We start from the raw sequence: 144,179 nt of genomic DNA on the forward strand, positions 1-144,179 counted from the left end.
CTACCACACATTTTTCATTTGAGTGTCAGCTGCAGTGCAGAATAATATAATACTGAATTAATAATATAATATACTGAATTAAGTGCCAGGCTAAATGAAACAATGAAGACACCAAGAGTGATTTAGGACAGCAGGATGTTGACTTTTTTTTTTTTTTTTTTTTGAGAGGCAAGTGATCATGACATTTTCACAGCCCCTTGAGCTCTTGTTATGCATGTTTATGTAACTCCCAGGTGTAGCAAACATTGGCATTTCCCATAGGGAAATTCTGAGGAACCCAAGAAGGAGCCCATCTTGTTATCAGACAGCTCCCACAGCTTTAGGACTGCTACAGGTCCTGATGTACATCACACATTTATCTTCTTGTGAACTGCAACAGAACCTGATACAGCCTGGAATTATTGGATATTATTTAAAACACACATTTCCTGGTCTTAAATTCCACAAATTGAATCGTGCTGCTTTACAGCTGTCAAGAAGCAGGTAGGATTTTACTCAGATGTTTCAGGGGAAGTCCATCTATCCATCCATCCATCCGTCCCAGGGATGGCAATATTCAGCTCCTGAAGCCCCAGGGGGCAGCTCCCATTTGTTTTCCTGTGGAAAATATTTCAGATTCTCCTCTCTGGTGGGTGGGCAGGTCTGTGGGGGAGGTCACTGGGCAGGGATTTATCTTCAGAAGGTTTGGGTCTGTACTAACACAGAGACTGACTGTAGGTTCTGGTACTCTGTGTGACCCAGAGTGGCTCCAGGAGCCCCTGGCAGGGCAATGGCACAGTTCTTACCAGGGACATTTGGCTTCCAGTCTCTGTGTTTGTGGGAACAAATGTTTTCTCTGGTGCCTTTCTAGTAACTTGAGAATTAATCACAGCTGAACTGATTTGCATCTATCAGAATTTAAGATAAGGCTGGAGATGGAGGCAAGCTGAACATGTGCTTTGTCATTTGGGGACATACAAACACAAATGTTTGGAAAAGTCTTTTTTTTGCCAAGTGCCATTTCAGAGCACGAGATTGAAGTGTCACTGGGGTTGCCACTGGGGGCAAGGAGAAAATTAAGAGTTGAGCCATGGTTTTGCCAGGTTTACCTGGGATAAGGAACATGCAAGTTCATTTATTTCTGTTAGGTGATTTCAGCACTTTGGAACTTGAATTGCAATTAAGGTTACTACAGAGTTCCATTCTGTAGAAATCTGTTGTTACATATTCTTAATGCTAGAAAGTTGTCACTTCCCAGCCCCCAACTTTTCTTCTGTTGCTGTGAATTAAGCTGATTTTTTACTATAACTCTTTTTGTACCAAGAACAATTAAAGAAGGTCAATTAATAATGATGTACATGCAAGGTAGTCTTGCTTATTTTCTCCTACCAGATGTGCTCTGGAGGAGGTATGGGACTGTGTTTTAGAGTTATGCATTTTTTGATTATTTTTTCTTGTATTGAAACAATTAGTAATCAGTCTTGGGTTTTTTAAGACCTTGTATAAAAATTATGATTCTATTATGGGTTTTATTAACAGATATTTTGGAAGCTGAAGACAACACTGCCTAAGAATTTCAATAAGCTATTTAGGATAAATCATCTACAATCCAGTAGGCACAAGTCAAAACAGTGTTCTGCAGCCTCACAGCTGCTCTGCCAGGTGTCTCTTGTCATGTCTTACATGTCCATGGGTAAAAGACACATAAATCCAGAGTACATTCTGCTGCATTTTCCATCAGTGTCACCTTTATTGAGACCTGCACAGAGAGAGCTCTTTGATGAGGCAACCTTTAATAATGGATCCTTTTGGAGCTCTTTACAGTTCTTGCAAACAGTTAATCAGAACTTAAGCAATTTGATCTCCTTTGGTTCTAATTTTCTCATTAGTTGTTTCTGTGTCCTTCATGGCAGTGCTGGCAGGCAGCACAGAAAGGCTTTGGCAGAGTGAAACATTTCTGTAGCTTGGCTGAGCTTTGGCAGAAGAATGGCAGCTGTCAAGAAACACCTCCATTTATACTATATTATATCTCCCTGATAGACTTCTCATGTCTTCTAATAATTTAATTTTCTCTTTCCTCATGAAACCTCTTAAATTTTACCAGAATTTCCAACTTACCTTATCTAGGTTCATATTTAGAGCCACGTTTGCACAGGAAATTATTCTTATTCTGCTTGTAAGGGACAGACAAAGTGTCTACATGCATCTGGATGTATGTATAAAACAAGTAAAAGTGTAGCTGGCAGTCACTTTATATAGGTGCACAAATAATTAATCTTTTCTAATGAGTAATTCTCACAAGGGCATTATGAATGTTTGCTTGGGCAAGTAGGAACTGGCCAGTAATAGAAATGTCTGAGAATTAATCTTTAGGACATAATTGACTTCCATTTCAATAGACATTCACCATCCTTGACTACACTTTTAAAGGTTTTTTTAAGCACTATTTTAAAGCAGGATATTTTTATAACCTCAGCAAATCTATTTGATAGTATATTTGTATTCTAAATGACCTTTGACTAAATCTTGTAGTTTCTATCATTAGATTGAATAATTTATTTTCTATAAGAAAGAGAAATATTTTCTAGATTACATATCAGTATATTAGAGAAGCCTTTTATATATTTTTATCAAACTTCTAAGAGCTTGCTGCCTTTTTTCTTTTATGAAACATCTTTTTAACCTGACTTTTAATAATACAGATGTTTGATACCTAATAATAGAATAAATAGATCATGCCAGTTGCATCTGGAATGATCCAACATCATTGGGAATAGAAACTGCAGCTCCTTCTCTCCCTTTTAAGTAATAGTTACACACAGTAGCAGTTTTACTTCATGTGTATTTTGAAGACTGGAACTTGAGATTAACTTTCATTCCTTCTAACTTGATTTACAATATTGAATATGTCCAGGACACCAGAGTATCACAGACAGCTTGCAAAATGATGATTCCTCTTAGCTAAACATTGCTGAGATACTGGAGTTACAGATGGCCTCAGTTAAATCTTAATTTCTTGATCCCTCCTCCTCTTTATTTAGACTTGAGCCTTCAATACTTAATTCTACATTAAGAAGTATAATATTTGACTGTAACATAACATTTATAGTGCATAGATGAGTACAGCTGATGGTGGTTTTAATTCTGACATCTTGTAGTAGGTTCCTTTTCAATAGGCTTTGGAAACCATGCTCATGATGGGAAATTCAACACCCAGAACAGCAGAGCCTGAGTTCCTCAGCCATTCCTCTCCTAGGGTTAGCTCCCAGCCTTTGCATTGATTAGAGGGGGAAAAAACAAAAATACTGTGGGAGTGTTTCCAACATAAACATAAGGAAAAACTTGGGGGTTTTGGCTTGGGTTTTTTGGGTTTTTTTTTTATTTGTTTTTTTGTTTTGTTTTGTTGTGGGGTTTTTTTGTTTTGTTTGTTTGGGTTTTGGTTGTTTTTTTAATGGGTTTTTTGTTTGCTTGTTTTGCTTTTTTTGGTTTTTTTTTATTTTGTGTGTGTCTTTACCTTGCTTGCTTATTCCATAAAAAATTGTAAAAAAATGTTTTTAAATTACCAAACTTTCTCCGAAGTCATTGGGTAACAGCTCTGACTGATATGAATAATTAATCATAGATGACACAGGGCTTACTGAAAGAAATGGGTTTGTTAATGAAGATATGAATAAATAAAGGCATTCTGATTTTCAGTACAGTGTTCACCCTGCCCTTCCCATAGCACCTTTCCCAGCAGCTGCATGGTCCCAAGTTACCAAGTTCCCCTTGTTCCCAAGGTCACCCCAGGAGGGACATGCAGGGAGATGGTCAGATCATTGCATCCTTCATTAAATTAGAAAGTTTAGTTCAGGCCATTTGATATCACTCTCTTGTGTATAATGAGAAAAAAAAATGACAGCACAGTGGTTGAATTCTCCTTACACGTTAGTGTTTTGCCAAGGAAAAGTTTAAAATAAGCTGTCCAGGAATGCCAATTTTTGTTCTTGGTGGGAAAATTCTGTGTAGTGCTGCTGGGAATCATTGTGATCATAGAATCATAGAGTCGACTGGGTTGGAAGGGACCTCAGAGATCATCAAGTCCAACCCTTGAACCACCATTGCGGTTGCTAGACCATGGCACTGAGTGCCACATCCAGTCTCTTTTGAAATATCTCCAGGGATGGAGAATCCACTACTTCCCTGGGCAGCCCATTCCAATGTCTGATCACCCTCTCCATAAAGAAATTCTTTCTAATATCCAACCTAAACTTCCCCAGGCACAACTTGAGACCATGCCCTCTTGTCTTGTTGAAAGTCATCTGGGAAAAGAGACCAACCCCCCCCCTGGCTACAACCTCCTTTCAGGGAGTTGTAGAGAGTGATGAGGTCTCCTCTGAGCTTCCTCTTCTTCAGGCTGAACACCCCCAGCTCCCTCAGCCTCTCAATGATGAAAAGGTCTGCATGAATCCAACTCAATAGGTTGGTTGGGTTTGGTATTTTAATTTGAAGGTAATAAGTTTGCAGGGTTTTTGGATATTATATTGCATTATTACTAACAAATTGCTATTATTTTGCATGATAATTGGCTCTGTACCTCAGTCATTACTGCTCAAGCTGTTGCTCTGACAAGGAGGAGCACAGTGTGATTTTTATCCAGTTCTCCACACAGAATAAAAAAGAATATTAGCCCCATGAAGGCTGAATAAAGCTGAGAAGTGCTGACACCAGCAGCTCAAAGCTTTCACACAGGGCTGGTTGTGGTGGCACTGCTCTGATGCTTCCTGACCTGACAAATATGTTGGAAATTTATTTTTCTGAATGACTGCTAAGGTCATTCTGGGGTTTTAGACTTGATTTTTTAATTCTTCACGACCAGTCAGAAGTTTATTAAAAAAAGAAACAACTAAAAACCCTAGAAAAACTAAAAAAAAAAAAAAAAAAAAAATAAAATCCTAACAGAAAGTGCTGCTGTATATGGGGGAAGAAGACAGAAAGAAGCAGAAAGCAGAATAATTGTCCACAACTCTGTCCTACAAGGCTTGATGGTAAGAAAATAGGTTCTCATATACATGGCATGGATTGTAGTATTTCAATCCATTTGAAAATGGATACTTTTATTTTATTTTAATTCTGCTGTTTTCCAATGGCCAGTGATAAGCCATTAGTGATTTAAGAAGGAGAAAAAAAAAAGAAGAAAAATAATTTTAAAAAATTACTATCAAAAGTACATTTATATTTCCATACTGACCAATAAGGACTAAGTAGAAATTTGATATATGAATGTGATATGTCCAGATTTTGGCTACAGAGGATGCTGAAACTCTTTAGTTGAAATAAGTTATTTAGAAAGTTTTAAGTATCTGAAAATAGATCTTAGAAATGAAAGTTATCTCCTTGAGTAATGTTATTTGTGCTATGATCATTTTCCCATTTGAGCAGTCATCTCCATCAGTGATCTCTTTTCATACAAGATTATATTTTCCTTCCCATTTTACTGAAAACTATGTTTCTCTGGGTTCTTGCTTGATTAAAGCAAGTCATCTTTTTTGTCCTGAATATTTAGATATCTGTTGTGTTACCTTTTCCAGAGATTAAACTGGAAGTCTTTCCCCCATAGCAGAATGTCACTAGGTTATTTCTCAGTAATGTTTTGAAGCAAATAGAGTTAAGATTTTATTCTCAGTAGATGCAAATTGTATTTGCACAATAACTCCACAGGAGAAGAAATTTAGATGTCTGGTACATTCCTGCCTGTGTCAGAGCATCAGACTCTTGCTATTTAAAAATCACTGAAGAAATGCTGTCATGCTGTAAAGATACTATTTCCAAAGTGATGCATCATTCATTTCCAAGTCTTGTTGCCTGCATCCCTAAATTTTACATTCTTAAAAATCCAATTTAAAAGAGACACTTTCATCTGGCACATATCACCAGTTAGATTTCTCTCAAGTTATTTCCTGATAAGCTAATGGCTCATTATGAGGTAACAAAGCTTAACTGGTATCTAAAAATAACAAACTTTGAGATTATTATATCATAGTCTACTGCATGATCAGTATTGATACTGATTTTGTGTTTAGTCACATCTGTCCCAGCAAATACATTATTTTTGCATATATATGTACATTTTTAAAGTACTGGAAGCTGTTAGAAATGTGTGTTTTGATGTAATGTGAATGACATAAAATATACAGGACACAAAAATTTCTGTCAAATACTTGTTTGTATTCACAGAGATACTGGGAATACAGTGCAGATGTTTGAGTCAGATTTTTATTAGATCCCCAGAAGCTGTGTCTTCTTGTTGCCCATGTTTTGGGTTAATTCAGTTACAGAAACCTGTTAAGTTCACAGACTCTTCAGTGTGAGCATGAAATTGCTCAGATGCTTCTTCAAGAAGCAACGAAACAAACATATAATAGGCTGGGATGTATTTTATCCTGGGAAAAGGAACAACCTTGTGGTTCTTTTGAATTTCAAGTAGGGAAAAGAAAAAGGCTCTGATTAGACATTTGCAGGTCCAAAGGACAGCAGCAGCATCATCAGCAGTGAATTGTCACTTGACAGCAGCTTCACCTCCTCACACACTTGCATCCTCCTCCAAGAATCCCCAAATTCTTTTTAAGCATTCTTGAAAATGTAGTGTGTAGGTTAATTTCTTACCACCACACACTCAGTCTTTCTCCCATTGCAGGTAATTTGGGTTTGCTATTGATCCCACTGATAGCAAGATCAGATACTAAATGATCTGACTGTGATTAAGGACCTGGTTCCAGATGCTTAACTTATATCTGGGAGAACTTTCTCACCAGGAAGCCTGCTGAGTCAGTAGAATAAGTCTCAATGTCAATTTTAATGCTTCAGTAAGTGAACTCACCCAGCTTATGGATTTTATCATTCTAGAAAAACTTAGATGATGATATGTTACTTAAAAATTTATTTTATTTTCAAGTAATCACCCCAAAGTTGAAGGTTAAGTGAGGACAACAAACATAACTGTTTGAAAGAGCTTGCTGTATTGTTACATGCATGGAATAACTCAGAGTTACTATTTAATAGATGAAGTTTGCTATAATTACCATGAAAGTGCCTGACTGGTTCTTTTTTCTGCAGGAAGGATTCTTTTTTGGGGGCTATATGGAGGAGTCAAATCTATAAATAATTTCTTTCTGATTTTGAGAGAGACAAATGCTGGCACATACATCATCCATATTCTGTTTCCCTTAACCCTACAGACTGTATTGTATCTAACTTTATGCATGCAAAATTGCACTTGAATTTAGGTCCCTGAAAAAGCAAGACCCAAGCCCATTTCTTAGCAATTTCTATAACATGGATAAGCACATCTGGCCCGGCCTGGTAAGCAGGGAACTACATAGCAAACGTGTCAGTACTTTGCTATGAGACAGTCAGTTTATATAAAAATCCTCTTCAGAAGTCATTCTAATCAAACTGCAGGGGATTCTACAGGTAAACTGAGGCACTGTACTCTGCTGCTGTCACTGCAACCATCACTTAAACCTACTGAAACCTTTAAGCACTTCATAAGGCTTATGGCTTAGAATATCTGTCAAAATGAAGTTTCAGGTAACTTTTATGTGTATGCAAGTTTTAAAGAAACATTTATTTCTGTAATCAGAAAACACATTGTCTTGCTCTGCAAATTATTTCCATTGTTGTGCCTGTGGGATTTTTGGTTTTGGGTGGTTGGTTTTTTGGGGTTTGTTTTTTTTTTTTTTTTTTTTTGGAAATAAATTTATATCGTTTCATTTTATTCTCATTCCTCTGCATCTGTGCTGGTACCTGTGAATACTGATGGGTTTTTTTGTTTTGGTTTGGGTTTTTTTTTGCCATGACAACTTTATACCTCATTTCATTTTACTGCCATTTCCTCTGTTTCAGCAGCAAGGCTGCTACCTGTGAATATTGGTCGAGCTGTCAGGATAAGTCAGGCTTTTAAGAAAACGAGTTTTGACATTCCTTTCCTTCGGATCATCCCTTGATTTATTTATTTTTTTCCCCAATTACGGCTCAGTGAAAAAAAATTCTGAAGGTAACCCTGGGTTCGTTCCCAGGCTGTCGACCAGGTGGCAGCAGTGCCACGTCGGAGCATCTCCGAATCCCTTTCCCTGCCCCCAAGTGCTGATGCCATTGGCCAATCCGTGCGGAGATGACGGGAGGTAATTGGGTAATTGTATTTTACTGATCACAAGCAGGGAAAAGCAGGGAAAGGGGGTGGGGAGGGGGAGAAGGAGAAAGAGAAAGAAGGGGACGGGACTTGGGGAGCAGGGGGGAGGGGGTTGGAGGGAAAGAGAGGAAAGGAAGGCGAGAAGGGTGAATGTAGGGAAAAGGCTGGCTCAGGGACATCTGCAAATCCTGGGGTGCTGATGAGAGGTGGGGAGCGAGGGGAAGGCAGAGGCAGAGCAAAGCAGCATCAGCAGCAGCTGCCAGGAGCTGGATGCACACACGCAGCCCCCTACCCACGGGCAGGCGCAGGGAGAACCGGAGCTCATGGAAGGGAGGAATTGGGTTTCAGCCGAGCAGAGGGCTGCGTGTTCCGAGGATGCAACTAAAAACTGAGGAAGGGGGTTCCAGCCGAGCAGAGGGCTGCGTGTTCCGAGGATGCAACTAAAAACTGAAGGGAAGGGCTGCGCTGCTGGGAATGTGTCATCCCGGGAGGGAGGGAGGCAGGAAGGAAGGAAGGAGGAAAAGGGGGAAGATCGCTGGCATGTGAAAGAAGATGGGAGACTAAGTCAGTGCTGTGCGGAGGGGAAACCCAACTTGTGGATCTGAAATACGCCAGGCTGTGCTTGGAAACCGGATCGGATCCGCACTGAAAGAGAGGAAGAGAAGGGAAGGGAGTCAGGGACCGACCAGCTCTTCTTTTCCCTCCTCTCTGACTTTCCCTGTTCTCAAAGAGGAATGGAAGTTGATCAGTCCGTGCTGCTGGATTGGTATTGCTGCTGACAAAAGATGGAGAGGAAGCCGAAACGAAAAGCAGAGGGTGCTTGTGAAATTTCCAACTAAGGGTACGAATCATGCCTCCTCGGGCTGCTTTTGTGCCCCACCGGGGGAGTTTTAACAAATGAAATATTTTGAGAAGTGTGGGGGGCAAAGGGGAGAGTGGGCGTTCAAAACACCCATCCCGAGCGCTTAAAAATACCAAGGGAATGGATTTATTCTTGACAGCTGGTGGGAACCTTGGATTTTTCTTTGCTCCCTCCTTCATTCCATTTAATGTGAGATTATGAAAACGCAGAGGAGTTGGAGAGAACGCCAAAGGATGTAACGTGGTGTTTAAAGCAAGGAGAGGATGCTGGTGCTGTGGGTTGCTGGCTTTTTGCTGAAATCAAAAATCCAGTTGCGCACTGGGTTGTGATTAGAAATCTAATCAGATATTGGGAGAAAGGGGAGGGGGACTTAAAAGTTTATTATTTTGACTGAGACAAATAAAAATTTGAATGCAGAAGAAGATCCTTTTGTAAAGGAGCGTGGGGGGCAGCGAAGAAGAAGAATGGGAATCCCTGTTCTAATGTGGAGACCCAGGGATTGGATAATTGATAGTGCAGAAACGACAGGGAAAGAAGAAAATTGCCTGACAAGACCTGGATCTTAACAATCACAACAAAATTACATTAAAAGAACACAGATGGAGGATTGCTTCGGAAGAATTAAAGCCATTTCTGCTCTCCAGAGAAGAAATAAATTGTGAGCAATGGAGGGCAGTGGAACCAGGGAGGCAGAAAACCTCAAAAAAAGGAAACCAGGCAAAGGATCCACAGTGGAATGAAAAGTTTCAGAAAGGTGAAGGACCGCTCATCCTCTGCAAGGATTTTTGGGTTTTTTTCCTGTTATTTTAAACCACTCTTCTCCAGTGAAGGGAAACATCGACATCACTACTACAGCAATTTTATGCAGAAAAGTTGACAGCCACATAGAAAATAAAGGACAGAGAAGAAGAAATAAAAATTGTTGGAGGGGGAGAGTTCAGCAGCTTTGGGTTGGATTTGCACCTGTTTGGACTGAAATTGATGGGAAATTGCAATTGGATACCCGTTATTTCCTTTCTTGGTTTTAATTTTTGTTTGGTTGCTGATATAGTTTTCTAACCCCTCCCCCCACCCAAATTTTTTGTAACCATTTGGATTTGCAACTGGATGGTCTTTGAGGATACAGTGAGTACACTTTCCATTTCTTTTTTATTTTTTTTTTTTATTTTTTGGAAAGGAAATATGCACTATTGCCTGTCATCTTTCTTCTTCTTTGTCTCTTTTATTGGTCTTGGATGAATCATCTGATGGGGTTTGGATAATGGTTGCAGGGGGGGCAGTTGGGAAGAGAGAAGGGAGGTAACAAGGACAAAACTGGATTTTCTCAGCAGCTCTGATGTTCTTAGTTGGCTCTAACCTTGGTAGGATGATGCAGATGCCTGCCTGTGTCTCTCTCTGTAGCATCTGTACATGTTCACTAGCAAAAAAAAAAAAAACTGCATTGAGTGGGGGGTGCTGCCTGATTGCCCAGGCTGTGCCAGTGGATGCAAGCTGCACAGAATTTGGTGCACAGAGGAGGTTTATGTATTTATTTATTTAGATTTAGTGAGTGATTTAAAATAGAGAGGCTCTGATTTGGATGCTGGCATCCAGTCTGACATTGCAGATCAATATGGTGTATTCATAGGAATATTTTAAGATTAAGCAGTGAGGTGAATAATGGCTTTTGACTCGTGGAGGACAAAGGTTTTTAAGGGGTTTTGAGGAGGCATCTGGAGAAATGGCACCTCCATTACTACTCCATTGCTAAGAAAAAGCAGCAGCAGACAGAGAGGTGGCATTCTGCTATTGAAGAGGAGTTGAGGGAACTGCTGTATGAGCCACCTGTGCCCTCCAGATCTCCAAGCAAATTCTTGGTGGTTTGGTGAATATTTCAGGGTGCCCTAGGACTTTGATGGCAGTTAAAGAGGATTTACTTTGATTGACAAACTGTGAGAGAATACTGTGCTGTTATTTTTAGAAGTTTTAATAAGAGTTTTTTATCGTTATGCAATAAAGGACATAGTTTTAAAAATGGCTTGGAAACAGTGGGGGTCACAGATTGTCAGTGATGTGCAGTGGACCAATAAATGTTCTTTCCTTTCTGGACAAATGTGCTGTAAGGGTGTGGAATAAAGTGAGGATAACATGGTCCTTGTTTTCCTGTGGGAAGGAGCACTGCTTCCATCCCCTCTCCTGGCATGACTGCTTAGCTTATGGTTAAGGAGTTTTCCTTCTCCTTCTTGGCCTTCTCCCTCACCTCTGTCCTCCTCAGCCATGGCCTTTGTGTGTTGGGGCTCCAGCTGAAAGTATTAGGCTAAAATTGCTGGAGAAGGAGAGAGAACCAGTTTTTGAATAAGCCATTGAGCTCATCTGGGTACTTTCTGGCAGGCATGGTGCAGAACTGGCTTTGCCACCCATTTTACTTTTCTGATGTGCAATATTCTAGAAGGAGGGGGAAGAAGCTGGGCATGGGAGAGATGTTGGTAGAGCTGGTTTTTAATTCTATTCTGGCAGCATTCCCCTCTTCACAAGATTCCTGTGTGAAAGAATGCAAAGCAGAGCTCTAACTTCCCTGACAAAATACATAAATATTAGCATTTTGCTCTCCTTTCTCCATTCACTCACAGCACCATTGTTTCTTCATATAAATGTCCTGAGTCTTTTGGCATAATAAAAATGAGGCCTGCCTCTCAAACTTATCCCATGGGCTTATTTGGAGGTCATGCCTCTAAAACTTTGGCTACTTGTACAGGAGTAACACTTGGGGTGCAATTCTGCTCCTAAGGAAATCTCTGGCAGTTTTTGTTCAGCCATGCTAACAAATCAGACTCTTTGTGCTCTTGTGTCTAGAAAAAGAAGGAAGCAGGCACAGCAGAAATTGTTCCTTCTAGCTCCAATTGCTCTCAACTTTCTCAGTATAACTCAATCAGTTGTTTAGTATGAAGTGATTTAGCCTCATTTATTTCTCTGGGCACGTTTCCTGGTGGGACACTAAATGGTTTTAAGTTTTTCAGCAGCTGAAATTAAGTACAGAACTCTGTTCTCCACTCCTTCAGATACCATTATATATGTCTGAGCTCTGTTGTGGGCTACACTTACATCAGCAGTTGCAGTAATAGAGCAGCTAAATATATGTTAAGCTGCTGCTCAGTAATTATTGAAGGAAAAAGAAGCTGGCTAAGGAAAAGGTTATCTTGAAGCTTTTCCTTGGGTTTCTGTGAACACAGAAACAGAAAATTTGATAGAGCAATTCCAGCTTTTGACTACAGAAAGCTGCCAAAGGTGCCTCATTCATTTTGTGCAATAACTAGCAGGAGGATTTCCTCAGTGCAGTAAGGAAGCACTGGACACCTTTAGCCACTGGTTTGGCCTGGAATTGGCAAACCTTGTCAGGATTAAAAATCTAGGGATGCTTGTCTGCTTTCCAGGGGGCAACAGATTCCCATTGCAGTGAATCATTCATTTAATACAGTAGCCACAAGACATCTAGAACAATGTAGAATTTCACTCATTCAATCTCAAAGTGGCTTCATCATGGGCAATCACTCTGTTAATGACCCCAGGCAGCTGGAATTTTTGGCACTGTCAAAGGAATGAATATTTGCATATTTAGGCACCAAATAGTATGCAGTAGGGTCATGCTCTGTTTGTTCTGGTTGGCTCTCCAGGAGGTCAGAGATTACACCTCAGACCTCAGATATTTCTTGTAGTAATACAAGAGAGCAGCTAGTTAGTGTCTTTCCATGTGTCAGGAATAAATTGCAATCATCTAGAATAGGATCAGGATTGGTTTCCTGGAGCAGTACATTTTGGGGCACAGTATCTCCTACCCTGATAGCACTGATGAGTGATAAATGGACTTTGGGTGAGGCCCAGGAATTAATGTTGTAGCCATGAGCCAATGCAAGCAGTTTTGTGGGGCTGAAGGAAAATAAAGGGATTCCTGAGGTGGTACCATAGCTCCCTACATATGGGCTTTAAAATTATTTGCCTGTGACCTAAAAAGTTATCTTCCATTTGACATTAAGAGTCTTGCTGTCACAATAGGAGCCAGAAAGATTTTGAATGGGGCTCAGGACAGGATTTTAGCACATTTCAAGAGAGAGCTTCGTGCTGGTGAAAATTCATAAGCCAAGCTGTCAGAAGAGTAAAGCTGCCATGTGTTGGCTGAGGGAGTGCCCTGTATGCAGCTGCAGGGTGTGAGAGCATCCATCCCAGTCTCATCCCTCTGCCTGCTCTTTGACTTGGAGGTATCCATCCCTTTCCTGCTGATTGCCAGGGAGGGGATGAGGAGAGAGACAAGGATGCAGGAATTACTGCTGCTTACAGTCTGGGAGGAAAATGGCTCTGAGGAGCTGCAATTAGCACTCACCAAGTCATTTTTGGAGTAGTCAAGCTGACTGGGCTTTGGACTACTATTAGCTGGGGCTCTTCTTCATCTCCATCCATCCCTTGCCAGCTGCTCTATGGAAATTCTAATAAAAAGCAAGCCTCCTCCAGTTATGAAGGTGTTACTCCCACAGAACAACCCAGATGAGGATTTAGGAATAGGAGGAGCCACAAGGGTCTGAAAGCTGAAGCCTGGCAAGGGTGGGCAAGGAGCTGCCCTGAAAAAGAATTCTGTCTCCTCTTCCTGGCATGGCAGAAGACACTGGGGCTCGGCATCTGCCCCTTGGGAGTGGTTTATTTACTGATGTTACTCAGAAAAGGAGGGTACCTGTTTAGCTGGACTGTCCTGGACATTTTTTAACTTGGGGGGGGATAGAAATGGGGACACACAGGGGAGCCAAGTGTGCTAGTGGTGTCTTTTAATTGTGTATTCACAAGCTGCAATCCATGGAATTAACATGTAATTCCTGGTAGGAGGCCTGGGTAATTTACTATCTGTTAGTGGAAAAGGCAAAAATCAGATGTTTGTGCATGCACACAATAAAAAAGAATCAGAATTTACATTTGGTATCCAAGGAAGCAAGAACAGAATCCTGCAGGGCTTTCTGTTCATTGTTTGAATGTTGCCATAGCAATAGCTCAGGGCACAAGTTACGTGTTTTTCACTTCTGGAGTTGAGCTTTTCTTCCTTCTCTCACTCCTTTTTTCTTTCTCTTGTGATACACAACAGCCAGGGGTGTTTCCACATTAATAGGGAAAGGTGTTTGAACGCTGCAGTACCTGCTCACATATGTCTGCTTGTCTCTTCTTCCCTGTCATTCACTGCAGTGTTGGAAAACCCAGTTCAGAGGAAATTGTTGGGCAGAAGTGGCGTGTGAAGCTCATGTTGTTAGGACATTGGACATGTTAGAATATTTTGTGCAGTGCTGATACAGGAATTGGATTGCTGCAGGCAAGAGAAGTGGAGCAGTCACTGACAATCAGAAACAACAATGAACTACCCAGGACCCAATCTTTTCCTTGGGCCCATTAAAATGCATTTCAGGTATATCCCAGAGCTCCTGTGTTTTTGAATACCGACTTACTGCTGTAAGAACTGTTGAAATTCTGCTGTCACAGTGCTGAGACAAGATTGCTGCTTGGGAAAGGAGGGCGGCAGCATTAGACCACTGAAAAAATCCCAAACCTTCCCAGAATATCTGCTGCAGAGCTTGTCCTTGTTATGTCAGGACTGTGGGGGAGCAATATAGCTAGGGAACCAGGAAAATTAAAAAGGAAACCAACCAACCTTGAAACAGAACAAAAAAACCCTCAAGTAACAATGATTTCACGTACACCTAAATAAAGCTTACTCAGAAGTAGCACAGCCAGGTAAGTTAAATGAGTGAGGTTTTGTTCTGCAAACCAGCAGCAATTTGGGGCATTTAGTAGTGCCTTTGGTCTTCGAGGGAGCTCTTTTTAGTTCTTTGGCAGCTGTGGAAATCATACATTAAAATAACCCTCAGAAATATGGATGTGGCTTCCTTTCAGGTTTGTGTGGACTGACCTGCAGGTTGCTGCTTTTCCATCACTTTGCATGCAAGAATGTTTGCTCTAAGGGTCAGACCTACTCCTCAAAGCCACTGGTAGTAGTTTCAAAAAAGTATTAGCATACCTCAGATCTCCTGCACGTTTTGGTTTTGCTTACAAACCTTTTTGCAGTTTCACATCAGTTACCTCTCCCCTCATATGCCATGTTCCATGGAAAATAAAGCCAAGCATCCATCAGAGGAGTGCAGCAGGAATGGGAACAGTGCAATTCACCTCTGATGCTTATCCTTGTACCACAGTCATGACCTTAAACAAAAGTCTTCCTTAAAACACTAAGCACTCGCTAATTCCCTTTATGCACCTAGAACTGTCCCAGCATCTTTGAGATGGCAAAAAATAGGTGGCTGGGTGTGATGGGGATGAGGGCTGCTTGCATTACTTCTCCTGCACTGGGCTCTGCTGCCCACTCCTCAAACTGCTGAAGCCCACCAGATTTCACTGGATTCAACTGGAATTTGAAGTAGGGTGCTAGGGATGAAATGTTCATCAGTAATGGGTCCTCATCAGCTGTAGACCAACATATATAACATACTAACAGCATATATGAAAAATGTAATATCCGCATATAATACCTGATGGATTAAGTCATCTGGCCTTTGTTATTGCCACAGCAAAACCTCAATCTATATAAAAAAAAATAAAATTATAATATCTTGGAGCTGAATTGTCAGTCATGGCTAAGAGAACTGTAATGGGATAATATCTGTACACTGACTTTTCACATCAGTAACTGAATATTGTGACGTTACAATTTGGTTTTACAAAAATGTTATAGTTTACATTTTAAAGGCTACAGAAAATTATCTGCAAGGACAGAAAAGGGTTGGGTTAAGGAGCCAATTTTTCCTTCCTCGGTGCGTGCAAGTTTCAAATGAAGTGCACAAAAATGTATTAAATTCCTTGAGCTTCTTTGCCAAAGGGCATCCGTGTTGTGTTAAGGGGTTTTTATTCAGCTGTTTGGTTTTACAAGAAATTTCCCTGTCAGTACTCTATTTGTGAGCCCTTATTGGACAGGCAGGTTCTTCTGCAAGTGGTTCTATGTTATTTTTCCAGAGGCAAGCTTTTCTATTTGTGACATCATTTAAAGAACTGAGGCTCATTTTTGTTAGGGTTGTTGGTGACAGCTGATCCAAGGGAAGGGCCCCATTAGCCTCTCAGGTTGCTCATTTGCAGTGCCCAGACCACTACAATAAGAGCTTTGTTGTATTTCATGTGAATTTTGACTGTGTATGGTGCAGGGAATTAAAACCAGAATGCATTTAATGCATTTCCCTTTTGAACTGGAAAGGGGTTGAAAAACCTCACCTTCAGTGAATACCTTTTCCTGTAATGTCCATTTCTGTGGGTAGCCTGGCCCTAAGGATGGGTTGTGTGCATTACTTAGGTAAAGGCCTGGAGGTTGCAGTTAAAGGCTACTGAATCCAACCATACCAGAGGATGGCTTAGTCCCTAAGTAACTGCACATGGCATGGGAAAAATAATTGTGTTTTTTAATAGGAAATTTTAATACTGAGTGTATGTATGAAAATCTCATGCAGCAGTAGTAGAATGTCTTTGAGAATTGCAGAGAAATAGAACTTATCAGGTATTGTATCTGATTTGAAGTATGAATATATATAGATATGAATATATAGGTATTGTATATCTATATATGTATTAGATACTATTATTAATTATAGATTAATTATATATTTATTAGATACAATTAAATAATATCTCTATATATTTCTCTATATATTATCTATATAATGAACATATATCTTCAGTGCAGAGTAAGAGAGGAAAACAAAAGAACATGTACATCTTTTATCCTTAAACAGTCCATTAATGAAACATTGAAATGAAACTTCTGGAGAACAGAATGAAACTTCTGCAGACATGGGTCAAAAATTTCTTTCTTATGCTTCCATTCCTAAGAAAGGTTGGTTGTTTTGTTTTGTTTTGTTTGGTTTGTTTTTTTTTTGTATCTGCCAGCAATTTCCTGAAGCTGCTAACTTTTATATTCAGCCTCTGATTTATTTTTTTTTTCCCTCTTGACTTATTTTACCTTAGGCATAAGTTGTTCTGAATAAACAAGCAAACAGAAATTTCCTTCCTCAACGTTAAGCAAGATCCCAAGCCTGCCAATTGGTACTCTTCAGAGTAAATGCTTGCAAACACGAGTTTATTCAAATATCCCTTTGATATTCTAGCTCTAAGCAAGCCGATGAGGAGTATTCAGGTAAAAGCTATTCTGGCTTTCTACATGTTTTACACTGGAATTACATTAATGTATTTTCAGTTTGAAAAGCACGGTGCCTAGACTCTCTTCCTTGGATGTTTTTAGTTTACCTGCTCTGTCAGTGTTGCAGTAGTACACAAGCTTTAAAGCTATATTTTCATCACTATTCATAATTTTGTTGCTTCTCTTTGACTTCCTGATGCTTAATTGCTCAGTGAGTCTTCTATAGTGCCCAGTGAACGTATAGAATTAATTCCTTTGGTGCTTGCTGGAACCTGGGCAGCTGCTTTCTTTGTGTTAGTGGAAAATTAGGATGAATTCTGTGTGAAAGATGCTGACAGCTGGTTGCTAAGTTTAATATCTATCTGCAAGTCGCTGGAAGGATTTTGGCTGTGTTAAGAGCTAGGACCTAACTTTTACTTTTTCTGAGAGGTATTTACTCCTGGCAATACTTGTTGTGTTTCTCTTCTATGGACTTTGCTTTCCTTGCACACAGGAGGGAAGGGATGAAGCCAGTAACTGGTGTTGGGGTTGAAATGGCAACGAGTTCTCTGCTATCAGATTCTCTCCTTCCAGCCTCATCCCTTCCCTCCTCTGCAAAGGAACAGACAGAGAACCTGGGGAGAGTGTGTGGACTTAGAAATGTGATTCAGAGGTCAAGAGACTCAGAGTCTCAAGAAGAAAGTGTAAGTCACAGTTTAAGAGAATTTACTGTGACCAGGCTGCCCCTAGGGACCTCCCAGCACAACCAGTGGGTTGTTGATGTCTCAGGTTCTCACATTGTCAGTTGCCATGAGTTTGCATGGGAAGAGATGTCTCCCACTGAATTAGAAATGCTGTGATGAGTGAAAAATGTGTATTTGAGAAAGGTTTTTCACGAGCAGCTCTTTGGATGAATTTAAGGTTCCTATCACAGTTACCAGTGTTACTGTTCCTATACACGAATCACTGCTTAAAATTCAGCTATACAGTAAAATGAAATTCAATTAGATGTCTGGGAGGGGAAAAATGTAGTCCTTTTTTTTTTTCTTCCTTAAATCTGTGGAGGTAACAACACCATTAAGACACCTAAATTGACACCACCAGCATGCTTGCCTTTGCTTGGCATATTAAGTAGATTTTAAAATTTGAATTTAACATAGAGTCTTTGTTTTTTTTGTTCTGAAAGGTGTCTTGTTGAATGGCTTTGGTGAATTGCTTTATTGTTCATTGATCACATAATTATTCAGTTAGGTATTCTTTTTTTTTTTTTTTTCTTCCCCTGAGCATTCATACTTCATACTTTTTTAAAGTCTAAATTAATTGAGTTCGTTATCAAAATTTTGTGCATTGGTTAAATTCCATGTTGCTGGAATGATAGGGACAGAAGTTATATAGAGGCACCTCAACAGTTAATGAACCAAATATGGGAGAAATTATCCATGTGTTCAGAGTTTGTGTTTCCCATTGGAAGCAGGAGAGAGTTACAGCAGATTTTGGAAGAGGCTACTCCTACAGGGTCATATTTTGTTCAACTGAATACATTGGATGAGTCAGAGGCATGACTGTCAAGGAAAGTAAAGAAAATACTTGCCATTCTATCTCCCAAACATACTGTCATTTTATTGGGTTTTTGTGGTGGGTATGAAGAGATGAACTCCAGCTGATTCAGAGTACTATAGAACAGAATCATAGAATTGTAGGAGCTGCCGAGTTGGAAGGGACCCATCAGGATTATCAAGTCCAACTTGATGGTTCTCTTTTTTGCATTTTTCTTTAGTTTGTGTTCCACAAAGCAGATCTCCCTCAGACATGATTTTCCTACACCCCACTCTCCCTTCTTTCATCCAAAATTCTCTGTGTTCATAAATCTTTCAAATCTGATTTGCCTCTTCTCTAATAGCAGAGTTATTCCACTTAAAATGGCAGTAGTATGTGTGTAACAGTGGATTGAAAGGAGAAAGCTAAAGGACTGCTTCAAATCTTAGCAGGTTTCAGTCCACCCTCTGAGTGTGCCAAGAAATGCCAAGAAATTGTTATCCTACCCCAGCTCCAAAATGCTGTGAAAGCACAGCATGGTGTGACTGTGATTCCACTGAGTAGAATCATTATGACTAAAATTATCCAATGTTGTGTTGCCTTTCTATTCATAGCTGCTAGGAGTCAGACTACTTCACCATGGATGCAGTACCTGTAATAAATATGGGTGAAAAGCAGGAATAGCCTTTGGAACGAATGTTTCCCAAAAGCAGCAGCAGTGAATGGCAAATGCTGTCCCTAGTTGGTGATATCCTTGTATCCAAACACAGCACATCAGGCTTCTTCAGAGGGAAGCAAGCTCCTGATACCAGATGGAAAATGAAACTAGGCATTTCTCATCCCTCAAAAAGTTGGTGCCAAAGTAGAAATGTCTAAATATTTTAAAAATACTAATCTGCAATGTTTTGAAAGATCTGAAACTAAGAAATCGTTCTTTCTTAAAAAATGTAAATTTCCTTATGAGGATGATTGGGTTTTGTTTCATGCTCCCAATTAACTCACCCAGGGTGAGTTGTGCTGTACCTGGGTAGTTTCATTCCTACTGAATGAAGTAAGCTGTGGGCAAGGTGTGAGTAAGTGAGAGGCAGGTTTTATGCACAATAACTAAAAGCAGTGAATGACCATCCCAGTTCAGCTCTCTTCAAAGAACAAGGACACAGGGTGTCCTTTGGACAAGGAATCCTCAGTTTGCATTTTCCAGACCTTCTATTTCTAGTTCCTTGCTCAGCAGTATCCCAGAAGTGGTGGGAGGTAACCACCACAATTACCTGTGGTAGCAGAGGGTACAAGCTGAAGCCTTCAAACTTCAGTCCTTGGGGTAAGAGAACTAAACCTACATCTGAACACATTTACATCCAGTGTTTGCCTCTGTCAAAAAACCTCAGGAGTTGCAGTTCTCAGGAACTCCAGCTCCTGGAACACCATTAAAAAATGTTGACTCATAAGATAAAGTAAATAATGTGTTTAATCAGACTCGTCTTTGAAATAGAAAAGAATTAATGCAGTTTGATTTCACCTTTGCCTTTTCAGAGATTATGATGCTAGATATCAGAGTGCTTGAGCAGTCCAGAAGATGAATGATCACTTTGTAGTCCTATGGTACAGGCTATGCAAACATTTATTAAATGGAACTGATAAATGTAGCTTAGCTTAACTGTGCAGTTGCATTTATTGCTAGATCAAATTGATATATATTCACCACATGTATCCTAAGTGCAGTCCTGCTGTATGAGAATATGTTAGAATGGCATGCACAGAATTTCCACAATGCTTTATCCTTATTTCTTGTGTAGCAATACCTGATTCTTGTATAAAATCTGCTTTAATTTTCCTAAGAACAGAATATTGCAGAGAATATACATAGCAACAGACTGTCAGTGTTAGTAACTGCTTTTCACTGAGCAAAATATAACATTATTAAATACCAAATGTGCAATCAAGGAACAACTGGGTTTCTTTTGTAGTGTCCCAGAGCTGGCCAAGAATGTTAAATCAGGGGTCATAGGTAGGTTCTGATGCATCCATATGAACAAGGAGAATAAACACACAATGTCCAAAAATAGAGAGCCTGATACATTAAAAGAACCATTTCTTCATTTTCTCCCTTCTCCTCCAAAGGCATTTAGTATAGTGTTAATTCTTAGAAAAAGTTCTGCAGTGTTTTGGTTTTGTTTTCCCATAGCTTCCACTGCTTCTCTGGCTGGTCGTACAGATAAAACAGACAGAAGGAGCTCTGGAGTCATCAAGATGCAGTAACCCAGAGATACTGATGCTAAATGGTCTTTCTCCTAAAAGACAAATATTTAATGCTAGCTTCTGTGCAGAGCACTATAAGTGCTAAATTAAATGCTGCTGTTATATGTATTGTCAAAATTATATGTCATTATTTGGCTAGAAACCTATTGTTTATTATTAACAGATGAAGCAACAAAAAAAAGCAACCCACACTTAAATAATGGTGACTTAAATATATTTATAAAAGTGAAAGAGTGTATTAAAAAGTGTAATTAGTTCATGACCATAAGTCTAATACGTGTATGAAAAACCCAGCTTGAAAATGCAAATTATTTTATTGTGCATGACTTGGCAATATGGATGAGAGTAAATGAAAAGCTTGGCTGATGAGTTGTTCAAATCCTTCACTAGGGGAAGTAATATCCAGGAATCCCAGGAAGAGCACTGTGATTTAGTTACGTTTCCAGCTCAGGCCTTAATCCATAGGAAAAACAATTTATTGCAACTGTTCATCTTACTGCCTTCTTTGCATAAGCCTTTTTCAGCCCACTTTTGGGTTAGCAGTCACTGTTTCAGACTTTCTTCTACCACAGCTTTTACCATCCTTACTGAGAAGGCAATTTAGACTTCAGTACAGACCCCATGGGCTGCATGTGCCCTGCAGGACCAGGGGCAGGACTGGATCTCTCTGCCATGCAGGCCTGAGACACAGAAGAGAAATGCAAGGCACTATAATAAGCCAAGTGCAAAATTGGATTACAAAGTCATTAGAGGATGTAGTTGTTCAGCACCTTTTAGGCCCTTGAGAAAGATTATTAAATACGTGAAAATGGGTTTAGAGCTAAGCTTTTTTTTTTTTTTTTTTTTCCAAATAGTGCTTATTAAACTTCTAATTACTATGCATAATACTAAATCATATCACATAAAAAATCTAAAACACCTGTACAAGTAGCTCTGTGCCTCTGTCAAAACATTAAACCATTTTCTGCACCCCGCCTCAGTGTCTGTTTCAGTAAGATAGAAGTCTAGATAACAAAAAAGCTTATTTTTTCTCCTTTTTGGCCTTTTTTATTTCAAACCAAACTGCCTCAAAAAAACAACCTTCAAGCCATGTGAACTTGTTACATTTCTACTTTTTTTATTTTTATATATTTTAAGTTAATTGCTTTTGTTGTGTATTTAGGAGAAAATATTTAATATTTAGTATCCTGCAGTTTTTCTCTGCTGCCCTTTTTTGATCTGTCACTCCTGAAAAGAGTTTCCTGTGGTTGTCTGATTTATAAATGCCCTTCAGTGAGTGTAGGCTGCTAGCAGATCAGCACCCCTTAAACTCCTCTCTGCCAGACAAACCCAGCCCCTGCTCCTCATCCTCTTCTCCTGGAATGATGCTCTTGACCCTGGCACTTCTGGCAGCATTACTCTGAGCCCTCTCCAGTTTCTCCATATCCCTCTTGAAATCTGGTACCCAAAATTCAATCCTGTTATAATTCCAGCCTCACTAGTGCCAGGTAGAGAAGGATAACCCTTGATGTTAGATCCAGTGTGGGGTTTACATCCAGACTGGGAGCAATGGCAGTGATGAGTGGGGGTGGTTGTGTCCAGCCTGACCTGCAGCATCTCAGCATCTCCAGCATCTCCTGCTGCTCAGCATCATCTCCTGCTGCTCAGCATCTCAGGGCTTAGCCTGGTGGAGCCCTGGTGCTTGCAAACATCTGCACTAGGTGAAGTTCATTATGTTCCTGTTGATTCAGTCCCTGTGTTTCTCAGAACCCTCTCACTGTCAGAGCTGAAATAAGTAGTGGCATTTGAAGACAGGGCTCTAGGTTTAGATAATTTCTTAGATTCAATAAATTTGAGTTTGCTTCTCTCTTTCACTAAAGATCTGGGATTTTTAATATATTATTTTTACGGTTTTTCTTAGTAGAAACAAAATTACTTTTTTTTTTTTTCTGCTGTATGATAAATACAGTCAGTATTTTCATCTGATTGACAAGTCTAACAGTGAGGATCCCATCAGGTATAATTATTGCTGTTACCCTTCAGTTCTTGGCAGGAGCTGGGTGCCTGGGCCCAGGACATGGCAGCAGAAGGATGCTCTGCTGCTGTGCTTCTTGTTTGCCTCCTCAGGTGAATTAGAGCAAGGCTGCATTTGAGTTGACTCCAGTTATGACACTCACATAATTTGCTCTGGGGTCTGGCTCTTGGCTTCCTGAACCTACTGAGAATGATCTGATCCAAAGAAAAGTTGAGCCCTACTGTGAACAAGCTTTTTGAAGTGTTCACTGTGTTCTGTAAAGAGATCATAGCCCCTTTTTCTTATAATAAAATATGCCATTTTCAGAAATATTCCTCCTTGATCCATACATAATGGGCATGTCACTGTTCATTATGCTCCCTCTAATTACCCTAACATGAGACTGGGTGGGTAATTTTTTATTTAACTGTTTCTAACAAATGATCAACCCTTGAGACAAATTAGGCTAAATTACTTCTTTTTCTGAGGCAATCATTCACTTATCTCACAATGCCTCTCCCAAGAGGTTGTAAGGGTTATGTGAATTACCTGGACAAGAAAACCATCAAATACTACTTCCCTTATCTTATCCATTGTTTGCATCTTCAGATAAAGTATGGTTTCTGTCTCTTAATAGGAACTCACACACTAGTTCTGTCTTTAGTTACAATGAGTGAATACGCCCCAAACGGAAAAATATAATGACCAAAGGTAAATAAATAATTTAATAATTTCATGTCAAATTCCATGATGAGTTTATTTTTTTAAGAAACATTTCTCCATGCTTATCAGAAAGAAATACAAATATTGTCACTGTTTTGTTTGGTTTTTTTTCTGCTTGCAGTGACATCTCATTTAGTGTGCAGAAACAAATTTGAACAGATTTACATCCTTTAAAAGTTTCTGCTCCTGCCCAGCAAACATCATGAAGTCAGTTAAACAACTGACTCTAGATACAAAATTTTCTGTAGCATTTATCTCACCCAAAGGCAGTAGAGGCTCTTAGATAAAGAGCCTTTATTAACTATTTTATTGCAGACTACAAGTAAAATGCAAGCTAAGCAAACTCCATTGAGTGTAGTTGTAAGGGTGTTGAGGGGACTGATGCACAATCTTATGTTTCAGACACTTGTTGCAAGAGACTCTGCAAACAGATTATGATTTTTCTGCTGAAAAACCCCATAATATAGACTCATTGAATGGTTGGGATAGAAGGAATCTTAAAGATAATCTGGTTCTGTCCCCCCTGCTGCAGGCAGGGACATCTCCCACTAAACCAGGTTTGCTGTGATCATCAGCACAGCTGTATTAGAAACACAGAGTTAAAAGTTTTTAAGTTCCATGCCAAATGTATTTAATTTGGATTTATTTCAATACTAAAAATGTAGGCAATGGCATAATAAAATTTAGCAGTCTGTAGAAATCCATTCATGAATTTTTTTTATAGATGCTCACTAATTATGATCCCACCACCTCTTGGTGGCTGATTAAAAATATATAATTCTTTTTCAAAGGAGTGGGTTGCCCTACATTTTTTTAATGGCCTGTGTCCAATGGGTTCTTCTATAAATAACCAGCTTAAAATTCCTGCAAAGTCTGACTTTACAAACCACTGATGATACATAACTTTGAACTTACTGGGAGTTGTTACCCTGAATTACAGGCTGTGAGGTTTCCATCACTGGGTACCCAAATTAGAACTTAAAAAAAATCATCTTGTTTTATTTCTTCTTTTAAAAATCCCAACCAAAACTCTTTGGCTGTAATTCAGCCCTTTCGACCCCTAGCATTGCAGTATAGCACCAAGCTAAGGTAACATATTTCAGTTATTAGATCACATTTTTATATAATGGTGATTTTTTCTGTTCAGATGATGATCATCCATTATGAGACTAATTGGCATAAACTGAAAAGTTTTTTCTGTTACAGTATCTGTAATTTGACAGACACTTTCCAGAAAGAAACAACAAATTCAATCTCTGCTAAAAAATTGCAGAATGTATATGATGTCTAGTCAATTCGTTGTGAAACAAGAAGAACAAAGTGTTAATATTTTTTGTATTATACAGAAAAATAAGAGGACAAACCAGATTGTCAGGATGTTAAACAAGTGACCCAAGGCTATGTTACATATGTGTTTTCAGAGTGTTGTGCTGCCATCCAGAGGGACCTGGGAAGGCTGGAGAAATGGACTGGCAGAAATCTCCTGAATTCACCATGGAAAGGTGGAATATCCTGGCCCTGGGAAGGGACAGTCCCCTGGAGCAGTGCAGGGCTGGGGGCTGCCTAAGCAGGGGGCTTGATGGAGGTGACTTCCAGGGGTCCCTTCCAACCTCAGCCATTCCCTGGTATTTCCATAGACTGCTCTGTGTAAGCACTGGATCCATGAGATGACTCTGGCCCAAATTTCACTGCTTTTTTTTTAAATGTAACTCAGAGTGATTATTACCATCAGGTCAGGCACTTCATGGCAGCTGCTGACCATCTGGAACAGCTGAAATCATATATATATATTTAGCTAATTTCAGTGAAGAATAGCCAATCTAAAACTCATCATTGGTGTTAGAAACTGTCATAGTTAATTGACTTTTAAAAAGTACTCTTTTTTTTTTTTCATTTAAATCTGTGACTCACAACTCTTAACTTGTGGTTGGTATAATGAAGTTTAATTTATATATATATATATGCCAGGTACAAAAATACAGAAAATTCTAGAAAAGGATGGGGTTTTTTGTTTAATGTTGCAATAATTTTATTATGGGTTATGTTCTATAAAGCCTCATTATCACATGAAATAGTAGGTGACAGAGCATTAACATTATATATATATGTATATATATAACCCAAGGTTTATAATTGCTACCATTACAATTGAAATTAATAATTAATGACAAACTAATTTAAAAATTAATGAACAAGGTTCTTGTTACAGCAGAAGTAAACTTTTGCTGGTTTTGGCTAGCAGATTACTTTTTTTCTTAACTTTAACAGCTTAGTTTTTCAATTGGAATGCAGGAGGCTTGGCCCATAACTCTGTTTCTCTGGGTCCTCCTTGCTTTGTCTTTGTCTTGCTTGGTATCACAGGATCAAGAAATCCAAGAGGATATTTTTTTACCTTATTAATTCTTGCATTTTTATGTCCTTTAATGACTGAGATGACTTCCTGCATCTCCAAGGGGACTGTTGCTTTTGTTTGGGCAGGGAACAGACACTTCTTAATTCTTAAGAGCTGCCTTTGGGGTTGATAAAAGGATCTTCTTTTCCTGTATTTCTCCATTCTGCTCCTGCTCAAACTAGGAGCATACCACATACCCAATTGCTTAATTCTTAGTGGCTGGTTGGTAGTATTTGAGTGTCATTTGAATTTTCCTTCTTTTTTCCTGCCTGGTGTGGTTCTTTGTCATGCAGACCTGGTTTTACCCCCTCCATAGATTCCAGTTCGTTTTTATGGGAGTCACTAGCAGGGCTTGTGTTTAATTTTTCCATTTCAATTTTTGTCTTATTTCAAACCCCATTGATTAGGATTGCCTGCTACACTTATTGTTGCTTAATTATGGTTTATGTATTGAAAATGTATCTGAAGTGGATGTCTACATGTAGAATTGGTATAGGGAAATAATATAGTTAAAACAAAATAGCAGAAAAAGCATGATGAAATTCAGAGCTATGATCTTCTAAGTCCCAGTTTTGTGACCAGTCTATCTGAACTTCATAGAACTGACCTTATTTGAATACAGATATTTTAATTTAAAATTAAAGTGGTTTGGGCACTGTGATTGCAGTAAGTAGCCAAGGACTTGCTCTTCTTTTGTGTATGCTTTCCTGAATTTAGGGAGCATCGACAGCTGCTATAATTGATGCTGAGTAAACATTTTTATTAGGAATTTAAATATCTGTAGAGTGCAGAAAATCCTCTCTTCCCACTGACTGCTCCTGAGGTTGCTCAGCTCTTCAGAGGGTTAGTGCCTGTCACAGCTTGCTTCTCACATGGTACTACAGATGTCACTTGCAATCTCTGAGTAGAGCAGACCTCTACTGCTGTCACTGTGGATTATTTTGTGTTATTGGGGTTGTTTTGCTGTGCTTAGAATGTGAGTCCATCCCTTATAAAAGTGATCACGCTCTGTGGAAGGGGGCTGCTGGGATAGTCCAAAACAAGTCACTGGAGATGTGGGAAGAGGAAAGCCTTGAGATTTTTGTCTAATAGCAATAAAAATAATTACTCCCCTGAATATTTCAAAGAAAACCTTTGAAATATTCGAAGAAAACCTCTCCAGAATATCAAACCAGGCTGTTGATGTGACAGTAATAATAACACTTAATTCTCTTACCAGCTTCGTCAGGTCCTTGTTGTTTTAATGCTGTTTTTTATGACATGCACATTCCCACACACTTTGTGTGGTACCAGTAGGATGCAGGGTGCACTTAACCACCAAAGAGCAGATCCCCAAAGCCTCAGGGCACTGACCTGCCCTTTTGTTCCATGTACTGACAGAATGCCATGCCTTGCTCTGTGCCACCTCACTGCTTTATTATTGGCCTTCATAAAGGTCAGGAGAGAACAACCCTCTACGAAGTTCTTTTTCCTCATTTGCTCTCTCCTGGAGGGCCTGAATATTTTTCTGAGGATGGCAATGGTATTTTTGATGTCATGTGGAAAGCAGGGAACTGTTTTCAATTCCCATTGTGGTAATCAATGAGATGTAAAATTGCAGCAGTTCCAAGCTGCCTAGAGCCTCTCCTGACAAACCTCGTTTGGTTTGTCAGGATGCATAAAACACTCACAAGACTGTAGCATTAGCTCTCTTTCTGTCTGATGCAAATGAACACAGAAACCAGCTCTTATGGAGAGCTTTTCATTTGCTTAGATAACCCTGTCATGGCTGTAGTACAGCAAAATGTTTCTGTGTTATTCATATCTCTGAGTATAGCAATGAGAACCACTACCTGTAGGTGTGATATAAAAAATCAGTAAGCCCATAGACTAGCTCAGTAATTATTTAAGTTCACAGATAGAAAGATTCAGGCAAGGTCACAGTCTAGGTATCTTGTATTTGTTAACATGTTTGTGACCACTCAGGAAACTTAAATTTCTCACTATGCCACTGTCTGTGACCATCTGGAACTTGAGGAAGGTGCAGTGTAGGACTTGCATCCTCCTTTTACAAAAACAAGTCTTTCACTTAAAGCAAAATAAATTCTCTAGACACTAACAACTCTGAGCCTTTGAAGGAAGTAACTGTTCAGGGATCAGCTGGATTATGAATATATACATTCCTTTGATAGTTTCTGAGAAATTATTTTACAGCATGTATTTAGGAGGAAGCAGCTCTCAGTAATGTATGTTTTGGATGCATGTGGTTTATGGTATATGTAAAAAAAAAAAAAGGCTTAGCCACAAAATATTTTCTTGTGTGTGTCATTATAGATGGAGTGACTGGGTACCTCATGGCATTAGGAATGGGAGAAAAGCTTCTTGTCTGTGCCTCTGATGCAGATAACTGCAGCTTTCCTTTCTGCATTTATTGTAGGTGTTCATTAAATGTTCTGTTCATTCCTTTTGCTAGAGGAGCAACCATCACTTTTGTGGAATGGCATTTCTCTTTCCTACCTTTGCTGATAAGCAAAGCATTGAATGAGGGTTTCTAAATGAGATATTCTCTCTCTGCAATAGTTTCCCTTTTAGCATAAAAAGCAAGGGCATTGCAAGTTTCTGTCTCATTCTAGAACTTGTCTCCAGAACTATGTTAATTTTCTTTACTTCGCTTAAGGTTGATTTTCCAATGAATAAGTATGAATTAAATGGCAACAAGCATTGCTGTTTCATGTGATTTAAAACTGAGAATGTGTCATAGTTTAGGTTTCTGAGACTGAATTATTCCAGCTGCTGTCTCAACAAGGAAGTTGGCAGAATATGAGTTTCCACCTCATAAGGGGATTGCATTAGCTAAATTTAGGAAAAAGCAGACTTTGAGGATAGTGGAATGTAACATCTGCCAAGAGAATAGATGGAAAGGTGGATATGATGGAATCACTCCACATGATTGTGTCAGAAGTGCAGTTTCTGTAACTCACTAGTTGTGAATTCCAGGCCACAGGCTGGGGAAATGTTACAGGGAACATGCTGAGAAAAGAAGTCTTAAATTATTCCTGAGAGAATTTAGCAGTTCTCACAAGCATTAAAACCAATCCAACACAAAAATGTGTCTCAAACATCATTTTCTCTGAACTCACATTTCTGGAATCTGATAGCAGCATAGTTTGCTGGGTTGGTGTTTTTTAGGTGCTTTTGGTTGGGTACCAAAAATCTGCTTCCCAACTTGAAACTTCCTCTCACTGTTCTGGGTCTCAGCCAAGGAATAAATTTTGTTTCTGGAGAGCATGTGAAGAAAAGAGGAAAATCATGGGTTTCAAAAGTTTAACATTTATAGAGACATTTTGATAACAAAAAGCAGGTTTTTTTCTTTAATGCTTTAATGCCTTGCTGAAATTTTGCTACGTGTAGATTGTATTTGGAATTAGTGGTTCGGATGGTTTCTAAAGTTCTATAGTATCTTTTCCCCATACACATTCTTTTATTCTTACTTTTTGTACTCAGGACTTGAGCACAGCTATTGTGGTTTTCCTTACTGAATAGAAGAGGTCCAGATTTTGTTTTACACTCTGTGTTCTCAGCTCCTGGCTGCCAGACAAGTTAAGCAGGTCCATAGCACAATTATTTGTTCCATGAAGAGATTGTCCCATGATTTCCTGTGCAGGACAGTCCTGTACAGCTGCAGGAACACAAGGTGGGTTTATTTTTTCTTCCTTTTTTTTTACTTTCCTTTAATCTTGGGTATAATAAGTTTTTGTAGGAAATTTTATGAAAATTAGACAAAAATAAAAAAAGTGATCAGGCTTATAGCCTATAATAACTTAGGTAATATTCCTAACACTCTTTTCAGGAGGTTAAAAGCACTGAAGTTATGGTAGAGCTGAGGGAGATCTCCTTGTCCTCCTCCAAGTATGCTGAGTGAACCCAGAACAAAAAGCAGGGTTTTTGTCCACTGGAGGTTTAACTGAGCTTGAATCTATTCTTGAGCTGTGCTCCAAAGGTATTGATGCTTTGAGTGTGCTATTAAGCAGAACATAAATATTGTTTTATGGGGTGTATTCCAGGATACTAATCAATATTCTGTGTCTAGTATCCATGGATACTTAGAGGCCTGTGAAATACTCTCATGAATAATGTTTAACACAGACTGTAAAAACTAGAATTTAATTCCAGACCAGCTTTGGGTTACTGGTCTTGAATCACAGAATGTTAGGGGTGGGAAAGGACCTCTGGAGATCACATCAGCCCAACCCTTGAGCAGGCTGCACAGGATTGTGTCCAGGTGGGGTTTGGGTATCTCAGGAGAATGAGACCCCACAGTGACTTTGGGCACCCTCAAAGTAAAGAATTTTGTCCTTATGGAAGCAGTTTGTTGGAGTTTGTGCCTGGTGCCCCTTGGCCTGTCACTGGGCACCACTGAGAAGAGACTGGCCCATCCTTTTCACCCTTGGTTTTTAGGTTTATAAGCATTGATGAGGTCCCCTTGTAGCCTTCTCCAGGCTCAACAGGTCCCTGAGCCTTTCTTCATGAGCCCACTGAGCATCTCTGTATCTCTCTCCAAATATATCATATATAAGGTGTTGATGGAATGGTAAATTGCTCAAGGCTGAAAATGAGATTTGTAGTTCTGTTAGACCCAATACAGTTCTTCAAAACCATTATCTGATGATTCTGGTATTTCTAACACCTCATCGCTCTCTACAACTCTCTGAAAGGAGGTTGGAGCCAGGGGGGGTTGGTCTCCTTTCCCAGATGACTTTCAACAAGACAAGAGGGCACGGTCTTAAGTTGTGCCAGGGGAAGTTTAGGTTGGACATTAGAAAGAATTTCTTTACAGAGAGGGTGATCAGGCATTGGAATGGGCTGCCCAGGGAAGTAGTGGATTCTCCGTCCCTGGAGATATTTCAAAAGAGACTGGATGTGGCACTCAGTGCCATGGTCTAGCAACCGCAACGGTGGTTCAAGGGTTGGACTCGATCTCTGAGGTCCCTTCCAACCCGGCCAATACTATGATTCTATGATTAATATTTTTAAATGTGTGCTTCACCACAAATGTCCAAATTCAGTTACTAAGATGCTTCCTGTGTGACTACAGGACCATACATGTGATGGCAGAATTACAGCTGGGGAAGCTGTATTGCAGAAAACAGATTATAGGATAGGTCTCTTGAATCATTAATTTGTTGGAAACTCTGTATTTGGAAATAATTTGTCTTAGGAAATACATTGTGACAAGGAAGTATCCACAGGAACTACTGAGTAGTGGCATCCCATAGCTCCTTTCAGCGTGTTGGCTTCCATGCTTCATTTTCAAAGGTGATTTTCATAAATTCACTTCAAAGAAATGCTGGAAAACTCCAGAAACTGCACATTAAATGGTAATTTTTTTCTAAAATGATGAGTAACATGTAAGCCACCAGAGGAATAGCATTTAAGAGAAAACAGGAATAATTAACTTACTTTATGATAATAATAATTATTATTAATAGAATTTTAGCTTTAATTTTGAAAAGAAAGCTCAACATCATTTAGGTGCTTTTCAAAGACAATGAACTTGTGTCTTTTAGACTCAAAATTGCTTTCTGAATTTTTCTGTGGTTCTCAGTCTTTTAAGACTGTCATCTTCCATTTTTGTAGAGATAATGATGCTTTCCTACTCCTTTGATCCTGCATTATGGTAGAGTATGGAAAAAATCCTTACACTTATTGCTAATCTGAAATTATATCAGATACCTTTGTAAGGAGGAAAAATCTAATCTACAACTAAGAGTTCAGTAGAAATAACACTTGCTGTGTTGCTTTTAGAGAAAATGGGTTGTATTTTCACCTCAGGTTCATTTTTTCCTGTCTGGCCCACTCTAGGTTTCATTTCAGCCACTCTGAATTTATCAGTTGATGAAGTTAGCACTAATTTATTTCTTTTTGCTGTATTTAATATGCTAGGCACCACTATCAAATGGTCTTTGCCTCAATCTCCTTTCTTTCTGTCTGTGAATGTCACTCTGTGTTTTACAAACTCAGCAGGGATGAAAGCTAACACAAATACATATCTGTGTCTGCAGCAAAAAAATGGGCATTTATGGATGAGCAATCCATGTCAAATCTTTTAGAATCAAAAATAAATTAAACACCATTTGTGAGACAAGTATCTGAAGACTATTACCAGTAGTCAGTATAGCACTGATCTTAAAATGGAGGGAATATTTTAATGGGGATGTATAAACATGCAGACAGGTTAAAGAACCCCTAGCCCTGGTTTTCACACCCCTGTTACTCTGAGGTTAATCCCTCACAAATCTGTATTAGTTAGGCTGAGCAAGACAAGAAGATTGGTTCAACACAGATTGACTTGGGTATTGATCAGATGGACAGAACCATTTCCAGTCACTAATCTTGCTATAGCATCTGACACAGAGAAGCTGATAATAAAATACTAGGAACTGGTGCTCTTACCTTAACTTGGTTTGGAGAGGTAGCCATGCAGAACTACCTTATCCCATTTGCTTAACTCAAAGGCTAAAGTTTAAAAATATATTTACATGCAAGACATGCAACTGTTCTTTGTTTTGTTTCCATCTGGCATTCTTGAAAGAAATAAAATGAGAAGCAGGGTATTACCCAGAAATTAAGGTCTTATGCAGGAGAGAAGTCCTTACTCGAGATTTCACTAAGATAAAACATCAGAAAAAAATGCAGTAAAGACCTTTCAATAAGTAAGCAAGGTTTATGGAGGCATAGCCGATTCTTCAGGATAAAAAAGTTCTATTCTGATAAGCATATGAGATAAAAATAGAGCTCTGAAATAGCAGCAACTGAAGGGGATGAAAACTATCAATAATGCCTTTTCAAGTTACCAAGAAAACACTAGCAGGGAGTTTTACTGCACTGAGACAGCAGGTAGTTAGAGCTGAGATTTATGTTAACTTTTCCATATTTACTTGTAGTACAGAACTTGTATGAAGACATCTTTGTTTGTTTGAGCAACTGGAGCAGTATTTTCTATGTGTACCCTCTGGGAGTGTTGGAAAGGGACACGGCACATTGCAATGGTCCTGTTTCAGTAACTTCACCCTTGTACCTAACATGTAAATACCCGGAGATCACACACACTTGTACAGTTTGCAAATGATCTGGATGGATGGATAAAAAATAAAAAAAAAAAAAAAAGAAAAAAGAAAAAACCCAGGCAAGATAATACAGGATCTACACTCGGTAGAGTGCAGACTCTGCCATAGCAACTCAGGTCTGCAGATAGTAATGGGGAGTATCTAAAATAACCTCCTTTCTTTTGGCAGCTGCTAGGGATAGTTTTTGGATGCAGCAGGAACTGTGTGGCTGTTTGTTCTGCCCTGCTTATAGATGGCCACACATGCTACTGTGTTTATTTTATCTTGCTGAAGTCTTTTTACTTCAGCTTTTTTCATCCCTTTGCAATCTATAAAAAAATAACTGCTCTGGGAACATCTACCAAGCCTGATCAGGACTTTAATGAGTTTGTGTTACTTACTGGCATACTAATTTTTTTTAAATAGTTCAATATTTTAAACCAAACTGTGATCAGATACTGGCATTACTGCACTTGAACTGATGAACTAAGCATTAGATTTCTACTATGGATTGTTTTAAAAAGATTTCTTGCAATTCTTGGTTAGCTGTTAAGCAAAGATTATCCTTTTATACTAACAGTAATGTTCCTTTAATGTTTTTCTGCTAAAACGTAAATTTTTCTTGCAGTGTCCTTTGTTCAAACCTTATTTAACATTTCACTTTGTTGCAGTCCATATCTAGAAAACTGAGCCATTTTTGATCTGTCTTTTTCTTTTGAGGAACAGAGGAAGGGAGGAAGATGGCTGAGATCAGCCTTTGTGGTCTATCTCTTCTTCTGTAAGCACAAGTGCATGGCAGGTGAGATTCTCCAGTGTAAATGCAGTAGATTTAGTCCCTAATGGAGTATCTGAAATTTAGTTTGAGACTTCTTGCTATTTATTTTTTTCATATTTCTTGAGACACTTCATTTTCTCTGGTTTTTCCTTTGGTAGCTGCTCTGGCACAATTCCCATATAATTAATTCCCATAAGGGCAAGGGAATCCTGGGCTGCATGGGGAACAGTGGGGACAGTGGGTCAGGGGAGGTCATTCTGGTGGAATCCTGCATCCAGTGCTGGCATCCCCAGGTCAGGAGGGATAGGGAACTGCTGGAGAGAGTCCAGAGGGTACAGAGATGCCTGGGGCATTGGAGCATCTCTCTTAGGAGGAAAGTCTGGGAGCCCATAGCCTGGAGCAGAGAAGGCTGAGGGGAGACCTTGTTAATGTCTGCAAGGATCTGCCAGAGACAGGAAATGAGCACCAGCTGGAACGTGGGAAGTTCCATTTAAACATAAGGAAAAAAGGTTTTTTGCCCTGGGATTGTCAGGGCAGTGTCACAGGCTGCCCAGGGAGGGTGTGGAGTCCCCTTCTCTGGAGCTGCTGAGAGCTGGCCTGGATGCAGCCCTGTGGGATGTGCTCTGAGTGATCCTGCTGGAGTGGGAGAGCTGGGACAGGTGAGCTCCAGAGGTCCCCTCCAGCTCTGACACTTCTGTGGTTATTGTAAAACAATTCTTAAGGAAAACAAACCCTTCTAAAACAAATTTTTATAAAAATGCATTAAAAGAGTTATTTCTTCTGTCATGTATTGACCTGTTCTTATTAAAAAGAGACCTTTCACAAAAGAAAGTGAGAAAACAGATATTTAAGCCTACGCTCTTGGGACTTTTCAGTTCATAAAATTTGCCTTAAGTTGGAAGAGCAGATGAGATCATGGTCAGACTTTGCAAGGGAAGAAAACACCATACACTCAGTTTTTGCTTTAGTACTGATATTTTGTGAAGAATTAATGCACTTGTGGGCAAACTGCTTCTCAGTAAGCAGCTGCACAGTTTGGGGTTATATTTGGGATTTATTTGTACTATAGGAACTTTCAGGAGTACGAATTGAGAGATGTGCTGGGAACAGCAAACTTATTTCATTGTTATTGTTGTTATTATTATTATTATTATTAATTTTGTGTAGAAAGACAGACGTAAAGCAACTGAGAAAATTCCTTATATATAGTGAGTCCATGAATAGAAAAAGAAATCCCAGATCCCTGTTTCTGCTTAGTAACATTCTCACTCTATTGTAATGAACTTTTCTGCATGTTTCTGTACCCATTACCATTTTTACTTGTCATAAATACCTTTGAAAAATGAAGCTCTTGGGAGGCAGGCTATTTGGAATAATTTTCTATCATTCATATTGATGCTTAGGTTTTATTTCATTGGGCACTGATCTAGCATCCGTGATACATATTTGTTTCTTGTTGCAATACTAATAGTTTTTTAAAAATATGATTATTTCATACTATATAAATTTGGAGTAAATGAATATTAATGCAGAAGTACATGTAAACACCACGATTTACAAATGTTTTCATTATCCTACAGTTCTGGTCATGTTTAAAACAACCTTCTCTTTATAAAAGAAAGTGGAAGCTAGGGAACCTGATTCCAGGTTCATGTTCTGTCTCAGATTCCCTGCATATTTTTTAATAAAAAAGAAACCAGTACAGATGAACTTGGTGAGAAAGCAATGTCATGGAGTAATCAAGGCAAATTGCTGTGTCTCAGGGCACATTGGTTCACTCTTTGATCCAGAAGTAAATGGAAACTTTTCCATGTGAGTTCAGGAGTCAGGTGTAATACAACATCCTCACCTCCATGTGCTTACAAGCTATGAACACTTGGCGTGTCTTTTCTACACCATTTGGGTGAGCCTCTTAGCCTGTCTCCAGGACACATCTTTCTCTTTCTTTCTCTCTCTCTCTTTTCCCCTTCTTTTTTTTGATTGTTTGGTCCATTTTTTGTTTTGTTTTGGTTCTTTCTTTCTTCCTTTCTTTCTTCCTTTCTTTCCTTCCTTTCTTCCTTTCTTCCTTTCTTTCCTTTCTTTCTTTTCTTTCCTTTCTTTCTTTTCTTTCCTTTCTTTCTTTTCTTTCCTATCTTTCTGTTCTTTCTCTTCTTTCCTATCTTTCCTTTCTTTCCCTTCTTTCCTTTCTTTCCCTTCTTTCCTTTCTTTCCCTTCTTCCCTTTCTTCCCTTTCTTTCCCTTCTTCCCTTTCTTTCTTCCTTCCCTTTCTTTCTTCCTTCCCTTTCTTTCTTCCCTTTCTTTCTTCCCTTTCTTTCTTCCCTTTCTTTCCTCCCTTTCTCCCCTTTCTTTTTTTTCTTTTTCTTTCTGATTGCAGGACGGAACTGTTTTTATCCGAGCAGAAATTATTTCCAAAGTCCTGTTTGAATAAAACAGTATTTTTAAGTATTTTTTTCCATGTAGCAGAGGGTTTTCTGCAGCATCCTCATTTGCACTGATGAGAAAGGAAGAAAAGCCCTGAAGAATCCATGAAAAACAATGGCTGGTGCAGAGAGCAACAGTCCATATCCTGTGTCAAATTGCTTATTATAATAATAAGTCCTTTCTGTAGCTTCCAAACTGTTCTTCTTTGAGCCACAGCTAGAGCAGGAGATTATCACTTTTAATCTCCATTTCCCACCAGTGCTGGGATGCTGCTGGTGACCCAGTAGAGCAGCACAAGCTCTGTCTTCATTTAAGGAAAAGCTCCAGGCTGCATGAAAATGATGAAAACCTTCCACAAACAGTCATTTCAGGGGAAAAAAACTTAGGAAAGAATCAAATCAACAGTGAGAGCAAGAAATATCAGTGCCAATCACAGAAGAGCTTCCTACATAGATTTTGTATCCTGGAGAGCTGGATTTTCTTAATTCCCCAGAAATTCCAAGGATGTAGGTGCCTTGCTTTGGAAAACCAAGGACTGTGTCCTTCAATGAGGCACTGAGGTGACAAGTTTGGGGTCCAGGAACACAGAAAGAAGAAACAAACAGCTCTTTCTTTCTGTATCCATCTTATAGGCATTCTCATAAATAAATATATAAATGGAAACTCTCCAGAATTAGTAGAGCCTAAGCAAGCTCTGTGGAGGTTGCTAGGCAGCTGAGGCCAGACAACTAGAAAGCAGGTTGCTGAGAAGGAGTATCAGTGACTGCTGGGTTATCTGGAGTCACCATTTACTCAGTTGTCTTTTCTTGTAAACAAGAGGCAGTAGCATTTATTTTTCTTTAGTAAAGAAAAAATGTTTTTAAAATATTTGTCATAAAATATTCAGCTCATCTCTCATTCCTATGAATGTGTTCAAGGTGTATGTATTAATATTAGTATTTCTAATGTTTATTTATTCCTTGACTGATGCAGAAATTTGATGCAATATATAATGTGAAAATCATTTAAGGGAATAGTTAATTTATAAACTTCTGTCCAGATTTTATTTTTACCTCAATGTGTGTGTAGGACCCTAAACAAAAGCAGGAAATTCCCAGTGCTGGAAAGTAGAGCTTGCTGTCAGGAGGTGCCTGTGTTTCACTCTCACTAATGACAGGAGAAGACCCAATTTCTACCTCTGCATCATGTGTGGTGAAGCTACTTATGGCAGAAATGTAGTTCCTCTTTCCTATTACTACTAATCATGCAAAAATGCAGGCATTTCCAGCAAGCAAGATTAGGTGATTTCATATGCAAGATAAGGCTGAGTAATTAAGTTGACACTGTTAACTAATTGCTGCCTTTGAAATCTCTGCTTATATTTGAGTCATAAAATCTTCCTGAAATTAACTGTACTTTCAGCAGCTGTACTACAAATACTTCAGAGGATAGTATAATGCTATATAATATATACAGAGGATACTCTAATCCTCCTCTGCCTCTGCTCCCTCCTCAGACAGTGATGACAGCTCTGTAGCATCTTTCAGTCTCCTTTAGTTGTCAGCTCCCAGTATTTTCGAGTTATGTCTCTAGAAGATGTAATTGCTGCATTTTTCAATGTTTGTTTCTTCTGCAGGGTGGCTGCTGTGGGGGGGGCACAGAACAGTCCAGGCAGCTCTGTGAAACAGTCTCCAGTGGGCTGGTAGGATGAGAAGGTCCAAGGGTAGTTTGGGAAGCGAGAAGCATCACCTCCTGAGACGGTAAACCTCCCCAAAAGGTAATTCCTGATAGGATGTTGTTGTGCAGTCACCTGCTCAGGCTCTGGGAATGTCATGGCTGGAATGCATGGCAGGAAACTAACAGGGAATGGGAGCACATATCTTTGATGCTTTCTGAGTGAAAATCTTTCAGGAGGTGCTTAAGCTGTACTGGGTTTCAGCTCCCTTCCCTGTGTGAGGGGGGATATGGGGCTGCATCTTACAAGAGGTTTCTTGTCTTCTATTGCACCTCTTAGAGAAATAAAATGATAAAAAAGCATTAAAAATGCTATTTTCACAGGGAGTCTGGATGACTTTGTATCTAACTGTACACAGTCTTGTTTGGTTGGCTTCTTTCAGCCTCACCTTCCAGTGAGGAAGGTTGTGGAACCTTAACCATTGGTTGTGGACTCTGTCCCTGAAGCCTTAACTGTGGATGTTCTTCCCCTAGCATTCCAGAAATCCAAGAGATTGTCCAAACTAAAGATCTGCCATCCCTCACTGTGACTGTTTTGCCTCTTCCTTCATGTTAAGAGGTAGAGTTAAGCCATAAAGTACCTGAAGTTTCTCTGCTGCCCCAAAAGCTGAGCCACAGGATAGAGTCCTGAGCCCCCTCCCTGTGCAGTATGGCCATGCTGGGCACACACTTAGTGGTCCTCAGTTCAAAGGAAGCTTGCTGATCAAACAGATTTTTGTCCATTCATCCTAAACCAGTGATTTCCCAGTGTCTTATGAAACATCCTGCAGGTGGGCTTGCTACTTTCATTTGTTAGTGTGCCGTAATGCATGCAGAGTGTAAAAGAATGGAAAATCACACTGGTGGGAAATAAAACAGGATTTTTGATGCAAAAGTTTTCATAAAGATCTACTCCAACATCAAAAAACCATGAGACATCATTTAACTAGGAAAGGTTTTTTCTTTGCTCAGGAGTATGGATATTTTGGCTGGTTGGGTACTAGGTTATACTTTCAGGTGTCACTGGGAAATACCTTCCTTTTGTTGCTGATGAGTTCCCTCGAGCTGCCTGTTATTCATTAATTAAAACTGCTCAGAGATTCTACTGTTGTAATTCACAAATTGCTTCCATGCTTCCCGAGGTTTGGCAGCTGCCAGAAACAGACCAGTCTGCTCCCAGAGAGCATTACTGAGGGTTGTGTCTTTTTATAACCTATAGGTGTGGTAAAGAGGTTAAAGCATTCCTCTATGGAAAGCATAGAGACTCCTTTATTTTCTGGCAGAAGTTATAAATGCATTTGTGACAGAAGAAAGGTTTGATATAGAAAAATCAGAGTAAACTTAGATCTTGTCTCCTGCATTTGTACAAATGGTGATAATTCTCAGTTTATAATCTGTTTTCAAGACTCCTCCAGTCAAAGTTGTTGCTAATCAATTCAGCCTAGGTTCTCCAGGTGCAGTTTGGTTTTCTATTATGTAGAAGAAATGAGTTGTTATGGATTTTTGCTAATGAGGGTCCAGTAGTCTTTACAAAAAATTGCACCAAGTGGTTTTAGTAATTTACTGTAAACAAAAGGCAGGAGCTTGCTTATGGTTGGAACAGGTCTGAGATCCAAAGCATCTGGCATCAGGCTCTGTACTCAGCCCTGTACTCAGCCCTCGTGAGGCCACACCTTGAGTACTGTGTCCAGTTCTGGGCCCCCCAGTTCAGGAAGGATATCGAGGTTCTGGAGCAGGTCCAAAGGAGGGCAACCAGGCTGGTGAAGGGACTCGAGCATAGACCCTACGAGGAGAGGCTGAGAGAACTGGGGTTGTTCAGCCTGAAGAAGAGGCGGCTCAGGGGAGACCTCATCGCTCTCTACAACTCCCTGAAAGGAGGTTGGAGCCAGGGGGGGTTGGGCTCTTTTACCAAACAACTTTCAACAAGACAAGAGGGCATGGACTTAAGTTGTGCCAGGGGAAGTTTAGGTTAGATATTAGAAAGAATTTCTTTACGGAAAGAGTGATCCATCATTGGAATGGGCTGCCCAGGGAAGTAGTGGATTCTCCGTCCCTGGAGATATTTAAAAAAAGACTGGATGTGGTACTCAGTGCCATGGTCTAGCAACCGCAACGGTGGTTCAAGGGTTGGACTCGATGATCTCTGAGGTCCCTTCCAACCCAGCCAATTCTATGATTCTATGATTCTATGATTCTATGATTCTGTTTCAGGTATCTTCTGGGATGCATTTTTCTACCTTTAGAATGGGAAGACTCTCATGGGAGTTCTGTAATGTGGAAAGTAAGGTGGATGTTGTTGTGGGAGGCTTTTATTGGCTGTCCAGCCAAGATGACAACACCACTGAATTAAAGAATTAAGGGGGATATCTCTAGATACTTTGTCCTGATGAGTGACTTGAAATTCTGAAGTATCAATTGGGAATATCATAGAGAGGACACAAACTGGTCCAGGAAATGCCTGAAGCATCCTGAAGGTAACTTCTTGATGCAGGTACTAAGAGAAGCAACTAGGAAAGGTGCCCTTTTCTGATTGCTGGTTGTAAACACAGAGGGTAAAGTGATGAATGTACCCAGTGAAGTGGTGATTCCAGAATTCAGGGAGCTTCTGTATGGCACTCTTAGGATTTAGTTTTAGGTAGTCCTGTGAGAAGCAGGGATTTCAACCCAGTGACCCTCGGGTCCCTTCCAACTTGAGACATTTTGTGACTACATTTCTATGACTCTAACTTCATAGAGAGCAGTTTGGACTCTAGGTTTTAAACTGAGAAAAGAGGTTACAGCTCCTCAGGGCAAATATGGGAAGAAGCTGAAATGAGATGAGATGACATTGTGATACCTTCATTTGCAACAGACTGAATAAAACTTGGACTTCTCCAGCCCTATACTTAATGAGAGGCAGGAAGCCTAATGGATTGATGTTGCAGTCTCTGATTCACTGCTTAAAACTGTGTTTCATGTGAGCTATTGTTGGAAATGCCATTTGGACTGAGGGAAGGGGAAGATAAGGATGCTGTTTTAATATACATTGAAACTTTGGTGATAAAAAGTATTTTAAATTTTCAGTAAGAGACCTTTATCTTCATTGGTTGGAGTCTCATGGCATCAGTCTGGTATCAGTACTGTGTAAATGTTCTTCAGTTCTGACCTGATTCCTCTTCTGCTGGGAACTACACAATTTTCCTGTTATTTCAGCTAAAAGAAGTCTTCCTGTGCATTCCTTTGGCTGGTCAGCTTACAAGTGGCTATTTTGCTGTTTTGTTTGATAAACAGGTTTTTTTGGCATCTGTTTTAAGATAGTTCTAAGTTTGGTATTTGTGGCAATTGTGGTGCCCCTTCAAGGGTATTTGTAGCAAAGTCATAGCTGTCAGTGCTGGATTTGGTTCTGTTTCTCCTTTTCTAACAGATGAGAAACCAGTTGTGTTCCATGATCTATAGAAAAGTTCAAACCTTCCAAAATAAGTGAAGGGCATGAATCCCCAGAATGAATTATGTTCTTAAATATAATGAAAATCTCCAATTGAGAATGAGTCTGAAAAGGCACACAGGAAAAGAGATATTCAAATAAAACAAGAGGTTCTCTTCACCTAATAACAACTCATGGAGCCATTTTTAGAATAAAGCTTGAACTGTTTTTAGAATAAAGCTTGTCTTTTGGTTGGCTGTGGATGCTGACCTGTGCAAGCATGTGCATGCAAAACAATGTGCACAATGTCTATTAGTAGCAGGCAAAGGAAATGCTCAACTAAGTCATTTTTAAATATTATTTTATTTTCTGTATCTGTAAATGAAAACTGAGAAGCTTCTTTTCAGCCTTTTTTTTTTCCTTTGGATGGGGATTTGTTTTTCCCTTCTCACCAAGAAACCTCTAGGGGTTTCTCTTAGCAGAAAGAACCCTTAGCAGACAGAACCCAGAAGTCAATAACCCTCAAGAGACAAATAGACAAATGGAAAGAGGAGAACTTAGCAGCAATTCCTTCAGTATTTCACAAAAAACTTAAGGCTCTGACATGACAAGAACGGACCATTGGAACTTGAAAATTATCTGATAAAGCCATATGAAAGAGATGAGTTACTGGGTAGCTTTCAGCTGCATTACTCCATGCCATATAGATTCCTCTCTCCCCAGCTGATAATGTAAATTTGGGATTTTCTGTGGGGAGGAAGATGCATCCCAGTGAATCAGGAGGGCTGTCTATGGAGGGCTAGAGGTAAAAACTCAGAAGAATATGTATGTAGGTAGAGGAAAAGGAGCTGCACCTTGAGAAACGGGCACTGGAAAGGCTTCCTAATGCTCTGTTCAGCATCCCTGTTGGGACTGTGGCTGCCCAGTATCAGCCTCTGGGAAGGAATTCCCTCAGGAAGAACATTCCCTGAGCCTCCTGCTTAGAAGCAGATGGAAAAGAAGCAGCCCACATCACCAGGCAGAACTGGATATGCTTGTGCCTCTTTAGGCTGAAGATTACTTTAATCCAGTAAATTCATTTCAGTCAGATATCTGAACTCTCTCTCTTAAATTAAAACAAAAATTATTTTGGGGGTAATACCTGAGGTTTTTTTATAAAGCAAGTGAGCAGCACAAGCAATACTGATTGATGCAACATAAAATGTAATAGCCAATATAAGGGAACTAAAGCTAAACTGTGAATACATTTCTATTATATTAAAGCATTATTTTATTTTGGCCAGGCACGTTGTTATAAATTGTCATGATATTACTTCCAATAGTGACTATTGTAGTTTATGAAGAGAGCTGTATGAGCACAGAATAAAAGAGAGCTCTGCATCATTCACATGCAGTGAGGGAAGCAGTATTTTTATTTAATCCTTTTGACTTCTAGCTAGCTATGTTTTGTCTTGATGTGTTTTTTTAGTTTGTTCCTTGTTGGTTTTTTTGTGGGGGATTTTTTTTTTTACTGGGCTGATTGCAAGATTATTTGGCCACTTCACAGTCATTAATTCCTTTAGATAAAGTAAAAAGAGATTCTTCTCTGAACAGAGTATTCAGTCAATACTGAAAATACCCTACATCATGATGAGATGGAGTGAATAGCAGCACACTGGCAATTGTATTAAATAACCAAGCAGAACAAAAGCTTGTCAGCTTGTCAAGTTGTCTGAAATGCAATTTCTGGGTTTCTTTAGAAATGCAATTCCTAGGTTTCTTTAGCAAGACCTCATGTTCAGAAGCCGCAGAATGTGAAAGTGAGTTGGTCATTTGTTTATCCTTACAACTCCCCCTTGGTCATTATTCCAGTTGTACAAAGAAGTTGAGGCATAAGGATGAAGCATTAAGAGAGGAGATGGAACCCCATTCCTAGGGTCTGTGCTCTGGCAACCTGAACCTTTTCCCCCAAAGCAAGCACCACTTAGATTCATTTAAATTCATTATCAGATATGGTGATAGCTCTGTGGGGATCAGAGATAATAGAACTGAAAATCATCACAGTGTTTGTAAGCAGGGAAATGTTGCTATAGTCATGGGAGGTAATGGTTTAATCCTCTCTTCAGTCCTGTACACTTTCCTGAAGGTAGAGTAGCACTTTTTATAGCTAAACTAACCAGTAGTGTCCAGTTGCACAAGTATCCCCATTTGTTTTCACTAGGAACACTAAAATTTCGGTACTGCACAGTTTTCACCTGTACCAAACAGATCTTTCTGTTTCTCCCATCCTGGGCTCTCTTAAGTTACAACTACCTGAAAGGAGGGTGTAGCCAGGTGGGGGTTGGGCTCTTTTACCAAACGACTTTCAACAAGACAAGAGGGCATGGACTTAAGTTGTGCCAGGGGAAGTTTAGGTTAGATATTAGAAAGAATTTCTTTACGGAAAGAGTGATCCGTCATTGGAATGGGCTGCCCACTGAAGTGGTGGATTCTCCGTCCCTGGAGATATTTCAAAAGAGACTGGATGTGGCACTCAGTGCCATGGTCTAGCAACCGCAACGGTGGTTCAAGGGTTGGACTCGATGATCTCTGAGGTCCCTTCCAACCCAGCCAATTCTATGATTCTATGATTCTATGATTCTATGATTCTATGATTCTAAGTTTATATTAACTCTTGCAGCTACTTTCTGAGTTCCACAGTAATGGCTTGTATTGGCAAATACCCACTAGTGACAGATCTGAGATTCACTGGAATCCATCCCTTTCTGCAGCTAAAAGCTGAATTTTAAATTACCCACATGAAAAAGGAGTGTTCTTGAAGTACAAGTTGTAATTTGATACTGAGCTGGTGGTAGTTAAAAATGGAGTCCCAAAAAGAAACGTGTCAGAGTCCAAAAAAAAAAAAAAAAAGTCACAAATAAGACTTGGACAACAATTGGATTGATCTGCATTAGCAACAGAAATCAGGCTGGATATAAACATTGTGTCCTGTATGGTTGTGGAGTGACACTAATGATAAATCACTTGCTTAAATCAAAATTCTAATTAAAGTGATTAGCAGCAAAATGTTGAGAGTATTCTGGGCTGAGTGACTTGTGTGAAAGTGATGGCACCATTCTGTCCATGCCATACTGTGCCAGGCAGTGCTGCCCAAACTAGGAGTGCTGATTAAATTCTAGATATTTGGTGATTTTGGTGATTTACAGATTACTACAGATAAAACATGAACTTCAGGAGTGTTTTATCACATTGTCATACCAAGAATGCCACAGGTATCCCTAGTGCCCAGCAGATGAAAGGGAGAAATTCCATCTCATTCCATCTCATTATCATTCCATTATATTATCAGATAATATCAACATTATCATTATGTTGTCCACTTGAAGGGGCTGCATGTTCCTCAGCCATGCCTATGAATTTAGTCCATGGAAAGGATATTAACAGGATATGTAGCCAACTGGTTTGACCCTTATGCTTCCCTGTACACACCTATATTGGTTATAATGAGTATTAAAATGAAGCTAAATTTGTGAGGGCCATAAAACTATTAATGGTAAGTTAATTTGGAACATCTTAGCTTTATGCTTTTCATGTTTTAATCATACTTTTAATGATTTTTACTCTGTTACTCCTGTGACAATTGCAACAAAAGTGTGCATGCACAGCCCACTAATACCTCTACTTTTTGCTGTCTTCATTTCCTTAGATAAACCCACACCAGAAGGCTGTGCTGCCATTCAGAGAGACTTAGACAGGCTGGAGAGTTGGGCAGAGAGAAACATGATGAAATTCAACAAGGGGAAGTGTAGAGTCTTGCATTTGGGGAAGAACAACACGATGGCCCAGTATAGGTTGGGGGCTGACCTGCTGGAGAGCAGTGTAGGTGAAAGAGACCTGGGGGTCCTGGTAGACAAGAGGATGACCATGAGCTAGCAATGTGCCCTTGTGGCCAAGAAGGCCAATGGCATCCTGGGGTGCATTAGAAAGGGTGTGGTTAGTAGGTCAAGAGAGGTTCTCCTCCCCCTCTATTCTGCATTGGTGAGGCCGAACCTGGAGTATTGTGTCCAGTTCTGGGCCCCTCAGTTCAAGAAGGACAGGGAAGTGCTTGAAAGAGTCCAGCGCAGAGCTACTAAGATGATTAAGGGAGTGGAACATCTCCCTTATGAGGAAAGGCTGAGGGAGCTGGGTCTCTTTAGTTTGGAGAAAAGGAGACTGAGGGGTGACCTCATCAATGTTTTCAAATATGTAAGGGGTGAGTGTCAGGGAGATGGAGTTAGGCTCTTCTCAGTGGTGACCAGTGATAGGACAAGGGGTAATGGGTGTAAATTGGAGCATAGGAGGTTCAAGTTGAATATTCGAGGGAATTTTTTTACTGTAAGGGTGACAGAGCCCTGGAACAGGCTGCCCAGGGGGGTCGTGGAGTCTCCTTCACTGGAGACATTCAAAACCCGCCTGGACACGTTCCTGCACGATGTACTCTAGGTGGCCCTGCTCTGGCAGGGGGGGTTGGACTAGATGATCTTTCGAGGTCCCTTCCAACCCCAAGGATTCTATGATTCTATGAACCTCACTGAAACAGAAATTTGCCATACTCCTTCACCTTCTCTTCCCCTCTTCAAAATGAATGTAATTGGTATGTAAGGATGCTGTGGCAGAAAATCTTTTTTCTTTCCAGTTAAACAGGGGAGGGCTAGAATGGTTATCATGTATATTTCTTTGTATGTATTCCCATGCTATCTGCAAATGCACAATAATTTTTTAATCATTTAATCATTTTAATCACTTACATTCACCGTGCACTGAGACATTGATTGATTCATTGCACAGGATGAGTTCAAAAAGGAACTGCAAACAAAGTCTGTAATTTTGGTTTGGTTTTGTTTTGAGAGTAATGTGTTGTAGATGTGATTCATGTGCAATGGTTTCTCAGCTGTTATTAGGGAGTTGAAACTCTTCAGTGAGTACTTAGCACTTCCTATGGAAAGCAGCTGGAGCTTTAGATGGAAGGGAAGCAGATTATTGAGTTGACCTCAGCAGTGCATCTGAGAAAGAAGGATGCTGGCCTAGACATTTTTTTCCCCCTGTGGCAATAGGTAAGCTGAAGAAGAGGGGTGTTAGAGACTGAATACTCCAGCTCCTCTCACTTGTGCTGCCATTTGCATATTTTACACTCCTTCAGTTTATCTCCAAAAGAAACAGGTATGCATTTATTTACTACTTTAATTTTGGTTGTTTTTTTAATTGTTTATATAAGTTAAAACTTATTTAACTTATGGATTAACTTTCCAAGTTTTTCTTACCTCAACTTTGAAGAGCTGTTTTTGCTCTCCTCTGATGTACTCTTACCCTTCTCCTGCATTTAATCAATGCTTCTGTATTTGGGTCTGCTAAAGACCTCATGGAAAACACTGAAAATCATCCTTCTTGGAAACAATTTTGCCAATGTCTCATTGATTTCATTTGCATCAAATTGTGATTTTTTTTGTTTGCTTGTTTCTCTAGTTTGCTGACTCACCCTGTCCTTCTCTACCATAGGTACTTAGAGTGGTTTTCCGATCCCCTCTGTCATTCTGTCTTCCAGACTGGTGTTTTAGTTAGTAATTAGTCCTTGTCCCTCTGTCCCCTGGTTCTGTTCCTCTGTCCTGAGGATTCTGCTCATTCTGCTTAAGTTGATTCTGCCCTGTTCTTTGCCCCTACATCTCTTTATGGGGTTTCATGATGAAACAGTTTGCTGATCTATTTTTAAAATATTCTGCCTTACAGGGAGGCTTGTAATTAACCTGGGAGTTATGGTCTTGTTTCAAGGAGATGTGTACAGAGTGTGGAATTGTACCAGCACAATCCAATGTGTGTACAGGAATAGTGAATATGTGTACATATGAGACAGGAACTTCCAGAGATAGACACAGCTACCCAAAGAAATGGCTGTGGAACAATAATGTTTCCTTGTTATCCTTCCCCAGATTTTTTTCCCTTAATGGTTACATTTAGACAAATTTCTTGAAGTTAAAAGCCCTTTCAGCTCATCTGGTTTTGAGGGATCTTTTCCAGTCAGTATTGACCAGTTCCTCCAGGGCAGGAGAGTGAAAAACAACCACACTTACTGACTTTCTCAGTGCCAAGGAGCTGAACTCTTCCCAGCAGTTACAGGTAATTTGGGGTTTTCTGGGAAGAGTTAAAATTGGAGTAAGTGGTAATTGCTCCTCTGATCCCCCAGCCCTGCAGGGACTGACAGCTCTCTTCTTTAACCTTTGTATGGCCTCAAAGGGATTTATGGCCCACACTTAGAGAAATCAGTACTAATCTGGTGCCCTTCCTGAACTCAGGTGCCATCTCTCTGTGAATAAAATGTGCCAGAAGCTTTTCTCTTATGGTTCTTCTCATCAATATTGCTGATACCAGGAGATCAGTGGCAGGAAGATGAAGCCATGCCCAAGGCTTGGTGAGCACTTCAAGTGGGCACAAGAAAACCAGAGATGGAAGCCAAGGATGTAAAATCCACTTTGACAGAGCCTCATGGCCAAGGGATGCCATAAAGATGGCACCTTCTTACTTAGTATTTGCCCTTAGTTGATCTTTGGAGTCTGTTTTACTCACAGAAATGTGTATTTTAGAAAACACTGCAAAACCAGAGTTGCTGTAGGAGGAGCTGCATCCTGTTCCTCTGTGACATAACTTGTCAGGGATTTTATTTTTGGTGGGGATGATGCAAGGTGCAGAAAGTAACTTGCTGAGCTGGCTTCCTAACATGGAGTTTGTTATTCTGTTACTTACAAGGCATGGCTATTCTGCTATTCTTCCCCATCAGCAGGCAAGCAAGACTGCAGTTTCCCTTTTTTTATTAGTTGTTTTATTTTTAATTTATTACTTACACTGGCTAGCAACAGAAATATTTCCTCCCTTTCTCATGTCTTACAGTCATACATAGACAGAAAAAAAAAAGAAAAAAAAATATATTTATTTTAATAATTCATCATTTCATCAACAGAATGTCCCTGATCTTCACTGTGGGCCTGCATTCATATTAATAGGTTTTTAATTGTGTGATGGCAACACACCAGTAATGACCATCAGCTCCAGTGCTGTAGATTTTGTTGCCAGCACAGTATACACTACAGAGGCTTTTTGCCTTTTTCCCTTGCTGGTGCTATGCTTTGGGCTTTTTAATGGTTACATTGCTGTTGAACATGTCCCCAAACATTTCTCTTAACCTCTTCCAGAGAAAGCTGAGAGCTCTTTTCCCTGTGTTCCCAGCAGGAGCTTCCTGCTTATTTATAACGTTGCAGCCACTCCACACACACACTTCACATAATTAACTATTCCGGAGAGCAGCTCCTGTCAGGCCAGACTCATCCCTTTTCCCTACATAATTTTTCTTACCTACTTGTGAAGTCTTTCACTGTGTGATTTATTTTGCTAATTTCGGATTTTTAGATTAACCATTAATTACTACGTTTGGCCATTACTCTGAGTACGTGAGATCTTTGTGCTGCTCATACGTTTTTAGCATACTTAAATAGAGTGCTCTAAGTTATTGATTGGTAAACAACCCCTGAAAATTTACTTCACAAGCAGGTTATTCTGTTGAGTACTATTGTCTTGGGGAATGGCTGTTCCATCTCATTAAAATCATCTTGTTTCCTGAGACATCACATTTTTATGGAACCCAGTGAGGGACACAGACCTAAAATGCATGCTTAAATTCTTTCTCAACATCTCTCTGGAGCTGATCCCAAACTGGCTCCATGTCAAATGTTCTTCCTATTATTGCTTACCACAGTAAATAATTCCCATCAGAAATTCTAAGCTGTTTCCAGTGCTGCAAGGCATCCCTCAGTATCAGAGTGTGGGCTTGTTATGGTGAAATAAAATATGTTCAGTGGGTGGGCTTTTTTTTTTTTTTTTGAAGTTTGTAGCAAGGTAAAAATTGATACTTACATGATATGACTGTGATTTGATATGAGGTGTTAAATGACTGGTTCAGTCACGCAGCACTTGTCTTCTCTGTTGCAAACAATAGGAGAGATTTTTCTTCTTGTATTTTACTTCCTGATTTCTTTTCTCTCAGTGTGTTCTGTCACGTAACATGTTCAAATTTGACAATTATTTTCTGCTCTTACAACCCATATCATGTAGAAGATGTTCTGATCTAACTCTGAGGGAACAGGAGAAAACCCCAAGGAAATCTGACAGAGAGATTAAACCTTAGTCCAAAGTCAATTCCTGCAGAGCACTCTCTAGCACATCCCTCACCTTTGGACAACACTTCATGTGCCATCCCATTAAATAACTATTTTTTATCAGTCCCAGGGCACTCACAGAAGGTTTGTATACCAGCTCAAGTAATAAGAACATCTGATACTTTGTGGGTCTAAGTTTTCTTACGTTCTGTTTCAAGTTATGAGGCTTTTGGGTGATCAGTGCTTCCCAAAATTCAGACATCCAGCTTAGTGCTGCATTCCATAACCTTTTGTGTCTAAAGTCTCAGATATTTGGCATAATATATAAGAGGAAAAACTGTCTGCTTTGGGAAACCATGACTGTAGAAAATTATTTTGAAATGATCTTCTCTCTGGTCCTAGTGCCTGTTGCACTCTCAGCTGATGAAGCACCTGGGTGTGCATTTCATTGAGGAGTTACTCAGCAGTGATGCTTTACTCAGGAGTTGCACATGGAGAGGGCTGGCCAGGAGGGAGCTAGAGCCTCTAAGATAAATGATGAGGAAAAAAAGAGGTAAAATAAGAGGTTAAAAATACTGTGGTTTACCTTTCTTCTTTTGGATGCAAGAAGAAAAAGAAATATGAGGATGGCTTGATCTGGTTCTGGTGGCTCAGCAGTAGCCTCACGTTCATGTCTGTCTTCAGAGATACAGGGTTCTGAAAAGGAACTCTGAATGTTATATCAATAGTAAGCAGTAAGTGATCAGTGCTGAATATCCAGAACTGAACAGAATGGGAAGGACTGCAAGCTCTGTGATAATCTGTGTTTAGGCATTTGGAATTTTAAAATTTTAACTGCTTGCTGAAATGGGCTGTGCAGTGTGGGAGGTGCAGTTGTGTTGCTGCACCAAAAAGCTGAACTGAGGACAAGAGTTTTAATGACAGTGGTGCATGCAAGAAGCCTGACAAGTTGTGAAAGTTAGAACTATATTGCCTCTGTTAGGACTAATCCTAATGAAACGTGGTCTTTCGAGTGTGCCAAACCACTATAAACCCAATCTGTCTGCCTGCTGCACTGGTGGCATTTTCTAATCCAATTTAATTGGGATTCCAGCCCTTGCTACGCAGCTGTTAAAGCCTCCCAGTGACTGCAGCCTGTATCAGTTTCCTCATCTGCCTCTTCTCCATTTCAGTTACCATCTCCACCTCATGTTTAGATCAGGTGGGTATCTAGCAAATATCTACTACAAAAAACTAATGCCAATCCTGCATGTAATTCCCTGGAATGATTCTGTGCTACTTGCAGTTCACATGAGGCTCCTGTTTCACTTCACTAAATCCCATTTCACAGGGAAAAGTTATTTACTCGCCAAGTTTTCTAGGCTTAGTCTGCTCACTGCTCCCCACTGAGTTTTGATTATTTACAGCACTTCCATTTAAATCTGTGCTGGTCAAATCCCTCCTCCATGCATAGAAAATACTTTTCCTTACTATATTCTTGATAAAAGAAAGTTAAAGTCACAGCTCTTAGTTTTTAAGAGAACTAAGAAGCCCAAGCTTTTCTTTTGCATCACTTAAGCTGTCTATACCTAAGTTTTATGGTCTTTAAGGTGAATGCCATAAGTCTTAATTCACTGTATTATTGTGTTATAATTAATAAATCATTTGAAACATTCAAGTTCTCATTTGTAAGGTTCTTTATAGATATGTAATATCATCACACTAATTAATCCAGTTTCCAGCATTTCAGGCCAGTATCATATGGATTTGGGACTTCATATGATTTATTATTCCCCACACACCTACTGCTTCGTTTTGAGGGTGATAACTAAGTTATTCCACATCTCAGTTCTCCCTCTAAGTAACACTTTCTTCTTGTGCATACATACAGAGAGAACTTTAAATATTCTGTGTTCATATTCCACATGAAGCACAGGGGTCTTTATATATAAAACAAGTCTCCTGGAAAATGTAGATTATTTTCTTTTCAACCTTGTCTGCACTTCAGAATAGAATCATGCTGTGAAAATACACTGTAGAGGTGAGGCACACAGCCTGGAATGAGAATCCTAAATGGCCAAAACATGTGGAAGATTATTTCTTAACACTTTTTGGTACCATCAAATATTTCAAAGAGGGTACCATATTCCCAATTTACTTTTTGGCCTTTGCTTCATTCTTCTTGGTGGGGAGAAAGAAGCCCATACCACACAAATGATGTAATGAAGGGGAACCATATAGCAGTGCAGAATAAGGATTGTAACAGAAAACACTGAAGAGCATTTAAATCCCATTGTAGTTGTAGTTTTAGACTGATGTAATCTCATATTCAACAGGTTCCTGAATTTGATGACATCTTTCCTGTTCTTGGTTATTTAGATGTGATAAGTGAGGAATTACCCATTTCCTTCCTGTGCTAAAATCTCCTGATTTGCATAGAACGAGAATTCAGCCTCACACTGTGAATTCCATATCTAAGTAAAAACATTTTAAGTAATCTATTTTATCTAAGTAAAAATATATTTGTACTAAAAGATCAGGACCAAGGAATGGCATCCTCTTGGTAAGGCATCATCCTGTTATAGGAAAAAAATCCATTTTATTTATATCTTACACTTTTTTTGTCTTGCCTTGATTTGAAGGTATTCCATTGCAAGGTCATGAGAATGAAGAAGTTGAACAATTTAACAGCTGAAGTGGCTTTTCAGAAAATTACTGAAGTTATTGGCGTCATTCACAATTTGCCTGGCACCCTTCCATCAATTTAAAGGCTGAAGGAAGGGGCAAAAATATAGGGTGACAGCCCTCTACCCAGCTGCTGCTGAATCATATGTATTTTTTCAGTAAAGAAAGGGTTGCTCCAGAATTAAACATTTACTTCTCTATACAAATGTAGACACCACCAATTGCTGTGAGTTCATGAAACTAAAAGAACCAGAGGACACAGAAAGTTTATAGTATGTCTGAGAACATTCTTAAAATTATTTGAGATGAGGGTATGAAACAGGGAAAATATTAACAGACTGACAAAGAATAAAATATCTGATACTGTAGTAGGAGTTATTCTGGATGTTTTTCATGCTCCTTTACAAATATTGGAAGCACAGTGTATGCAAGCTTTAATTAAATTCTCACTGCTCCACTGAGAGCACCTTTAACCCCTCTGTGTTGTAGTATAACTCTTATAGATTAGAAACTTTCTCTTAATCTTGAAAACTGAATAATAAATGGACACAGCTTTTTTGTCTGTATTTACATCTAACTTGCAGTACTTCTGGCATTAAAATATTTAGTTATGTAATCATATTAATCCTTGAGATATGAAGTGTAAAATTTAAGAAACCTTTTATAACAGATGAGAATGATTTTTCAGATCTAACTTTTTATCCTTTACCATACAGTTTGCTCTCACAAATGGCTGCTTGTGGGTGTAGTGAAGTTTTATAGTAGGATTGTAATTATTTTTTCACATGAGGTTCTCTTGATAGTTTCATATGCCATTGTTACTTTTGTTGTTGAAAAGAATATATGTGGTATTATCCTGTCATTTGGGAATCAAATAATGAAAAACAAAAAAAAAAGTAAGAGTTTGTTATTTATTTTATGTTACATCTCTGATTTCTGAAAGGGCAGAAATAGCAGCATTTTTAAGAGGTGCCAATGGCTGGGCTTAGGCTTTGACATCTGGTTTGAAAATCCTAGCCCTGGTTAATTATATGAAAGCCCATGGGGATGGAGAGGTATTAGAATTACTGTACCCTGAGTCTTGTTCTTCTACGTTTCTTTCTTCTTATATTAAACACAAATTCTATACAAAGGACTTTTTAAAATGGAAAAATACTGTTGAAGTGATAATAGATTATTTAAAACTAGAGAGCATGAAGGAATGGCATGCAAGTGGTAGGTTAATTCCTAAGCCTTTTTGATCTGTTTTTATTATTCTCTGTAGTTAGATATTAATAGAGTCAGTGCTACTCAAGCAAAGTCATTCAGATCATCTCAGTAACCTCCATGGAATTAAGGAAGAAGGAACTTTAGCTCTTTAAGTGAGCAGGAGATAGCAATGCAGCATGACACAGACTGATTGAATTTGCCCTCAGTGTTTGTGCAATGCTTGCTAATTTATAAGAACATTTTCAAGCAATTCAGTGGCTGGGATTCCTTGGGGGCAGTTCCTTTGGACACTGAAACTTTGACATTCAAACATTTTAACATCATTTAAATGGTTTTACTGTTAAAGTGGTCTAGAAAAATTGTAAGTACATAGATGTTTTCATAATTAATACAGTAACTGAAAATCATGCAAGGATCATTTGCTCTTTGGAAGGAGGCAGAAGGGTGTTCTCACTTGGCTGGGCATTTTGCTCTCTGTTTGTTAGAGCTGTGAAGAAATGTAAAATGCAGATTTCTGGATTCAAACAAGAGGAATTAGTCACTGATTCTGATGAGTCCACTCCCTCTGTAGCAGATAATACATCTGCTGTGGAGGAAATCAACTGAGCAGGAATCCAGAGGTCTCAGTTCCTCCCTCTGCTCTGCCACTCATGTGCCTGTGCCAAGCATCCCACTTTTCCCTGCTTCAGTTTCCCTTTGGAAGCAGGAGAGGCAATGAGCCCTTTCAGAAGAACATTCAAATACTTAATTTTCCGCTCTATTATTTCCTCTATGTTATATTTTATATTCTTACTCTACAGGTAGTCTTGTTTTTCATCATGTTCCTGATGTGTTTTAAAATCTGACAATGTTTTGCTGCAGTTCCAGCATTTCAGTAGCAGAGCAGAAGGGAGATTGCTTTTGTCCTGTATTTGTATTCTTTCTGTGAATTTGCAAAGAGGGACAGGCTGCTGGACATTTGCTATATTGATGCAATAAATACCTGTGCTTACTTGTTTGCTATAAAATCTAATAAAACAGGAATTTTGGGGCTGAACCCCTCTTTTCATGTCAGGGAGCAGGGTGACATTCTGGCAAAGGTTTAGAGTGGGAGCAACAGAGAAATCTTCTGTTCCTACCTCCTTGATTTCTTGCATGTTTTTGAAAGACAAAGTCAAATCAAAAAATCTTTTTGAATTTTTGTGAGCAAAGGTTTGGGTTTTTTCCATAAACCCTTGGCCTCAGTAGAGCAGCTCAGGCTTCATCATTGCTGCCACACTTCTGTCTGTACCAACTCTTTCTTTAAAAACTTTCTCATCCAGCATAGGACAATATGTAAATAGTATATTTATGGAGTTACACAAGGATTTAAGTCTTTCTCTTGCAAAACCTCTGGAGGGAAAGATACACAATGCAATTCTGCCATGGTTTAGGCCCAGCCAGAAGCTAAACACCACTTGGGGGCTTGCTCATGTCTCCTGCCCTGGTGGGAGGGGAAGGGGAAATAGACTGAAAATCTCCTGGGCTGAGACAAGGACAGGCAGGAATCATGGACTGGTTATGGTCATGGGCAGCACTAGGCTCAAGTTGGGGAAAAATCCCTTAAAGTTGTCACCAGTCAAATCAAAACAGAACCATGAGAAAAAAAACAGATCTTAAAATAAAATACCTTCCTCCACCCCTTCCATTCTTCCTGGGCTCAAACTATTTTGCTCCCCATTTCTCCACCTCCTTTCCCCTAGGAGCACAGGAGAAAAGGGAAAAGGAAATGGCTATCCCTGGTCATTGAAATTAGGACAAAATTTTGTCTCAGGCTTCCATCTAATGAGGTTCTGAGCTTTTCATGTGGCAAAAGGGGATCCTGGAATCAGCACAGTTGGGAGCTGCCTGAAGCTGGGCAAAACAGGAACAGTGATGCTTCCTAAGTCCCATTTATATATAACAAAACATTAGGGAGGGAAGCTGTTGTTCTTGCTACAAGTAGTAGTTCAGGCTCAATGGGATGAATACTATTAGCTGACTCTTAACATTGCTGCTGTTGCCTCTTTCCACCCTTCTAATTCCTGGAGTTTGCCTTGACTGCTGGAGCTGTGCAGTAAAGACAAATTCTCATGGGGTCTTTTCTCTGAATCTGAATAAGGCCCCTCAGCTTCTGCCAGTCTTAATACTTTAGAGCTTTATAAATTTACCAGATCCCTCCCCAAATCTCTGTCCTTGACTCCATCCAGTAGACTCTGAAATTGCTGGCTGTGCTAAGCTTCAGAACCAGCAGCTTCTGTCTCTAAACTAACCCGTCTTGCTTTTGCTAGGCTTGTATTACCTGCAGAAAGACTGCAAGATTTTATTTTAGAAGTGTTTTCACATACTTGTTAAGATATGCTTTGGAGTTTTTTATTTGTTTTTCGATAAAGTAATTAACTTATTTTCTTGTAAAATGACTCCAGAGGAAAAGTAAAGAACTGAAAGGACTGCTGGGAGCTGAAGAGCAGTGATGATTAATGGCCTGCTGCCTCTGAAGGCTGCAACTCAGATATGAGATTTCTTTACTAACAGAACTGGGATTTTTTTTGCTCATATACACATGTATATTACTGTACATTCATGCTTTCTTCCTGGTGTGCATGTGACGCTTCCATGGAAATGTCTGTTGAATGCTGCAGTGTTTCCAGCAGTAAGAAGTTGTAATTTCTGATGCTGTAGCAGCCTTTGGAGCATATGAAATGACACTGAATTTGACAGGAGATTCTGCTCTATTGGCTGGGTAGCTTAATAGTGGCTGAGATTCAAATCAGACTGTTTGTCATGTTTGGAGAGCTGGTAGTAAGAATATTGACCTAATCTCAGAGGGAAGTTGGTTTAAAACCAGCTGATGCTTCCCAGAAGGAACAATTGCCATGTTTGAGAACATTAATTAGAGTCTCAGGTCTGACTTACCAACAAAGTCTGTATGAAATCATAGGGGTTTACTTTTTCTTCCTTCCTCTTCTTACCTCTTATTCTATTTGCACTGAAGTGAATGTCATTATCTCAGTTTTCTGTTCAAGAGGCACAGTGTGAGATCCACCCTACTTTGACTTACAGAAACACTGCCATATGAGTTATTCCTGTTGAGCTCCACTGTATCCAGATAAAAGGCTGCAAATCACCTTCTTGGCAGCAGACATTACCCCTCTATTGGGGAGCATTGCTAGATGTCTTTCGTGGTAACCAGAAGTATGAAAACAAGCAATTAGTGGGTATGTGGCCAAGTGTGTTAACAGTATTAGTGACTCATTTCTGCCATTTTGGAGATGCCACTCAACAAAGTAAGGGAGAAACCATGCTGGGCTCCAGGGCAATCTGTAACAGTGGTAATGTAGAGTTGGTCCCTAACCAGGAATGACACCAGACAGAGCCATGCTTTAGAGTATTTTATCCACATCATTAAATAACTGGAGTTTTGCCCACAAGTTAGAGCAGAAGACTGATGCCAGTGACTTTGGGTCATGGTTGTGCTCCTGATTTATTGCATAGCATTAGTCAGATGATCTGGTATCTGGCCTCACTCTTAGGGTGAGTTTTGGGGCAGGGTTACCATCCTGATTTGGAGTTGCAAATGTTACTTCAGTATATGTTATAACTAATGAAAAATAATGCAGTTCATCTTTGCATGAGCAGCGTTTGAGTGCAGAGAATACATTATCCTTGATCGACTAGATTAGTCTTGAACTGGTAAACCCAACCTGTTCTTATTCAGGCAGCCCTAAGTGTGTACATTTATTCATTTGACCTCTGGCTCCAACCCAAGTTATCAGTCATAAACTGTTAAATCTCTTCTCAAATGATACAATAGCTGTCTTTGTCTTTTGAGTATAGAAAAAGTTACAGTCGTGTGGGAAATGTAGTAGCTTCATCCCTGGTTTTTTTTTTTTCTTTTAAGATGAGTCAGAGACATTTGCAAATGAGCAGAGATGAGGCAGCTGCTTGTATTTTCAGAATGGAGATAAACCTTAAAAAAAAAGAAAATGCTACTGGCTGTAAAGTTGAGAGAGAGCATAAGGCAGTTTTGCATAAGGTTTTTGCTGCTCATTACTTTTAAATAATAGAAACAAGGGGGAGAGGAAGGGGGGTGTTGGACACTAGGGATGTACCAGAGCTCTCTTTCTCACTTTGGTTATGGAACCATGAAGAAGACCATTCATATAAAAATCCTGCAGCCCAGATTTTACACTAAGTCAGTAGGAGCTGAGCAGTCATGTGAAACAGAGCTTATTCATAAATCCAGGTCTTACATATCCAGGGTAATGGAAGATGCACAGCAAATTCTCTCTGATAGGCTCCTTTGAAAATCTTTAATGTAATTAAGCAACCCTGTGAACTCCACTCACCTGGATGGTTTCAGTCTCCTGCACCCATTCCTGCTGACAGTTTCACTGTGTTTCTGCATTAGGTTTCTACTTTTAGGGCAGATACATTTAATTAGCAGGTTGTTTGATCAATTAGATAATGAACCTTGAAGTCACCTCCTTGCTTAGATGTGCTTTGAACAACAGTTTTAGTGACAGCTCCTCTATACAGAAAAGGGAAGAACCCTCTGTAATTAACATGTGAATGCACAAAAAATGCCTGTGTGGCTCTGCAACTTCAAATAAAAATACTTCAAGCTGTAAAACACAGAAGACAAGAGTTCAGTGCATGTGAACACCAGGTCAAGGTGGCCAAGGTCAGGTTGGCTGGGGCTCTGAGCAAGCTGGTCTAGTGCAAGGTGCTCCTGCCCATGCAGGGGGTTGGAATTTGATCATCTTTAAAGTCCCTTCCAACCAAAATTATTCTGTGGTTCCAGGTTGATCTTTCTTTGTGAGATTATGAGGAGGTCATATTATTAGGCCATGCAATAATAACATATAGTGAAAAACAAACCAACCCACCAAAAAAAAAAACAAACAAAAAACCACCAAACAAAAAAGGCAAATAATAAAAGCAAACAGCAAACAAACAAAAAAGGCACAAACTACCAAAAACCCCAAAACAAACAAACAAAAAAAAACAAACCAGCAAAGCAAACCCAGAAAAAGTGAGCTGTTTTGAGACACTCTTTTCTCCCTACCTTTTAGCTTCTCTGCTTCTGTGCACATGCTCTGCAGTTCCAGATACCGGGCAATCGAGATTCCCTTATATTGAATCTTGGGGCGTAACTAAAGAATTAGTATTTAATGAAAAATAATTTGCAGTGGCAATTAATGTCCATTTTTAGGAGCTACAGTCACTAAGGCAAGGGTTCAAACACAGAAAATTCCCCAGCTGGCATCTAAGGTTTGGCTGAATAGATCAAAAAGGATGAAAGGAAACATTGTTGAAAATAATTTAAGAAGTGGAAGCTTAGTGCAGGAGGGGAGGAAATGGGGAAGAAAGATTTGTAGGTGTGCACACCCTGCAGAGATGCAAATGTTGAATATATGTGTCTAGAGCACTCTGGTGCCAAATATTTCTGTTCATGTGTTTCCTTGTCACGTAGGTTGACTTTGAGAAAGAAATCCACTCTTTTCTATGTGTCTTCCTATTTTATGGTGGAACATTACAGGCTGTAAGCTGTTCAGCAACAGAAAAGTTAATTCTGTCTGCAGTAGTGGTGAAAAGTGTGGAATCCTATGATAGAACTTGGGTATTTTGTAGTGAGTTCTGTGTTGTCTGGTAAAGTTCCATTGGAGGTACTGGGGAGAGTTTTTCTTTCAGTATTCTAGACTGACACTAGATTTGTTTATTATTTTCCTGTTATTGGAAAACATCACTAATACAACAATTTTTTCTACACTGTTTTAATTGAGAGAGATTTCCTGAGGTGTGTGTTTATTTAAAAAAAAAAAACCAAAATAAACCCCCCAAAATTATATTTGTGAAACAGAAATTATTCATCTAACTAGAAACATTTAAATGTCCCTCTTGTTATGCAGACACCAAACCACTTAGGACAAGGTTAATTATATTTTTACATTCTCTTGACACCACCATCAATCTTAGTATTTGTGAATTTTGTTTTGAACATAATTCATACTTTGTGGGATGTGTTCTCCATTTTCTTTTTGTGCAGGAGTTAGTTGCACACTTTTTCTCAGATTTAAATCTCACATTCATGCAGAAATGCAAAATCCAAAAGGTTTATCATATCTAACAAAGCCAGCTTTATATTTGCTGTATTTTCTTCTCAGATCCCTGTGCTTTTTCATTTCATGAGGAGCTCTCTCTCACCTAGGAATATTAGTCCTTTGGCAGATCTGATCAGTATGTTCCCTGTAATGTATATTGTTAATATTTCTGGTCTCTGACATCCTTTCTTAACAACAGGAATATAAGAATGGTCTTTCCATGTCAGACCATAGATCCCTGTAATTCAGCATCTTTTTCCTATAGTAGCACCAAGTATGTAGGAAGGAATATAGGCAAAGAATAAAAGCAGAATAATTTATTGATTTGCCCTCTGGTATTTTCCACTTGAGACTTCCTTAGGACTTTTTTTGGTGGTGCTCCTGAGGGCTTTTTTCATCCTGCTGGCTTGTCTCCTCAGTTTTTGTTGCCAAGCCTCCCAGGTAACAGCTTTTACCTTACCTGCAGCTAAGGATGGGGATGCTGGTGAAGTCACCCCAGGGCTGTGTGTGCTGGTGTTCTGTTTCCAGAGGGAATTCCATGAAGACACCAAAGAGCTGGAGCTTGGAAGCTGTTTATGCTTCTTCCCCAGCAAGGTGCTTTCCATCTTAGATTAATTTTTGAGCCTAAAGCAGATTTGGTTTTAATAAATTTTGTTGGGTTGCTCTTCCAAATCCTTGTCTAGCATCCATTTGTTTAGTTACATACTTTCTGACAAATTTGTTTCCTTGCGTAGCCTGATGCATTCAGTGTATACAAAATGGATACTTTCTAATGATTATATAGACAGAAGCAGCAAAACCTGCTCAGTTCCTACTCTTTATTTCTGTATCATGCTTGGTTTCTTTTTTTTTATGGATTTCCAATATTTTGCCTTCCTTTGTTTTTTTTACAGAGTTCTAGTCCATTTTGTTATGTGCCATACAGAAGCTCAGCTACTGCTCTGTAAACTTTCCTCAGTAGGGATGTCAACCATTTAAATGGGGGATGGCAACGTTTTGGTTTTCTGTTCTTTCCCTGATAATTCCTGATGTTAAAATGCTTTTTTGACTGCTATACAATTGTTTTTGTAGAGTTGTCCATTATAAATTCACAGTCCTGCTCTGCATAGTTATTTCCCTGCTTTATGGAATGCATTTATATGCATTATTCTCATGCAGCCTCTCCCATTCTTCCTATACCATTAATATGCATTATTCTCATGCAGCCTACCCCATTCTTCCTATATGTGCCTATGCCTCTATGTAGTAAATCTGCCTGGGTGCTGAAACTCACAAATAAGAAAATAAGAGGGAAAAAAAAATAGTAGCGTCAAGTTTGCAGATTGCATATGAGCTAGGAAGTCTGAGATATTATTTCAAGCAAACTGAAGTGAAAAAAAATAAAAATACAGATTTCTGAGCTGCTGAGGAAACCAGCATTCATTTCTTCTATAGACTTGGTACAGTGATGGGCAACCAGAAACTCTTGGAGAAGCCAGAATCAGCTTAAGGCAGACTTAGAGAGCTTTAGAGGAACAAGGTCCTGGTCCCCCAGGTTCCTCCCTCTGCAGCAGGATGGTGTTAGATATTCTCTCTAAATAGATGGAACTCTTTCTGGGCTTTCCACTGCACTAGAAGCCCTGACAAATTTGTCTTATTGCCAAGGATTTAGTGAAAAAAAAAAATAATGTCTTGTAAAATTCCTGACTAGTCTTATTATTCAGCCCACTAAGCATAAAATCAAATCTAAGAGGTGGCCATTAACTCTCATGGATGCCTGCCTTTATTTTATTAACACCAGCAAAAAGCAGGGACTGTTTACACATGGACTGGAGCTGCTTCTGCAGCAAGTGCCAGGGTAGGAGTGGAGCCATCAGTCACTTCAAAGTCCTGAAAACATCAGGACTGACTGCAAAACTGTACTGTAATTTGACAATTAAAAATGATATCTCATTATAAAATAGTAAGAATTGTCCATAGCAGGAGAGTGACTCACCAAGCAGGTAACTCATTACCATGACCTAAATATAAAGGATGTAGGAATGGCTCTGCTGAAGAGAAAGGATTAAAGTCTCCTGAAGCAGGAAAGCTACCAGCAGGTAAGTTTGAGGAGGTGTTAATACAATATTCATATTTTAAAATCTTAAGCTGTTTTCTTATTTTTCATGCAATAATGAAGCCTAACCCCTGGGTAGGCAGGACTTTTGGAGTCAGTCTTCTGGATAAAGAATCCTGGGAAACATTCCTGCTCACACAGTGTTACTAATAATCATGTAAAATATTAAAGCTGGCTGGGTTTTTATAGCTGCTGCTGTGCTCTTTGCACTCTGCACTTTCCTCATCTCGGGCACTGAGTGAACACCAGGCAGGTTTTGTTTCTGCAGTTCATGTGCCAAAGCAAGGATGTTATTTGCAATCATAGCACTGCAGGAAAATGGTAAAGTAAAATGAAGAAAAGGAGAAAAAACAGGCAAATCATATACTGGGTGTAAATTCAATTTTCTCTTTACAGTACATTCTTGTAATACTCCTTCCCTATTGGCAATAGAAATGTGTTTAAAATGCCAGATTTAAATGTGTATCCAATGGCTTTGATAATCTCATTATTAAGATTGACATCACTCTCCATGTTCTGTCCAAGAGCAAAAAATAACTTTTATTTGTAGGTAGAAAAAAGTTGTATTTTCAAACAGAGATCTTAAGTTCTAGAGAGATTTATGGGAAAAAAACTTGATTTAAAATTGGTGGTTTGCCTTTGAGCTCAAGAGAAAAGATACAAAAAACAATTTTTTTCAGTCATTTCTATGTCTTACTAAATTTTTAATTGCTTAAATCCTACTTGTAAAAACACTTGATTCCTGCCTGTCCTTGTACTAAACACACTTGTAAAATTTTGAACATGCTGTGTTCAGGAAGTTGAGCTTGCATCCTAAGGGTTAATTTTGTTTAAAAGAATTAATAGAATAGCACATGGGAGCTGGGAATTGATTCTGGTGCAAGCAGCTGGGGTGAGTGTAAATCTGTAGAGGTGCTGAGTAACTAAGGAAATACAGAGCTGGGATTTGACAGCTGCAAACCAGAAGAATTTTCTTATAGTTTTGTACAATTGTTTTCTCTCATATTTTGCTGAATATTCCTAGTCAAGTTTAAAGGATATTGTTAGTGCAAATCAAGCTGCAGTGTGTTCATACATGCTTTATCTACATGAATATACACATTTTAATGATTGGTGCAGAAGGCAATGGCATAGATTTATTTTTGGACTGTGGTCACGGGAGCTGAAATAGCCTATGTATGCCAAAAAGTTTTCCTCCACAAGTTTAGAACTTGTCTTTTTCCCTAATTACTCTTTTTTTGCAAAAGGTGGCCGTGCTCAGAGCTTCTCTGCTGTGTTCCTCATCCCTCTCTGCACGCTTTTGGGTGATGAATATCCATCAGGATGGGAAATATCTCTTGTATCTTGCCAAGGGAGTTCTCAGCTCTGTGCAGCAATGTGTTGGCAATTTAAAAGAATCCTTCCATGCAGGGAGCAACAACATTAGAAATGATTAAAACAAAACCTAAAATGTCACCTTAGACTGATGAAATTCCCTCATCAAGCAATATGGAGTTGACACGTGAGTGAGACCCTTTAAAACTCGGATAAACAGCAGAAAATTAAACTGGAGATGAGAGGCAAACAAAACCATCCCACTTTTCCCTGGCAAGAGCTGGTTCCAATGTGTTGATTATTCTCAGACAATCTCACAGCCACTGACCCTAACTCTGCATAAAGAACATCCAGCAACACAGCTTCAGGCAGCTGGGAATATGTATGGGCTATTGTTCATCAGCTAAAAAAAATGAAATACCCATCTGTCTTGGAGCTTCACTCCTATCTTCCCTCATATGCAGGAAGACAGATGAGAAGCTGTCTTACTAGCTCAATTTTGGGATTATTCTCATCCATTTTTCCATCCCCCTGGACTGCTTTTATGGGAAGTATAGGATTCCTGCAGTTATAAAATAATCTGTGCATAAGGGAGTTTTCCTTGACATTCTTCTAATTCTGTCTGTCAGTGCCTGCTTGGAAACAAGAGGATTTTGTAATTGTTTAATTCAGTTGAGTTGTGGTGTGAAGTTCAAAGCACCAGCAAGCAGCTTGTGACCCCACATTTAAATCCAGGTACAGATCCAGCCCTGGTAGAACCTCTGGTGATGAACAGCAGGGTCCAGCTGCTGGAAATCCTTTCTGTGAGCTGCAGTTTTCCTTAAGAAGGAATTTTCAGTCTCCTATAGGGGCATTCTCCCATCATTTCACAGCACTACTCTTGACTGCAAAAGACTGGAAAAAAAAAAAAAAAAAAAAAAGACCAAACATTAAGGTTGAATCCTGAGGTTGGGATCTTCGGCCACCTTTAGGAATAGGAATTTAACTCGGATAATCCCTGCATCCTCCAGCATTTCTTTCTGAGCTCCTCAGCTGTCTGTGTTTGGATGGAATTTTGCCGTGGGCACAGATCCAGTCCCTGCAGCCCTGAGAGAAGTGATGTTTGGGGCTGCTCTGCTGCTGCTTTGGGTGACTGCTCAGGGTTGTTTGGCTTTCCTCAGCTCAGAGAGAAACTGAGCATCCAGGAGGGCTGTCAGCAGCTCCCTCCTCCTCCTCCTCCTCCTGGGGGTTTTGGGGGTTTTTTGGTTTGGTTTGGTTTTGGAGTTGTGTTTTGGTTTCTTGGGAGGCTTGTTTTGTTTGGGGTTTTTTTAATGGGTTTTTTAATGTTTTTTTAAGTTTTTTTTTAATTTCTTTTTTGTGTGTTTTTTGTTTGGTTTTTGTTTGGTGCTTTTTTTGGTTTTGTGGGGATTTTTATTTGGCTTTTTTCTGGGGGTTTTTTGTGGTTTTTGTTTTTTTGTTTGATTTTGTTTCGGTTTTGGTTTTGTTTGGGTTTTGGTGATTTTTTTTGGTTTTGTGGGGGTATTTGTTTGGCTTTTTTCTGGGGTTTTTTTGTGTTTTTTGGATTTTGCTTTTTTGTTTGGTTTTTGGTGATTTGTTTTGTGGGGTTTTCTGTTTGGCTTTTTTCTGGGGTTTTTTTTGTGGTTTTTGAGTTTTGGTTTTTGGTTTTTGGTTGGTTTTTGTTGCTTCTTCTGGGGTTTTTGCTTTTTTTGTTTGGTTTTTGTCGGTTTTTGCTTGTGGATTTTTTGTGGCTTTTTTTGGGGGGGGAGGGAGTGGGGTGGTGGTTTTTTGCTTGTTTGTTTAGTCTTTTTTCCAGTGTGCCCTGCCATGCAGGCTGCTTTCCCCCAGCTGCCCCATCCCTGTGTGCAGTGGGATGAGGGAGGCAGCAGCTGCACCCAGGCAGGGAGCTGGAGGATTCTGCTGCCTCCCAGCAGAGCTTGTGCCTGACTGGATCTGAAAGCCAGGAGCTTGCTCTGAGCAATGAGCCATACCTGATGGTGCAAATGAATCTGAAAGCACTTCATTCACAATTCTCCAATTCTGTGTGGCAGAAGAAAAGAGCTTATTTTACTGGCTGTGTGTGCCCAGAAAATAAAAGCAGAGCAACTCTAGGTCCTGGAGCAGGTCCAAAGGAGGGCAACCAGGCTGGTGAAGGGACTCGAGCACAGACCCTATGAGGAGAGGCTGAGGGAGCTGGGGGTGTTCAGCCTGGAGAAGAGGAGGCTCAGGGGAGACCTCATCACTCTCTACAACTCCCTGAAAGGAGGTTGGAGCCAGGGGGGGTTTGGGCTCTTTTCCCAGATGACTTTCAACAAGACAAGAGGGCACAGTCTTAAGTTGTGCCAGGGGAGGTTTAGGTTGGATATTAGAAAGAATTTCTTTCTGGAGAGGGTGATCAGGCATTGGAATGGGCTGCCCAGGGAAGTAGTGGATTCTCCATCCCTGGAGGTATTTAAAAAGAGACTGGATGTGGCACTCAGTGCCATGGTCTAGCAACCGCAAGGGTGGTTCAAGGGTTGGACTTAATGTTCTCTGAGGTCCCTTCCAACCCAGCCCATTCTATGATTCTATGAACCCCTCTGGTGGACCCACAAGTCTCTTCTGGTGTCTCAGGAACACTTCAGTAATGATGAGACTGTCTTAATGGGTCTGGGATTAAAAACATGAGAGCCAGAGAGGAAATGTGCAGCTTAGACTTGGTGAAAAATGTCTTTTCTATCTTTCTATCTGAATTTATAGGCAGGTTGGGATGGTTCTGGCCAACTAACAAAACTCATTGAATTACATGCTGCCCAGGCTAGCAGGCTGGGCTGTTAATGTTGGTTCATTACATTTTATCACTGATTGCAGGGCCACTGGTATGGAACACTGTGTTCAGATAAAGCTCCTCTGAAGCACTAATTTGTTGAAATAGAGGTACCCTGATAAGGATGTGCAAATGAAGATAACTTTAATGGGTTATAAAAGCACTGTCAATCCACAGCTGTTCTTAGGAACATAGTGTTTGCCATGTCCTACTGATCATGTCATTTCAAAACCAGGGATTGCTGCTGATTTTTATTGACTGTGATAATTCTGATACAATTACCTGTGCTGGTGGTGATAAGTAGACAAAACTGTTGTGCGTTTAATGTAATTTGATTTTCAAGGTTTCAGAAGGACCAGGCCCTTGGGTCACAGATTTTTAGGTGACATCTTTGATGACACAGGGTTTCAGGAGGTTGGATCCCAGCCCCAAGAAGCTGGGTACCTGTGTTATGCTGCTAGATATCTTTTCAAATGAAACCCCAAATGCAGACCCAATAGTATTTTGTCATGTGTGTTCCTGTGCTGGGAGACTTCCCGGTGCTGCTCAGTCCAAAGGATGAATTAGGCCTGAAAAAATGTCTTCAGCTGCTCTAGTTGAAACACTGAGCTAGCAAATTCTTTTTTTTTTTTTTTTTTTTTTTTTTTAATGTGAATTTTTCAGTCACATAGGAAGCTTTATTTGCCAGATCCTCAAGACGCATTGGAAGGGGATTTTGGTTGATTATGGGGATTGGAATGGAATTCTCTAACATTTCTGTCTGGCACTATACCATTAGGAGAATGCTGTTTTTTTGTTCTCTGTGCAGAGCAAAGCTTCATTTCAGGGCAGACAAACTTTTGGGTCCTGATTTAGATAGAGGTGTTGTGACATTCCCCAATGGAAAGCTCTTCAAAATGTCTCCTTGGGTACAGGCAGTTCCCTGCATTGCTGCTTAGGGCATAATTAGATTTCCAGTGAAGGGATCCAAGGCTAGGACAGGGTGAGTCTGGAGGCCAGGGAGTTCATTTCCTCTTCTGAGACCTTAATTCTAGTCCCTACCTCCTTTCTCAGAGAGTGTCCGTGAAATATGTTTGCTTTGTATGTTTAAAAGTCTAGATACTCATCTCTCAGCTACAACAGAACAGATACTCAGCATCCTTGGCAGCCTAAAATAGCATTTGTAAACGTCATTATTTTTCTGGAACCCCAGACTGCAAACAAGTAGCTGAGAAACTGGTCCCAGCAGCTTTAAGGCATGATTATTCTGTGAAACAGAAACCCTAACAAAGAAGACACTCATCTTCTCATTTCATTACCTCTCCCCAGAAGCAATTCTATTGCATTTGCATGGCACAGAATTTAAGTTTTAAACTCCTGGTCTCTCGGGAGTGTCTCAAAGGGCTGGCAATGGTTTCATCTGCATAAGCATCCGTTGCATCCTCTAATCCTCCACTTTCTTGGCTCTGTCACTTCTCTTATTGCAATCTGGAGAGCAGCACTAGAGTAAGAACTTAAAAAAGGATGGGACGAAATTAGAGAAAGAGGACTTCACAACGTGGTTCTCTTTCTGCCTTAGAAATAGGTGAGCTATGCATTACTCAAATGAACCCAATATATTTTTTTAAAAAAGGCTTTAAGAACTCCCAGAAAATGACAATGAGCAATGTCATAACAAGGCACAAAGAGTAGCTTTTGCTCAGACCCCCAAAACTAGGGAGATAACTTACTCCTAAGGTAACTTCCTCCTAAGGTAACTTCCTCCTGGTTCAGGAAGAAGGGCCCTGATTTTTGTGAGGGATGCTGGCGTCACTCCTGGATATCTCTGAGTATCTTTGCTTCTGTGATGCTGCCCACAAGAAATAACAGGAGTGGAAGAGCTGTGGGCTGTGGCTTTTAACAAAACCCTTTCACAGGATCTCTGTTCTTGAGAAGAATAGAGACCTGGTAAAACCTCAACAGAACTGCATTTATTTTCTTCCAAAAACATAAGGATTATAATCAACTTCTTATAGAAAATAAGTGTTTTTCTAATGCTTTTACTGGGGCCAGCATTTCCTACTCAGAAGCTAATTAAAATTATTTCTTTGAGATAGTGGTTTGGGGTTACCTTTTATGATGGATAAAACTCTCTTGTAAGGTCTATAAAAATTAAATTCCTTAGATTGTTATCCCCAAGCTCCCCAAAACAGTATTCCAGGCTTCTCAATAGTTTATTGTGATCAAAACCACTGTGTACATTTCAGTGTGTTACATAACAGGCAATTGTTCAGTAAATCCTATTGGCAGTGATTTTGGAATGGGGGAGGAGATAAAGAAAAAAAAAAAAAAAGAACAAAAATAAAGCGTCACTGCTAATTATATTTTTTTTCCTGTTAAGTCTTATGTGTTTTGCATTGTGTACCTATTTTCCCCTTAAGCTATAACTATATAAGATGGTGAAAGCAATAATTAACCATAAATCAATGATTCTGTTTCACTGATAACAGCAAGAAAGCATTTTTCATGCTTAGTTTCTAGGGTCTAAATCAACTATAGAGTAATTTTTGAAGTGCAGTTTCTTGGCAAAGCCTTTACAGCTTCTAGATTTTGCAGCCAGCTGCCTTGGTTGACAAGAAAACTTCTATTAGCTCCTACTTGTCTTCATGTGAGTAAGAAAGGAACCAAACTTCAAAGATGATGGGCACTGTTTTCTACTACACTCCTGCTAGTTTTGCACCCTTTGTTCTAACTCAGCTGAAGTGCTGTCAGGCCTCATTAGGATCAAACATCTGCTAATGGCAGGCTCTGATCTTCCCCAATATACATGGTTAGCTTGTGGTTTAGAGAGAGCTGTAACCTGAAACAGCAAGGCAAGATCTCTCAGTGCTGCAAAAGAGGATGTGATCCTGGAGAGGGATTCAGCATTAGCCTGGGGAACAAGTGATAAACAGCTGTGCAATCCAGCCAGGTAGGAGCAATCATCCCAATTTCCCTTCAGAAATCCTCCTCATCACTCCCGGGGTCACTGCCATATGAGTTATCATTTAGGGAGCATACCAGGCAAATAAGGGAGATAAGGTGATTAACTTGTTTTTTTATTTTATTTTATTTTATTTTGATTTGATTTTTAATTTGATTTCTGCGGTTCATGTAGTACCTGATCAGAAAAGTAAACCTAAGGTGGGTTTAATATGATTGACAATACAACATTGGTTCCACAAAACAAAAAAACCCAAACAAAACCAAACAAAAACCACCTTTGAGCTTGGGACCTTTGAGTACTGATCCTGAAGCTGTTTGATATTTGAAGTATGACTTTGGCAAGTCATAATTCATCAGGAAATAAGTAAGAAAAAAAAAAAAAAAAAAAAAAGAAAAGGAGTTATTAAAAAAAAAAAAAAGAAACTTATACTCTGCAGCCTTAAATGTCTTCATCCAGAGAAAATACTGTTATGTATCAAACTGAATTCCCCATAACCATCATTCACTCCTATAAACCTCCCCTTGTTTATGTCTTGTAACAGAAATCAAAAAATCATTGTAAAGGACACAAAAAATGTGTCACATTGTAAAGGACATGAAAGATGTGGAGGATATTTTTGACCTGGCTGTTCAAACATTTTAATTAGGTTCAAACATTAAATATAACTTTTGTAAGAATATAATGAACCAATTACCAAGCACATATTAAAAAAAATAATCTTCATTCTTGTTCATTAACAATGAACAGAGGTGGTATTTTTGTGTTGGTTTTCTTCAGTGTTAGTCCATTTGCCCTCACTTGTCTGTCACCAGCACTGGGATAAAAATGTAGAATTATGAGGTTGAGAAACTAACTAACTGGATGTGCTGAGTCAGATCAAATGCCAGTGAAGCTACAGTGATTTATACAAGCCATGGATCTGGGCTGGGAATTTTATTTTTTTACAGTAAATGCTATGACAGCACAGTCAGGACTTTCTACAGGCACTGGATCAACATCCACAGCTGTAATTTCATGTTGAGTGACCTGACCTTCGTGCACTGAATTGAAATGGAAACTTCCCATTAAAAGAAGAGCCCAAAATAGCCAAATTCACCATGCATTCAGCAAGGAGAGAACATTTTTTCTCGGAGGGATGAAGTGTTAGGTATAAAGCCTGAATCTTTGGGTCTGATTTGTGTTATTGAGGATTGCTCCACCATGGAATGGGCAGAGGGACAGGGACAAGAACCTTCATGAGGCACAAGGTCTTTCCAAGGCCACTCCTTGGGGTAGATTTGCTCATTCATTCTAATAAATGGGAGAAAGGAAAGACTGAATGGCCAGACTTATCAGGAGGAGCCCTTCTGGGAGTCTGGATCCAGCTCTAGATCTTCCATCCACAATATATATATACATATATATAAAGAACTTAAATGAAAATGCTTTTGTTGCAAATGGAATCAGCCACTATTTCTTGAAGCCTGCAAGGAAGGTCCAGCAGAAAACCTTTGTTCAATATTCTTGAATCAATAGTCTGAGAATCACAATTTCAAGAAGAGAATAGAGCCTGCACCAAATTTGCCAGGTACTGTCTGCATTGTCTGCACAGCAGTCACTAATGAAATTATTCTTCTCACTCCCTACTATGTTCTTCTTTTGCCTTTCAGTAAAAATTGGGTGATAAAGAATAGCAATGAAGAGCAATTGAATATGGTCTAGTAAGTGCCTTTTTCACACTTAAGTACTGCTTGTTAAATTTCATTCTGAAAAATGAAGCCCTATTTAGAATAAATGTGAGGGATCCTGGTGAGAAAAAAAGCACCCTGGGCCATTAAAAGAAAAAAAAAATCTGAGTTTTTTTGTTGCTGCATAATTTTGAAATGAAACACCAATTTCTACTATACTTAAGGAAAAAAAAATTAATTTGCTGACAACTGGGACACCAGACTGCAGGTAAATGAAATTTTTAAAAGAGGGTTTAATACTCTTTAAGAAGGCAAAATGAAGTTTGTAAGTCCCTGGCAGAGCCTTAATTAAATGAAAGGTGTCTTGCTCTGCTCCTTTTATAGATAAAGGAGCAGCTCTTCAGGCTGTTCTGCTGACGGGGGGGGTGGTGCAGCCCTGCAGGTTCCATTTCTGGGCAGTTTTGAGGAGCAGCACCAAACTCTTCCCCCTTAAACAGCTGTGAGGAATTAGGGTAGGATTTTAATACAGCTTCGCTCTCTTGTTCTTGTGGTTATCTACAGAGAGGACTTAACATCCCATTATTTGCCTCTGAGCATTGATCTGTTACCTGTTTTCAGTAAGAATCAGCAGCTTCTGGAGGTAATCTAAACAACAGGTAGTGGTTGTCTCTAGATCTCAGCAAATGATGCTCCCTCCTGCAGTATTTGTCTCCACTTTTAAGAACAGATAAAATACTTCATGGCTGCCTCCCAGGGAATCTCTCATCCTCCCTGGCTCACTGAAGACAAATGTCAGGGATGCAGAGTCTGGCTGGCACTTGCTTCTGGGAATGCTGGGGGACGGATTACCATGGATTGCTCCTGACTGAACATTGCTGCTCACACTGGGCACCTGGAATCAGGGAATCATTAAGGTTGGAAAAGACCACTAAGGTCAAGTTCAAGCTTTCCATCTGTCCTGAAAGACAGACCCATTGTATCTGCTAAACAAGACAGTTGCAAAGAAGCTATTTTAGTGAACTAAAACCCCATTCTGCTTGGAGTTTGGCCTTCTTGTGGAAACGCACGTTCTGAAACAGTAAGGGAAGTTTACCCTAATTGTTGTTGAACATCAAATTTGAGCACAAATATATAACCCATAGTTTTAAAATTTCTCATGGATTTCAGTTTAAGATAGGAGACTTCTCTATTTATTTATAAAACCTGGAATCATAGTATAGTTTGGATTTGACCTTAAAGTTCACCCAGTCCCAACCCCCTGCATGGGCAGGGACACCTCCCACCAGCCCAGGGTGCTCCAGGCCCCCTCCAAAACTGCCCTTGGACACTTTCAGAGATAGAGCATCCCCAGCTTCCCTGGGCAATATCTTCCAGTGTTTCACCACCTTCACAATGAAGAATTTTTTCTTAATAAGTAATCTCATTCTAGACTCTCAGAGATTACAGCCTCTCCCTACAGTCCCTATCTGTGCTTGGGGTTGCTGTGAGATGTAGTTTTGGAAGGCAGAGGAGTGGCAGGAAATAGATGAAATACAGCATCAGTATTTAAATGTGACATTAGGCCTTACCATTTGTCATTGTTCTTAGTAGCCCCCAGCCACATGGGAGGGCTGTGAAATACTCCAGTAAAAGTGCCTGGTTATGCCAAATTCTTCAGTAGAATATTTTGGAAGGCTGCCTTGTCAATGTGTTGGTCCACTTGAAGAGCTCACCCTGCCGTCTGCTAATGATGACCTCAAAAAATTCAAGTTACTTATCCTCATGCATCATTCTAGGGCAGAGTGTTTAGAGAAGGGAATGGTTCTCAGGGAGAGAGAGATCTGGGCACATTTTGTCATTCAATTAGAATCATAGAATTGGCTGGGTTGGAAGGGACCTCAGAGATCATCAAGTCCAACCCTTGAACCACCACTGCGGTTGCTAGACCATGGCACTGAGTGCCACATCCAGTCTCTTTTTAAATATCTCCAGGGATGGAGAATCCACTACTTCCCTGGGCAGCCCATTCCAATGCCTGATCACTCTCTCCGTAAAGAAATTCTTTCTAATATCCAACCTAAACTTCCCCTGGCACAACTTGAGACCCTGCCCTCTTGTCTTGCTGAGAGTTGCCTGGGAAAAGAGACCAACCCCCCCCTGGCTCCAACCTCCTTTCAGGGAGTTGTAGAGAGTGATGAGGTCTCCCCTGAGCCTCCTCTTCTCCAGGCTGAACACCCCCAGCTCCCTCAGCCTCTCCTCATAGGATCTGTGCTCGAGTTCCTTCACCAGCCTGGTTGTCCTCCTTTGGACCTGCTCCAGGACCTCGATATCCTTCCTGAACTGAGGGGCCCAGAACTGGACACAGGACTCGAGGTGTGGCCTCACCAGCGCTGAGTACAGGGGCAGATGTACTTTTTTATGTACTTTTTTTTTATGTACTTTTGATGTCTTCTGTCTGCAGCAATAGTTGGAAAACAATTTAAAAATTCATAAAATATTTTCCTGATAGGAAACAAATAGGTTTTATTAATAGTGGTGTTTACAAAGTGCCTATGGGTACCTGTGCATGCATACATACAGATATTGGCATGAGAGCTTCATTGCCTGCTTTCTGCTTTGGTGCTAACTTTAGCTGTATGGCCAGCTCATATTTTCCCCTTAGTAACCCTGTGGTTTTCAACGTAGAGAATGGGAAAAAAAAAAAAAAAAAAAAAAAAGCCTGAATTCAGTACCTGGCAGTTTGTAAGGAATATTGTGCTTTTTTTTGGTAACTAGTTTTTACTATAATTTGTGGCAGCTGCTTTGTGGCTGTGTGGAGTGTGTCAGTGACTATTGTAGGTATATCTAGCATGGAAAATTTCATCTGTAAATGGTTAAAATTTTGCAGTGTAAGAAACTGAAAGCAGCTTGTCACAGTGGCAGATGTTGGACATCCTTAATGACAGGTGGGATTGCTGCTGTCTGGGGTAAATATATTTGTATTGCTACACAAGTCAGCATAATCATGGAAAGTTTACTGCAAACAGGCACATTCATATCCTCAAATAACTTCAGTTAGCAAATTTGTTCTGTTTTAGACAGATAATTTTCAAATTTGTTTTGAACCTTAGAATCACCCTCTTGATATTAATTTTTAAAGTAGCAGAGTAATGTTTTTGATCTTTTAAGAACCCAATATCTTGTAGTTTAAAAATATTATTTTTGTTTCGTAGCACACTTTCACATTCATGAACTCTGTCTTTTTAATTGTCTCAGTCACTCCTTTTCATTTTATGTTCTGTGAGCTTTAATTAATGAAGAGTGAATTGCCATCTCCCTGAAAACTGTACTAAAAGAATGGCATCAAAAGAAAGTATATGCCAGCTTTCCTGGATCTGATATGAATTTTATATTGATGTAGTAATATTTTTAATATGGCCAATGATTTCAATAAGCAACCTACACAAAGATACTTAATAAAATTAAACAAGAATAAAGTGAAAATAACTATTTTTGTTCCCAGTGTTAAAGTAGATGACACAGTAACAAATTTTTTGACTTAATAATCATAGAATCATCCCTTTGGTTGGAAAAGACCTTTAATATCATTAAGCCCAACTGCTAACCCAGCCTTGCCAAGTGCACCATGTGTCTGGGTGCCACCTCCCCATGTCCTTTCAGTACCTCCAGGCTTGGTGACTCAGCTATCCCCTGGACAGCCTGTTCCCATGCTTGACAACCCTTTCAGGAAAGAATTTTTTTTTTTTTTTTTTTTTAACATCTAATCTAAACCTCCCCTGGCACAATTTAAGGCCATTTCCTCGTGTTCTATTGCTTGTTACCTGGGATAAACCACCACCCACTTTGCTACAGCCTCCTCCCAGGTAGTTGTAGAGAGAGCTGAATTTTGCCAGCTGATTTAACCCATTCCTGCCTCAGACATAAACTGGAATAATCCATCTCCTGACCTAATTAGAATTACCTGTCTCCTTCCTGGGGATAGGTTTGTGTTTGACCTCCTTACTAAGGTGATCCAATCAGGGATGGATTGTTGCCAAAACTCCCATTGTATGGAAATGCAGTAACAGGAGTTCCAGGTCAAAGTTTGTTGCTCCCACCCAGGAAAACACTTGTAAGTGGTTGTTGCAGCCACCCTGAGTCATCACTTAGTCTCACACTTGATTTTATTTCCCTGAATTTAATTGAAATGTTTACCACCTAGTAATATTTAAGGGTGTGGAAGTGCTGTATGTAAGAGCACCTCTGCCCTTTGCATTGCCCAGCAGTGACAGGTCAGGCAATAATGTGCTTGTTCTTCTGGCTGGGATGCACCTGGGTAACACGTGGAGTTTAATTGAAATACACCCTGACCTTGGTTTTGTTCATGAGCCACAGAATGGACATAATTACTATGAATCTACCGAGGGGCATTATGGCAAAATGTTTTATTACTAATTCTGGCTCCTCACACACTTTTGGGAAAAAAAATCATATATTATATAATATAATATAATATATAAATATTAGATTATATTAAAATATTATTATATATAATCATATATTATAATCAAATTATAAATCTCCGTAACAAACAATATGCTGCCATTTCAGCTAAGTCCTAACACAATTTTATTTTTTTTTTTAATTGGCTTCTTAAAGTTCTCTGTACCTACTTTTTCTCTCAAAACATTATTATAATATGATAATTGCATTGCCCCTAACAGTTTCATATTCCTTCATAATTAAATAAACAGCTTGTGAACTGCAGACCAAAAAATGCCTTTGTTCCACTCTTACCTTCAGGGGTTTCCATAGTTACCAAGAACAAGAAGTTTTACCAGGCTCATTTGCCAGGCTTGAGGCTATTCACAACCTTAACTTTTCATCTCATGTCTCTTTTCTTCTTTGTCTCTTTGTTTATTAACAGAAGAAGGAAGTAATTAGAACTCAGTTAGAACAAATGCCATGATGCAAAAGGAGTGCAGGGCTTCAGAGTGTTATTAGCAGGATATTTTTCTCCTAGAAGGTTTTTTTAAATACTGGATACTAAGCAATACAGCCTTTTAGTTACCAAAATTCTAAAACACTTATCAAACACTTCTCCAACTCAATATTCAGACCTTAGAGAAGGAAAACACCTTTCTTGACACAGCATGATCACATAGAAACATTTCGACAAATACCTAAAAATTTCTGTCTTCTGGTTTCTATTATGTACTGAGATCAAGAGCTCAGCAAGACTCAAAGTAGGATTTGTATGAGCAACAAAAATATTCAGGAGACATTGTAATTTAGGGAAGGCTGCTTTGGGCTTTAAAAATTGGACTCATTTTCTAAGATTAGGATGAAACCTTCTTAAAGGCAGATATATCGTTTAATGGCCTCTTCTCTTCTCTCTTCTCTCTTCTCTCTTCTCTTCTCTCTTCTCTTCTCTCTTCTCTCTTCTCTCTTCTCTCTTCTCTTCTCTTCTCTTCTCTTCTCTTCTCTTCTCTTCTCTTCTCTTCTCTTCTCTTCTCTTCTCTTCTCTTCTCTTTCTCTTCTCTTCTCTTCTCTTCTCTTCTCTTCTCTTCTCTTCTCTTCTCTTCTCTTCTCTTCTCTTCTCTTCTCTTCTCTTCTCTTCTCTTCTCTTCTCTTCTCTTCTCTTCTCTCTCCTCTCCTCTCCTCTCCTCTCCTCTCCTCTCCTCTCCTCTCCTCTCCTCTCCTCTCCTCTCCTCTCCTCTCCTCTCCTCTCCTCTCCTCTCCTCTCCTCTCCTCTCCTCTCCTCTCCTCTCCTCTCCTCTCCTCTCCTCTCCTCTCCTCTCCTCTCCTCTCCTCTCCTCTCCTCTCCTCTCCTCTCCTCTCCTCTCCTCTCCTCTCCTCTCCTCTCCTCTCCTCTCCTCTCCTCTCCTCTCCTCTCCTCTCCTCTCCTCTCCTCTCCTCTCCTCTCCTCTCCTCTCCTCTCCTCTCCTCTCCTCTCCTCTCCTCTCCTCTCCTCTCCTCTCCTCTCCTCTCCTCTCCTCTCATACCGATGCTGTGATTTAGGCAATCATTCCACCACCTGACCCTGCTTGGGAAGGGGAAATCAGGAAAAGGAATGGAGACCTGTGGGTTGAAACGAAAATAGTTTTAACAAAATAAAAATAATCAACTAATATTATCCCTCTGCACCAACATGGTTCAAAGCTACCCTTGACCTTGGTCACTATAGAAACCTGCATGCCAGAGCTAGGAATAAATGACAACAGCACATCTTAGCTCTTTTGTTCTTAAAGAACTGGACTCTAATTTGGAAAAAAAAAAAATCTGAACAGAAAAAGAAATTACTGTGTAATTCTGTCCCAGCAAACCCAGTATAACTGGCTACATTTCTCTATGCATTCTTAGACTAGAATTGTGTTCTGAGCTGACATTTCCTACATCTATTTTTGTAGTTTGGGAGAAAATTTTGGAAGGAATCAGGACTAACATCTTGGATTCCATCAGCCTTGCACTTTTTGCCTCTGCATTTTTTATAAGATGCAACATTGAAATATTTCACATACTCAAGCTCCAGACTCTTGCCTGCTGTTTTGAAATCCTGTAGTATGTGGTTGAAAAGGATGTTAATTTATACAGGTTAAAGCTTCCGTGTAAAAAAAAGAAATTGATATTCTACCAGATCAAAACTAGTTTGTTTGAAATGAAGTATTGCTGTAGTACCTTTAAGTAGATCCTGTCTTAAGTCACTACTGGGCTGACAAAAATAAGCAAAGATTGCAGTGTTTCAAAATAATGAAGTGTGCCAGGAGTGAAAATGGCATTGCAGTCCATCGCATAATTTTTTATTAAGGGTTGTTCTTATCTTAATTTTGTTGTGGTGCTTTGTGAATGGGGATCTGTGATTTTGCTTTGATAATAAACCAAAAAAGGGATTAAGGAATCATCTGTTTCAATAGATAGAAGCCCCTATTTCAGATGAATAGAAGCATCTATTTCCATAGACAGAGATATATTCTGGTTTAGGTGCTGCTCACTGAGCTATTCCTGACCTAAGACAGTGAAATCCTGAAGGTGTTTGTGTGACTCCCATTTCTCCCCTGGCTGGCACAAGAGATGTGGGGTTGTGCTGCTGCACTTAGGAGAATTCTGTTAGCAAGGCTATTGGGAAATTCCTCCTGTAGAGTTGCTTGTTTCCCCCTAGATGAATATCTGTCTTGAAAAATACACAGGAAACTAAAAAGGTTCAGAGAAAAGGTGTTTTGTCAACTGAATTAGTTAAGTGAGAAGAACAAAACTGGAAATAAATAACCCCAGGGACCAGTGCTGAGGTAGAAAGCCTCTTTAGCTTTATGTAATTGAATCGAGCCTGAGTTAATACAGAACAAAAGTTTTTAATGTCTAGATGGAGTCTCAAGAAAATTAATCCAAATTAACTTTGAAAAGGGAGTAGCTAAACTGCATTACATTCTTTCATGGTCACTCTTAATTGAAATTACAGTGCCCTTGATGCAATTTAGCTTAAATTACATTCTAAATAAGAGTGTCCACACAAAGATTTAATGCAATATAATTAAACCACTTTAAAAGTTCATTCCAATTAAGATTCTAGAATGTTTTGGAGTGGACAAGTACCAAGCTACATTCTGGTGGCTTTTATGAAAGAATTTAAGTGAGTTTATTGTGAAGAGTTCATAGATTGTTCCTTTTATCACCACTGTGAGCAGTCTGAATAGAGATTAAAATTGCTTTGTCCTCTTCACCCTTTGGGTGACATCCAGGGAAAGGTCAATAAAGAAGGCAAAAAATTTCTCCTAATAAAAATCAGTCTGTCCTAAAAATATATCTACTACATATTGTCTAACATTTCCTATTATTTTGCTGTAAAATTAGCAAATATGATGAGTGGTACTGAGGATAGGGAGTGCAAATGACTCTTGGGAGTAAAAGAATATTTATAAACAAAGGGGAAGTTATTTAGTTTAAAACTCTGGAAAATCTCTTAATTTCCAGCTAAAATGCAAATATTTTCACCTGGGCCAATGTGTACTAAAATTCTCATTTTTAAAATGTCTTTTTCATGTTCATTTCTGCTACCTGAAGCTAAGGAGAAATATTTTAAACCTTAGGAAGACGTGGGAGAGGAAAGAGGAAATCATGCTGGAAAATGAGGAGTGTGGAATAAAGCTGTTTTCTGTATAACCTCATGAGAGAAAAGAAGAAAAAGGCAAATTGGATCAAACTCATCCTTGATTGAACTCCCTTGAAATCAATGGTGATTCAGGAGGATTGAAGATGTCCAGTCACATTTGGGTCTCTCAGGTCAGTGTCTTAGTGGTTCAGCAGGGTTTTGAAAGCCTTGCAGAGGAGAACTGGAAAGTATCTGTGGTACAGCTGTGTCCACTCTGCATCCTACACCTATCTGAGAAAAACTGATGGGTTTTGAATCCTCCTGGGTTTTTAGGCTTTATGGCAATGGCTCTCTAACCTGGTGGTGAAACTTGTAAAGTCTTGCAGCAGTGAAAAGGGAAAACTGATTTTTAAGAATGGAGGAAAATATCCACAGCTCTATAGTTGCACTGAAGGGGGTTTCACTGTGGAGCAGTCTGTTTTAAAAAAAAAAACAAACCCAAAGAGCTCAGGCAGGTCCAAATCCATGAGAAAAACAAAAAATAAGATCAGGAAGAGGAAAAGATCAGATCTGTTGTAACCTAGTGTACTGATTTTGTGTGTTCTCTGCAGAACACAGCATGTGTTCCTCTGCTGATGGCAAAGCCATTCCAGAGAGCACAGGAGTGGTGCTGGTGTCCTGTGCACAGGCAGGGAACAGGATGCAGAGTGTTTGGACTTAAAGCTCTGGTCCTGGGCTTTCAGCCTGGTGGGGAGGGGTAGATGAGGGCAGGGGGAAGGAATCCCTAGCAGTCTGGTTCTGTTAGCCCAGCCCTTCCCTTCCCAGCCATCTGGGGCCATCTGAGGCTGCAGGAACATTTGCAGAGCAGATGTTGGTACAAGATTTCTGGCCCCACTGGGGTTCCCTGCCCACAGTTCAGTCTCTGTTCTGGGACAAGGGTTTTACCTTCACATGTTCCAGTATTTTGTGGGACTAAAACAGATTGTGTGCTTTTCTCCTGGTATCTACACTGACATTCCATTGGCTTCCTCTGCTGGCTTTGCTTCCAAAAGGGGATCAGGCCCTGGGAGCATTCAGAGTTCCTGAAAAGAGAGCCAAATGAGTCACTTCTGCATCCTGGGATTCAGACGTATTTTTATTGCTGCACTGCACGGCCCGTGCCATCAGAAACTGTTTTCAGTTCTCTGATGCTGATAGTACTAGAAAAGATTTCCCAGCATAATTAGCTGCTTGATGCACCTGGCTCCTCTTCATATGTTTGGAAATCTGCCATTTAATTTGCAACTGTAGAATGACTTGTTTACTAAAAAATGCAGGTAGGTATCTTAGCAAAGGGTTTTTCTCTCAAAAACCTCTTCAAAAGAGTACGATATACAGCATATATAGCTGTGAAATATAAGGCGAAGCAAAGGTGTGTTTTCTGAATGCATCCACTTACTTGTCAACTTGAAAAAAATAGTAGGAAGTGATATGAATGCATCCTGAAATGTTGTGGCATGTGGTTGAGGGAGAATTGTGAGTATTTAACTATGCTTTAGTTTACATTTATCTGTGATATAGTTATGCTGATTTAAATTTGCTGGGATGGTTTCATCACCTGATAACTGATAGATTCTGTCTATATCTTCAATGTAGTGACAGCATCACATCTCCTTTTTTATGGCAGATGGACAGCACCAACCAAAGTGTGTTAGATCAGATTGCACCATAAGTATAGATTGGGATAAAGCCATGGTCTTTGGCCTCCACTGCTCCCCATCTGAGTTGATTACTTACAGACTGGATGAATTCTGTATCCCACAGGCTATACTGAAAGCTGTCTGAGTTGCCTACAGCAACCAAAGCACCAGTGATCCAGCACAGGGTCACTGGAGCTTGGGAAATACCTTTGCCACCTCCCATACCTCATCAGGCAGAGGTTCTGTTTTTGTAACCAGAGCCCACTCTTCCAGTAAAACCTTTAGAGAGTGTAGTGGAACAAAGCAATCAGACGCCTCTGATTACCGAGAAGTGGGTGTGAGCCGGTATCAAATCCACCTGTGCCCAATTAGGGCAGCCCCCCTATTGAGCATGTGCAAGACCAGGGGGCCAATAAAAGGGTGAAACTCACAGCCACAGACTAGCTCACTCTCAAGCACTGTATTACCTTTATTGCGCCACTAGCGCTCACCACCTCCAAGGTGAGGCTCTCGTGGCGCAGCTGGTTAAGACCCAGTACTGCAATGCCGAAAGCCCTGGGTTTGAGACTCCACAGAGAGCCTCACCTTGGAGGCAATGAGCGCTAGTGGTGCAATAAAGGTAATACAGTGCTTGAGAGTGAGCTAGTCTGTGGCTGTGAGTTTCACCCTTTTATTGGCCCCCTGGTCTTGCACATGCTCAATAGGGGGCCTGCCCTAATTGGGCACAGGTGGATTTGATACCGGCTCACACCCACTTCTCGGTAATCAGAGGCGTCTGATTGCTTTGTTCCACTACAAGAGAGCAGAGTGAGTATCACAACTGCTGGTGAAATAACAAAGAGTGATCAAAGCACATCTGGCCTAAGACCTAATTACAAACCAGTGAGAAACTAATTGTGAGTTCTACCCTGATACCCATAAGGAAGATCTCTCTCCATCCACATTTGGCAATATTTCCTTTCAGTAGCACAACCATTTGAGCTGTCCCTGAGTAAAGCTGCACTGAGCAGATGTGCACAGGCTTTGTGCTTCATCTTCTGCATTGGATCTCAGAGGGCAATGGTTTTTCCTTAAGGGAAAACAGGTGGTACATTGAGACTCAGCAGCAAACAAGTTTTAGAGAGGAGAACATGCAAATCAAATATCAGTTTGAAAAAAGATTTTTTGAGTGTTCTGGGGAACTGAAGTGAAACCAAACCAAATAACTCTCTATATTTGTGTGTCTCCATGGCCACAAAGAGAATAGACTTCAGTATACTAAAAGTGACAGATGATGCACGCTTGCAGCAGTGTAGTGCCACAGAGCAGTCATGTTTGGAGAAACAATAATTGTACAGTGTCTGGAGAACTGACTGTGCAGTAAAGAAATTCTTAGCATTTTAGATACATATTAAATATATACAGCAGAGGGCACCAGTGTTATGGAATTGACCACAGAGTTGGTATTTTGGTACTAGGATAATAAAGGGGGGGAAAAATTGCTGAGAAGAGAAGGAGTTGTCAGGAAGGTCTAAAGAAGTTGGTTGATGTTCTGTGTTCCATGTGTGGATTTATAAAGCTAAACCTCTGTGTATCTCTGGCATTATAGGCAAATACTGAATAGCTAATTACTCCAATACAGAATTCCAGATGGGTCTTTATGTTAAGCCCATCAAAATTTTTCCATAATGTTCTTCAAGCCTTTAAATTAATTTTCCACAGAGTTTTTGTGCTAGCTAATTTTTTTTTCAGGGATCTTATGGTTTAAAATTACATTGATGTGAAATAACTGCACCCAGACTTCCTAAACACTTAAGCTCTGAGCAGTGGAAAACCAGCAGTAGAAAAGAAAGGACCTTTTTGATATATTCCTACTCCCACTAGGAATCTCAGTGCAGTATGCAGTTAGCTGGAGACAAAGTTCAGTGGTTGGAAGGGAGGACTTGCAAGGCACTGCCCAGCAGAGTTTTTGTTGGTCGTTGGGGCTTTTTATGACTCATCAGCTCCCCTGTCCTTAATGGCACCATCCCCAGTGAGTGTGCTCTGATGGTAAATACTTCGTTTTGCTTCCTGTATTACCAAGGAAGAGAGAGAACAAATTAGTAACGTAAATAAATCCAAAGTTAACTTAAATGTTGGCTACAAAATCCAAGATTTTCTCTCAGTGCCTCCCAGAAGATGTTCCAGTGGATTCACTAGCCAAGGCCAGCTATGCAAGATGCTTTATGGTCTCCCTGGATTGCTTTTTGCTGGCCTTGGCTAGTGAATGGGTCAGAGCCAGCCCAAGGAAGGTGTGGGGGTAAGGATGCAAGCTGGAGGTAAGGATTACTTGCAGCTCTGGAGCTGGGTGCAGCAAGCTGAGTTCTCAGATCAGTTCCAGTGAAAACGTCATCATTTCACTAGTGCAATGATGGTTTGGTGTGTTTCTGTACCTGTTCTATTACTTGTTGATGGAATTTATTATCTTGAGGGGCTAAGTTTTAGGAGAATTCAAAAAAATTACAAAAAAAGACAAATCTTCTAAACAAAGAAAACCAACAACTACTGACAACAAAAACCAGTAATTAAATCACATTATACAATCGTATCAACTAACAGAAGATGGTTAATGACTATTCAATATAAATATTCAGTGAGCACAGTTGTTAAAGAGCCTGAAATTTATATTAATCTCATTGATAAAATTCTTTTGACCACAATGGGCACATTCTTCTTCACGAAAGCATAAAAAAAATAAGAACCAGGTCCTTTTCATCCTCTTTTAGCACAGTGATTTAGTAAAGTTGGATATATTTTTTAACTTTTTATATTCTTTATTTTTGAGCATCTCTTTACAAAAAAGTGACCTTGTAAACCTGCAGTAAAAAACAATCTGTGTACAGCAGCCACCCCTCATCTAATCAAGTATATTATATTGTATCGTATCATATTATATTATTATTATTATATTATCCTAAAGCCCCAAAGCTGATGTTCAGAGTTGCAGAGGTGGGAGTAATAATCTTCAGAGTCATGACAGAGTGTAAGGCACAGACAGAAAAGCTGAGTGACTTGCTCAAGGTTGCAAAACACCTTCATTTCATGAATCTTTCATACCAAGAGTGATGTTTTATAAATAGCACTAACAGAGCAGATCAAAGATACAGTCCAGACTTTCCAGTCCCCATTCACAGGTTTTTAACCTGTTTTTAAATTGGATTTCTCTGCAGTAAATTATTAAAAGCAAGAGGAGAACACTTGCTAGGCCTGAACAAGTTTTTTAAAAATGCAGAAATTCTCAAGCATCCATTGTCTGAATATATAATTAGGAAAAAAAAGTCTTTCAGTAAATGGATTACTGCAAGATGCAAGTTAACATATTTTTTTCCTGTTTTGTTTCTTTTTATTTTCCAAGAATGATAGTTGTTGTTGTTGGTTTTTAACATAAAATGAAACAATTCAGAGCCTCCAGTGGAAAATCTTTGCCTTACGGTATGTTGTTTTACTGAATATATGTATTATTCATCTGGTTGCTCTGGGTTACAAACATGCCTTAAGCTTGCTGTAATTTATAAGACTGTACTTTTGGCTAATTTATAGGAAATATCATTAATCTCTACAGCAGTGAGACCTTGCACTGAGCAGCAGATTGAAAATGAACTGAGGACAGGAGGCTTTAGGAACTACGACAAATGAATCAGTAAATTCTTAAAATGGTAATGATCATTTGTAGCCCTTCCAGCAAGATCTGTAGGGGGTTTTTTAGAGGTACCAATGAAACTGCCAACCTTGAAGCTACTGAGATATTTTTCAGCATTTAAATAGCTATTCTTACTTTTGTGTGCAGCACACATTTACTAACGAGTGTTTGTCTGCTGGGAGCCAAACAAAATTGAGGAGGAAATACCATGAAATTGGATGATGTTTCATGGAAGCAAAGAGTTGATGCCCAGCATGTTTCTTTTGTATTTTATTTTTAAAATTTGAAATAGGCCTAGCATTTGCATGAGCTGATAGATTCAGTATTAAAGGCTTTTCTTCTAGTTAAACTCTGATGCAGGAATGACACTTCTGTAGGCAAAGATTTTCACCCATACAAAACAGGACTCTCAACGTGCTCTTCATAGTATCCGTTGTGTTGTCTTATGTCTCAAGAAGGTTAAAGACTTGAATATTCTGGCATTTGTTTTTTTTAGAGAGCACACTTAAATATTTGAGGTTAATCTAATGTTCTCCTTTCTCCTTTCTTTCAGGCTATTCAAACTTCAGAAGGTCCAACACCAAATAAATTATGAATGTTGAACAAGATGACCTTACATCCACAGCAGATAATGATAGGTCCTAGGTTTAACAGGGCCCTATTTGACCCCCTGCTTGTGGTGCTGTTGGCTCTTCAGCTTCTTGTGGTGGCTGGGCTAGTGAGGGCTCAGACTTGCCCTTCTGTCTGTTCCTGCAGCAACCAGTTCAGTAAAGTGATTTGTGTACGGAAGAACCTGAAAGACGTCCCGGACGGGATCTCCACCAACACCCGCTTGCTCAACCTCCATGAGAACCAGATCCAAATCATTAAAGTCAACAGCTTCAAGCATCTGAGGCACCTAGAGATCCTGCAGCTCAGCAGGAATCACATCAGAACAATCGAAATAGGGGCTTTCAATGGTCTGGCCAATCTCAACACTTTGGAACTCTTTGACAATCGTCTGACCACTATCCCAAATGGGGCTTTTGTATACCTGTCAAAACTGAAGGAACTGTGGCTGAGAAACAACCCCATTGAGAGCATCCCCTCTTATGCTTTTAACAGAATCCCTTCCCTCCGGAGGCTGGATTTGGGTGAGTTGAAAAGGCTTTCATACATCTCAGAAGGTGCCTTTGAAGGTCTGTCCAACTTGAGGTATTTGAACCTTGCCATGTGCAATCTCCGAGAGATCCCTAACCTAACCCCCCTTGTAAAACTGGATGAGTTAGACCTTTCTGGGAACCACCTGACTGCCATCCGGCCAGGTTCTTTCCAAGGGTTAATGCATCTTCAGAAATTGTGGATGATACAGTCCCAGATTCAGGTGATAGAGAGGAATGCTTTTGATAACCTGCAGTCCCTCGTGGAGATCAACCTGGCACACAACAACCTGACCCTTCTGCCTCACGACCTGTTCACACCACTCCGCCTGGAGAGGATCCACCTGCATCACAACCCTTGGAACTGCAACTGTGACATCCTTTGGCTCAGCTGGTGGATTAAAGACAAGGCTCCCTCCAACACTGCGTGTTGTGCCCGCTGCCACACGCCTCCCAGTTTAAAGGGGAGGTACATTGGTGAGCTGGACCTCAACTACTTCACCTGCTACGCTCCTGTCATCGTGGAGCCCCCAGCGGACCTCAACGTGACGGAGGGCATGGCCGCAGAGATGAGGTGCCGGGCATCCACCTCCCTCACCTCCGTCTCTTGGATTACTCCCAGCGGATCCGTCATGACGCACGGGGCCTACCGGGTCCGAATCGCCGTGCTCAGTGATGGCACGTTGAATTTCACCAAGGTGACCGTGCAAGACACGGGCCTGTACACCTGCATGGTGAGTAACTCTGTGGGGAATACCACGGCCTCCGCCACGCTGAACGTGACTGCCCTGGATAACCCCGGCTATACCTACTTCTCAACCGTCACAGTAGAGACTGTGGAACCTTCTCAGGACGAGGCACAGACCACAGAGCAGGTTGGGCCCACGCCGGTTACCAACTGGGAGACCACCAACATGACAACCTCACTCACCCCACAGAGCACAAGGTCGACGGAAAAAGCGTTCACCGTCCCCGTGACGGACGCGAGCAACGGGATCCCGGGGATAGATGAGGTTATGAAGACTACTAAAATAATAATTGGTTGTTTTGTGGCTATCACTCTCATGGCTGCTGTGATGCTGGTGATTTTCTACAAAATGAGGAAGCAGCATCACCGGCAGAACCACCACGCTCCGACACGGACTGTGGAGATCATTAATGTGGATGATGAGCTCACGGGTGACACTCCCATAGAGAGTCACTTGCCCATGCCAGCAATAGAGCATGAGCACCTAAATCACTATAACTCTTACAAGTCTCCTTTCAACCACACAACAACAGTTAACACAATAAATTCAATACACAGTTCAGTGCATGAACCGTTATTGATCCGAATGAACTCAAAAGACAATGTACAAGAGACTCAGATCTAAAAGATTTATGACATTATGGGGCTGGGGTGGGTACAGTGAGAGATGGTTTATAAGACAAATGACACAAATGACTGGGCTAAATCTACTGTTTCAAAAAAAGTGTCTTTACAAAGAAAAAGAAATTTATTTATTAAAAATTCTATTGTGATCTAAAGCAGACAAAATTATGTGTATTCCTCAGAACCTGTTTTTGCTGCACTTATTTACCCTCCTGTTTCCCTTTTTCCCTTCCCAACCTATTCTGATTCCCATTTGCCATATTTTTCATAGGAGATCTTGATTCCCTAAAAGAACTGGTCTAGGAAATTTTGTAAGAATTCTGTTACACTTTGGGAATTTATATGGTGAATTCTAGTGGTGAGATTTGGTCTATTTTGTCATTTTTTCCTCCTTTTTTCTTTTGCTTTCTCATGCCCTTTTTGAAGTCATTCAGTAGAGAATGGAATAATAACTGCTACTTTACAGGTGCAAAAGACAAACATGAAAAACTTTTTTCTCATGTAATTATTTGCTCTGTATTTCCTGAAGGCACCATTCTGCGAAAAAAACGGAAGAGAAAGTAGAAAAACCACAAGAAACAAAAAAAACCAAACAAAAAAACCCCAAGAAATTAATTTACTTGTGAAAACTTATAAAACCCATGATCTTTTAAACAATTCTAGAACCAGAATTTGTAGCTCAAACACTAAACAGAGATTATAAATAAAATACTGTTTTTTTCTGTACTTGGGTAAAGCTCATTTATAGTCGGGATCTAAACAGCAAAAGTTTGTTAAAATTCTTCTGATATTCTGCTGTGATGGTCCAAAACAGAAGCCCTTTAAAGAGAGAAATTAAAACATTTTGGATCATTACTGAAGAATAGCAGTTTTCCTTTTGGTTTATGGAAGCAGCATACTGGCAAATAAGGGTGTTTGACTTGTAATGCAAGCTTTAGTTTGTTTCTTCTAATGGTGTTTTCAATTATTATATCACAAGGTGTATTTCACAGTGCCAGGAGAAGTTTTGGAAGTAGTTTCAGTAATCAGTGAAACTATTAGACAAGGCTGAATATTTTGTTCTGTTGTGGTTTTGGGTATTTTTTTCTACATACAACTGTGAGTAAGAAAAGTCATCTTTATATGAAAGGTAGTAGTTTACAGTTCAGTTGTTCTGGTAGTCCTAGACATAAAAATGAAATATGTTCAGCTATAATGCCTATGATCAGAGCTGTATCCCTGTGTGCACAATGACACTAAAATGCTGCTAATCGACTAAATCATGGGAAGAAGTTCAAGGATTTGGTTAAAAATTTCAAAGAAGAAAGTCAGCCAAGTCAGGAGAGTATCTTTATGTTATTTGCATGACAAACAGACTCCATGCAGAACAACCAGTTTAGATTAATTTAAACTCCATTTCCTTTACCAACATGAAATGTATGCCCTTTCTATTTATATATGTTCTTTGAATTAATTTATTGGGATAGGAAGGGTGTATACCATGCATGCTGAAAGCTGAAGAGGATGGCTTTGCATAAGAAAATCAGTCTCAGGACACGGTGTTCTTCTAATTAGAAGTTCTGCCAAATTAAAATACTTTGTGCATCAGCAACAGAATAGAAGCATTTTAAGATTGTTTAGGTTAGGAAAAAGAATCAAATATATAATTTCTGAATGTCTTTTTTACCTGTTTTTGTCCTTAACTGTCCTTACTGTGAGTTCTCAGGGTCCTGTGCTAGGTAAATAATGTTCTTAGTTCATATCAAAATCTCTTTGAAGTTTTCTAGTATGCAAGCAGGATGAGGATGCTACTGAGCAGTAGCTTTCTGTCCTGTATCTTTAAGAAGGAATTTCTGTTAGTTTCAGGGGTCAATGTCTCTTGTTGGATGCACAGTTCTCAAGGTTACAAGTGAATATTGTAGCCCTGATTAAAGAGTAGTAGAGATAGGTGGCAATGCAATCTTGCAAGGAGTCTGCTCAGTATAATACCAAATAAAATCCCAAGTTCTTTCATAATATCGAGCAAACATTTGGCAAGGCATTATCCATTGAAGTACTACATGAAAAATAATACCTGCTCTAAGGGAATATTAATGGAGAGCAAAGATGGACTGGCATGTAAAATGTTGCAGCTGTGATTGATAGCTTTGCCTGTTTCTTGGAAGTGCAATGGAGCATTTAGTTGGTGATTTATGTTAAACCTTGTGATAGAGCTTGTTAGAAACACTACAGTTCCACATTGCTGTTAGTACTGTGCCCATCTGGCTAGTAATATTGTATCTGTGGTCGATGCTTATCTGAAAATCAAAAAAACCAAGCAACCAACAACCAGGAAACCTAAATCTGGGTGCTCTGCAGTCAGCAGATTTATGCTAAAAATAATGGTTAGTCTCAAACCAGTATTTATGAAAGCACTTATGGTCACCATGGGTTTACAAACAGGTAGTTTTTGCTAACTCCTACAGGCTATGCATAGGAGGCCTTCAAGAACATAAGGTAAAATAAAAGGTATAGCCATTGCCAAGTGGGGTACCAGGTCAGTGACTATCTTTATTCCTCTTTGGAGTAATGCAAGATAGCATCAGTGACTTTTTATAAACATTATGCTAATTTTTACTGATTGTTAAGCTGGTTTTATTGGCTAATAAAAAAATCATATAGCTTGCTTTCTCATGGTGAGGATAAAGAAAAAGCATTTTGGTGTGTTTGATTGGGTGAGTATATGTGTTATGTGGAAACTACATGAGTTATGATTTTCCTGTATTTTCTCCATCCTTCTTGGAATCACAAAGGTTATTCCAGACTCCTTCCTAGTTCTAGAAAAAAAACCCCAGTACTTTTATATATTAATGAAATACTAAAGTTAGAGACTGCCACAGCTTAAACTGTGACCTGAGCTCTTGAATGAAGTGAGAGGAGTTCTGTGTTTTGGTGCTCAGAACCCGTGCCAGTGCCTCCTGGGGCTGCTCCAGAGACTGCAAGGTTAAAAATGAAGCCTGGGTCTCCTGAATGGCAGAGCACAACTGAGAGGAAGCTCTGACAAAATAACAAAATTTCTCTTGCAGGTGACTGCATTGTAGGCAGTGTGTGAGGTAAGAAATGGTACAAAAAACCCTGTGGTCTTGATTATGAGCTATCACTTTGTAGTGAGATCACGTGAAAGGACAAATTATTCTTCAGTTCATTTGATGGAGTCCGAAGATTTTTGCCTGCTGTCCTGTAAAAATACAAATTGCAACTAATTTTTTTTCCCCCGGAATAGTCATGGAGTCTTCCAAACCTTGTCATATTCAGAAATAACATATTAAAGCAAAACAAGTGAGTTCTGTTCAATTCACCAGACAAGGTATGGACATTTTATTTTACTTTGAAAAGGGCTAACTGTATGAAAATTATTACAGTAATTGTAGTTCTTTTGCTAAAAGTTTCTAATGCATTAAAAATTATATGTAATTGTTCCCTGTCCTCACTGACAGCATTATAGGTTAATCACAGCATTAAAGATAACAAAATGAATACTGTACTTACTTGTTCTAGCTTCACAGTCCTGAGAAAATATTTCGGAACAGCTATTATGAGCTTTTCTTTGTCAGATATGCCCATTACTGTAGGCTTTTCAATGATGAGAACGGAAAATCTTTTCAACCTATTCACCCTTCTCTAAAATTTCTATTCCAGTTTTTAAATGAGCTAAGTACAGCGATTTTTAATTTTCACTTTTTTCCTAAGTCCTGGCATTGAAAGTATGGGAAATATTAGGAGCTACTGTGCAATTTCATACTGAAAGAATTAAATGAAGAAATAATTTACCCTTATCTTGAAGATTAAATGTGAAGAGTTAGACTTCAGTGTCTGGGTTTCTGTTTTTCTTAGTAGAACTCTGTAATGCATTTTTTTTCTCATTTGTGCAGGTAATGACAGTAAAAGTCTCATTTCAAACTTGCATCTAAGATTGGATCCACAGATACTTTGAGGGCAACAGCAGACCTTTTGTGATGGAGGTGGTGCTAGGTGTTAATATTGTAGTAGAATTAACACCAGAGCCATCCCTAAATAAATAGCAAGAGTTCATGAGCAGGGGATGGACTTAGGTAGGTTCTGGGAAACCCGAAATCTGCAGTAAATCTGCAGTTTCTCTTGGCTCCACAGCCTCACTCCGTAGTGGTGCTCCATGGAGATGCTGTGGTTGTGTGTACTTTGCAGCAAATACATGGTGTTCATGTGTAGTTTGTGGCCACTGGCTGCATGCTGTTTGCTTCAGTAAGTCGTGGTTGTCTTAGGTGAGACCTGTTAAAAAAATATATATTGTGTTTAATTTGTCTTGGTTTAATGGATGTCTAACTTATACCTAGGCTGTGGGTTACTCAGAGTGATCTGAATCTTTCCTATTTGGTAACTCCAGTGAAGTGTGGAATTCTGGAATGAAGAGGAGGCACACAGATGATTACAACATCAGATGATTTAATGGCTATTTTTTTTTTTAAATAATGAATGAAAAAACTAAAGACCTGTTTTCGAGAACTTTGAAAACTGATTCTTATGTAAAATTAGGAAAAACTGTTGGGTGATATATCTCAGATAACTTTTACATCTCTTTCTAGCAACATAATTTGTAAACTCAAGAATTTCAGTTACTTTTCATGTATCATTTGGTGTGTGCAAGCATCCTGACTGCCCAATCCATAGATTGTTGTTTTCTTCTTAATTTTTGCTGTACATGTGTGGTGTAATGTGGGCTCTCAGCTCTGGAACAGCTTCCCATACAGAGCATGCCAGAGAATTCTCTGCTAAATCATTCAACCCTCTCCCACTGGAGGTTCATGTTTAGTACTCTCTGGGGCTTTTTTCAATCTACTTTGTGATGGCTTATGCAGTGATAGATTCCTTAATTCATTTGTTCCTTTACTGGAGTAGCAAAACATTATTCATATCCTAGTTTAGAGAAGATTTGCATTGGTTGTACTTTCATCAATTTTAAAATATAAATTGCAACTTTATTTTAGTAAAAAAAAAAATAATTCTGTTGACTTGAAAACTATTTCCATTCCTTTCAAAGTAGCTCAATTAAACACAACTAAGTTACTAAAAAAGAAAAAATAGAGAAACAATATCTCAGAATGCTGTGCGTGTATAAATGTCTGTATATGTCTGTTATTTACAGAGTGATTGTATGAGTAAGATTAAGGGGGAAAATGTATGAAAAAGAGAAAGTAAGAATAAATAAGATGAGATAGGCTCAAGTAAACTGGAACCAGAATTAGTATACCACTAAATGAATCCTACCCCTACGACTAGTTTAGTTCTGTAACGTGTAATTCAACTTGATTTCTTTTCCCCGTGGATTTCCTCTCAAGGACTGTTGTCTGAGCTGTGGTTTTGACAGCCCTGCCATGCTATGAAGCAGCTCTGCCCTCTCCTTATTGATTTCCCATTTTTTTCCAGCTGTTGACCTCTCATTTTCTGAAGCTCTCTTCCTGAGGCATTTGTCTCCAGCCTGACTTGGGACTGAATTCCAGAAGGCAGTGGGACAGAAGTCAGGTCAGTGTTGTGTGACTGGATGGAGCCTCTACAGAGCTGGGTACAGGTGTTTAAATCTACTGACAACCAAACAGCTTGTTCTTATCTGGTACTGCAAAGCAGTTTCTTAAGTAATTTATATGTTTGGATTTTTTTTTAATATTGTATATAAGGCTAGGCCTGTTAATCACCTGCCATGTGTTGATAATTTTACAGGTTGAAAAGTAGTGTTTTGTTGTCATTGGTTTGTTTTTCACCCCCTTTGAAACATCCCTTTGTCTGTGATGAAGTACTTGAACATTCTGATGAGCTGGAGATAATATTTCAGTGTCTTTGGGTAATCAGACTGTAACAACATTCCAAACTATATAAAACTACAGTTGAAAAAAAAAAAAAAAGACAATAAGTAAAAATGCTCTTAGATTCCTAGAAAGCAAATGCCTAAACAAGCAGTGTTTCTCACTTTTGTTTGTTTGTTTTTATTAAAACTGTTCCTCTCTTTGGCTAGGCAAAGTTATCAAGGCCTTTTGAGACTGAAAAGCAGAGGCTCTAGAAAATTCCATGGCTTTTGCTAGCCAGAGCAAACAAAGCTTTGCAATTTATTTATATATTTGTTTGTTTTTTAAATTCTATTGCTTTGGTCAAGAGTGTTCCTATCAAGATGGGTAGAAGTGATTATTGTTAGCAACATTTTCACCTCTTGTTTCCTTCTGGAGAAACACTGGCTCTGGGTTTATCTTTTCACCTCCCTGCTGATTTCTGCCCCTCCTGTGGGAAGCAATCAGTTCTGTGCTGAAGGGAAACCTCCTCCTGGCTGACATAGCAGTGAAATAATCAAAGGATGAACCAAGCGAAGACGAATGAAATAAAATGCAGTGACAATGGGGAGGGAAGAAGGAAGCCCAAGCATTGCAGAGAGAGAAAAAAAATTGCACAAAGAAGAAAGAAGTTGAAAAGTGGTGAGAATCTATTCTCTCCTTTCTTGCCCTCCTTCTCATTTAATCCATTTTCTTTCCTGGTAGAGCTGAATAATGGCTGAACCCAGTGATGAATCCATTCTGAATAAATCACACTGGAAATAGTCTGAGGGAATATTTTAAAGTCAAGAGTCTTTAGACTCATATAGGTCAGACCAGTCTCAGTGGACTATTTAGGATGCCAGGATACTGTACTAAGAGATTCCTATAGATAGAGATTTAAGTTGGAATTCTGGAAATAATAAGGCTGGGGACAGAGTGGCTGAGAGCAGCCAGACAGAAAGGGAGCTGGGAGTCTGGATTGACGGGAAGCTGAACATGAGCCAGCAGTGTGCCCAGGTGGCCGAGAAGGCCAATGGCATCCTGGCCTGGATCAGGAACAGCGTGGCCAGCAGGTCCAAGGAAGTGATTCTGCCCCTGTACTCAGCCCTGGTGAGGCCACACCTCGAGTACTGTGTCCAGTTCTGGGCCCCTCAGTTTAGGAAGGAGATCGAGGTCCTGGAGCAGGTCCAAAGGAGGGCAACCAGGCTGGTGAAAGGACTCGAGCACAGACCCTATGAGGAGAGGCTGAGGGAGCTGGGGGTGTTCAGGCTGGAGAAGAGGAGGCTCAGGGGAGACCTCATCACTCTCTACAACTCCCTGAAGGGAGGTTGGAGCCAGGGGGGGTTGGTCTCTTTTCCCAGACGACTTTCAACAAGACAAGAGGGCATGGTCTTAAGTTGTGCCAGGGGAAGTTTAGGTTGGATATTAGAAAGAATTTCTTTACGGAGAGGGTGATCAGACATTGGAATGGGCTGCCCAGGGAAGTAGTGGATTCTCCATCCCTGGAGATATTTCAAAAGAGACTGGATGTGGCACTCAGTGCCATGGTCTAGCAACCGCAACGGTGGTTCAAGGGTTGGACTCGATGATCTCTGAGGTCCCTTCCAACCCAGCCAATTCTGTGATTCTATGATTCTATAATATTCATACTTTATGAGTAGAAAATATTTTCCCAAGAGGAAAGGTAGAAATTTGCATTCTGGAAGCACTTAGTTCACAATTTTTGCTTGTAAATATCACTTCAGCATTAATCTCTGCTGATTTTAAAATTGGTCCCTTAAATTTAATCTGGAAGGAGCATAGAATAGACATACGTAGAATGGACAAGAATGGCAGTAGGGAATTATTTATTTTAGTAAATAATTTCAGTCCATTGGGATTATTTGCAATTACACAGGATTTTTAATTCGAAAATAAGAATAGGCTTATTTGTACATATCCTGCCCCTTCCTCCCCACAAATAGGGATAACATTTTTATCTGGCTAAAAGATAGCCAGATAACTGAAATAAGAATTTTGGGAAAAAAAAAAAAAAGAAGACACATTATGAAACATATGGTATTTTGATAGTATGCCTTTGTTTTTCTTTTAAGTTGCTTTTTCTCACTTTCATGAATAAATATAATTTTAGAAAATGAAAGAATAAGACAGAAAACTTGGCCCTATCATGAGATTTGTGAAAGTGCAAGATTTATACATCCTTACTGTTCTCTTAATTTCATTTTCAGTTGCTGTCACCAAAGAGTAGAAAGCCTGAGTAAGGCCTCCTTCTAATTTTTTAATGATTCTTTAGTCTTGAAATATACCTCTTTCCTACAATGGTCAAATACATTTTCTATGGATTTTATTATGTTTTGGAGTAGAAACCCTTTTCATTGTCTCTAGAATTTCAGCTTTTTTCACCCAACATAATTTTTGGGGGGTTTTCACCCAACATATTTTCTCAAAAGCTGAGTCTGTTTTAATTATATTTTCTCCATTATACACAGGTGTAGGATTTGAGTCTCTGTTGCCTTGCTATGTATTCTTCCAACTTCATGGCAGTTTCTGCTCCCATTTAATGCCCTCTTTATTGTTGTTTGTGTTTAATTGGGGACCAGCCCATAAAGTTTTTGGGTCTCTTCCCTCCACACCAAGTGTTGCTTTAAAAGGGAGGTGTGGAAGGGTACGACTGCCTAGCAGTTGTTTGAAGGTTTACCAGCGAAACACTGTAAACTCCCAGCTTTTCAAGGTTTTGTGGCAACTGGGGTTTGGCTGCACAAAATCAGCAGAAGTGGTGTTGAGGTAATTCATCTTTGGTGTTTACACATCTTATCAGGGGGAGATCTTATCTCTGAACAGGAGAAGGATGCTCTGGCTCCTCTGAAGCTGACAGCTTCAGTGAAAAAAAAGCAGCTGATCTTTGCTAGTGAGCTGTTTTCTTATTTCAAATTTCTAAAGCCTCTTGAGTGTTTAGCTCTGTGCAGGGATATTTGGTGCATGCTTGATGGAAGTGTTGCAAGGCCGCCATTCAGTCAGCAGCACTCAGGGATTGGGGCAGCCTGGTTTTAAGTTAATTTTCCTTCTCCTGACTGCTTTTAATTTTGGGTCTTTTTTTTAAATGACTGCTAAGTACTGATAGTACAGTTCTGGAAGCATATTACTGGGAATGATGCCAAAATTTGGCAGCTGTGCACATTTGTGGCATCCAATCCAGTGCTCTTTGGTCTTTTCAAGCTGTCACCTGGCATGTGCTGCTGTAATGGTTCAGTAGGAGAAACTATTCTGTTCTTTTATAATATTTAAGTTCTAAGATAATTGTTGGGTTGAGAACAAAGTCCTTCAGTTTCCTTCACTGATACTGTAAGTTTTGCAGGTTTGGACTTTCAGGGTGCACCAGAAGGGTACAAGAAGGGTTCAGTTTCTGTGTCTGCTCTCTTGAGATCGGTTTCCTGTGATAAATGCAGTTCTCTATAAGAACACTTAATCTAAGACACAAACTCTATCAGACTCAGTGCAAATAGCCCACAGTATATCACTCATGGAGTAATAAATAGATCTTTTCCTTTTGAATTTGGTCTTGTGGATTAGCTTTCTATATCTTCATTCAGGTTTCCATCAAGTGCTCTCCTCTGGTGCAGCTGGTAAGCATTTGATAGCTAAGAAAATGTCTTTGGAGGGTAAGTTATGCAAAAAAGAAATAAAAAAGTCAACAATATCTGTCCATCCCATACAGAAACTTCCATTAGGCGTATTTCTCTGAAATCCTACTTGGTAAGATTAATTCTCTTTATTCCATTTCATTTCTCAGGATGTTTCCAGTGAATGGCACAAGCAATAAATGGCAAGAAGAAAGAAGCTGGTTATTTTCCTTCCAGGATATATGTGTTTCCAGATAATGTTCATGGAAAGGGCCCATGGAAAGAACTATCATCAAGATCAATCAAGGCATAAAAGATTTAAAAAAGGGAAAGATTTCATTATTTCCTCTATTGTATACAGAGACAGACAGACGGACAGAGATACAGACAGTTTTGTGGCTCTGCTCTCCTCCAGCATCTCTGCTGAGGAAAGCAATGCAGCAGCAGTAGGGATGCAGTGCCCTTCTCTTTGGTCACCTCGCTGCCCACTGACATGTGGCAGAGAAGGAAAGTGAAACACAAAATGTTTTCACCAGAGGTCGAAGTTCTGGTGTGCACAGGGCCCCGACCATCCCTGAGGAGAGAGCTGACCCCATGCAGTGAGGATCTGATATGTGCCAGGGAACTGCTTCCCTCTACAAACAGGGGAAAAGGGTATCTGAAGGTGGAATTAATGTCTCTGTAGAAATTCTGGGTTTGTCACTGCTCTGTGCCCTGTAAAAAACTTGTGTGGGACTTCCTGAAGCAGTTTCCCCATTTGCAGAAAGTCCTGGGGAACACAAGCACAGAAATGTGTGTGAGTGCTGCTCATTCCTCTGCTGCTCTTTTTGCTGAGGTTGTGCTGCTTTTGGATTGCTTGATTGGTTAATTTGTTTGGTTTTTTCTTTATTCCTTTTTTGCTTTATTCCTTTTTTTGCTTTATTCCTTTTTTTGCTTTATTCCTTTTTTTCCCACCATTTGTGTTTCTCGAGCATTCCAGGTTTCTCTTTGAGAATTTCAAATGAGAGGGTCAACAGATAATGGTCTCCAAGTAAAATAAATACATACATTTATTACTTTCACTTTTTGTCTTCTAATATTGGCACAGTTGTTCATTTCCTGAGGGGGAAAAAAAAAAAAGTTTTCTACCTCCTTGTTTCACTAAAACCCAGCAATCAACAGAGCCCTGGAAAACACTGGGGGAGAGCAGTGCTCTCTGAGGTGCTGTGATGATAAAAGTCTCATCATGGAAAAATATTCTTGGAGCATGTTAAAAGTCACTAACAAAGTATTTGCATCAGTGTTCTGATTCTGAGGTTAGAGGAAATGGGTTGTATGGTTAAAAAATACTTTTTGCTTTTCCTGCTGCCCCATTTCACTCATCAGAATTGGGAGTCCCCTGAGCATGGAGCTCTGGCAGTAGTGAGTATGGTGAGTAAGTGGATGTGGAGATGGACAGAGAGATGGACAGACATGGATGGTGGTTTTTATTTTCCTCTTCTTTCCACTTAGGGCCACAGGTGCTGTTGATAAGGTCAGATGAAGCTCTGCATATCCTGAGGCAGAAATGGAGCCAGGTGGGGTGTGCTGAAAGGTCAGAGCCTGTGGCTGAGGGTTAAGGAGAGGGAGAGAAGGCTCTGGAATGGAATGGGGTGCACACCGTAGGAAGCTGGAAAAATATCCTCTGAAGGGCTGTAGGAAATCAGGTTTGCTGGTTAAGAGGAAATTAAGAGAAGGAGGAGGAAAAGATCTGTACCTTCCTTCTTTCTCTTATGGTTCCTATGGTTCCTATGTTAAAAAAAACTTAGTAAATCTGATATGATAGTGGCACTTAATTTAAGATTCCAGATTCAAATGTTATCCCCTGTTATTGCTAAAGATGGAACATCCACCATCCCCCATCTCTGTGAGGAAGCATTCTTCTGCACGTTCAAGGAACTTGACTGATTTCAGGTGAGCTGCAGAGTTGTTCTTCCAGCAACATCACTCAATTTCATTTGGATTCAGTTCCTCAGGACTGGCTGTGAAGCCTATATAAGTAAGTTTTATGCTTTGAAGAACATTCTCTCTTCCTGTAACTATCATCCTTCTTCCAGCCTTCTCCAACTGCTTTCTTGCCTGTAGTATTTATGAACTGCTTTGCATGCTTCTTATAGTATCATAGTAAATTAACAAAAATATCCACAGCTTGAGGTCTTAGATTTCTTTAAAAAAAACAAACTACCTTGTGTGTATGTGAAAAGGGGACAGAAAAGTGTGTTGGGGCAGGGGGGAAGCAAAACTGAGGTTTTCTGAAGTTCTTTGGATTTCCTTTAGGAATTTCTGATGGTATTCTATCCAGAGAGCATCTAAGATGCTGGCAAAATCAGTCAGTGCTGGCTGCCTCCTCTTCACTGTACACCCCTCACCCCCTGGTTGATGTTTGTTTTGCAAGATGATTTTCCCTAAAAAAGCAATTTACTCAGGATTATGCAGTTAGGTCTTTTGAAATCAGAATCTGGCTGCTCATGACCACATTTTAAATTGTTTGGTTATCTTCTCTGTGGGGGATGAGCATGGATTTATTCCATGAAATAACACAATTATGTTGCATTCCTCAAAGCAAGGGCTGTCACAAAGAGTAGATAAAGGCATAGACTGAGATTAAGTACATTCTGGCCTATAATTATTTGAGGATACAAACAGGAATTGTGAGGCTTGAAATTTCACTTCTGAATAGTCAGCACTTAGAATGCAATCAAGCTCCTAAGATTATTAACCCTCTTTTATGCTGTAGGCCATAAAGTCTAGAAATTATTGAATTTCTCCTCTTTGCCAATGAATCAGTCCAGCTGCAATGTAGGTGGAGAATCATCCGTCAGAGAATGTGTGTAAGCAAAATGAGTTGAATTATGCTGTAAGTGAATGGTGCTGCAAAGAGGCACATTCACCTATTGGAATCCAGTTAATTAAATTCATATTTATCTGGATATATTATATTAGAATAGGTGTGTTGGATCTCCTCTTTAGTAATGGATGTGCTGTGACTTCCAATAACAAAGCCAGGGTGACTTTGGAGTCCAAAGAGCGAGATATAACAGCTGTATTAGCTGTGTATTAGCTGTGTGTGCCTTGTCCCTCAGCTTTCTAATGCTGTTGATTTTATTTTTCCTCTAGTGCTTCACTGGGTTTGCAATTGGAGTCTGAAGGGGAGTATTGCCAGGCTTTGTCTGTCCTGGGTGCTGCTCTGCCATTCAGCAGGTGGCTCTCAGTCTACAGGAGGGGTAGAGATGTTCAGCCTGGCGTGGTGACACCACCTGCAAAGAATTAAAAGAATTCATCTTAGGAGCATACAATAAATTCCCTTGGGGGTGCATAGGACTGGATTTTTCAAAGCTAAAATTCCCACCCCTTTATTTAGAGAATTATTATAATTATAATTAAATAATAATAATGAATTATTAATCTATAATATTATTTTATAATATATAAATTATAATATATAAGATTGTAAAATAATAATAATAGTCATTATTATTATTATTTAGGGAAAATAAGGTATAGCTTGGTCTCCCATACTTAGATTTCTTGATTTTAGAATTTTCTCCACTAATGAGGAGTTACAGAAGAACTAATGGTTCTACTTAACACACACTTTTGATCTGCAACAGAACTTTTGCCTTCCTTAAAACTATTGAATATTTTTGTTTTCTGCATCCCACTTACATATTCCTGTTGTTACATATACACAGGCACATATATATATATATATATATATTTTCTTACATATTTATTTATGCCCCTGTGCATCTTTAGTTTCCTGAAGCTAATATAGGATTGTGGGAAGGATATATAATATGTTGGGAAGTAACAACCAAATGGAGAAAGAAACAACAACCAAATGGAAGAAAGCCCTGCTGGGGCTGCTGCATTTGGTTTGTTAGGTTGGGCAGATTGGTAACCTGGCATAAAAGGCCTGTGGAAGGATCTCAAGGATCTCCAGAGAACAGAGGTACTTTCTGTGTTCATTAAAACTGGAACAGTGGGTCTAAAATATTACCCTTTGGCTTTAGATCATTTATTAGGAAGTCTGGCTTCATAACGAATTTAAATTATGGGATGGTATTCATGGCCAATGTAAATTTGCCTCATAACCCCAGGTTTTACAAACTTTCCCTGAGATACAAGGTGTTTGCTCTCAGTTGTCAGCTTGTGAGTCCAAGTGTGAATATTAGGGACCTCTAATGAAGGGCACTGTTATGAAAAGTACTCAGATTAAGTTTATTGTCCTGGCTGTTTATTTGATATGAGGTTAGTGATGGAGCTGCTGTGGGAGGAAGTTGAGTGTATGTGCCTGTGGTTGAGAAATGGCATCAATAAATGGCTGCAGTGAAACTGAACACACTCTTAGCAGCAGCTGCTTCTCTCCTATGCACTGGAGAACAATTTCTATTTAACAAGCTTCTAAAGCTTTTGGGGCATCTCTGTAGCTTTTATCACAAAGTGAATTCAAGCTTCTAACTGGAAATGAAAAAAACAACAGCTTGGACTTAATTATTTGTTGGTTTTGTTTTGGTTGTTGTTTTTTTTTTTAAAGCATGTTCTTAGGAGATAGCAAGTAACTTCAAATATTATTAGAGAAACAATGAAATAGATCTAATATTTGTATATTTTTATGGTGAGATGAGAGATGAGAGATGTTTTTGATGAGAGAACTGAATCATGCTGAGGGATGTGCTAACATTTACACATAACAAAAAGGAAGAACTTCATCAACGTGCAAAATTCTCCCATGTCAACCCTTGTAAAACTTATCAGGAATTTTTAATGTTGTGCTTGCTTTGTTTATTTTTATTTGGTTTAGTTTAACTTCTTTGTTGTCAATGGAATTTCATTTTTCTACATTTTTTAATGGAGTCAAAGCAGGAAAGAGTGAAAAGGGGCACATGAAATTGTATTCCCAGGGTATTCACTTTTGATGGCAAATTCTGCTCCTATTTAATGTCACTTCCACTGAGCTCCAAATAAGGATCCAACTTTGAACAACCCACTGAACTGTTTCCTAGCTTTTCCTATCAAAAGTCATTACATCAAATCCTATTATTCTGCACAATTTTACTAGTAAATTAGTCACATTTAAAGGAACGTATTATTAAGACTTAACCCTAATAGTGAAATGAAAATACATAAATGTGTTTTCAGAAATGTACTGTTCAACAGTAATATAATTACATGGAATTAAGGATGCATTAATTTTCAGTCTTGACTCCCAGGTCTGACATGTACTGTGTGTGGTTTACTGTCACTTGTGGAAAGCTTTTGGTTGACTACAGCAGTATTTGACAATTTTGCTGATTTACTGATTTTTTACCATGCAAATAAAATGCTTGGTTTTTTATTTAGTAAACTTACCCTTGGAGGCAATTTCTGTTCACTGAGAATTATGCTACCATCTAAAAGCAGTGACTTGCATCAGTGTTTCATGTGAAATTCACTCCTTGGCTGCCTTACAAATATACAATGATAAATCCCACCTGTGGAATGCATCCATCTGAGTACAGAGACATAGATAATGGATATCCAACAGATACTAGATATCAGAGAGGTGTTTGTGCATCTCACATGATACATGGTTTAGATACAATGGTAAATACTTTACTCTAGAAATCTGTTCAAGGCAGTGCCATAGGCACTGTGCTCAAAGAGATGCTCAGAGCTTTTTGCAGCTACCCCAAATGAGAAACTGTGAATTTCAGTGTCTTTCTCAGGATATGTTTTGAAAGAGCCTAGGCTGGGGCTTACATTCATTCACATTATTTTGGGGATTTTCTGGAAAAAAAGATTCCGTGACAAATTTTTTGATGGGTTTTTGTTCAGTTTAAGGAAAACTTGAAATGGGAGCTCAAATTACAGTGAAGTGAAAGCACCATGGGCTTCCCAAAACCCATTGGCAGGGTTGTGCAGGGTCTGCACTGGAGCTAAGGACACGTGTGCTGTTGCCAGTCCTACCCACCAGAGCTCTGTTTGTTGCACAAATAAATCATATTTCCCATATTTACACTGCTCTTCCCATTGCCACTTGGGCAAAGCCTTTTCCTTGGGATTGCTGGAGTTTTGCTCTGGGTGACTTGTCTGTGCCTACTCTGCTCAAGAAGAAGCAGGCACTTAGGTTTTGGCACAGGACTTTCTAAATATTGTACTGTTGCTTTATATTTGATGTTTTGATGGCAATACAGATTTCTGTGTGCTGTTCTCACAGAGCTGTGTGCTTCTTGAGAGCCTTATCCAAGTGTCTCCTCTGTGATGCTAGATAAATTACCATCCACTCCTTCTCCATTGTTCATTTTAATTTTAAATTTTACTCTGTTCTTCCTTTTCCATGAAATAATAAGGCAGATCATAGAGCATTATCAAAAGCTGGGTAGGCATTCATGTCTATTCTGAGTACCTGCAATTATACACCCCCAGGGGAAGAGAATTCTGCATCATGATCCCCTTGGCAACTGTGACCATTCAGACAGTGTGCAGTTTGCATCATTCTCAGACCACAATTTGCTGCTCAGGGTTACACCTGCAGCACAGAGAAACAGCTCAAATGACAATCAGGGACAGTACATAACAGAAAAGAAAGAGGGCTTTTGGGGGGTTTTTTTTTTGTTTGTTTCCCTAGGTAAATGGATAATTCTATTCCTTATTTTAATTTGAAGATATTGAAATCATACATAGAATCATAGAATACTAGAGGGTGGATTGTGCTGTGTATTGAGTCCTGGTTTGTGGACTGAAAGTATTCTGTCACCACTGGACTTCTCAGTGAGCAGGGAAAAAAGTTTAATGGAGTCAAAGGACATTTCTTACCAAGAGATATGATGTTTTGGTGATGAAGTTATGGGATATCATGAACGCCAAGTGAACAGTGTTATGGTAGCACGCTTCTCAGAAATTCTGTGATTTGCGGGCAGTTGTCTGATTCCCCCCATCATAAGATTGGTTAATGTTCCTCTGGAGTGGGCAAGGAGATAATATTGACCTGTAGGTATTTTGGAAAATATATCTTTTTGAGGAAATGCCTGAAGTGGAGCTTGGAAGACTGGGGCAGAGCCACAGATCTCCAGGCTCTCAGCTGCTGTGAATTAGAAACTTCAGTGCCAAATGCTGAAGTGAGAAAGTAAGAAATTAGTTTGGAAGGGAGGAGTATGGAAAGGAAGGAGATGATAATGAACATGATGTGTGTACATCTTCTCCAGTTAGGCAACTGGATTGGCCTAAAATATCTCTCTATTTATAGAAAGGGTAGTAGAGAGATAATAAACTTTGTTAGTGCCATTGTAACTGTTTGTAGCCGTATCATGAAGGCAAAAATATTCTGACACCAAAATTCGGTTTTGGAGGTTGTCATCCTTAAATACATCTATGTATTTGCTCCTTTTCATTTCTCAAAGGTGCTGCTGGACCTGCTGGAAGTGAATAATTACACGCATATGAATTATTTCTGTATTTTCACAATACATTGAGATATTCTAAAATGAAGTACGATGAAAATATGTACACCAAATTTTGTGCTCATCTGTTACTGTATCCCAAGTTTTAAAGCATGTTTGACATCCTGGTTATTGAATGGCTCAGTGTTGATAATGACCTATTGAAACTATTTACAGATAGGAGCTAATGAAATTTTTTAGCAAGCAGCTTCATTTCACATGCCTGTGGAATATACAGGAAAGGCCCCATGGGGCCCTGTGGCTCTGCTCTGACCAACAGACTGCAGCAGCAACACCCACACTCAGTGTAATTTGGCCATCAGCTAATGAATTCTGCCTTTTTTTATATTTACTGGTTAACAAATTAGAGGAGGTCATGCACAAACCCAGAAGTCTGTTTATGGGTTTTTAAAAAGTCCTCCTGGTTACCAGGCAACAGTCAGGATGGAGGTGGGGGAGCAGGAGGGTTCTGAGCCCATAGGCAGCAGCAGTTCAGCCAAGCAGACTTCATCCCTGTACCTGTACTTCACACAGGTAGCTCTACAAAATGAATACAGTTCCTGGAATGCAATAACTGCAGGTGTTTCATGGTCTGAAACCAGCATTTCCCTAGATGAGGTCCCCAGAGTCCCAGCCTCTGTGCTCAATACCCTCTCAGATCTGTAGAAGAATAAAACATCAGCTGAAGGGAAGGGTGGCAAAGCAGAAGAACCAAACAGTGCATTTGACTGGAGATTAAGTGGCTCTTACAAAATATGCAAGGATGTATTTTTTAATACTTTTTAAAGGTGGTGTCTTGCACAGAGGAAGAAAATTCCTTTTAGAGTTTGCCAGCCCTAAAAATATTAAATATGTTTCTCTTCTCCATTGCAATTATTGGATTCTGCTGCTTCAACATTTGCAACTTCTTTCTATAAAAAAATGTTTCACAGTTACAGTAAATTATTTAATGAGATGTCACAAACTCAGATGCAAGTGATCCCCTCTAATCCTCCTCCCTGCCATCCTCCTTAACCTGCTGCTATAAAACATTAAAAGCCTTCGTTATGTGTTAATTGGTATGAATGAGGTTAATCTTTACCAAGCAGAGATTATGTTGTTTTAGACAGAGATTCAGAGGAGAACTTAATTAACCAGTGACAAGAAAAAAAAACAATGTAAAAAGACTTAATACAAATCCAATGTTTTCCATAGCCACGTGTGCAGATTTGGAGCTGTATTGTTCATTTTCAGCTGTGTGTCCCGAAACGAGAGCTGCACTGCCCATGCAGTTCAGCAAAGAGTGATATGTTAAGGAAAATTCTGATTTATTTATTTTTTTTACATTTTGCTATCTTCATAACTTCTTGAAATCCTTGAGGTGAGAGTTTTGTCTCACAAAAGACAACGGGAGAGACAAGAAGGTGCATTATGCAAGTGAATCATTCAGCTAGTCTGCTAGATAAATATCATCATAACAGAAGGCACAGGGAAGTTTATCCTATCAAAAGTGAAAATCTGATTTTATCAAATGCGAGTAATTACAGACTGGGATTTGTTGCCAAATACAGATATATTTGCTGTAGATAGATATAAAAAAAAGCATGTAAAAAAAACTTACCACGTGGGTTTGTGCCTTTGTTTTTTGGCCATATTCCTGTCTGGTCTTGACAGTCTGAGTGCTCACTCTCTGTTAGTTTGGATTATCTGTCACCTTCACACCATTAATAATTGTATTATATTTCCTAAGATCTGCAGCTTCTGGTAAGTGGGATTTAAAGGAGCAATTCTTCAGAAGTTACTCTGTAGTCAAGGTGACTGGATCTGTCCCTTGACAATCTCACAAATGCAGAGGGGTTGGAACTGGATGATCTTTAAGGTCCCTTCCAACCCATGATTCTAAATGTTCCAAGTATAACTAATAGTTTCCTAAAACAATTTAAACTCAGTGGCCATTTGGGAAGCTAATGGAAGCTCTGTGCATGATTTAGAAGGAATAATGCTGGCTATTATCTAATATGTTGATATTTGTTCATTAAGCTCTTTGGGATCAGCATAAAGATTTTACCTCCTTCTTTTGATCCAGGACTTCAGTGTCCAGCATGGAAGAGACCTTTTGAAAGAGCCTCTGGTCAGTTGTCAGTGGATTCCCATTTTGTTTTGGAAAAGACCTCAGTTTGGTACTGATTCTCTAATTTCTCTGGGCTTTTATAAGTGTGGGAAGGGTACTTTATTTCTTGCCAACCAGAAGATTTAAAAGCTCCATGTTAGCTCATAATTTAATCAGTTATGTGTTTAAAAAAAAAATTTAATAGCCTTGATGAATAGCTCTGAATATCTGATAAGCTCAGGGATTTTTCATAATGCACAATAGTGTTTAAAAAAAAAAAAAAATAGAAAGCAACAACAGTTAAAAACAATCTTCCAGCCATTATGTGTGCTAAATGATCCAGAATGGCAAATTCTATTGCTTTCACTGCTACCTTAATGTAAAGCTGATGTTTCTTTTCCTTTGAAAATTCTGGATATAGAAATTAAATGTTCATCTGGATATGACAATTCGATATGAACTTTTATTTTATATTTGTTAAGCTTTTGACAAAACTGCAGGTGATGTATATGAGTGTCTATGGTTTTCATGTAGAAAGAGATTGCCTTGACCCATATGCAGATCCATATGTATCTTTTTGTGGGCTGTTTGCTTGCTTTCAAGCAAAATACAGACAAGTTTGTGTCAAATGTTTGAAAACTGTTTGAAAACACACCTTATTGATTTAGAAGAGGAAAATGGGAGATGTTCGTATATGAAAGACTTGCCTGCAAGAGCAGACAAACAAATAAAATTAAGTGTTGTGGTTATTTATACAGAGAAATTAAAAAGTTCAGGGGAATTAAGTGTGTAGTAGGTTCCATATAGTCAGAAGGTGGCAACTCCCTCTATAATCAATATGGAGAAAAATTCAGTTAGTGCAGTGGAAGCAAAAAAGGTTATAATACAAAATTTCAATTTATATCAAGAATGGGACAATCTCAGAGTGAACAGAACTTCATATCCATCTCTAAATTGCAGTATGCTGGATGCTACCAGGGACAATTTGAAATAAGCCCTTAGATTCTCCAGGACTCTATAGAATACCAGCATTCAGAAAGTTAAATTTGAATCAAATCATTTTTGTATGAAGTATAAAGATGCTGAATATTGTTTTCCATTTTTTTCTAAATACTAAACAGACTTTCCTATGGATTTGATGTTACTGCTGTAATAAATTCACTCAGTGGCTATTCAGAGATCCAGTTATCATAGCACTTTAAAATTAATGATAAAAAAGAAGCTGCATTTACCTCCCCAACCACCACCACAAGAAAAAAAATCTGAAGAGGTGTTTTGTCCTCAGAGAATAACTTGCTTCCTGTGCTCATTTTGATCAGACACTGGATATTTTTAAAAACATTTACCATATTAAAAATTGTTGGTTTTTTACTTTGAGTGTATTAACAAACCAATAGTCAGATAAGACTTCTTTAGACCATTGTGGAGAAGGCCAGATCATTTAACCTTATGTGATGGGCAAACAAGGGCAAACTTCCACAAACCCCTTTAGCCACTTTCTAAACATGTTTGGATTTAGGAATACCCTATGGCAATGTGTTCCATAACTTCATTACATATACCATGAAAAAAGTACATCTGTTCATTTTTTTTACCTGCTGCCTAATTTAACTTAATGTCTCCTGGTTTTATTCTTGTGGAAAAATCATGAATAAACCTGCTGCTTCTCCCTGTTACTGCCACTCACCATTTCACTACTTTTGCTTACAACTTCTTCATTAACCCTACTCCAAACTGAACTTTTGTCTAATTAGCTTTTCTGCTTTTTCAATCAGTGCCACACCTCAGATCATCATTCCTTGTCTTTTGTAGGAACTTGTCCAGGGAATGTTCCAGATCTCCAGTGTTGTTATGAAGAGGCAATGAAAAAAGAAAACAATATTACAGGTGTGGATCTAACACAGATTTATGAAATGGAACAAGTGTGATTCCTGTTTTCTCTGTGTGTTTTGCAGTAACTTTGAGCATCTTCTTGCCCTGTGCTGATGATTTCAAAGAATTGCCATTGCTGACATGCTGAACACCATCAGTTCCTCTGGAGTTTGTTCCTCTGTATGCTCAGCTGGAGCAGCTCCTTCCCCATGTGGGTTACTTTCCATACCTCTGCCAGTTTCTCTGTGCATATTCATAATTCAGGCTGACTGCTAATTAATGTTGCTTTCTATAAAGTGCCTCTATGACCCCAAGGAGCTGCATGCATTAAACCCAAGCAACTCAGTTTTGTGCAGGCTGCTGAGCAGACATTAGATTAAAATGACTCCTGCTTTATCTTCACCTGGGCTCATTTCAAAGCTGTGTCATAGGAATGAAATGCTCTGTATCTGGTTGCAAGTCCCTAGAGTTCACCAAGTCAGATTCATTTGTGATTCAGAATTTATTGATCTTGAAAGATGGGCTCTGCTTCTACAGAGCTGAAGATAAATGAGATTTATACATATTTTTCCACCTGTTTTCTAAAGGAAGATATAATTTTTAAAAATTCATTTATTTAGCTGTCAAGGAGTAAATCCATTTATTACCAAGAGACCAAGAAACTCTACTCATTTTTCACCACAACTTCCTGTACACACTTTAATTAGCATAAAAATAAAGCTATATTTGATGTTCTATTGAAAAAACCCTGTTGGCAACTGTTTGAGTGCCCACAGTGTTATTTAAGGCTCTGAGCATAGCACAGGAGATGCAAGTCTTTGAAATAATTTTTACTCTCTAAGTGCTGCTTTACCTCATTATCTGACCTAGATTTATGAGGAGTGTTCCTTATCAATGTTAGCATTAATTTTAGGAGACTAAGAATGGCTGGAAGGAGCAGCCCACTGTGATGTTCCCAAAGGTGTTGCCATGTTCTGCCACTTTCTGTTATCTGCATCTAGGCTGCAGTGCTTTAGAAACTAAGATATAGAGGCTTTAAAAATATATAAATCTGAAGAATGTGTAAATTCCAAGCTCTGTCTCAGAATAGTACAGAATTAACGTTAAATAACTCTTCAAACTCATTCTGCTTTTGCTCCTTTATCTGCTTTTAAGTGCTCCTGTCAGAATTTGGAAATTCCTCTGCACTCCAGGCATTCTCCAGAGCACTGAGTTCCCTCTCTAACAAAAACTAAATCTACTCCCTGCTCCTTGATGTCAAATTATCTGCCTTGGTGTTAACCCCTAGAGTAACAAAACATAGCACAGCATTTAAATCCTCTCTCTCTGTGCCAGGGAATTTTTATCCTCTTCTTCCACTTCACAAATGCTACTCTGTGGGAAAAATACCAAGAAATGTAACTGAGGCCCCAGAGAGCTGCTGTGACTGAGCCCAAAGCTTCTGGGGTAACCACTGTAGGACAACTCCAGCCTGGGCTCAGAGCTGGGAGGGACTGGGCATAAATCCCAGTAAGGAACTAAATGGATCCAAGTGGATCAGCTCAGGGTGGGAACCCTGCCAGGAGGAATGTGATAAAGAAAGAAGGCTGAGAAGGGAGATGATGGCTCCCTGTGAATTCCTCCAAAGATAAACATCACGGGTGAAGAAAATCAACCTGATCTGGGGGATTTTATGTTTTGTGTGGGTTTTTTTTTTTTTTCTTTAAGCTTAATGACATTTTTTAGCGCTGAAAGAAATGGTGATGAAGAGGCTAGGAGTGAGTTTAGCCTGTCGTAAAGTTGGAATTTGAGGCTTTCTCATGTTTGGAAAGCAGAAAAGAAAGCAGTATCACTTCCCTAAAGATGGAGCTGAAGCTATTTATAAATGAGGAGTCCCAAGGAAGTCACCTGGCAAAGGAGGAGCCCCTTTTCCCATTTCCATTTTCACACTGTGCAGGTTAAGGACAATCATGGGACTTTCCAGACCTTTTTCCCTGTGAATATGTTATTTACCATAAATATTCCTGTCCCATTCCTATCAGCATCACAGAGCAGGAAAGGTTTTATTCAGAATTCAGAGCTTCTGAAAGGAAATTTCAGGTAAACTGGAAAATAATGAGCTTGGACTTGAGTGTCTCGTGTATTTGTACTATCAGTGATAGATGATAAAACTTCTGAGGGACTTAAATGTTGTTATCTCATTATAAAGAATTTTAATTCTACCCTGTACTGTCCATAGTATTAATCTGGGCCTCTCAGCAAAGGTAAGCAAATAGATAATAAAATAAAAGGAGGGTGATGAGGAGTTTCCTTGCATCTCAGCCCTGCATGTAAATGACATTACAACATTAAATGGGCAATAGTGGTGGTAGATACAAAGGGTTTTGCTCTTAATAATGACTTTCTAAATTTGATGCTCACTTGTCTAAAGTTGATTTTGATGTTGACTTCTCTAAAGCTGATCTTGATTTGCAGCATAGTCAAGAGGAAAATGGGATTTAGAGTTACTTAATCAATTTCAATATCTCTTCCTGATCTAATGAAATGACCCCTTCTATAATTAAATTTAAATAGCATTAAGTAATCAGGATTATACTGCTGCAGATTTACTCAGATCTAGATTAGAAAACACATCAGAATGATAATTTTAGTTAGTGAAAAAATGAGAAAAAATATCAGGCAAACAGATACGATTTGCTGTGAAATCACAGTGAAATCTTGGACAACTATTGGATTATTTTTCATTAGAAAGTTGTAGTTTTTAGTAATTAAATTAATAATTAAAAAAAAAACCCAAGTCATTTGCCCTTGAAATGTAGTGAGTATTGAAGTTATTTTGTCTTACGTGTATTTCTTTAGAGCTGAGCAATCTCCAGTAGCTTCTTGTGGACTGTCAAGGACTTTATACTTGCAAAATAAAGAATAAACTGAGAACTTGTCTTCTCACATTTGGTGATAAACTGCAAAAACAAATCCAGCTTTCTAGTTCATTGATTTTATATTACTTATGCCCTTGAAGGAAACATTTTTCCAGATATATAAAGTGAGAGTGGAGTAAAAAAATAATTATACTTTTCATAGAATTCTAGGCACTGTTCATCACAAGTATTAATTTTTGCCTTTAAGGAGAGGTATCTGGTTTGCAGGTATCAGAGACAAGGCAGACCTAAGGAAATGTCAGTGTTTCAGGTATAACAACCAGAACACACTCGTCATTCCCATTTATATTCATCCTTGTAGTTCCAAGAACTTCCTAAGGCCGGGCACTGAGCTAACTGAGTTTCTGTGGCAAGCAAGAGGAACAGTTCCCACTTTTGTATGAGAGGAAATAAAATTCTTAAAGCTTGTGAAGAAAATGGTAGCAATGATGCAGCAGCATTTGGGATGATCTTGGTTCTGAGGAAGGAAGGAAAAACCCCTCACATGCAGGGTTATGAGTTAAACCAATCTGTAAGGTGATAAGTGACAAGTTAGAGCACTTCTTGTCTGACTCCAGGAGGGGAATATCTAATGAACCCTAGCAGAAAAAATTAAAAAATAAAATAAAATAAATATTTCCTTAATCTTTCCAGAAATAAAGAAAGAATATCAAACAATATCAAACTAATATCAAATATTAGTGAATTCTCTGATGCCTTATTAATAGTCAAGAGCTTTACAATATTTTGCTTTAGAACTATTAAATATATTTGATTTGAAAAAATAAATTAAAAAGTGGGAGAGTAAAATTAACATTTTCAAGTGGCCCAATAAAATCCGTGATTTTTAATTAAAATAATTATGTCAACAGGCTAGAAATTTGGAGGAGTTTTGCTTGTGGTTTGAATGTGTTTGAGGTTACTCATCCTAAAATATATAATAAGAAAATATATAAATATATAAAAATTATATATTATATAAAATTATATATATAATATATATGGTGTAAATATAAATATAAATATAATCGATAATATTATTATACTATAATAATATTATACTTGTATTATAATATTATATAATAAATATAATTATATTATAAAAATTTTATATTATATTAATTATATAAAATATATAATAAGAAAACTCATCCTGAGGTAGCTCAGCTCCCCACCCAGGAGTGGTTCAGTCTCTGTGATTCTTCCATTTTCTTCCAGTTCCTCAGATCAACACAAGCAAGTTTAGAACTAAGGAGGAAGCATCTAGGCATTAAAAAAGATTAAAAAGAAAAATCATAGAGCATGAAAAGGCTAAATAATCCTCTTGTGTTCTTTATCAGTTGCTCTCTCAGGATTTCAAGATGTTTAACAAAAACAGGAAAACTGATTTATTTTAGCTGCTATTCTCATGTTCTCCTTAAAGGAGAAAAAAAAAAAAAAAAAAAAAAAGAAAAAGAAAGAAAAATAAAGGCACAGGAAGCAGGAGGCATCAAAGAAATGGCATTGGAATGGGCTGCCCAGGGAAGTAGTGGATTCTCCATCCCTGGAGATATTTAAAAAGAGACTGGATGTGGCACTCAGTGCCATGGTCTAGCAACCGCAACGGTGGTTCAAGGGTTGGACTTGATGATCTCTGAGGTCCCTTCCAACCCAGCCAATTCTATGGTTCTATGGAAAATATCTAATGTTTGACTTTCCGTTTTAGTTTTACCTTTTCCATAAGTTAACAGTTATGAATATAGTAATAATACCTGATGTTGAGCAACTTTTAAAAAGAAATAAATAGAAATCAGGAATCTCTGCTTTGCAGTGGGGAACTGATATGAAGTCACCATCCAGGGTAGACAGGTTTTTTTGAAGTTAATTGTATTTTTCAGTTTCCATTTTCAGAAGTTACAGAAGACATAAACAGACATTTCAGAACTCTGAAATTTGGATTATTTCAGAATTACTGGGCATCCAGAAATCAACCTATCAGTAATTGTTTATTATAGACAGTTAAGTTTAATAATGAAGTGGATTTGTCATCAGAAGACAGCACAGGTGCTTAATTTGTAAGCACATCTCTAACAAGATACAACTTGAGTCCCAGCTTGGAAAAGAATCCAAGCAGATTGCACTGAATTAGAGAGAAACTGATTAAGAAGAGTCAAGCCTGAACCCATCTCTCTTGCTTCAGTCATCTGGTACCACTATTTTTTATATCTTTTTTCATTTCCAAAAGGTATTTTAAGTGCCTATTATTTGAAATGTACTTGATTTCAATTTCTGTGTTTGCAACAAGCATATCTGTCTCCCAAAGGATGGGAGATACAGAACTACAGAAAATAAAATATATGTTTTAAAGAGAAGTCCTGGTCATTCTATATTTTCCTTGTATATAATCTCAAATTCTCTTCCATTGTAATTCAAAATTAACATTTAAAAAATATGCAACAAAATGAAAGTTTTTTTCTATTTCAGGTAAAAAGAAACAAAGATTTAATTTTTTTTTCTCTTACACCGAGTCAGACCCAAGTTCTAGTTTTGTGAGTTCATGTGTGTGTAATGGCACAAAAATCCAATAATGTCCAATATCTGATGCTTCAGATAAAGCTGTAAGACATCCACATACATTCTTGTAGTTCTTTTTCAGTTGTTGGAGATTTGCTAAATCAGGGATTATCCTGAAATTTCATTTTCCTTTCAAATCTTTGAGTTAATTCTCATAACTCAGGATAACTTTTATTTTCTTAAAAACCTTCAGCCTGCCAGATATTCTTGACTTTAGAGCTTCCTATTGACGGTGAGTACCGAAGGGTAATCTTGTAGTATTGAAATAAGAAAAAATAATTAATAATTTAAAACTAATTGAATTTTTCATATTTTCTGCAGCCCTATATGAAGAATTCAAGGCTTGTCTACAACTTCAGTTTACCATTTGCTGCAGAGATGAAGAGTTGTGAGCACTGATCAAAGCCAGGGTCAGTGGAGGAAGGAACTGCTTCCCAGTTTACTCAGTAAATATTCATCTGTGCACAGGAATTATTCCCTTCAAGCCTAAAGTAAAGTAAAAAAGCAAAATAAGTGTGATCTGAGACCTCTCAGTGTTGTTTCTTTCAATGCAGACAGATTGCAATGGGTGTTAAATTGATGCTTCAAATTTAATAGATTTAATAGAAATACAGTGCAAGGCTGAGCTACTTGTTTGTTGCTCTATCTAGAAGTATAATTATCACTGCATGCAATTTCTGAACATTTTTAACACCTATAAGTAAATTCTCTCATTATCAATGTGGAGAAAATGTTATTTATAGTGTTTGTTTTTTATTTATATTTCAGTCCGTGATCACTTCTGTGACATGACTGAGCATTTGGGTCAACAAAGAGTAAAAATCCAATAAGATGCCTCAAAGTAATTTCAGGATATTTTCAGGATATTTACAGGATACAGCAACTGCTGATTTTATGAACTGCTGTAATTTATGAACTAGAACAGGCTGAGAACAGTAAATGAGAGAATTCACAGGAACGTGATAAGAGTTGGTATCAGGTGAATACAAGTAGAAAAGGTAAATATGTTTCACATGCAACCTAGAAGCCTTCCTACAATAGAAAAATTACTTTTGTAAGTATTTTAAATCTTCCTCCTGAGCACAGTAGTATGTCATGCTATAAAGCTATATAACCAGGAAAAAATGAATCAATTTGGGGAAAATATTATTCAGAAACAATGGAGCAGTTGTGGGGTAACAGATGACTGGAGACTGCAGAGAAAATGACAGATTTGGGGTTTTCCACTTAGGAACCTTTTAGATGAGAGGTATTCACAAAATACTCTATACCTGGGCATGCAAATAAATATTACATTTTTGCAGTTTCTGTTCCCCTGCCTTACTTCTGCATTCACCATGTGTTCCCATCAGAGATAGTGCCAGATCTCCTGAGATTCTTTTCTGTTTCCTGAAATGTGGCCACATGTCAGGAGGACATGGAAGGAAAAGGATCAGGAAAAGCAGAGCAATGAGGAGGTGCCAGAGCTCTCTGGAAGTGCTGACTCCCATGGGAAGGATGAGGAGGCACTGAGGGGTTAGAGACAGGGCTGAGAGGGATAAACTGCTGATGGGGGAGCCAAGAACACCAAAAGACAAAAAATTGATGAGCCCAAGAACCATGCAGTGTAAGATTCTTTCCTTTTTCATATGAGCAATGATATTGGACAACTTTTTATTTCCTTGGCTGTACAAATCTCTGAGTAGTTCAGGGACTCAGGGGGACTGCAGCCTATAAATATTCTTTTCCCTTCATATAATCTGAACAAATCTTCTAGTAAGCTATAAGTAGAAAGTCTATAAAGAATTTTTTAAATGACAATAAATAGAGTATGGTATGCTTAAATAAAAACAAATTGTTATGAATTTTGCAGTCACCATTAAAACCTGAACTGGTCGTGCAGAATAATAATGTAGTACTGCAGTAATTTCACATTCTGAATATGCCAATAGAATACCACAGTATCAAATGAGCCACCTGGAATGGAAAATACAGTTTCTTGATGTTCATTCCTGTGCCTGTCTCAGTCTGTGTTTTTGTCACAGCCTATATGAAATAATCTGCCTAGCTTTACTCCTGTAGTAACCTTGCCTTTTTCAGATCCATTAAACCCAATTTTTGTTTATCTTAGTGTAAGTTTTGGCACTTAGGAAGCAGCCAGCATGCTGATGACCACAAGGAAGTTTGCATGGTTAGTGTGGTTTATTTCCATCCTCCTCTCTGACCTGCAGGGTTGGATTTCATAAAAAAGAATCATAGTGGTTGTTATCCCACTCTTCCAGCTTTTCCAGGCTTTCCTGGAGGGTGGTTCCCCTTCTGGAGATGATCTCTCTTCTATGAGTATCTTCAAAATTAATTATCTTTCTGTTTGGTTTTTTTTTCTAGACTCAGATGAAAACAATCAATCCTCAGTCTCATCAGTTTGTGGTGTGTTTCCAGCTGAACTTCATCCCAGTGTTGGGGTTCCTATGCTCATGTTAATTTGCTGTTTTTGGAAACATATAGCTCCTCTAAATTAAGAATTACAGGTAAATTATTAAAATAATTCATAATTGAGTTTCTAATTTGTCTGTGTAATTTGTGTGTGCTTCACACCCCTGGATGCACAGCATTAAAAAGTTCTATTAAAGTGTGGCCTGATTAACTGAATAATACATTTTTCTTTTTACAGGATCCTCTTATATATGTGAGCATAATTATATTCTCTCACTCTCAGGGAATAATGGAGTAATTCAGGCAGATAAATACTTTGGTCTTGTTATTTAATTAATTTAATGTTGTGTGAAAAGGCCATCTTTCCAGTTCTGCAGAATCAAGTTATCTTTATTCACAGCCCTATTCAGGACTGAACTGGTCCCTCCCTCTGGCTCCCATCTTCCCCTCCTGCTTACCAGTGTGTTCCAGTGTCAAGCAGAAATAGTTTGGGAGAATCATTTTACACAGAATGCTGAATGGCCTTGGATTTCATTATTCAAATTAATGAAACTAACATTCTTATTAGTTTCTAGCTCTTGTTCTTCCTTCCAAAGTCCTCTGATTTCCACACTCTTGGGGCTGCATAACCATGATGTGTTTCCCTATCCCATTTATATTTCTGTAGGACAGGTCTTTCCTCTGCTTCATGAACAGGATTTTGCTTCCCACTGTATCTCTGAAGGCTTCAAGTATCAACTCCTTTGAAAGAATAATGGTGCTCGTAGAATTCTTATTCAACCTCTGCATTCTATATAGGCTGGAAAAGACCATTAAGGCTCTACCTTCCTTGTAGAAATTAAAACTAAAAAAGTCTCTCCTAACATGCATCTACTAAGAAGGTGGGCATGTTTTTGTAAAACATCTTCAAGTACATTCACTTGTGTATCTAGTGTAGGGCTCCAGGTAATCTTTCAAAATCTACAGACAAACAATCTGAGGACTGAAATGGGTATTTTGTATATTGCTAGTGATAACGATTTGTAGGGGTGACAACTTTGTATGTAGATATTCCTACGGTACCTTTTATCTATAGATTTCTACTTGTAGAGCAGCTGCAAGGAAAAAAAATATTACTTTTATCTGTTTCAAACGAACAAAAAAAAAAAAATCCTGGGCTGCAAATGACACTGGTTTTACAGAAAGAAGCCAATCAGTTCCTCTACAGTAGCATTTGAAATGAAAAAGAGATGAGCAAAAGGACTTAGTCACTCATTACCAGCAGTAATGAAGGCTGACTGGGCTTGATAGCAAAAGCCTCCTTGCCAGTACAGTAAGAAGCTGGTGTATAGCAGGCAATTAGTGTCACCAAGGCTGAGAAAATGACACTGCAATTCCTTTCCAGTAAAAATGTTGGGTGCATTTGTGTCTTGTTTCCTGCCATGAGCTGCACTGTTGTGTACCTTTATCCCTGACTCCTCAATGTATTCAGCTCTGTACATTTCTACATCTTGTGGCATCCCTTGGTTTTTATTCTACTCAACTCCTCTTCTAACTCTGGATTTTGTTGTTGACTTCAAAGACTTCCTGCAGTTTTATTTCTGTGCCTTTAGGACATGCTACTGATGCCTCTTGGTCTCTCACCTTCTGTCTTTGCCAGGACTTTCTCCAACAGAAATGCACAGATGTAAAATTGGAATTGAGGCTTCACAAAGAGTTGCACAGATCTACACATCATCTAGCCCAGTTTACAAGGACCTTTCTGTTCTTCAGAGGTGATTTTTCCCCTGGTTAGTCTCAGCCCTGAAGGTTGTGTTTGTCCATGCCAGCTGCAGCCTGAGGAGGCTGTCAGGACAGCAGCAATTCCCTGCTCTGGGCTCCTTCTCTGGAACTTCCCTGCAACACTCGAGACAATTAAGATGTTTTCCATTACAATAAACACAGCAACTCGTAGGCCATCTGTTTTTTCCATCCTAAAAGATTCACTTTGGAAAATGACCTCTGGAATTTCTTACTGCTTTATGGATTGAAATTTTTGCTTGCTAACTGCTTCGTAACATAGTGACTGCACCCTTGATAACAACAAATAAAATAAGTTCAACTACCTGTATGCAACAGTGGCACACCTCCTGTACATCATCAGCAGTAGTAATCCATATCTCTTGGATTTCAGCAAATTCTTTGGATCTTGTCTTGGGACAGTTTCTAAAATACCTCTCCTGTGCTTCTGAGGGAGCTTTGTCAGAACTGATCTTTTGTATTCCCTGGATCTGCATCTCTCTTGCACAGAAATTCACAGACACTGGAAAATATCTCAGGTGCTTTTGAAATGGGAAATGAAATACAACCACTCTAAGGAACTGTAACAAACTTTAGTCCTGAGCTGAGATGTAAAAGGGCACTGCTTTTACATTCTTGTTGTTGAGTGGTGTCACACCAATCACTGCTTTCTCCTTGTAGTATCTGTCCTGCTCTGGTTTGGTTCTGAATGGAGAGTCAACATTGGTTTGATTCAGGGTAATCAAACTGGTCTGGTAGAAAACCTCATTGTTTTAAGCAGCTTTAACATAAAATAGGGAATGTTAAGGAATGTTGAGAAAAGAAGAGCCTGCATATTTCTAAAATGTTCTCTCACAGATTAAATTAATTCTGCACAGCTCTGGTTATAAGGACCTGATTTCTGGTGCTACTGTGATTAACTCAATGCATTAAAGTAATCAGTGATAAATTAAAAGTACGGTAGAAATCTTGGTGGGTGTGAGGAGATGAGTAATCTTAATTGGAAATAAAATATGCCCATTATTCTGTGCTATAATTGAACTTTTATATTATGAATTGAAGAAATAAAGACTTGATGTGTGGTGCAGTGCCCCATTCCAGAGACATTCAGTACAAATGTATGAAATAAAGCCTTTTCTTAGATTAAAGACAAACACAAGCTTTTACAGCACCTCAGTGGAATTTCTTTGTATGTGCAAAACCAGGTGTGAGCAGTAACCTTTCAGCTGTACAATCAGGTTTCCATAATTCTTTTAAAAAATATCCTGTAAAATAACAGCACTGTATCCCAGTACTTCCCAGATTAAATAACATAAGTACTGCTTAAAAATCCATACAAAATGGCAGAAATCTGAAGTTGCAAACCAGTCACAGAAAGCCCAAAAAATCTAAGGAAAGTCTGTGGCTTTTTTTAATGCTTTCATGTGATCAACATATATGGCATATATATCTGTATATATATATATGACATATATGAGTTTCCAAAGTTTATGGATCAGATTGACTTTTATGAGAGCTTGGTTTTTATTCAGAAGTAACACTTGTTATTATCTTGCTTCATTAGTAGTGTTTTATGAGGTTTCCATGACTTCTTATTAGGAGCAGAATGGGCTGTGTAGGTTAACTTGTTGTTAGCAAAAAGCCATATGTGAGTCTGCTGAGTCAAAACTTTCTGATCCCTATCAAATGTCAAGAGCCTCTTACAGATGATGAAATTGTGAACAAGCTCCCAGACAAATGTTTCCAGGCTCTTCCCTTTGTGGCTGCTGTATGTGGAGTTACAGAGATTCTACACTCCAAAAAGAAAATACAGAATCTCTCTTCCCAGCTGTAACTATTCCAGAGCATTGAGAGCTCAAGGAGTCAGTCTAATTTGCACTCCTACCACATGTAATATTGATTACCTGAAAAAAGTGTTAATATTAAGGGGGAAAAACAAACAAAAAAACCCCATCTGCCATGAAAATTATGAAGGAAAATGAGATTAGTACCAGTGCTCCTGTCTGCTCTACATTTGTACAAGTGAGAGAATTTTGCTTCTGAAAGTAAGGTTTGATCCTCAGAGCCAAACGATCAGTGAATGAAGTGATCAAAGAACTTCTGCTATAATTAGACAGCAATGAACCAACCTCGATAATTAACTAAACAAAGCATAACCCTGTCAGCCATCAGCAGTCACATCTGGTGCTCTGTTTGCCAGCCCTCCCTTTTGTGATAAATTCAGTTCCTCTGGAGCACCCATGTTCTGTATTGGCATTAACAGGTTCTGCTCTGCCTTACAGGTGCCTCAGCTCAGCTGCCTGAGGGATGGGCATGAGCATTACAGGGACAGAGAACTCCAAATACATGGGAGAATGTAGTGTTTTACACCTCTCACCCTCGTTTTAAAAATTACCCACTGTGAGTGACTGCCAAATTCTTCCTGTGTCTGCTCTGTACAACATTTCCACTGATCCTGCACCACACAGGATCAGAGGCAGCCACCTATGAGCTCCTATATCCCATTTACAAGGATCTCTAGGGACAAATCATGCAGAGATACAGAAAATGCAGAAAGAGATTCTCTGGACTGCAAAGTTTTGGGGGCTGCAGTCATGAACTGCAAGTGGAAAACAAGGTAAGTTCTGGGTCCTGCTCATGTTTTGTTTATACCCAACTTCACTGAAACGTAATTTATTTGCTTCTTTCCTACATCGTGACAGCACAATCTGTGAGTTAATCCTGAGGAAAGTGCCAAGTGTCCTGCTTTAGAGGCACTAATGTTGGAATTAGCTTTCCTAGTTGGTCCAAAGAAGCCTGAATGTTTTACTCTTCATGTTCAATACATGGTGTAAATCTTACATCTTATTCCTGGACCAGAGGTAAGAGGGAGAGGACAAGGCTTGGGGTGTTTTTTATGGTGTTTTTCAGTTCAATAAATTCTGTTCAGTAAATTATGTGTTCAGCATCTGCCTCTTACAGATCTAAAATTAATACATATCTGCTGCTCTTCAAGATTGGTTAGTATTAAGGAAAACCTGAAAGTATGTTATTTTTATGCTGTTATATCCATAGGTTTTAAACCTTTTTTACCAAAAAAAAAAAAAAAAATTACACTGGCTGCAAAATCAGTGAATCTGAATGAGTGAATTCTTACACAATGAAATGAAAAGCTAACCCAGTATTTAGTAACGTAGTATTTAGTAAAGATTTTTTTTCTTCAAATGAGCTAAAGAGAATAAAGTTTTGAGAGTCCAGTTCCCCTTAGCACAAGTTCTGGTGTGATAGGAGAAGTTGGAAGCAATGATTTCTATTTTTTTTTTTCTTTTAGTATTGAGTTGTGTAGGCATCATTGAAAAAAAAAAAAAATAGCTGGAAATCTTGAAATGACATATGGCTTCAGGGCAGCTGAGGGAAAGGAGGAGTCCTGGCTCAGAGTTCCAGGCCAGCCCAGTGAGATGTTCCTTACTAGATGATCTTTAGGGTCCCTTCCAATCCAAGCCATTTTATGTTTCTATGTTTCCAAGTTCACACGGGCTGATTGCAAAACATTGTTTAAACCATATCAAAACAAGGAATGGGACAATATTACTGCCCAAGGCCTTCTTTTTAACCAGCTGTAGTTTCATATTGAAGTGCTTGATCTGATAAAAAGCATTGAAACAAAATGCAGAAGTGGAAGATGAAAGATTTAGTTCAGAATTTTGCTACAGGGAGATTATATGAACTGGAACCAGAGTTCATCAGTGAAATTCTTGGGGTAACTGCAACCCAGAGCCTGATAAGTTCCTCATTTATGAGTCCATATTTGACAAATCTGACATTAATGAAGCTTGATGGTGTGATCTGGCATCAGTGGTAATGCTCTTTGTATGTGCATAAAACCAAAATCAGGTGGCATTTTAGGAAAAATAGCTTTATGAGTGAGGCTGAAAGAACATGATTTTCTCCCAAAGGGCGAACTTGGTATGTTTCAGAAAAAAAACCCAACAAAGCAAACAAAATAAACCACCTATGTTATCATAGGGGACTTGATCTGAGAACTTGTTAGAAAGTTTACTGGTCGCTAAATATCACTAGAATTTCTAAAAGTAGAGGTTACATTTTCATTAGTCAAAGCAGGCTGTCTAAGGTATAGGAATATTCTTTAGTAGGTATGATTTCATTATGAAAAAGTACTATGTGCTAAATAATATATAGAGAACATACTGAAGAGCAAAATGTAAATGACTTCAGGGAATCATTAAGATCATTTTACCAAAAGGGAAAAGCTGACAACACTCATATTTTTTAAGCTCTGAAATGATTAAGAGTAGAAATGGAAGAAAATTCATAACAAACCAAGAGGGAAAAGGAAAACTATAATATTGAACATGATAGTAAAAGAACAAAATTAGGGAAAAGAGATAAAGGATGGAAAAAAAACCCAGATTTTTGAGAACTGGTTAAGAGTAAAGAATTTTATGAGTAGCTCTAGTATGGTAGGCTTAGTATACTATAATATAGCACTGAATGAAAACAGAAGAATGTCAGTAATAACGTGCAGAAAGCTAAATTATTCAGTAATTAAACCTGTTTTGTCTTTGGGAGGAAGGTATGTCAGAACTAATCCTATCAGAAACTATTTGCCTTCTGGACATAGTAAATGAAAAGTAGGAGAGTAGGATATAGAATCCATAAGGTTAAACAAAAATGAGTTGTCGTTGGAAAAGCTGTGATTGCTGAACATGCTGACCTGTTATGAAGTGAGAACTTGGAGATCCTGCTCTGGAAGGTTATGGGTTTTCTTGGAGATGACAGGACTAATGCATTTCCACTGACTCTGTTCTCAGCATATCCCCTCACCCCTTGCCTCTCTTCATCTCATATATTACTTGGTTTCATGTTTCAGATCTGAACATTAATACATTGCTAACAATAAAATTAATTACTGTTATGTATTTATACTTCAAAGTTTAAATGTGAGCAGTTTAAATGTGTAGCAGTTGAGTCCACTTCTTCTGCCTAATCGTAGGAATCTTTTTACAGATCAGTCTTTGTAAATCTTATCTAGAAATAGATGAAACTACCCTCTAGATCAACTCAAATTATTGATTGTTAATAGAGCTGATAAACAATTAAAAAAAGATGGAAGAAAGAAAGAGTAGGAGTTATTTCATTCTAGTTGGTTTTCTTGGTGTTTCAAGGGTGGCAACTCCCATTTACCTTAATTCATTTTCCTTCATGCTTGAAGAGCCCTTATGCTTTAGATTGCCCATGCATTTTACAGTGTGGTTAAATGTCATTTGATTTCAGGAGACTTTAATTTCCTTTTTTCTAGTTTTTTTCATAGTTTTGATGTCCATCCGTATAAAAAATACATAAACCTGGGTCTTGGATTTTAGTGTGAATAAAACACCTCTGTCCATTTCTTCGCAGATCAATGTCTCACTCTCTCACTCTCCCCACTTCCTTCTGAAGTTTTTATTACCAACTACATAAACCTTTAATCTTTTCTTAAAGCCTGAATTTTACCTTAATTATCTCTTGTGTGAATGACTGATGCAAGTGGACTAAACACTGTGTATGAACCTTTTATGTGTTTTGTATTTATTGCTTACAACACAGTGTAATTAAATGTCCCTAAAGCTGCCTACTTTAGCAATATTATACATCATATTTATTCTGCAGAAACAGAGAAGCAGTATAATTCTTTTTGTTTGCTGATATTCTATGAGCAATTTGTGTTTCAGAAACTGTGCATCTGTTAAGCAATAACATCAGAGATACACACTGCTGAATTAAATACATCCTGCTATCAGGGATGGTTTATGTTGCCTCATCAGGAATAGTATTTTTTATTCCTGTCATCAAATTTTTGTGCCTGTAAAATCACTACTCTTAAATGACTTAGATGATATAGAGTTCATCAGTGATGCAAATAATTGGAAATTCACGCTTCAATAATAATTCATTTTAATGTTTTTAGACTATTAGCCTTGGAAACCTTAAGGCATTTGTCAAGTTATGTTGGATAAGTGTTTTGTAGAGACCATCTCCAGGTTTTTCTCAGCTTACAATCACCCCCTTTGGAGTATTTTGCAGAGAAAATCTTCAAGCCCCATCTCAGCCAACAAAGTTTCTCTTGGGTCTGGAGCAGAGAGCTCAGGGGCTGCAGCACTGCTGCCTCAGCTCCCAAACCTTCCAAGGAACTCAAACATTTATTTATGAGTTTCTTCACATAGGGAAAACTGAAGCTTTTGAAAGCTCTGAATTGCCATGGACCTTTTCCTCCTGTGATACATCTCTACACAAGGTGCATGCAAGTTTCTGCTTCTTTCAGGTATTTATTGGTGGCTTTATGAAATGACAAACACAAGGGTGGGATTTATAGACATCTGAACACATTTGAGAAAGAAAAGTAAAAGGGACAAGGAAAATATCTAAACCCAAAATGAAAATATATGATAGATTCAGACATACAAAGCACAATCTTTCATGCTTCTTGCCTTAACTAGGCAAAATTTCCACTGAGATGAAACTATTTTACCATCAACTCCCTGTAGCATTAGTCATGAATGGATCATTCCACTTTTACTTTTTTTCCGGAAAAAATATATATCTCTGTTTATATGAAGTTTTAGTGATGTGTTTTATTTTGGTATCTGAAGCAAGAAAAGATAAATTCCTGACAGTTTCAAGGAAAACATTCTCACCTCACCCAGACCGAAGGGACAGAAAGGAAATCCTGACCTCATTGCAATCAGTGATTATTTCTCTATTTATTACCGTGTGAGGGCAGAGTAAAATAATATTACTTTAGAAAAGTGGAGATAGTTGTCCTTTTTTTTTTTACTCACATAAAATATATGCATGCTCATTCCAGGTGATTAAATAATTTAACCTTTCTGTTTAAAAATAAGGTTTTGCTGCAAATAGTCCATATTTTTAGAGAAGAGCAGAGTAAAATTGTGTGCACCCTGAGAAAATACTAGAGTTAATGTGGTTCAGAAGTTAAACATAGAATAATAAGTGATGATGTCTTCCCAAGTTCCTCACAGTTCCCTGGTACTGGAATCCAGTTCTTTGCTTTGTGCTGGCTCTTTGTAAATCAAGGGCTTTCTTCATAACGTAAAAGAGAAGCTGTGTTTTCACACAGCATGTCATGGCTGAAGTTCAGTGTAATTCATGCACAGATGTTTTTTAAAGAAATCTTTTCACTAGGTTCACAGGGTGCATTCAGGAAGAAGCAGGTAAGTTTTCATTTCTGGAGTCATCCTGACAATCAGAGAGCATCTCCCTTCTGTGCAGTTCTGAAGAGCTAGGAAGTGGTTTATTTCAGACATAATCCCTTGCTGAAAGGATAGCACTACAGCTGATGGATGCCTTGGTACTTTTCATAGAATCATAGAATTGGCTGGGTTGGAAGGGACCTCAGAGATCATCAAGTCCAACCCTTGAACCACCGCTGCGGTTGCTAGACCATGGCACTGAGTGCCACATCCAGTCTCTTTTGAAATATCTCCAGGGACGGAGAATCCACTACTTCCCTGGGCAGCCCATTCCAATGCCTGATCACCCTCTCCGTAAAGAAATTCTTTCTAATATCTAACCTAAACTTCCCCTGGCACAACTTGAGACCGTGCCCTCTTGTCTTGTTGAAAGTCATCTGGGAAAAGAGACCAACCCCCCCCTGTCTCCAACCTCCTTTCAGGGAGTTGTAGAGAGTGATGAGGTCTCCCCTGAGCCTCCTCTTCTCCAGGCTGAACACCCCCAGCTCCCTCAGCCTCTCCTCATAGGATCTGTGCTCGAGTCCCTTCACCAGCCTGGTTGCCCTCCTTTGGACCTGTTCGAGGACCTCAATATCCTTCTTGAGCTGAGGGGCCCAGAACTGGACACAGGACTCGAGGTGTGGCCTCACCAGGGCTGAGTACAGGGGCAGAATCCCTTCCCTGGACCTGCTGGCCACGCTGTTCCTGATCCAGGCCAGGATGCCATTGGCCTTCTTGGCCACCTGGCCACACTGCTGGCTCATGTTCAGCTTCCTGGCAATCCAGACTCCCAGGTCACTCTCTGGCTGCTCTCAGCCACTCTGTCCCCAGCCTGTAGCGCTGCATGGGGTTGTTGTGGCCAAAGTGCAGGACCCGGCACTTGGCCATGTTGAACCTCATCCCATTGGAATCAGCCCAACTCTCCAGTCTGTCCAGGTCCCTCTGCAGAGCCCTCCTGCCTTCCAGCTGATCCACACTCCCCCCCAGCTCAGTGTCATCTGTGAATTTGCTGATGATGGACTCAATCCCTTCATCTAAATCATCAATGAAGATATTAAACAGCACTGGGCCCAACACTGATCCCTGGGGGACACCACTAGTGACCGGCCGCCATTTTGATGCAGCCCTGTTCAGCACCACTCTCTGGGCCCGGCCCTCCAGCCAGTTCCTAACCCAGCACAGGGTGCTCCTGTCCAAGCTGTGGGCTGACAGCTTTTTCAGGAGGATGCTGTGGGAGACGGTGTCAAAGGCTTTGCTGAAGTCCAGGTAAATCTCATCCTGAAGCAGTGATCATCAGCAGATTTGAGAGCCAGGCAAGTTACCAGCCCATGGACACAACCCTTGCTCTTTGCAAGCCATCTGGTTCCTCTAGAGTAGAACCAAGCAGCTTTGGGTCACTCATCTGCTGATCTGGTGTCATCCTACATATTTAATTGTGACATCCAGGATTAGACGTCCATGTCTCAGTGCTAGACCCCAGTGCCACTGCCAGCTGCTCTGTTAAAAGATCCTGGGAAAAGCCTCATCTGGCACAGAGAGATGGAAAGAGACTTATTCAGAGAATAAGGAAGAAACTGTCTGGTGTGAACTTAAAAGATTCACTAGATTCAGAAGGTATAGGTTACTTTTTTTTTTTCAGACACCAAACCAGCATATAACCACCACAGGGAACTTCCCTCTGTATATTGCTATTTGTTAATTTTTGTTTCTTATACAGTAGGTGAAATCATGTGGTCAAATTCCTGTCTTTTCCTTGTTTCTGCTCACACAATAGTATTTCTTAAGTAAAATGTGTAATTCTATTAAGGAAGAGTTACTTAAAAGTTGTTTTAGAATTTATTTTCAACTGCTAGTTCATCTGACTTTCTGAAGTGAACTTCTTCTGAAGTTCTCTACATATTCCTAAAGCTTACATTCGAGTCTAAACTAATTGGATTCCCTCCCCACTTTTCAATCATCTTTGAAAACCAGACCAAATTCTCACTTTAGGCTACTCCAATTTACTGGCTTTGTAATATAGTGGGGTAAATGAGAAAAGGGATTTGATTCCTGTGATTCATGGTGGTGTAGGCCATACAAGAGAGAACTAGGTCTCTGGAGTCATTAATTTAAAACTAATTTGAACTGATAGTGGAATCATTTTTTATGCCCTTATGGGTACAGCAGAACTGGGACCTTCCCTGAAGATTGAAGTGTGCACTTGCACAAATGCTTGCAGAGTTTACAAAACAGAGTTTTCCAGTGGGTAGCTGTCTCTCAGTAAGACCTGCTTGAAATTTTAATTAGTTATTATTTAGTCATCTAAAGTGGAATGGAGATTGGACAGTGGGTGTAATAGGAAAATAATATAATGAACATTATTACTTGGTAGATCTTTGGGAAAAGTGAGGACATTTACAATATAAGTATCTCTCAAGATGGAAGAATGAATTTTATTGGTAGAAAATAAAAAATGGCAATTGAGAGTCAAATGCTTTACTGGGAACTAGCACACTGTGTCTGTAGGCCATAAATAATCTTCACTGGCAGATAGAGCTTGAATAGTCTGAATATCAAAGTGATATCCTTACATGTAGAATTAGTAATGTGAAACTCAAATGCATTGAAAACATTGTACTGAGTCAGTTTTTGTAATGGATCAGAATATAAAAAATCGTGACATGCTGATAAGAAGCATTGCAGTCTGGAAACTGGGATATCTTTCTATGTGGATGAAATAGTCATTGGATGTCCTTAAATCTAATGGTATTCCACTTAGTATCAACTTTGTGAGATTTTTAAGTACTGTAATATATATTCATATATGCATTTATGAGTATGTGCAGATCAAGATGCATGCAGTTTTCTTGGCACATACACAGAAAAATGCTGAAATGAGTCCTGTATTTCTTATCTTACACAGTGACTCAGGTTTCACTACTTTGCTGAAAATATTAACATTTTGTTTAAGGACAATGTATGCTGCACTTCCACTACATTGCTCTGAAAATCCTTTTCAATTTCATTCACACAGACTGAAAAAAATTCCAGGCAAGATTTTTAAAGGCAGTTTCACCCAGAAATAAATATTTTGGTTTGCTTAGATCCTAACTTAGAGCCCACAATACACTTGAGATCAAGGCAAAAAATAGATACACCCTAACACCTAGAAATGTAGCACACAACGTATCTAACAGTGCAGAGAATTCCATAAGCAGCACCAGCAGGTAAAACCAGGAGTAAATCATTAAAAGCCAGAGCCCTTCTGATACACAAAATTGATAATGTTGCATTCCATATATTATTGATGCTTCTACATCAATAATATATGGGCCATGGGCCCATATGAGCCTGGGCCATGACTTTTCATGCACACTGTGTAGCTCCTGGAAATCTGAAGCCTGATTCATTGGAATCACTGAGTAACACTGCACCATTTGAAATACTGCTGAGAACTTATGTGCAGTTCTTTAAGAGATCAGAACTTATGTGCAGTTCTTACCTCTTCCTTCAGAAGGAATCTGAAGCAGACATTGCATAAATGTTCATGGTCAGAGCCTCTGCAAACCAAATAAAATACATGATCTGGATACTGTTCAGCATAAACCAAGAATTAAACCCATTTTTCCACTCTTTGGATGACCCTCAGAAACATAAAGTAATAATTTCTACTGGGCTCTCCTCCACCAGCAGCATAATGAGGAATGTCCTGAATCCTGTGACCTGCACAGAGCAGCAGACACACACATTACCAACTCCCCCTGATTTTCCCAGCAGCTCTCAAATCCATCTCCATTATTGTGTTTAGCTGAGATTGAGACCCTGAACTTTGAGCAAGGATTTATTGCCAAAATGTAACTAGGACTTCTGACACGTATACATCCTTACACATTTAAATAGATGTTTGATCTTTACTAAGCTTCCAGAATGTAACTTGTCAGCATGTTCATCCTCCCATCCATGTCGTGGAGTAGGTATGTTAGCCAGTAAATCTCATTTTTATGCTCTCTTAAAAGTAGGAAAACTGACAGTAAAAAGTTAAGTCATTGTTGTCTTTATTTTGGGGGTGCACTGACAACACCAAGCATCCCAGGTTTAATTAAAAATACTGGATTCTTACCTTCTGCAAGAATAAGCTTACCTAAAAATTGTCAAGAGCTACCTACTTTTAACAATTTTTTCTTTCTTAATTATATAAAAAACGACAGGAAAAAGAACCTTCCTATGCAGTATTAAAGGGCAATATGGTATTAAAAATATAAAACAAAATGTATTCATTTCTGTCATTTTTACTTTAACCCATATACTTCCTGAAGGAGAGAACAATTACGCCCATCAGACTCAGAGGGAATGGCAGTGCTGGAAATGTGTTGAACTGGAATCAAATCAGGAACTCTGAGGCTATTTCAATCTCATTTTAAATATTACTCTCTGTTCTCCCCGGATTTGGGCTATTGATTGGAAAAATTGCTGCCAAATCTTCTTTCTTTCTGCATAATTATGAACTATGTTTGCATTTGCTTGTTGCTTGTGATTTGTGGTTTTGGTTAGGTTTTTTTATTGTTGAAGATGACACTAGAAAATATAAAACTTGGAAGAGTAATTTATTGAATATGAAAAGGCTGAAATGTGATGCTAAGCTTTACCACCTTCCCAAGTAATTCTTGGTTTTGTAATCATAAATATATTTTAGAAAGCTACGTGTGATATCATAAATTATCTGTAGTCCTTTCAAATAGGAGCAGGTGAGGTATGGATGTCTTTGGATACCTAAAAATTTAATGCACATGTATGCAGCAAACCATCAACTCAGTATTTTCAGAAATATATTTTTTCTTTTTATTTTATCTATAGAATTGTATGGAAATATAAACAGAAATGGCTGATCAATTGTAGTATCTTGAGGCTTGATACTCTGAGGTGCTGAGCATCCTTCGTTGTCATGTAGGAGGCTGACACAGCATTTCATAGATATTTGCACTGAGATGTTAGATAAATACTGTTTTTTTTTTAAGAAACAGATATATCTGCAGAGTTTTATCTTTACCACAGATGATGGTCATTTATAGGCATAAACCTAAAATCCTGCAAGATTTAGTTAAATCTACTGAAAGCATTAACACATACATGAAGGTTTAAATTCCTCTTTCCGCCCTGACTTCCTCTGGAATGTGAAACAGCAGAATTTTCATCTATGATTACCTGTACCTATTAATAAGCAAAAGTGCCTTGAATGGTGACAGGAAATAGTTTGGTATCCATTTATTTGGAATAAACTCCAATCAATTAACAGTTGTTCTCCAAAAATTAAAAAACATAAACATTAGAGAAATAAGCAAATATATGCAATGTTAGGAGCTGTTGGCTGTTGGTCATTTGGAAGGTGATGTATAGCAAGAGAGAAAAGAGGTTTTAAAATGCTTTAAAAAAAAAATTTAAAAATTTTAAAAAGCATGAATATTTGAAGTTGTCTGGAGGATGCAGGAAGGCCAGAGGATATGAAGAAGGGGACATATCACATCATTTTGCAGTTTGTATCATGAATGTTACCTTCATGTAGTAGTTAGCTGCTCATTTTATAAAAGATGTTGCCATGTCTTGGTTGTTAAATTTAGCTAGAAAACTGAAGTTTAAAAAAAATAATATTCTAGTGCCATGTAAACTTAACTGGACTCCATTGGACCAGTGAGTCACTGATGTTTATGCAATCTTGTTCCTGAGCAATCCAGAAAATGAGGTCAAGGTTTCAAGCAAAGCAAGGAGGGAAAGAGGATTCCTCATCTTATGATATGCTAATAAATCCTAGAGAGAAACTCTGAACTGCAAAACTAACTGAATTTAGGCTCACTGCTTTTTTTTAAAGAAATTAATTCTGAGTGGCCTGTGAAGGTACTTTCTATTCTATGGTTATCCCCCCTCAGGAAAGCAATTAATTTCCTGAGAAGGGGAAACAGAGCAGGAGGAGGCAGGGAAGGAGAAGCAGAGGACTGTCTGACAGGGCAGATTCCATTCATAATAGCTCAGGATTCAACACCAGCTTTCCTCACTCTGCTCCTACTAGGCTGATGACCTGCTCCTTATTTAAGATGTATTGGTCATTAAATCAATTTTCTAGATGAATAAGGTGAAGTCTGAATCCGCTGAGAACATCTCTTCAGGGTATTCATATAACTGCTGAGAGTATTGTGTAATTGCTGTAAGTGGTTACCTTTGATTTAGTGTCAAATTAAGCCTGAAAAAAATCCAACATTCAAACAAAGTTAATCTCATAGCTTTGAAAGAGTTAAATATCATCTGACTTGCTTGTTAAAAAAATTATGCTGGAACTTAGGAGTTTCATATTTTAATATTAAAAAAAAAAAAAAAAAAAAAAAGAAGAAAACAAGGGAGGAAGAAAGTTTCTAGGGATGCTCATTAATAACCAAGGTAATGATCACTTCCTTCAACATACAGATGATGATATTTTATTTGGGGGAAAAGAAGAAAAGAAAAAAACAGTGAGTACTTCATGGTTTTATGCTAGGATTAACTTAGACTATTCTGATTTAGACTGTAGAATTCTTTTAAAATGTTTATTATTAAAAATGAGACAGTTTAGACATATAGAAAATGTGGTGGTCAATGCAGAAGCAACAAAAAATGACTAAAACTTTTTCAGATCTCATTCATTTAGGTTTCTTGATTTTATTTTTTCCAAAATCTTGCTAATAAAACAATTCTTGTCCATTTCCAATGCAACATAAATCTTTCAGTGAAGAAAATGATTTGGGAGGTTGTGTGGTTTGGTACTTTTTGTGTTTTGGGGTTGGTTTTTTGGTTTTTTTTTTTTTAAGATTGTTTCATTCCTTTTAAAAGGAATGTACTTTGCAAGCATTCTTCCTCCAAGCCATGGAAATAGCAAAGTGTTTTCAATAGCTGCTTGTTACAAGTCATGAAAGAGAAATAACCCATTGTTTGTTCATGTATTTTCAAGTCAGAAATGAAACTGCATTAGGGACATGAATTACTGTCAAATGGCTTCAGAATTGTCAGTAAATCACCATATGGGCCTTCTAAGTGGCAATACTGTATTTCTATAGCAAGGAAAAGGAAAATGTTTTCACCTCCCTGATTGTGTAGTTCACCAATTGCCCAGCAGAACAAAGCTCAGAACAGAGAATTATGACTCTCATGGCTGCATTGTGAATATTTGTAATTTTCACTTTTTCATCTGTCAAAATGTTATTTCACAATGTCCTAAAAATTCCTTCTAGTAGAGCTTTAAACTAAAAAATCTAACTACATGAGCTACTCTTAATGACACAGAATCATAGGATGCAGTCACTTCAAAGAACAGCATATGGTAAATTCTTTTATTAAATTATTATAACTATTAATTTAAATTAATAGTTTTATAAAGCTTTAATAAAATTATCTTTTTCAGTGTTACATATCTGAATTGAATTTTTACTTTTTTAATGGAAAGAGAAATAAAAAATATTTTTTCAAGACTTTATATTTTATTCAGATATTAATTTTTTATAAAGATAGGGTAATGTGAGTTATTTGCATAAAGAATGTTTAATGTGTCAATAGAATTTTTAAATCTTTGGGAGTTCTGTATTAAGTCAAGGTCCAATGTTTTATAATCCAGTACAGGTTGTCTCAGTTCCTCAGGGATCACAAAATACATTACATTATTTTCCACCTTAAACCCATGGCTTCAAGAAAAATATGTGTATTTTTTGTATGTAATCAGATTTGGAACAGTTTTTTAATAAAATACTTTGATTTGACACATAACCAGTCATATAAAATTAAATTGAACTCTACTTGCCTGTTTAAGGATACTTGGTGGAAAAACCATGGTATGGTGTGGAGAGGTGTTTCTCTACATTAAATCTTAAAGTAAATCTTGGTTTTCATTAGGTCATTCCCTGTCTGCATCCAAGTCTTAATTATAAGAACTGAGGACAGAAGCAGAACTGAATCTTTGTCACAAGGTATTTGTCTGCCTTTCTCAGGGCATTTTTAAAAGTTTCACCTGCCCTTTTGGTTTGAGTCTTTTTAGTCTCAAAATGGAGAGTGGATTAATAGATTCTGCACTTGGACTTCAGTAAGGACTTGACCTTACTAAATTACAAATCCATGCATCATACCATTCTTTTACTGTATCTTCTTAGTTTTTATTAGTTATCATTCTCTGCCCAAAGTCAAGTAAAACCAAACTAGTTTTGACTAATTCTGTGCTAATTTTATTGTTTTCCATCCCCATCTATATGAATTCTATCTCCATGTTCTTGTAACATTTTATGAACTTTCCTTGTGTGGTATTTGTCCAAAATTGGATGGATAAAGAGTAATGATGTTATTGTTTGTCCCATAAAGAAGAACCTGCACAAAATTCTAAATGCAAGAGTTGCATTTTTCTTGAGAGAAAAATAAATAATGCTGGTTGAAAGCTTCACCAGCTTAAATTTACAAATAGGGCTTGATTCAAGATAGAGTCTGAATACTGGAAATACTGCTCCCACCTCATTACAAATCTACTTGACCTTGAAAAAGCCTTGGAAAAGGCTGTGGGTTGATGTCAGCATGGGACAAGATACTTGTGGACAAGACAAGCAGGGCCCATTCTTGTTTCAGGTTTGCTGAACAGCAGCACTGCTGCCACTTGATAGGGAAAGGACAAGGAAGACTTGTGTCACCACAAGGTTTGTTGTTTGTGTGTTATCAGATTTGGAAAAATTTTTTTAGTAAAATACTTTGATTGATTTGACATATAACCAGTCATATCAAATTAAATGGAATTTTACTGGACTCTTTGAGGATGCTTGGTGGAAAAACCATGATAAGGTGTAAAGAGGTGTTTCTCTACATTAAATCTATAAGTCAGGAGTCGCATCAGGTTTTTATCTTGATTCTGCTCTTTACCACACAGAACAAGAATTCCTCTGACAACCTAAAGCATGGTCTAGAGAGAGGGCACCTTGGTGACATTTACTGATGGCACCCTGAAGGACAGCACTGTCTGGATTTATTCTCTGCTGTGTCCCCAGTCTGTCACCTCTGCTGCTGCTGTGCCTTGGGGAAATGCCACCTAGGCTGCACTGGAGCTCAGCTCACCCTGCAGCAGGATAAAATTGTTGTCAGCACACAGGGATGTGCCTGAAAAGTGCCCAGTTTTGCCTGGTGACCTTTTAATGGGATTGAAGTATTTACAGAAACCTTGCAATCCTCTTTGGTACCCAGAATATCCTCAGTGCTGCAGCACTAGCAATGACCCCTTGGGGCCTCTGATCCCTTGCTTGGTACTTTTACAGTCATTCTGCAATTTACATATCAGCAAGAAGAATTAACAAAAAAAAAATTGTCATTTTGAACCATATCCTCAGCATCCTTCACAAGATATGGGATCTCAGTCCTAGGGCCATCCCAGCAGAGAGCACTGTACAGGGAAATACAGTGAAGATAGAAACAACAGAAGTTGTGTTTTGAAGATTAAGATTTTTAGTTTAAGTCTCAGGAAACTGAAATTCAGTAAAAGAAAGGAGGAAGGAGAGAAGGGGGGGAAGAAAAAGAATATGTTAATGACATGGTTTTGTCAGCCAGTGAAGGAAAGAAATGTATATAGCTAAGGCAGTTTTAAGGAAAAGAACTTGGCAAACAAGGAGAAAATCCTCATATATATCCTCATACAGTTAGCTGTACTAACTACAGCTCTGGTTTTCTTCAGGTTGTGTTCTCCTTTTGTTTGAATATTTGATGCATACGTATATTAAATTAGTGTTATTCTCACTGATTTGATGACAGCAAAATTGAAATTTTCATTACAGAATCACAGTTTGAAAAGTACTAAAAGGCTTATAGTAAAGACTCTTAGTGGTTCGTTTTTTTATCAAGAAAGAAAGGTTTGGGTTTTTGCATATGTCCTGGTTTGGGCCAGGATAAAGGTGATTTTCTGTCTTGTATTTTTGCTTTTAGCTAAGTTTCTCAGATAGTGTGTGCTTCTAGGATTGATAACACTTGATGTTTATAGTTACTGCTAGAGACTAGTGTGCAGAGCCAAGGACACTGCTCAGCTCTGAGGAAAACATTTTACCGTCCAGGAGGATAAAGAGGTCCCACCTGCAGCCTCCTTTGGGGAGGAACGGACAAGATAGATGCCAGAACTGACCAAACAGAGTATTCCATCCCATATACGTCACACTCAGTATAAATTTGAGGCATCACGAGGGCCGAGCCAGATCTTTTCCGGATTTCCTGCTTCCCTTCCACCTGGCATCCTGGAAGGATCTCGTCCGTTCATCTGCCTGTGCTCCTGATCCGTGCCAGCCCATATCTGTGTGTTCCTGCCTCCAGTTCCCGACTGCTGCCGACTCCAGGATTCCAGCCTGGACTTTCCCAGGGCTGCCCTGCAGCCTCGGTGGTGACGTGAGAGTTATTGGGGGAGAGGGGGGAGGAATGTGGTTTCCATTTTCCTGTATATTTGTATATATTTAGTAATTTTACCTATTTATCATTACTGTTTCATTAAAGTTGTGTAGTTTAGTTTCCAACCCATCAGTCTCTCTCCCTTATTCTCTCTCCTTTCTCTATCAAGGAGAGAGAGAGATTAATAGAGAGCGTCTGTTATTCGGTTTAATTGCCGGGTCAGTGTTAAACCCTGACAGCATACCAATTTGAAAAATATTTGGAAACTTCATCGATTGGTTGATTTGTTCCTCTGTATCCAAAATCTTGAAAATATCAAATTATTCTTTTTTATCCCAAAAGGTCAACTGTGAAGAAGAGCCAAAGTTTATAATCTTTTTTTTCCCTCCCCTCAGGTTTTTAGTAAGTAAGTAAGCATGATAATTTTCTCTAACAGGTACTGGTTTGTAGCTCTCACAAACATGGAAGCATGCATTAGTTTCCTCAGGGAGATGTCTACACGGGTCTGTCCAGCAGTAAGGGATGGGTTTAAATGGGGGAAGTCAAACATAAGGGATGGGTTTAAATGGGGGAAGTCAAACATAAGCCTACTCTAATATCAAATCTTGCTGAGGAATCATTGGACCAAAGAAATCAAATTAAATTTTCATTTCTCACAGAACTGTAATATTACACTCAGTTTGAGTGGAGACTTAAATATCTTGTGCCTTTCTCCATAATTCAGGAGTCTCTACAGTCATATTATCTTCCTTCCTTTCTCCTTGCTCTTCCCAAGCAGCTAGGAAAAACAATGAGGCTAAAAGTCAATTTATAAAAACTAATTTTATTTCTGCAATGAAATACAGAAAAGATAGTTAAAAGCATTTATTCTTATCCACATGTCAGAATCATTTTCTACTGTCTTTTTTATGTACAGGGTATGTCCTATGAACCTGAGCTTCCAGTCCCTAAAAATGTGTATTTTTACTTCAAGGTAAGCAAGTATCAGACTTTCTGACCAATAAATTATTTTGCACAGGTAGAAATGCTGGTACAAGCTACAAGCATCAGAAAACCCCAGACCTTAAATATCCATTTTGAGCCCTCTGTTTTTTATGTGGCCCTCAAACATGAGTCACTCTTGGCAGGAGCAGCCAGACCTTCCTGGGCACACAAATGGCATTCTGTTTTGACTTCAGTAAATGATTTATATATTAACAAAGAGCCAACAATAGCCTGATTTTGGATCTGGAGCCCTGGACTGAATCCATTGCAGGATTTGGCAATGATGATTCTTGATTGCTGATGTTCACAGTGGCAGCCTTGGCAGAGTACTAAATAAAAACTTTATTTCTGTCCTAAATGTAGCAGATGAGAAGACAGAAACAGGGAACAATCTAAGCCAAATTAATTCCCTGAAAATCTTTCTGTTCACTTACTAAACATGAAAAGTGCAAGACTTACCATTGCTCTTATTACAAATGCTCTGTTTACATTGCAGTTTAATTCATTTTGTCATAAAATGTATTTAGAGCAGTTAAAGGAATTACTGTTTTCCATCTTACCTCAACCTTTATTTCAAATAAAGGCAAAGTAAATGTTCATAGAATCAGAGAATTATGTCAGGTTGGGAGGGACCTCCAGGATGCCCTGGTCCAACCCTTCTCATTTTATTGTTTCTAGCAGATGTCCCAGCACCCCCTTGGTGCTGGGGAAAGACTTCCAACTTTCCCAAGTGGGGGAATCCACCCCTCCCCCTGGGAGACCATTCCAAGGTCTGACTGTCCTCATGGGGACAAATTTCCCTCTTGTGTTCCAATGGAATCTCCCCAGGAGCACCTTGTGCCCATTGCCCCTCGTCTTGTCCATGGGACTCCTTGGACACAGGGAGTCTCCAGCTGCTTGGCAGCAAAGATGGATGTTGGATGGTTAGACATTTTGCAAGGTGAAATTTATGTATATCAGTGTAAAATAGAATGGGACTCTGGACTGCATAAGGTCAAAACCCTCTGGTTTTTGAGTGGCAAAACCTCTCTTGGCAGCTACAGGTGTTTTCAGCTTGCGCAGTAACAGATGAAATGAACTCCTGGTTTTCTGCAGCAAAGCAACAGCTCCTTACAAGGAGATATCTCTGAAACACATCTAGAGGGTTCAGTAGCTCATCTTTTAAAAAAGCCTCCTGTTTGGAAGTTAAATTTACTAACTTCCAGCTTGAACTGAAGTATGACAGATACAGCAAGCAGTCAACAAGTTAAGATATCCAAGAGAATTATTATCCTGATAATATCTTGTCAGAGATTTTACTTTTTTGCCTCTAGAGGTTTCTTGAGTAGTATGTAAGACATATTCATTTCTCTGCATATTGTCTTTTTTATTCTTATACATTATGAATGTTGCAAGCTTCAAGATGTGTGAGTCCTTATTCTCCAAACATCTGAGGTATTGGCCAGCAGGTAGAGGGAGGTTCTGCTCCCCCTCTGCTCCAGGTGAACCCCCTCTGCCAAGGGGCTTGGACTAGGTTATTAGTGCACTTGATTAATGATTTATCATTTTAATTAACATATCTGGACCCTGCAGATGCTTGGAGCCCTGAACACCTCTGAGTTCCAGAGAACACAGATGGTTTTGTTTTACCATACTCCAGTAAAAAAACATTGAAGCTGAACAGTTTAGATTGCACTCAGGATAAAATGTAGCATCAAGCTAACTGATTTAGTGGAGTCTCTAAAGAATGTTTCATTATTCTTTCTTACTAAATACCTTGTGAATTATTACACAAATAAATAAAAGTGCACTATTTTACCTCACTTATATCTGAAAAAAAAAAAAAAGTAACGTTTTATATCCAGGTTTTATGTAATCTGATTTTAGCCATTTTTAAAATATCTACACAGAGGCTGTGCTGTAATACCTACATTTTTCAAATTTATGTTTCTGTTCAATGAAAATCAGTGGTGCTAGCATAAAACTACAGGCAGGGGGAACCAGTTAAGGAATTCCTATTTCATGAAGACACTTTTGTGAGAGCCACTGCACTACTTTCTGTGCTGAAACACTGAGCTCAACAATAATAATAGCTTCTTAAACTGTAAAAACTAAAGCTAAGGAATCACATCAGCAAAGGTCAGATTTTTAGACTTTTTTTATTTTATTTTTTTGGTCAGGACATAGACACATTGCAAACTTAGGGTTACTATTGAATAAAGGATGGGGATAGTGACAGATCTATTTTGTTCATTTCTGTGGACTTGTATCTTCATTTGTTTCTTCCTCCACTAGTCAAAATATCAGGTGATTGATCTGGAACAGGTATCTAATTTTTACAGAGAAGAAAAGAATGTTGGAGAATGGCTTTGGAGTTTCAGTCATGTCAAAAACACGAAGCAGTTTGTTAATCCAGCACTGCCAGAATGGAAGCAGAAGCTTTTTGATTTTTATCTTTGAACTAATTTTTTTATTTATTGAGTAACATAGATTTACTGGAAGAATTAAAAAAAAAAAAAAAAAAGTCTCTCATAAAGGAGAAAGAGTCTTTACTTTTAGCTGGAATATTTCTTTCCTGAGTGAACAGAAGCAAGTGTCTGTCTGTGATAGCTGTGAAGCCATGAGACACTGAATATTAAAGAGTCTTGGCAGCTACAGCACCAACTGGGGCACTTGCCATTTCTGGACAAACTGTGTCATTCTTACTGGAAAGTCAGCGAGTGAAATGCTCCAGCATTTTGTCTGCTTTGTTTCTTCCTTGGCAAAACAGAAGATGAAGAATAAATGAGCTGAACAGGGAATTCTTTAAATGAGTTCTTTTCAGGACAGGCATTTCCAAGGTAGCTTGGGATGTGCTGTTACCTGGTGCTCTACCTCTGCTCAGATAGGGGCTGATTCCTCAGGGTTTGTTTATGTAGAATGAAAAGCTGGATTAATCCCAGAGAATAGACAAAAAAATCCTGCTCTGGTCATTTTAAAGCCTCCAAATATTTGGACAAGCTGAAAGGTTACTCAGACTACAGCATCTCCCTGACAACCCACATCAAACCAACCAGTAGCCTGCATACTAATACCCCATAATACAATCCCTGGTGACTTCTGTTAGGAGAGGCTCCATCCTATTCCTGAAGAAGCCACAAGCCTCTGGCTGCTGGAATTACAGCCTGCTTTTCCTTGAGATGCACGTTTGGATCCCCAGAGATGCTCTGGCTCCTTGTAGACACTCTCTCTCTGCTGTGGGTTAAAGTTGCCATAAAAATGGCAAATACTTGCTGAACCCAGGACCAGACTTTCCTAACTTGTGTCAGAGACAAGGAAATCCATTGACTTTGGTACTTGGAGGATTAGGCTGCTGGTGAAATGCTGGGAGCTTTACACCACTGCACATCCATTAACAGGGACCTGTGCTTGATTTCTCATCCTTGTGGTGTTTTGCATACCTGAAAAGCAGCAGCTGCAGCCAACCTGGGGATTATATTATATTATTTACAGCTTTTAAAATGCTATTTACAGGAACTCACCTTTTTTGAGAACAAATAAATCAGGCAGTCTCAGTAGCAGCAATAACTTTTCTGTGTTCTCCCTGCTGCACTAACCTGTAGATTGGGGTCTCCCACAATTTTATGTCTAAATAATTTTAAGATAAGAATATAGGAATCACTGATATCCATTGGCTACGTTAAGGTTCAAGAAGATTTCACTTCATTGAGTTGAATTGATTGCCTTGTAGATCTTTTTTCTATTTTTAACTAATTCATATGAATTAACACAATTTAGTGCTAATTTGCAGTGTTTGTACAGTGTGATAACACACTATTTCAGGAGCAGTACATATAATCACACAAACAAAGGCTGATTTAACCTGCAAATGAGTTGTCATCACAGTCTGTATAAGCCATATGGCACACAGCTGGTATATACCAGAGGAATTTAAGGTAGCAATAAGAAAAAAAAATCTCCTTGAGCTTTTTTTCCTCTGTCAAGGTTTTGGTTGGAAATTAATCTGATCTAATAAGGTTTATAGGCAGAGAATATCAATGCTAAATGCTGAGGATAGAGACAAACCACAGTAACTACCCTCAAAGCTATTTTCTAAGGTCTGGATAGAAAGCTCTGTTCTCCAAGGTGTCCTAGGGATGCATGGGAAGGTGATGGAAACTCTCAGTTTCCAAGGTGCATACCAAGAAGATCCATACAATTCCTGCTTCACAGCAACACTTGGCATCTTTCAGGATAAAGTCCATGGAGAGCAATAAGCACACTGAGCCCATTTTATTTCTGCTCCCCAGAATCAGGAAATCCACCAGAACTGCTGGCATGTGGCACAACAGGGTTACAAGTTAGATCCTGTCATGAAGACAGTGTGCTTATCACTGGCATTTCTTACTCCTGTCTCATTTAGAAATTATCCTCAGCATTTAATTGATTTTTCTCAGCAATTCAATGCACGGTCTTGTTTTGAGGTATCTGGCATCATGTAGGGAGAAGTGTTCCCCACTTCAGGGGAACAAGAGAGGAGTCTGAGCAAGAGTGAGAAGCTCACAACAGTCCCACATCAACCTTTACCTTCCTTAGTTCTTTGCACCTTGCCTAAGACAAATGCAGAAATCTGCCAAGATGAGAATTGAATTTTTTTGTCTTTTCATTCTGAAGTACATATCTGTTCTTCCTAACAAAGTACTGACCTGGCATAAATTAATTTATGAAATCTATTGAGACCACAATAATTTCTTATATAAGTTCAGGCTAATTTATTGTTTGAGTTATTGTAAAAATGCCAAGTAATACTCAATGTGTGATTTAGCAGTTTCAAACTTTGCACCAAAACACATAAGAGTACCTACAGCTAGAAGTGTTCCATATAAAAGAGCCAAATATTTAATGGCTTATCCTGGAATATAAGCCTGGAACGCGTGCAGACTTCCCTGGGCTTTCCCAGCAGCATCAGCAGGGTAACCTGTGCCCATTGTACACCTATAACGTGAGAAATGTCTTTGAGTTTCCAGTTTCTGAATACCTTGTATTTTATGGCAGACTTTCACCCCTGCAGTTTTCAAATTTTGCAGAACTGGCACCAGTAACACAGCACTCATAAATCCCAGACTGGTTTGGGTTGGAAGGGACCTTAAAGCTCCCCCAGCCCCAACCCCCTTCATGGGCAGGGACACCTCCCCCCAGCCTAAAGATTATCTACACATCCTCTTTTTTTCATTCACTGAACATGAAAATGATCTAGTAGCATTATTGCTGCAAAAGAGATAGTCTGGTTATTCTAATCTGGTTATTGGTATACATAAAGACCCTTTAGAGGGTGGTTTTGTGGGTTTTTTTGTGTTTTGTTTTGGGTTTTTTTTTAATTTTTAATTATTATTTTTTTTAAACATTGCAACTGCTGTGTTTAGAAGCACTTAAAGCTTTTCCCAGCGATCAGTCTTTTACATTTATTGTGCCCTGGACTCAAGAGAATTCCAGACCAGTGGAGAGCAGCAGAATGTTGTTTAAAAATAACCCACTTAAAACCAAAACAGTTTCTTAGTTGTTCCTCTGTAGTTTCCATGGAATTCTTACAGCAGGTTGCTAGAGAGTGTGATTTGGATCTATGACTTTGTTAAAGTCACAGTTTAAGGTTTAAAACCACTCCGCTTTAAGACTGAGATTAGATTTAGATTCACAAAGCCAAGAGATGGTTGGGAGATCTTGTGGCCTCCAGCAGAACTGGGAAGCTGCTTCCAGATTCTGTTTGCAAAAACTCAGATAAGTTGCAGCCTTCAGTGACTGCAGCCTTTTTGAACATTCAAAGTTTAAAAAGGCAAAGAACTCGAGAAATATCCGCTGTACCCCAAAGCTCTTCAGCTCCAAAAGAGATTTTTCTTTTTAAGTCCAACTACAGATAGATTGAATTACCAGCTGGGGCCCCACTTGGTTTCTCCTGAGAATTTCTGAGGCTTTTATAATAATCAATTTATGTTACTTTTTTAAAATAAATCTCCATAGAAGGAAGAAGCTGGACTAGTTCATCATTTACCATTTTTTTGGGAATGAAAGAGTATCAGCCTTAAGATGGCTTCTGCCTGTGCTAGAAGCCTAAAGCACAGTAACTGGGAAATCACAGAGCTGCCTGCCCAGGCTTCAGCTGGGAGCTAATGCCAAGGAGCACACTTGTGTCACACACTTGTGTCACACACTTGTGTAGGAGAAGTCACAGTGCAGGGATCTGCACTCAGTATACAGCTTTGTCTGTAATGAGCCACGTCAGACAAAAAGGAAGGTTCCTGACACATACACTGATCTCTAATGAGGTTTAAATTGCTAGCAATAAAAATTTTTAGAAAATTAAAAAAGAAAACACGAAAAGATTCAAATAAGAATTGTTTCACTTTATGAATCATGGAATGGTTTTGGTTGGAAGGAACCTTAATGGTACCAAATCAATCAGAATTTGGTTTTGTGGATTCCTATCTTCTTTAGAAGAGTATAAACTAAACACAAAACTTTAAGCTCAGAGTATCCAAAGTCTAGTGAGCCCACAGAAAAGTGTATCTTAATTATTCAGAATATTAATTGGAAATTTGGGGAATAAATGGCACAACAAATTCTGTAACAGTGCTGTTTAACCTGGGATTGTCACTGGCTAATATCCTGCTCAACAGGAGGTTTAAAAACAGATTACCAGAGCGTGTAACCACCAAAAGATATGAACTGTGATAGGCTAAATTCTTATCAACAGTAGAAAAAGGTCCAAGAGCAAGGATGATGTGGTGAAGCCCCCTGAGTTGCCCTTGCAGCATCAGGCTGAGTGACTCAGGAGGCAGAGCAAAGGGGCTGGAGGTCCCTGTCCCCCCCTGCTGTATAAACCCCCTCTGCAGGGTGTGAATTGAGCATGAATTATTGGTATGTGTCTGTGAGAACATAAATATATACCACATCCTGGCTTCTTTCTCCTTTGGTGAGCAGAAGATGGGACAAAAAAGAAACTAAGAGATAATTCAGAATGGAGGTGTGAGGTTTTGGGTTCAAGTTTGCAGATTTCAGGTTGTATAGCCTGCTGCTCATCCTGTCCTCAGCTGCCATCATCCCTCCTGTAAATCACAGAAGTTTTAAAGTCAGAGCAAGAATGGCACTTTCCTTCAATTGAAAGATAGTCTTCCACAGGTTGGAAACTTTCGTATTTCCCAAGACTTTCTATTCACTTGGTTTTACTACTGGAATCCCAGGATTCCTCCCTTTCCAATGAAATAGTGACAATTTGTTGGCTCATGTTTTCAGTTTAAAAACACAACAAATAAGCACGATCTGAGAAAAGGACTGATCATCAGCTCTTCACAAGTCCATCATCTGTAGGACTCTTGCCCAAACACTGAAGCCACAAAATGCTTTTTATTGCAGTTGTTCTCTTCTTAGTGCCTTGTTCACTTCCATACTATACATCCGTGTGCTTTACATAATAACTGGCAAAAAAATAGTGACATACATATGTGAAATAAAAATAAATCCCCCTTTCTGGTAGTTACCAGCTTGAGAAAGCAACATAACATAGGAAAAAGTTTCATATAATAGTTACTTTCATTCTAGATAGTGATACATAAAGAAATTAAAAGAAATCTTTTTATATCTGACATACTAAGCCATATTGGGAAGAGTACCAAAAAGTGTGCTGTGAAGCAAAGGGAGCTGAAAAAAGTGTGTTGAGAGCATGTGAAAAACCATGCTTAAAATAAACTCTAAATCTTTTTTAAAATAAATACTTTGGATCTGAACTTTCTTATTTTCTTTCCCCCTAAAGCTCATATTTGGTTTTCTGTACTGATCCAGAGTATAAATTATCATTCATCTTAAAAATTGCAATAGGACAAAATCCAAACCTGCAAGCAATTGAGGGAGAATGGGCTTTATAAAAAAAAATCTGAGCTCTAGAAAGATGATCTAGATATGATTACTGGGCTAATTTATCCTTCTTTTCTAAGTAATAAATAGTGATAAAAGAAAAATATTTATTCCTGCTTTGTTCAGCAGGTGTTGATTTTTTTGAGGAGGAAGATTTGCTGATTCATACAGCACAGAGAGCAGAAATGTCCTCAATTTCTGCAGAGTGAAAACTTCAGCAATTTTTCAGCATGAGGGGACAGACAGCTTGCCTAAAAATACATAAAAGTGCATTTGGAATAAGGGGAAATACAACCTAAAAATGTGACTGGGATGAGCACAACCTATTTAGATGCTGTAGATCTGCTGCCAGATGATGTGGTCCCACATTTCCCTGGCTCTTAAAGAGTCACCCATTAATTCTGCCTGATTTCAGAGTGGCTCTGGTTTTGTGGGGTTTTGAGGAGAAGGGATGGAGTGCTGGAACACTCCTCCTGTAGATCTGGGGTAGATGTTAAGGAAGAAATTCCTTCCTGTGAGGGTGTTGAGACACTGGGACCAGTTCCCAGAGAAGCTGTGGATGTCCCCTCCCTGGAAGTGTTCCAGGCCAGGTTGGATGGGCTTTGGGCAACCTGGGAGGTGTTCATGCCCATGCAGGGAGCTGGAACTAAATGATCTTTACAGCCTCTTTCAACCCAAACCATTCTATGATTCTGTGATTCATTATGAAAACTATTGAATTGATTTTGAAATTTTTTCCTACTTATTTATATTTTAATACAAGAGAAAGATCATATATATCCATGTATTTATATCAATTTTTTTCTTTTTTATTTCTCAAATGAAACAATATTCTGTTATTTTAAAGAGATGCATAATTTATGTCCAAACATTCTCCCAAAAGCCAGTGCCATTTTTCAACCAGACATGTGGTAGCTGGAGAAAAACCTTAAATAACCATTTGGGGTTTTGTTCCACGTATGTAGTGACCTAGTTCAA

General features: G+C 38.9%; 1 protein-coding gene across 1 annotated transcript; it reads left to right on the forward strand.

Annotated features, from left to right (window-relative positions):
* The first annotated feature begins 10,078 nt into the window (after nucleotides 1-10,078).
* LRRC4C (leucine rich repeat containing 4C) lies at nucleotides 10,079-86,453 on the forward strand. Its single transcript, XM_030452662.1, has 2 exons — nucleotides 10,079-10,136; nucleotides 84,341-86,453. The coding sequence occupies exon 2, from the start codon at nucleotides 84,383-84,385 to the stop codon at nucleotides 86,297-86,299; it is 1,917 nt and encodes a 638-aa protein (XP_030308522.1). The 5' UTR covers nucleotides 10,079-10,136; nucleotides 84,341-84,382; the 3' UTR covers nucleotides 86,300-86,453.
* The last annotated feature ends 57,726 nt before the right edge of the window (nucleotides 86,454-144,179 follow it).

Source organism: Calypte anna, chromosome 5A (genome assembly GCF_003957555.1).
Source record: "Calypte anna isolate BGI_N300 chromosome 5A, bCalAnn1_v1.p, whole genome shotgun sequence".
Taxonomy (NCBI): Eukaryota; Metazoa; Chordata; class Aves; order Apodiformes; family Trochilidae; genus Calypte; species Calypte anna.

Excerpts from the sequence above, each read along its gene's own strand:
- LRRC4C (XM_030452662.1), top strand. The coding sequence starts at position 84,383 with ATGTTGAACAAGATGACCTTACATCCACAGCAGATAATGATAGGTCCT.